The sequence below is a fragment of the Phycodurus eques genome, chromosome 1, assembly GCF_024500275.1.
Source record: "Phycodurus eques isolate BA_2022a chromosome 1, UOR_Pequ_1.1, whole genome shotgun sequence".
Lineage (NCBI taxonomy): Eukaryota > Metazoa > Chordata > Actinopteri > Syngnathiformes > Syngnathidae > Phycodurus > Phycodurus eques.
This window is the reverse complement of record NC_084525.1, coordinates 41,851,602-41,953,190: the sequence shown is the minus strand read 5'-3', so window position 1 is coordinate 41,953,190 and position 101,589 is coordinate 41,851,602. Positions and strand designations below refer to the sequence as shown.

At 42.1% G+C, this 101,589-nt stretch overlaps 2 protein-coding genes across 9 annotated transcripts; one reads left to right on the top strand and one right to left on the bottom strand.

Moving 5' to 3' along the window:
- Nucleotides 1–15,020: 15,020 nt before the first annotated feature.
- On the bottom strand, nucleotides 15,021–40,926 carry tubgcp3 (tubulin gamma complex component 3). Of its 2 annotated transcripts, none has more exons than XM_061692551.1 (22): nucleotides 40,756–40,926; nucleotides 40,049–40,156; nucleotides 39,511–39,578; nucleotides 31,645–31,722; nucleotides 31,355–31,563; nucleotides 28,869–29,044; nucleotides 28,570–28,682; nucleotides 26,431–26,556; nucleotides 26,267–26,335; nucleotides 26,050–26,182; nucleotides 24,377–24,543; nucleotides 24,193–24,303; nucleotides 24,000–24,108; nucleotides 17,051–17,240; nucleotides 16,734–16,938; nucleotides 16,525–16,660; nucleotides 16,350–16,438; nucleotides 16,059–16,190; nucleotides 15,834–15,974; nucleotides 15,623–15,739; nucleotides 15,446–15,542; nucleotides 15,021–15,384 (listed from the first exon to the last, which is right to left on the bottom strand). In XM_061692551.1, the coding sequence occupies exons 1-22, from the start codon at nucleotides 40,829–40,831 to the stop codon at nucleotides 15,281–15,283; spliced, it is 2,754 nt and encodes a 917-aa protein (XP_061548535.1). In that variant the 5' UTR covers nucleotides 40,832–40,926; the 3' UTR covers nucleotides 15,021–15,280. The 2 variants fall into 2 exon arrangements, with proteins under 2 accessions (XP_061548535.1, XP_061548528.1); XM_061692544.1 differs by having other exon boundaries at nucleotides 15,021–15,370; nucleotides 15,448–15,542.
- A 3,486-nt stretch (nucleotides 40,927–44,412) lies between these two features.
- atp11a (ATPase phospholipid transporting 11A) lies at nucleotides 44,413–97,490 on the top strand. 7 transcript variants are annotated; one of them, XM_061692498.1, is made up of 33 exons: nucleotides 44,413–44,739; nucleotides 78,321–78,443; nucleotides 79,927–80,016; nucleotides 80,689–80,769; nucleotides 80,843–80,950; nucleotides 81,607–81,735; nucleotides 81,829–81,932; nucleotides 82,048–82,095; nucleotides 82,264–82,328; nucleotides 82,438–82,519; nucleotides 83,687–83,837; nucleotides 83,941–84,138; nucleotides 84,219–84,332; nucleotides 84,444–84,503; nucleotides 84,597–84,763; nucleotides 84,878–84,949; nucleotides 85,078–85,151; nucleotides 85,237–85,340; nucleotides 85,430–85,611; nucleotides 87,267–87,515; nucleotides 87,652–87,829; nucleotides 87,945–88,047; nucleotides 88,135–88,280; nucleotides 88,360–88,419; nucleotides 88,503–88,630; nucleotides 91,868–92,003; nucleotides 92,537–92,560; nucleotides 93,393–93,458; nucleotides 93,535–93,638; nucleotides 93,724–93,889; nucleotides 95,351–95,478; nucleotides 96,140–96,207; nucleotides 96,740–97,488. In XM_061692498.1, the coding sequence occupies exons 1-32, from the start codon at nucleotides 44,695–44,697 to the stop codon at nucleotides 96,189–96,191; spliced, it is 3,537 nt and encodes a 1,178-aa protein (XP_061548482.1). In that variant the 5' UTR covers nucleotides 44,413–44,694; the 3' UTR covers nucleotides 96,192–96,207; nucleotides 96,740–97,488. The 7 variants fall into 7 exon arrangements, with proteins under 7 accessions (XP_061548482.1, XP_061548490.1, XP_061548497.1 ...); XM_061692506.1 differs by having other exon boundaries at nucleotides 95,796–97,489; XM_061692513.1 differs by lacking the exons at nucleotides 96,140–96,207; nucleotides 96,740–97,488 and adding an exon at nucleotides 94,824–94,918 and having other exon boundaries at nucleotides 95,351–95,441.
- Nucleotides 97,491–101,589: the final 4,099 nt, after the last annotated feature.

Genomic DNA, 101,589 nt, shown 5'->3' with positions numbered 1-101,589 from the left:
TCGCCTCACATCAGACGATTGACCCTCGCACATACAAACCAATAAATCACCTCACTGTGACCCCCGTGTTCTTATTGGGAAACAATCTTTTGAGGCTCCACATATATAGGAGCTGAAATAAGTATTTAACACAGAACCATTTTTTTCACTAAATATATGTTCAAAGGTGCTATTGACCGGAAGATTTCACCAGATGTTGGGAACAATCCAAGTAATCCATAGATACAAAGAAAATAGAACAAATAAGCTCGGAAATTAAGTTGTGTGTAAAAATGTGAAATGTCACAGTGAAGAAGTATTGAACACACAAGAAAGGGTGGTGCAAAACGGCATGGAAAGCCATGACAACACCTAAAATCAACCAATAATCAAAACGCAATCCAGCCCCTTGTCAATGCAAATGAATATCAGCTGGTTCAGTCCTAATTGACAAAAAGGTCTCATTACCAAGGTGTGAGTCAAGACACATCTCATGATGGGTAAGAGCAAAGAGCTGTCTCAAGACCATCACAAACTAATTGTTGCGAAACATAACGATAGCATTGGTTACAGGCGCAGATCTAAGCTACAGAATGTTCCAGGGAGCACAGTTGGGGCCATAACATGTAAGTAGAAAGCCAATCATACCATCATAAATTTGCCTCGATCAGGTGCTCCTCGCAAGATTTATGACAGAGGAGCGCAAAGAATAATCGGAAGAGTTGGCCGAGAGCCAAGGACCACCTGTGGAGAGCTTCAAAAAGACCTGGAATTTGCAGGTACTGTTGTCAAAATGAAAATAGTGAGTAATGCTCTCCGCCGCCATGGCCTGTATGCACGCTCACCACGCAAGACCCCATTGCTGAAAAAAAAGAATGTCAAAGCTTGTTTGAAGTTTGCTGAACAGCATTTGGACAAACCAGTTAAATACTGGGAGAATATTGTCTGGTCGGAGAGCAAAATTTAACTGTTTGGATGCTATAATGCACCCCACATTTGGAGGAGAAATGGCACTGCACATCAAGCTAAATACGCCATACCAACAGTGAAGTTCGGAGGTAGGAACATGATTTTCAGCAAATGATACTGGTAAGCTTCACATTATTGAAGGAAAGATGAATGGGCAAATGTACCAAGACATTGACAGAAATCTGCTGCTATCTACGAAGATGATGAAAATGAAACAAGGGTGGACATTTCAGCAGGATAATGATCCAAACATACTGCCAAAGAAACTCTAAATTGGTTTCAACGAAAACAAATAAAGCTGCTGGAATGGCCCAGCCAATCACCTGACTTGAATCCAATCGAAAATCTATTGAAAGAACAGAAACTCAAGGTCCATTAAAGAAGTACATGGAACCTTGAAGATTTGAAGACTGCTTTTGTGGAAGAATGGGGCAAAATCACACCTGAGCAATGCATAGGACTAGTTTCTCCATACAAGAGACGTCTTGAAGCTGTCATTGCAAGGCTTTTGTACAAAGTATTAAATAAATACCAGTTGGCGGGTTCAATACTTTTTCCCTGTGTCATTTCAAATGATTACACACAACTTAATTTCTGAGCTCATTTGTTCTACTTTCTTTGTATGTATGGATTACTTAGGTTGTTCCCAACATCTGGTGACATTTTCATGTCAATACCACCTTTGTAAATATATTTAATGAGAAAATGGTGACGCGTTAAATACATATTTCAGCCGCTGTACTTCCTGTATTTAGTTATGGAACCACAAACATGCCGCGATTGTTCAGGAAGAGGTGGTTGGCCAAGAAATTAAAGGAGTGTGGCTATTTTAAAACTGTTGGTTCCAGTTTGTGACTGGACTCGTGCATTTCTGTTACAGACTATCTTCGTGTTAAGTTTTCATCCACAGGTACAGGGCTGTGAAAAGTATTGGCCTCCTTCTCAAATTCTTATATTTTTGCAGTTCAGTTCAGAAAATGGAGGGATTTCGAGCATGAACGGCCTTTTTAAGGTCATGCCAATGCATTTCAATCGGATTCAAGTCTGGAGTTTGACTCGACCACTACAAAACCTTCATTTTGTTTTTTTAGCCATTCAGAAGTTGACTTGCTGGTGTGTTTTGGATCGTTATCCTGCTGCAGAACTCAAGTGCGCTTCAGCTTGAGGTCGCAAACGGATGGCTAAACATTCTCCTTCAAGATTTTCTGTTCAAAAGCAGAATTCATGGTTCCATCAATCACAGCAACTTGTCCAGGTCCTGAAGGAGCAAATCAGCCCAAAACCATCACACTACCACCATCATGCTTTACTGTTGGAATGATGTTCTTTTTCTGAAATGCTGTGGTACGTTTACTCCAGATATAACAAGACACACACCTTCCAAAAAGCTCAACTTTCATCTCGTCAGTCCATTATAATATTCTCCCAAAAGTCAGGGGAATCATTCACGTGGTTTTTTTTTCGTTTTTTTTTTCAAAAAGTAAGACAAGCCTTTACAGTTTGTTCTTTTTGGTCAGCAGTGGTTTTCGCCTTGGAAATCTGCCATGGATGCCATTTTTGTCCAGTCTCTCCCTTATCGTTGTGTCATGAAAATTGACCTTAACTGAGGTAAGGGAGGCCTGCAGTTCTTTAGAAGTTGTCATGAGTTCCTTTGTGGCCTCCTGGATGAGTCATTGCTGTTCTCTTGTGGTAATCTTTGTACGCCGGCCACTCCTGGGAAAGTTCACCACTGTTCCATGTTTTCTCCACCTGAGGATAATGGCTCTCCCAATGGTTTGCTGGATTCCTAAAGCTTTAGAAATGGCTTTATTAACCCTTTAGATGTCAATTACTTTATTTCTCGACTTTTGTAGAATTTCTTTGGATCGTGTCATTTTGTTGCAGCCTTTTTAGATATTTTGTCCGACTTGATTTTGTCGGGCCAGATTATTTTTAAGTGATTTCTTGATTGGTCTGGAGGTCATCAGGCTTGGGTGTGATCAGTGGAAATTAACCAAACATTGTGAAGGCCAGGTAAATTTCAATGGTTTTTCCTAAATAAATGAAACGACCATTTGAATAGAGCATTTTAAGTTCACTTGGGTTATATTTGTCTGATATTTACATTTGTTTGAATTTGTAAAAGCCCACCTGGTATGACACGGCATGTTTGACTGGCCATTACATCTGTAAAACTGCGATCCTGTTCACCGGCAATTCAAATTTGGAATTCCAGCAAAACTAGTGGCTGACAGTCAGCCATTCATTAAAAAAAATGATTCTCTAATTACATTCATCAGTCCTGTTATTCTACCCCTTTCTCTCAACATATATATTACTATACACACAAGGTTGTACGAATGTCCATTGCTAGCAAATGGACCAATCACAAACTGTCAAAGGTTAGAACTGCCAACACTCCTCTTTCATCTTGAAGATGCTTTTTCAATCACAGCCTATGTTCCCCTGTTACCTGTCCATTGCCTCTTTCAATCTTCCTCCACCACCTCCTCCTACAGTTCCCGCCTCCCACTTCTCCTTCAGAGCAAGAAGGCCGATGAAGAAAGAGAAATGTGGAGATGGGTGGTGAGAAAGCAATCATTTATGTCTCAGGTGATAAGTGACATTTGGTGCATGTGCCTGCGCGCACACACACACACACATGCACACACAATGTTTCAGCAGTGTTCAGCCCAGCAGCAAACACAGTCTGAATACTGATTAACCAATCAGGGGCTACTTCTGCCCAGCATAGAGATGCTTGTTCGGTACCATGGCAACCGTAAAAGCGTCAGCCAAGTCACTTAGTGAGGATGGGTGTGCGCATGTCTCTCCATCTTGGACTGAAAGAAATAACTTTGATCTGGAATGATCAGCCACCAACAAGGAGAAATTTGTCATCTCTGGAATTGTATTGGTAAAAAAAAAATAATAATAAAATAAATCACTGACAATTGAAATACAGCATTGCACATGAGCTTATACAAGAGTGTGCACAATGCGGATGAGAAAAGGTTTAAAATTGGAACTCATAGAGGTGGATTTTAAAAAATATGAATGTTGGGAAAAACATCAGCTACTAGGAATGTATTTCTGAAGTTAAATGCAAAATGTGAAACTTGGGACTGGGCTATTTCATGATCTGGGCTATTTCATGATTTGGGCTATTTCATGATTTTATTCTTTTCATCTTTTTATACTTTATGTAATTTTGATCACTACAGTTTACAGCTAACTAAAACCCCAAATTCACCATCACAAGAAATTAGAATACTGCATAAGAAATGATCAAAATCATTTTTAATAATAGAAACTGGGTAAGAATTGCCCTTTTCCTTTGTGTTGAATGAATCCATACCCTGTATATGAGTTTCATTTGTTGAATTTCTGAAATAAACTCCTCTCTGATACTCAAATTTATTGCAATCCACATCCCCGCCCTTTATGATTTAACATATTCCAGGCTATTGTTGTTTTGAAAGCATATGAGGACATTTGACATATTAATAAATTGTAAGAAAGTGAAGGTGATTGACACCGATTTCCTTGGGACAATACATTAGGTACAGGGGCGCTGTGTGCTCACATTGTCTATATGTGCGCTGCAACTGACTGGCGACAGGTTTGGGATGGAGTACGCCTTTCGCCTGAAGTTAGCTGCATTAAGCTCCAGCACCCCACGACCCTGAACAGGATAAGTGCTGAAGAAAAGGGTGGACGGATAGATAAAAAGTTAAAACAACAGTGACAGCCTCATTTGATGTGGAGAAAATTGAAAAATTAAATGTAAGGCTGGAACTTCATGTTATAGAAATTACAAATTTGTCTATTTGTTTCTCTCTTACAACTTACACTTATTTACAATAAAATATTTTCTCTTGCTATTTGTTTGTATATATTTCTCAAAATCCTAAATATAATTAAAATGCAGATGCCAATGCACTTAAAGCACCTCATTGCAAGGGACATTGGTGAGGGAAACTCCCTACCTGCAAAACGAGGTAATTTAAATTTCAAGTAATTTAAAAAAAAAATAAAAACGCGCCAGCTTGCTTGAGCTTCCAAATCTGTTAGAATTTGTATTATACCTTGCTGTATATTGCTATCATATACTGTTTCACTCCGGTGGACGACTGGCACATCTGCCTCACAGTTCTGAGGACCGGGGTTCAAATCCTGGCCCTGCCTGTGTGGAGTTCACTCCAAAATTATGTCCTATCGCTAATTTTATATGCTGAAAAATGACCACTTTATTAAGGTGTCATTGATTGAAATGCAAAAACAAGGCAGCGGCTGCAAGACGCCCTTGTCATTCGCTCAAGCCAAGCAATCATTTCCAATTGCACTTTCTCACATGAACACAAAAGCTATAGCAACCCAAAATTATGCTCAATCGCTAATTTAATATGCTAAAACAATTCAAGCGTTCAAGCCTAATAAAATATTACAAACACAGCGCCGTGATGCCAGGTCGACAGCCAGCAGTTCTCATCAAAGTCTGCAGTTACATAACACCACCGATCATACAAAAACTTCATAAAAGCTAACGCCTGTGTTATGTCATCTTCCAAAACTGTTTTCCAAAGGTGAGCAATGCAATCATCCCAAGAAACAGCTCACAAAACTTATGAATATAGGCTGAAATTAACCACTTAACTCAGTTAAATCACTACTGAGCATTTTTAGGGGGAATTATTTTTGCAGACAAGTGTTTTTAAGTTCAGAACTATGGTAAAGTGCCAATGTTCACAGCAATAGAGAGCTCATTTAAGGGACAACCTTTTCTTTTTGATTGGACACTAGGTTGGCTCACACCTGACTCTGATAATTGTGTCGTATTAGTTTAAGCAGACTCCGTTTGTTTATACTATATAAAGATTTAGATGAAGATCATACCAGATTTTATGACCAATTTATTGTATGCTGAAATTTTCCTCCCACTGTACAGATAGATAGATAGATAGATAGATAGATAGATAGATAGATAGATAGATAGATAGATAGATAGATAGATAGATAGATAGATAGATAGATGTTATATTATTTACTATATTGCCCAATGTATTAGCTCGCCTGCCTTGACTCACATATGATCTGAAGTGACATCCCCTTCTTAATCAATAGGGTTAAATATGACATAAGTCCACCTTTTACAGCTATAACAGTTTTAACTCTTCTGAAGAGGTTTTCCACAAGGTTTAGGAGTGTGTGTAGGGATTTCTTGACAATTCTTCCAGAAGCATATTTGTGAGATCACACACGGATGTTGGACGAGAAGGCCTGGCTTTCAGTCTGCACTCTAATTCATCCCAAAGGTCTTCTATGAGGTTGGTGTCAGGACTCTATCCAGGCCAGTCAATTTTGTCTACACCAAACTCTCATTCATGTCTTTATTGTCCTTGCTTTGTGCATTGGTGCACAGTTATGATGGAAGAGGAAGGGACCGTTCCCAAACTGTTTCCACAAAGTTGGGAGCAATGAATTGTCTAAAAGCCCTTGGTATGCTGAATCCTTTAGAGTTCCTTTCACTTGAACAAAGGCGCCAACATATATATTTTTTTTCCTGTCCTGTTGTTAGGTCAAGCAGAATGGCGGACCTTTTTCCCTTTTATGCCGGAACAGTTTGAATGTGTCACAGTGGAGTTTTTATGATGCCGCTGTGGTGTTATCTTTCTTGAGGGTAGTGAGAGACGAAGACAAAAGACAAAGCACTAATTGTAAACAAGATGAGAAAAGTAAATCATTACATATCTAGAACAATCAAACATTAGATATGAGTGTTGTATGGGGCAGTAGTGCTACACCCTGTGAGGGAAGAACAGGACAAGGGTCATGAACCCGGCTGTAGAACTGATGTGGGATGGGAGTGACTTTGTAAATTATAAAAGTCTATTGGACGAGAGTGTGAGTGAGGGGATACCCAATCCATGAGTTATTTGTCGCAATAAGAGAGTGGCCCCACACCTAGCGAAAAAGTCGCCGGGGTGTGTGCCTGCGGACACGTGCAAGTAAACTGGCACCGTTTTGCATGCACAATGACTGGCAGAAGTGTCCCGTAATTGCTGTGCCTGCACCGCGGAGGCTAAGGAACCCAGTCAATCAATCGAGAGGCGGGATCAGGCCCAGGGGTCCACCCGAGAGCAGCCCAGCGGGCGGGACGCGTCCTAGACCGAGGGACCAGGGCGGCGTGCCAACCCCACCGAGGCGCCCTGACAACCGGCCCGCCCGGTCGAGGCCGCAGGGAGCCAGTCCCAACCCCAGACTCTGGGACCTTGATTTCCAAATGAAATACAAAATTTACTTTCATCTGAAAAGAGTACTTGGGCCCACTGGGCAACAGAAAAGTACTTTTTCTCCTTAGCCTCGCACAGACGCTTTTGATGTTTTTGGTTCAGGAGTGACTTGACACATGAAATTCTACAGCTGTAGCCCATCTCATGCAGACGTCTGAATGTGGCGGTTCTTGATGCACTGACACCAGCCTCATCCACTCCTTATGAAGCTCCCCCAGGATTCTGAATCGCCGTTGCTTGACAATACTCTCAAGGCAGCGGTCATCGCCTTTCCCTTAACACCGTTAGTGTACTTTGATACAGCGCTCTGTGAGCATCCAGCATCTTTTGCAATTTCTTTTTCAGAACTTTTCTCCTTATGGAGGGTGTCAATGATTGTTTTTTGCACAACCGTCAAGTCAGCAGTCTTCCCCATGATTCGGAAGCCTACTAAGCCAGACTGAGACCCAAGAAACAGCCTGAGGAGAACCTTTGCAGGTGTTTCGCATTAATTTGCTGACAAGATTGGGACACAGGGAGCCTACAATGTTGAACTTAGATATTCTTATTTTTTCATACTGTTGCTCACAAATACTCACTTCTGTCCTGAGTCTAGCCTCCACTACTCTTTCCCTTATCTTCATTCTGTGGCTCATCAACTTTATTCCTCTGTAGTTCCCACAGCTCTGCACATCACCTTTGTTCTTAAAAATGGGCACCAGCACACTTTTCCTCCATTCCTCAGGCATCTTCTCACGCACTAGAATTCTATTGAACAAGCTGGTCAAAAACTCCACAGCCACCTCTCCGAGATGCTTCCATACCTCCACAGGAATGTCATCAGGACCAACTGCCTTTCCATTTTTCATCTGCTTTAATGCCTTTCTAACTCCCCCCTTACTAATCATTGCCACTTCCTGGTCCACCACACTTACCTCTTCTACTCTCCCTTCTCTCTCATTTTCCTCATTCACCAACTCCTCGAAGTACTCTTTCAATCTATCTAGCACATACTGGCACAAGTCAACATATTTCCATCTCTATCCTTAATCACCCTAACCTGCTGCACATCCTGCCCATCTCTATCCCTCTGTCTGGCCAACCTGTATAGATCTTTTTCTCCTTCTTTAGTGTCCAACCTGGCATACATGTCATCATATTCCTTCTGTTTGGCCTTTGCCACCTCTACCTTTGCCCTATGTCGCATCTCAATGTATTCCTTTCGCCTCTCCTCGGTCCTCTCAGTGTCCCACTTCTTCTTAGCTAACCCTTTTCCTTGTATGATTTCCTGTACTGTGAGGTCTCCTTCTCTCATTTCCTGCCAGAAGATACACCAAGTACTCTCCTGCCTGCCTCTCACCTTGGCTGCAGTGGTCCAGTCTTCTGGAAGCTCCTCATGTCCACCAAGAGCCTGTCTCACCTCTTCCAGAAAAGTTGCACAACACTCGTCCTGTCTCAGCATCCACCATATGGTTCTCTGCTCTGCCTTTGTCTTCCTAATCTTCCTCCCCACCACCAGAGTCATTTTACACAACACCATCCTATGCTGTCTGGCCACACTCTCCCCTACCACAACCTTACAGTCAGTAACCTCCTTCAGATTACATTGTCTGCACAAGATGTAATCCACCTGCGTGCTTCTCTCTTCGCTCTTGTAGGTCACCCTATGTTCGTGCCTCTTCTGGAAAAAAGTGTTCACTACAGCCATTTGCATCCTTTTTGCAAAGTCTACCACCATCTGTCCCTCCAAGTTCCTTTCCTGGATGCCGTACTTACCCATCACTTCTTCATCACCCCTTTTTCCTTCACCAACATGTCCATTACAATCTGCAACAATCACGACTCTCTCTCTGTCTGGGATGCTCAGAACTACTTCGTCTAGCTCCTTCCAGAATTTCTTTTTCACCTCTCGGTCACATCCTACCTGTGGGGCGAAGCCACTAATCACATTATACATAACACCCTCAATTTCAAGTTTCAGTCTCATCACTTGATCTGATACTCTTTTCACCTCCAAGACATTCTTAGCCAACTTTTCTTTTAAAATGACCCCGACTCCATTTATTTTCCCATCTACACCATGATAAAATAATTTAAACCCTGCCCCTAAACTTCAAGCCTTACTACCTGGTCACCTGGACACACAATATATCAACCTTTCTCCTAATCATCATGTTAACCAACTCCCGAGATTTTCCTGTCATAGTCCCAACATTCAAAGTCCCCACATTCAGTTTTAGGCTCTCTGCTTTCCTCTTCTCTTTCTGCCGAAGAAACTACTTTCCACATCTTCTTCTTCGACTTTGACCCACAGTAGCTGAATTTCCACCGACGCCGTGCAGGTTGACGGTGCCGGTGGCGGACGTTGTTAACCCGGGCCACAACCGATCCGGTAATGTAATGAACGCTCATATTTCTTCGGCAAAGTTTTAAGCCTGATGCCCTTCCTGAGGCAACCCTCTGCATTTATCCGGGCTTAGGACCGCCCTACAGTTTGCACTGGCTTGTGCCCCCCCATAGGGCTGCATTTTTATGTTCAAAGGATTCAATTTAATTCCGTCATTAAGGGGGTGTGCAAACCTGTGCAACCACATTATCACAATAGTTTATTTCTACTTCCCCTTTGGATTTATTTATTGTTTTTCCGATTGAATTGTGCAGTTTGTCGGTCACACGTTGAAAATCTTATCTTGGTCTATTTTTATTTTATTTTTTACCCTAACTCATATCACAAAAATGTGGCATTTGAACAGGGGTGTGTAGACTTTTTATATCAACTGTATGAAACTGTTGCTTGATTCTGCTTTGCGTCTTTGAGTCAGCTCATCCAAAAAGAGCAATACGCAATACGTTTGATAAGATTCTCAGACACAGGTCTGCTCCAGGAAATGCCATTAAAAGTCAGCTACTGACTTGACAGTATTTATTTTCAGTCGCCCTAAAAATTTTGGTCAAAGCTCACATAGAGAATATCTGGGGCCTGCTTTGAATACCAATTTTCACACACATCCATGGAAATATGTATATCAGTAAATATGTTGCTAGAATTCTTTTAAAAATACACTTCACAAGTTATTGCCACATAAGGTATGTCCTAACATGTCGACATCAGGATGCCAGGAGGAGGCCCACAGGTCACAGCTGGACCACCTTTATTTCGGTACCACTGCAGCAGGCATGGAGCAGGACGGATTTTGTGTGTGCGTGTGTGGTGCGAGATGGCATGAGACGTTTAGGAGAAACAACAGCTCCCTCTGGTGGCGTTATGAGTGCAGCATTGATGAGCAGATGAGAGCTGTTGCTCAATGAACGATACATTAATGAATAGGCACGTGAAATATTCTTCCAAAAGTATCATGATTAAAAAGTTAGCACACTTAGATGTTAAACTTTGTACAGAGTAAGGTGGCAGCAAATATGAATAAAGTCAAACAAATCCTTTAAAAAAAACTACTTTATTGAACGCATATTGCGTTCCTTTAGTTCTATTAAGTTGACACATTATGGAATGTATGCAATGTGTAGAACAGAGACAAAGCACAACCAGTTTCAGCGTCACGTCACTTATTTATACACACAGCACCAATCAGTGTTAATGACATAGCAGAAAGAAAACGATTTCTCATTAAAATAAAAAAAAACAATTAACCCAGCAGCAATTTACAACTGATAATTATACATTTTTGATCTGAGGTCAAGTTAATAATTTGTCAACTTTTACTTAATACGAACACTGAAACTACTCTTTTCCGTCATTGTGCAATAAGCAATTTTTAAAAAAATGCACAAGGGCACACATGAGCTGTCAATATATATTTCCCTAACTTTATATATATACACAATGTGACGACTTCAATCTGAGCAAAATTGTAGTTACTAATTGTGTTGGCGTTGAGTCTGTCATGTCACTTGGTCTTAGTAAGTGGAACTCCTGTACTGTATCTCTAGCATGATTGTAACAGTGACCTGATTACACTGGCTAACAGAATTTTTGTTGTTGTAAGTCGTCTGTTTTTTTCAACTGATTTCGGACAATATTGCGTCGCTGAATCCAAAAATGACATCCGTTTCTCTAGTTGAGGTCAGGTTTTTAATGCCAGGTTTTTCAGTTTATTAATCAAACATCACAAACTTTGCTTACTGTAAATTGAAGAGTAGACATTGATAAAAGTAAGTACCTGTAAATTCAATGTTACTTCAAAATTCAGGGCATGAACCTCTGTTTATTTGAACCTCTAAAGTCTGTGTCAAACTCAAGGCCCGGGGGCCAGATCTGGCCCGCCACACCATTTTATGTGGCCTGCGAAAGCAAATCATTTGCTTGAAATGCCATGATTCTTGCTAAAATCTGTACACATTTTTTTAATTGTCATATGTAATAAATAATTAAGTTGGGATACTGCACCCATGTTTTGTACAGTAACTTGAATAATAGTTGAACATTGAATTACCCTTGACTTTTTATTTCAAAACTAGTTATTCATCGATTTGTTGTCTGTGTAATAATATAAGGAGGCGATTCAACATTTATATTTCACGGCCCTCTGAGAGAAACCGTAACTACGATGTGGCCCGCGGCAAAAATGAGTTTGACACCCCTGCTCTAAAGCGAAAATACCTGTACATGTAAACAAAATGTGGCCAGAGCTTAGCATTAACTTTTTTTTGCCCACCAGCCACTGTGGCTAGTGGTTTCTCAGTTACTAACCACTAAGCATTTTCAATATCCACAATTCTTATGCTGGATAGTTATGTTTAATGTGATTATACCCAGTTTAAAGAACTTGATCGACAACCATTTAAAATGTATTTCACCCCTGTGCACAACCAAAACAAGACTACATAAATGTTTAATGCGACAAGAACTACCATACGTATCGACTTCTGAGTCTGAACCACCACACACACTTCAGTCAATCTCAATTCACTCAAATTCACTCACTGCCATTGACGCCATTAGAAGTCCAATATCTATGCGAACTGGGACGGCTGGCAGTGAATGGATTAAAAGAGAAAATTAAATGATAGAAAAATAAATTAATTGTAGCATTACACTTCAGCTGGGCCATAGAAACAATCTGTTGATTTGCCCACAGCAATAGACATACATTTTGCTTTCCCCAAGTTTCCAGAAGCTTTCCTGCAACATTATTTGTAATTCCACTCTGCGAAGAAAGGCACTTTTTTAATAGTTGTGAATTTATATGATGCTTAGTTTTGTCGTCAACTCAGTCAATGAAGCGTGCAGTTGTTCACGGTTTTCAACTCGGTAACAGGTCTCATATCCTTAGCACCAGGGTACCGGTTTGGTAGTTGTTGCATTCGGCCGACAAAATAAATACCCTATTTTCACAACCATAGGGTGGACCGTATTAAAAGGCGCAGTCTCAGTTACAGGGTCTATTTCTGTATTTAACACATACATAAGGCGCACCATATTATTGGGCGCAGGCATGATAAAACATATGATAGCTTAAAACATACGGTAGCATGCATGCACGCTAAAACAATGTTTTTAAAAAGGCAGTGGGAGCAAAACTGAGTTCGATTGTACTTTATTGAACTATTTAACAATGTACTCACATTATTTTTTGATCAATCCTCATCCACAAATCCATCAAAGTCCTCATGTTCTGTATCCGAAATTAACAGCGAGGCAAGTTCTCAATCAAACACGCCAGGTTCGAGTCAGTCTCGTTGCCGTGCGAAAGCTCGAACAACAGTACAAGCAGATACGTTAAGTCCAAGCACGCAAAATCCATTCACAAATTGTGGCGTAACTCGCCCGGCGCTGCCTCCTAGTCTTAGTAAAGCTGTGTTCGCCATCTGTCATCCATTGCTTCCACGCCGCTCGCAACTTCACTTTAACGCCCTGTTTACACCGATGTCCAGCGGTTCGTCAAGCTTCCCGGAATGATGGCAAGCCCCGAGTTATTCTTTGCTCATTAATCCATTGCTCGAGTTGGTCTTCCAACTCGGACCACCTCGCCTTGTTCCCGCGTTTTGTTTTTCTTTTCTTTTTCCCGCGAAAACTCAACTTCGTCTTCTTGACTTGGCGAAGCTCGTTTTTCTGCTTCCTCCACTTGCAAACCATGGATTCGTTGATCTTGAATTCTCTCGCGGCCGCCCGGGGGTCCTTAGCCAAACCGATGTTGTTTTGCACAATGCACACCCCGGAAATGCTCCCAGTCAGTAAAGCGGTAAAAAAAAAAAAAAAAACAGCCCGGCGCTATATCCCTACTGGGGGCGTGGATTTAGCGTCCTTCCCCTGTCCTCAGCCACGTCCACTTTTCCTCTGTGTAAGCAGTGTGTCGGCAGGAAATTCTTTCAAAACAAAACAAAACAAAAAAATTAAAAAAAAAAAGTCGAGCAGAGCGCTCATCACACAACATCATTTATAGATAGATGTTGGAACTCAGTGCGCACATAAGGCGCGCCGCATTATAAGGCGCCCGTCCATTTTGGAAAAAAATGTAAACTTTTAACTGCGCCTTATGGTCGTGAAGTGGAAAAATACGGTACTTCTTAATCCATTTTCAGCATCCACTTTGCATTATTCAGCTTTAAGGAAGACATTTTGAAGCCTGTCTTGTTTCTCAAGGTTTGTAGCGAATAGCTATCTAGTCTCATCTTGTTTGGTGTGTTTTTTGAGGTTTTGATTTTGGTGCGAGTCATTAGATCCTTTGTGCACGTGTGAGCAGCTAATAACGGCAAGTCCACTTGGACAAACTTTGTCATCATATGGATTTTTGTCTCACCATGATATTATTGATCATTGCAAAAATGGTAGGGCATATCAAATACATTTCTAACAGTCCACTAGTTAAATAGGCCTGGTTTATTATCGAATGCGGTTTGAGAAAAGTACAATGAAATATTGTATTGTATTGTAGTGTCGGCGGCACGGTGACCGACTGGTTAGAGCGTCAGCCTCACAGTTCTGAGGACCCGGGTTCAATCCCCGGCCCCGCCTGTGTGGAGTTTGCATGTTCTCCCCGTGCCTGCGTGGTTTTTCTTTGTTTGTTTGTTTGTGCCCTGCGATTGGCTGGCAACCAGTTGAGGGTGTACCCCGCCTCCTGCCCGATGATAGCTGGGATAGGCTCCAGCACGCCCGCGACCCGTGTGAGGAGAAGCGGCTCAGAAAATGGATGGAAGGATTATAGTGTCGAGGAAGTTGACTGTGGAATTTCCAGCATGCCATATGGCTTGGGTAAATAGTTGACTTATTGATTGAGTTTATTTTTATTAGATGTTAATTATTCCCGAGTATTAGAAGAAGCAGTTATTTTACGCTGTTTATTTTATTATTACTCACTAACTGTCGGTTTATGTAATCAAGCACCGTGAGTTTCATATTGTGAATAATGAACTGCCTCGTTGTCGCTTACTTGTGCAGTCTAGTGGGCAATGCATGTTATTGCCTTTTGAAGTAAAGAATATCATCATCGAAGCCACAGTGCCTCTATGCCGCCTGCGTGATCCATGCCATAGTTCACATAAAACTCAAGCTGCCAAAGTGGCTAGTGGGAGAGGCAATGTTACCGGCCATTGTTGACATCCACCGGGATGTGGCTAGTTGGCCGTTGTTAATGTAAAGCCCTGCATGTGGCCATAGTTCAAAAAGTTGACCTGATTGAGCAGAATCAATGTGATATTTGGATTCAGCAATCTTGAAAAAATTGTCCTAAGCAATCTTAGAAAATGAATTGTTGTTGACCAGTGATATTGAAGCCTGTTGACAAAATACGCTCTGCCCCACAAGTACGCGTCACCACAGCGACAAGCCGGTTTGTAAAACTGCCTAACTGTAATGAAATTGAGTCAATTCAATTGTTTTAATAACTGCTCCTAAAATATGAAAAATATAAGGCATAAATGTAACGTACATGCATATATACAGTACATGTGTGTTGGGGCATAAGCAATTTTCTCATCAGTTTGATATTTTCCTGGAGCTGGCTTCCACTGATTTGTCCTCAATTGGCTCCCAATATTGTCAGATTGTTCATTATAGCGCACGAGAGCTCCACCAAGGCACGACATTATCTTGGAATGACGTGCTGGTTGTCTGGTCTGTCATACTAAATGTTCCAATAACTAAAGGTCAGATATTGGACATCCGTCGCCCCCGTGTGGCTCCTATTGATGCTCGCAGCCTTGGTTCTCTGGCCCTGAGCACAAAACAGTTAGGAGTGTGTTGAGACCTCAGCAAGAGAAGTGCTGTGTCCAGTACTGGGCTCAGCCATACCTGTAGTGTTCATTGAAGTCAAGTCTGAAGCTGAGGAAACGGAGACTCTCATCTGAGCTGGTGGTCAGCAGCACCAGGAACTGCTGGACAATACTCTTGAGAAGAGCAGAACAAGGAGAACATGACAAAGGGAGAGGACAAGCAGGTGGTGGCTTTATGCAGGAAAGCCTGCTACCTGGTAAAAGTGTGTGAGGATGCGCAGCTGGGAACACATCTTTGGTATGGTTTCCTGAAACTCCCGAATCCTCCTCTTCTCCTCTGCTTCCTGTTCAGCTGTCACCCCCCACTGACCCTGAACGACACACACACACACACACACACACACACGGTTCCAGTACCGTGCACAGTGCAGCTTTTAGGTGGTTTCTCTCTCTTGGCTGTCCCACCTCCTCCTCATTCTGCTGTTTCTTCTCCTCGAACTGCAACTGGAGGGCCAGCTCCTCCAGCGCAGAGCGGTAGAGAGAGTCCTGGGCATTCTGGAACCCGATGATTTGGTCAAAGATGGCCCTCAGTTGGTTCAAAAGAGACTTCAAAAGGAGGGTGGAAATCATGTATGGATTACGATAAGCTATTTTACGTGATATTTTCCACATCCAGTACTATTATGTTACCCTGCTGTTATTGTCCAGCAAGCATCTAGAGATGATGGTGTCGAGGAACACTTCATGGGCAGCAATGATGTGATCTAGGTCCTGTGCTTGCTGTACTTTATTCCATAACTCATCCCAGGAACACTCTAGCACCTATGAAGACATGAGAGAAGATATATATGGGAAGCCTCTGCCCTATTCATAACGGTCACACCTCGGTACAGTCCGCAGGGGTCCATAGTCGATGGATTAGTCTTGACTTAAAATGCCCTTTAAATGAGATGACTGCAACAGCCTCGCTAATGGCCTGACCTCGAAAGTGATGTAGTACTGCATTTGGTGGATGAAGTGGACCATCTCAGACGCCAGGATGTGGCACTGATGCAGCACGCCAGAGAGCTCTGTAAGGGAAGTGAACACCAAAGATCAACCTTGTAAGTGGTGTTGCTAAGTTACTTTTTTAAAACGCTTTTGTGTGTTTACAAACCAGGCATAGTTTTGAGTAGCTTGGCATTACACATCTGTCCTTTCCAGATGTCAGTTAGTGTGTACTCCATCCTCTTGGCCCTCCACAGGAAATTAAAAACACGCAGGTAGTGGCCCATACATTCCCGAGTAAAAACCTGTTATACACAGCTTTATGAACACAAATGCAAGAGAAACTAATGTGTCAACAATTATGTGTACGTGTGTTACCGTAGTAAGTGGCCCATCAACGTGATAGTCCAGACTGAATACATCCCATCCAGTATCGCCAGGAGACACCTCGAGCAGTCGCACATCCAGCCGCTTGAGGATCACCACGTTGTCATACTGGGCGTTGGTTGCTCTGATGGCCGTTTCTAAGATACCTGTCAGGTTGTGTTGGTACAAAGTGGTGGCGGGTCTTGCCAGCTCTGGTCTTAAAAAAAGAAAAAAAAATTGTGCAGCTGTCCAATTTAATTCCACCACTAAATGTCTCCATTATTGTTCTTGAAGGGCAACAAGACAAATACAAATTATTTGCTGCTTACTTGAGCAAGTCCATGAGGTGTCTGATGAAATCTCCCTGGCCCAACAGCAGGTATCTCCTCATGGCCTGCAGGTGCTCCAGCAGCAGGTAGTTCCGGTTGAGGACGTCCAGCAGGTATTTACTGGTGTCAAAGTAGGCGGCGTCAATCTTCTCCTGAAATGCCCCCTCCAGGTCCGACAGCAGTTCTGCTGCTACAAGAGAGAAGGCAGGGTTGTTTTAAATGCTTATGTTGAATGTAATTCCCACAAATAAAAAATCAAATGATGTGTTGTGATTGCGCCAACTGAGATACTTATAGTTTAAAACATTTTGTGTAACCATGACAATGTAATTCTAATGAGAGAAACTGAAAGATTCCCATTGGAAATTAATTAGAGCGACCTTGAAAAAGAGATCACGAGTCCCTTTTTCCAAGGTACACAATACCTACTTTGTTCAAACGCTTCTGCTCTTTATGTCGAAATGTAACTTTCCCTCTTGTTTTATGTTAACATATCAACTGATGTCAGCAATTATAATTTGAAATGGTACCCACGAACAAGGCAAAACTTTGCTCTATCATTGCACTTTTTGTACTTGGGTTGGTATCTTGCTATTTGTTAGTATAACCAATGATAGCATTATACCTACACATCTCAGTAGGCTTCAGAACAACTGTATATACAGTGCCGTGAAAACGTATTGGCCCCCTTCTCAAATACTTGCATACTTTCCCCACTTTAATTTTTAAGATCATCAAACAAAAGGGCGGCACAGTGGCCGACTGGTTAGAGAGTCAGCCTCACAGTTCTGAGGTGCGGGGTTCAATCCCCGTCCCCGCCTGTGTGGAGTTTGCATGTTCTCCCCGTGCCTGCGTGGGTTTTCTCCGGGCACTCCGGTTTCCTCCCACATCCCAAAATCATGCATTAATTGGAGACTCGAAATTGCCCGTAGGCATGACTGTGAGTGCGAATGGTTGTTTGTTTCGATGTGCCCTGCGATTGGCTGGCAACCAGTTCAGGGTGTACCCTGCCTCCTGCCCGATGACAGCTGGGATAGGCTCCAGCACGCCCGCGACCCTAGTGAGGAGAAGCGGCTCAGAAAATGGATGGATGGATGGATCAAACAAAAGTAAATACACAATTATAACCCAAGTGACCTTAAAATGCTGTTTTTAAATGGTGATTCCATTTATTAAAGGAAAAAAACTAATCTATTCAAAGTTACCTTGCTCTGTGTGAAAAAGTAATTACCTCCTTTAATTGTGGGTAATCCCAATTTTTGGTTAATTTTCACTGATGACACCCAAGCCTGATTACCTCCAGACTCGTTCAATCAAGAAATCACTTAAACAAAATATATCCCAACAAAACAAAAAGTCGGAAAAAAAGAGTTAAAAAAGCTGCAACAAAATGATATGATCCAAAGAAATTCCAGAACAGTCGAAAAATAAAGTAATTAACAGCGTGACAAAAGCCATTTTTAAAGCTTTATGATTTGAGCGAACCATAGGGAGAGCCATTATCCTCACATGGAGAGAACATTGGTGAACAATGGTGAACCTTCAAAAAGAGTGTCCAGTCTAGAAAAACTACCGCAAGAGAACAGCAATGATTCGTCCAAGAGGCCACAAAGGAACTCAGGACAACTTCTGAACTGCAGGCCTCCCCTGCCTCAGTTAAGCTCAGTGTTCATGACGCAAAAATAAGGAAGAGACTGGGCAAAAATGGCATCCAAGGCGAAAAATACTGGTGACCAAAACGAACATAAAGCCTTGTCTTACTCTTGCAAGAAAAAAAAAAAGTAATAATAATTACAAATAAATAAAAATAAAAAAACATCTGAATGATGAAGACTTTTGGGAGAATATTATATGGACTGACGAGATGAAAGTTTAACATTTCGGAAGGTGTGTGTCTCGTTACATCTGGCGTAAATGTAGCACAGCATTTCAGAAAAAGAACATCCTACCAGCAGTCAAACATGGCAGTAGTGTGATGGTCTTGGGCTGTTTTGACCTGGACAACTTGCCGTGATTGATAGAATCATGAATTCTGCTCTTTAACGGAAAATTCTGAAGGAGAATGTTCAGTTTGTGACCTCAAGCTGAAGTGCACTTGGGTTCTGCAGCAGGATAACGATCCAAAACACACCAGCAAGTCATATTCTGAATGGGTTAAAAAAACAAAGTGAAGGTTTTGGAGTAGCCTAAACAAAGTCCAAACTTGAATTCGATTGAAATGCAGTGGCATGACCTTAAACAGGCCATTCATGCTCGAAAACCGTCCAATTTTGCTGAATTCAAACAATTCTGCAAGGATTAGTGGGCCAAACTATCTCCACAGAGATATTAAAGTTATATAAAACACTTTTAGTTGTTGCTGGTGGCTTTTTTCAACAGAATTTTAAGTTAACTTGGGTCGTATTTGTCTGATATTTACATTTGTTTGATGATCTTAAACAAAGTGGGGAAACTATGCAAAAATATAAGAATTTGAGAAGGGGGTCAATACTTTTTCACGGCACTGTATCATGTCCATTGAAGCACGAGATAGAGGAAAAACCCAAATCTGTAACTGAGCATAGACATTCAGCCGTATTTATTGAATAAACAATCAATGTAATAAGACATCAGAATCAGAATCACCTTTATTTGCCAAGTATGTCCAAAAAACACACAAGGAATTTGTCTCCAGTAGTTGGAGCCGCTCTAGTACGACAACAGACAGTCAATTGACAGAGAACACTTTTGATACATAAAGACATTGACAAAAAACAGTCACTGAGCAATTAAGGGTTGCCAGTTATCTGGTAATGCCAGAACATTTTTTATTTTATTTTTTTTTGACAATTTGACAGTATTGGTCAACAACAGATATGTAAATAGTGCAGCGTGGCGAGACAACTACAGTGAGTGCACGAGTAATATATAATTGGCCCCACAGAAATGTGACAACAAACTTAAGTCAAAAAATTGCCAGCATGTTGTCATGGAATTGTAGGTTAGGTGTTTAAGAATTTGATTGCAAGAGGGAAAAAGCTGTTGGAATGTCTGCTAGTTCGAGTTTGCATTGATCGGTAGCGCCTACCTGAGGGAAGGAGCTGGAAGAGCTGGGGACCGGGATGTGGAGGGTCCGAGAGGATTTTGCACGCTCTTGTCTTAGTTCTGGCAGCGTGCAAGTCCTCAAGGGTGGGTAGGGGGGTACCGACAATCCTTTCAGCAGTTTTGATTGTCCGTTGCAGTCGGAGTTTTTCCTTTTTTGTAGCATCACCAAACCAGACTGTGATGGAAGAACACAGGACTGATTCGATGACCGCTGTGTAGAACTGCCTCAGCAGCTCCGGTGGCAGGCCGTGCTTTCTCAGAAGCTGCAGGAAGTACATCCTCTGGTTGGCCTTTTTGAGGACGGAGTTGATGTTGGTCGCCCACTTCAGGTCCTGAGAGACTGTAATTCCCAGGAACTTGAAGGTCTCGACGGTTGACACAAGGCAGCTGGACAACGTGAGGGGCAGCTGTGGCGAAGGATGCCTCCTGAAGTCCACGATCATCTCTACATTCTTGAACGTGTTCAGCTCCAGGTTGTGTCGGCCGCACCACAGCTCCAGCCGCTCCGCTTCCTGCCGATGTGCAGACTCGTCACCGTCCTTGATGAGGCCGATGACAGTGGTGTCATCTGCAAACTTCAGGAGTTTGACAGCCAGGTGCTCTGAGGTGCAGTCGTTCGTGTAGAGAGAGAAGAGCAGCGGAGAGAGGACATAACCTTGGGGCGCCCCAGTGCTGATGCTGCGTGTGGATGAGATGGCCTACCCCAGCCTGACCTGCTGTGTCCTGCCAGTCAGGAAGCTGTAAATCCACTGGCAGATGGCAGGTGAGATGCTGAGCTGGAGAAGCTTAGATGAAAGGAGTTCATGGATGATGGTGTTGAACGCTGAGCTGAAGTCCACGAACAGGATCCTCGCGTAGGTCCCTCCACTGTCGAGGTGTTCTAGAATGAAGTGCAGTCCCATGTTGACTGCATCATCCGCAGACCTGTTCGCTCGGTAGGTAAACTGCAGGGGGTCCAGCAGGGGACTTGTGACGCTCTTGAGGTGGTCCAGCACGAGACGTTCAAAGGACTTCATGACCACAGATGTCAAGGCGACAGGCCTGTAGTCACTTAGACCCGAGATTGTAGGTTTCTTGGGGACTGGAATGATGGTGGAGCGTTTGAAACAGGATGGTACTTCGCACAGTTCCAGAGATCTATTGAATATCTGTGAGAAGACTGGAGCGAGCTGGTCCGCACAGACTTTGAGGCAGGATGGGGACACATGGTCTGGGCCTGCCGTTTTGTTAATCTTTTGTTGTTTGAAGATGCATCTCACATCCTGTTCGTGGATGGTTAACGCAGAAGGCGGTGGTGTGATTGTGGTCGGTGGTGCGGCTGGGTGGGTGTGGGGTGTGAAAGTGTCCTTTTCAAATCTGTAGTAGAAGGTATTCAAGTCGTTAGCTAGTGTGCTATTGTTCTCAGCTTGGGAGGATCGTCGCTTGTAATTGGTCAGTGATTGGAATGCATGCCAGACTGATTTAGAGTCGTTAGCGCTAAACTGTTTTTCGAACTTTGCTGCATACTTCCTCTTTGCAATGTTAATTTCTTTAGTCAACTGGTTTCTAGCACGATTATAGAGGGCCCTGTCCCCGTTTTGATATGCGTCCTCCTTAGCTTGGCGAAGCTGCTTAAATTTGGGTAACAAAACCCCCCGCTCAGTCATTATTTCCAACAGAATAATTCTACAAGGGGCAATGAAAACGTAATGAGCCCAATTTAATTTAAGATAGTTATTGATTCTCCCTAAAATTTTAAGTTTGTAACTTAAATACTTGCTTGAAGGTTTATTTTACATTTTGTTTAAGTCTGTCCTCTTCCTGTCAGCAATTTTAGAAATGACGTCATTGTTGAATGCCCGTCAGAAGCAGAGAGCTGTGATTGATTTTCTTGCTTCGGAAGGGGAACCACCACTAAACATTTTCAAAAGGTTGCAAAATGTGCCACCATCACCAATGATGAACCATGATGGTGATGTCATCAGTGGTGACTATGACCTTCTCTCATCAGTGCCTCGACCCAGCACTATTCCCAGGATTAACCACTGAAGATGGTCTGGCGCTCCTTTGCCTGTCACAGAGGTCGTTCAAAGCAGGCTCTTGTTCTTCACCTTTGATCCTGGACTCCCACTTTTTGACTGTGCTGTAGCCTATTGCAGCTTCCTTATACACATTTTGCAACCTTTTGAAAATGTTTAGTGGTGGTTCCCCTTCCAAAGCAACCACAGCTTTCTGCTTCTGATGGGCATCCAACACTTTTTTAGCAATAGTTTTCCATGACCTTTCCAAAACCTTGCACATGATTTCCAAGACTGAAAAAGTTTTGTTCGCAAATACAGTGGACCCCCACATACTCGCAGTTCGGCAACCACAGATTCACCTATCCGCTGATTCATTAAAATTTTTTTTCCAATTTCCAATAAAACATTGATGGCTTTTTTCAACAGAATATATATATATATATATATACATACATATATATACATATATATATATACATACATATATATATACACATTTACATACATATATATATATATATACATACATATATATATACACATATACATACATATACATATACATATATATATATACATATACATATATATACATATATATGTATATATACATATACATATATACATATATACATATATACATATATATATATATACATATACATATATACATATATATATATATATATATACTTACCATACATATATACACATATATATACATATATATACACATATATATATACACATATATATACATACATATATATATATATATATATACACATACATATATATATACATACACATATATGTATATACATACACATATATATATATATATACACACATATATATATATATATATATATATACATATATATATATATATATATATACACATATATATATATACATACATATATATATACACATATACACACACACACACACACACACACATCCTTAGCGCCGACATAGCTTAGTTAATAGCATTGCTCCACTTCGCTTTGGAGATTCCGCCACACAAACGGTGTTGGGTTCTCGCGGGGCGGTCGGCCACCTCCTTTGTCAGTACGGAGCAGGGACGAAGAGTGGCCGCCGCACACATGGGATGCTCCGTGTGATGACGGCTGAATTGGACCATGAGTTTCAATTTTGCTGCGGGGCAGGTCAGCTGAGGAGGTGCAGTTTCTGTTTACTCCCACAAGTGGCAACCGGAAGTGGAGCAGGAAAAGGATGACCCTGATTGGCTGTTGTCATGCATATTCCCGCCGTGTTAGTCCGAGGAATTACACACACAGTTGATCACCGAGATCGATGGCAAATTTATCGTGCTTTTCGATCATATAATCGCCCAGTCCTAATTTCAACTACAAACCGTGAACATTTTGATAAATAAATAAATTTCAATTATTAGCGAGTAAAATTGTGACTGCCCCTCATATTAATGAGCAAATAAAATTGAAACACCTGTCAGTATGATGCAGTTCACAGCAAAATAGAGCCACAAGAACATATTGTTTTATGAATAGCTCTCTATCAGAGTACAAAAAAAAAAAAAAAAAAACTATTATCTTTATAAATGTGGTGGGATGGTCCATGAGCCACAGAAGAATCCGCCAGTGGCAGACAGAAGTGTGCATTTAGGATCCCCCCCTCTTTTGTTAGCTGTTTGGTCTGATGAGGGAAAAGTTATGTCCTTCAACACAGACAGTAAAGCTGCAAATCCCACAGATGGGGTCATTAGCTAAGTATGCGTGATTGATAGAGAAGACAAGGACAATGAGCGGGAAGAGCATTGATCACGGACACCCACTAAAATGTGTCAATGTGAAATATAAATATCTCCAAACAACTCCTACCATCTTTGGGTGTGTCTGTAGATTTGGACGCTGGTGTGATTTTGCCAGGCGGCGTTCTGTCATGACAAACTTGGTGCAGGAAGTTGATGGATTTACCAATCAGCAGAACCTGAAGGGGGTGTTAATGAGAAGTGGCTGATGACAATATTACAATATGCCCAAGTTCCTCTCAGTGTAAGACATGCGTATATACCTTGCGAGCCTGGTCCATGGTGATGAACGAAGGGATCATTGACTTTCTGAGAGAGTACTTGTCATGCCACAGGCGATCAGTTTTCACGTTTGGATCTGATGCCACAAAGAACTATAAATATGCAGAGACATAAGCATTGTCAATGAATATGGATTGAAACTGCTTTTCCATTTTTTGCATGCACCTCATGGTAAGTGTCCTCAAGCTCTCCATCATAGATCCACCGATACAAGAAGTTAAGGATTGGGTGTGACACCAGGCTTAGGATGTGTTGCACCAGCGCCCTCATCTGTGGGTCTCCTGTTTTTCCATAGGCATGAACAGCTGACGCCAGCTCCCCACCTTTCCGGCCTGACCAACACAATGACAATTCTCATCAAAGACCCAAATAGGACTGATTCAGAGCACATTCCACACTCCAAAGTAGGGCTGTCACGATCGAATCTCTTTCGAATCGATAATCCCAGAGAACATTTGGTCGACTAACTGACTAACTGAGGAATCAATCCCCCATACCCCACCCACAAAATATATATATATATATATATATATGTAACCCCAATTCCAATGAAGTTGGACATCAATAAAAACAGAATACAATGATTTGCAAATCATGTTCATCCTATATTTAATTGAATACACAACAAGATATTTTATGTTCAAACTGTAAATATTGTTTTTAGCAAGTAATCATAAACTTAGAATTTTATGGCTGCAACACGTTCCAAAAAAGCTGGGACAGGTGGCAAAAAAAGACTGAGAAAGTAGAGGAATGCTCATCAAATACCTATTTGGAACATCCCTCAGGTGAACAGGCTAATTGGGAACAGGCGGGTGCCATGACTGGGTATAAAAGGAGCTTCCCTGAATTGCTCAGTCATTCACAAGCAAAGATGGAGCGAGGTTCACCTCTTTGTGAACAAGTGTGTGAGAAAATAGTCGAACAGACACACATATATATATATATATACATATACACACACACATACACATATATATATATACATACATCCATCCATCCATTTTCTGAGCCGCTTTTCCTCACTAGAGTCGCGGGCGTGCTGGAGCCAATCCCAGCTGTCATCGGGCAGGAGGCGGGGTACACCCTGAACTGGTTGCCAGCCAATCGCAGGGCACATACAAACAAACAAACAACCATTCGCACTCACGGTCACACCTACGGGCAATTTAGAGTCTCCAATTAATGCATGTTTTTGGGATGTGGGAGGAAACCGGAGTGCCCGGAGAAAACCCATGCAGACACGGGGAGAACATGCAAACTCCACACAGGCGGGGCCTGGGATTGAACCCGGGTCCTCAGAACTGCGAGGCTGACGCTCTAACCAGTCGGCCACCGTGCCGCCGACACTACAATACAATACAATATTTCATTGTACTTTTCTCAAACCGCATTCGATAATAAACCAGGTATATACCCACTTGGTATATGTATATATATATATATATATATATATATACACATATATGTATCTACATATCTATATATATACACATATATATATACATATGTGTGTGTGTGTGTGTGTGTGTGTGTGTGTGTGTGTGTGTGTGTGTGTGTGTGTGTGTGTGTGTGTGTGTATATATATATATATATATATATATATATATATATATATATATATATATATATATATATATATTAGTGCCTGCAGTAACTACTTTCCATCAATAAAGGGTGCTAATACACTGTCAAGGGAGCTTGAATACAGTAGATTGGAGGTCCTGGTTATGTCTCAATGGAAGGTGGCTTGTCACAGGTGGCGATATATGTGTCAACCTTTTTTCGAGACTTATCCGCCGTGTTAGTTGACCCCCCCAACCCTACGCCGAAGCTACCTTGGCAGAAGTCGACGAGGGCGGCAAGCGTTTTGAGCCGGACTTTGGGGTCATACATCCAGACCAGGAGTCTTCTGAGGGTCAGATTGCTGTCTGTACATGTGTTCACACCCTGGTCATCTTCTATCTGCAACTACAATGTACATGCATGTCAGCGAAAGAGATTAGTGTTAGCTAACAGAGTTAGCAAACCAAGAGTAAGGGCCAGCTTTCATACCTGAGAGTGAAGGACGGAAAGGAGTCTGTAGTACTCCTTCAGCTCCTGGTGGAGTGATGCACAGAAGCTCTACGCCCAAGGAGGAAAGATAAGACAAATTGCATTGGTATGTAAATTCAATCAAGATCTATTACAAAGAAACCATTAGCATCACAGAAAAACACCTGTCCAACTAGTCCAAAGGCCTGGTCTAGGCTCCTGGCATCTGTGTACTTGCGGATTTTATTGTGGAGCCAGCCAAGCTCAGACAGTCTGCTGCTGGTGTCCCTAAGGGATTTGCTCACCATCACCTGGTGAGGTGCAAATACATGACATGAGACAGAGAAAACAATGACACAAAAAGGCCAGTTCATATCTCATACTATCACATGAATAGTTTGAACACAGAGGATACAGTGGAGAAAAACAGTATTTAGTATTGGGGATGCTGAGAACATGAGAACAGAATATGTTCACTTAATATGCTCACTTAAAAAGATGGAGGCGCCTGTAATTTTCATCATAGGCATACCTCACCTGTGAGACAAAATGATGGGGGGGGAGGCAATCAAGAAAATCACAGTCTGATTTTTAATGAATTTGTTAGCAAATTCTAGTGGAAAATAAGTATTTTGTCACTTACAAACAAGCAAGATTTCTGGCTCTCACAGACCTGTAACTTCTTCTTTAAGAGGTTCCCCTGTCCTCCACTCATTACCTCTATGAATGGCACCTGTTTGAACCCGTTATCAGTAAAGACACCTGTCCATCACCTCAAACAATCACACTCCAAACTCCACTATGGCCAAGACCAAAGAGCTGTCAAAGGACACCAGAAACAAAATTGTAGATCTGCACCAGGCTGGGAAGACTGAATCTGCAATAGGTAATCAGCTTGGTGTGAAGAAATCAACTGTGGGAGCAATTAATAGAAAATGGAAGACATACAAGACCACACTGATAATCTCCCTCTATCTGGGTCTCTATGCAAAACCTCACCCCGTGGGGTCAAAATGATCACAATATTGGTGAGCAAAAATCCCAGAACCACACGGGGGGGACCTAGTGAATGATCTGCAGAGAGCTGGGAACAAAGTAACAAAGGCTACCAGCAATAACACACTACGCCGCCAGGGACTCAAATCCTGCAGTGCCAGGCGTGTTCCCCTGCTTAAGCCAGTACATGTGCAGGCCCGTCTGAAGTTTGCTAGAGAGCTTTTGGATGATCCAGAAGAGGATTGGGAGAATGTCATATGGGCAGATGAAACCAAAATAAAACTTTTTGGTAAAAACTCAACTTGTTGTGTTTGGAGGAGATATAATGTAGAGTTGCATCCAAAGAACACCATACCTACTGTGAAACATGGTGGTGGAAACATCATGCTTTGGGGCTGTTTTTCTGCAAAGCGACAAGGACGACTGATCCAAGTAAAGCAAATGAATGAATGGGGTCATGTATCGTGAGATTTTGAGTGAAAACCTCCTTCCATCACCAAGGGCACTGATTATCAAACGTGACTGGGTCTTTCATCATGACACTGATCCCAAACACACCATCCGGGCAACGAAGGTGTGGCTTCGTAAGAAGCATTTCAAAGTCCTGGAGTCGCCTAGCCAGTCTCCAGATCTAAACCCCATAGAAAATCTTCGGAGGCAGTTGAAAGTCTGCGTTGCCCAGCGACAGCCCCAAAACATCACTGCTCTAGAGGAGCTCTGCATGGAGGAATGGGCCAAAATACCAGCAACAATGTGTGAAAATCTTGAGAAGAAATACAGAAAATGTTTGACCTCTGTCATTGCCAACAAAGGGTATATAACATTTCAATATAAGTATTGAAATGAACTTATGTTATTGACCAAATACTTATTTTCCACCATAATTTGCTCATAAATTCTTTAAAAATCATACAATGTGATTTTATGCATTTTTTTTCTCATTTTGTCTCTCAAAGGTGAGGTATACGTATGATGGAAGATTACAGGCCTCACTCATCTTTTTACGTGGGAGAATTTGCACAATTGGTGGCTCACGAAACACTTTTTTTTGTCCCACTGTAAATTGACATGGCAAGGTCAATGTGGCTTCTTGCCAAAGAGTGCCATATTGATCTGTTGAAGCTTTATGATCAACACAGATTGTCTGGATATCAAATCATCTGCTGGCCTATGTGAAGGCTATTAAATATTGCAGACTGTCAACATTCATAACAAAATTAGGACAAAAGAATTGGAATTGTCGAAAACTTCAGCGGGGACAGCTTCAGTTATGCACGATCCTGGAATTAATGGTATTGTGTTCAACCTCTTTAAAAGGCATTAGGTACCTTGCCATCTATTCTGTAACAATTATCTTGGGTGCTCATCTTGATGAACCTGCCATCGATCCCTTGGAATACGTAGAGGATGTCCCGCACCAGTGCCACTTCGCTCACCTCGCCTACAGTGGCCAAAGGATGACCAAACAAAAGTGATAAACACAAAGATGCAGTTCACTGTGTCATCTTGAGTTGAAGAGTCAGACCCACATCAAGGCCACTGGGTCCCTTTTAATGAAACTGTCTGCAAAAAAGTAGTCCCACAGTCTGCACTGAAATGAGTCAAAATGTGTCATTTGTAAACCCACCGGATGCATCACCATCCTGCCTGTGGCGGACTGCTCTGGTGGTGGGGTGCGAGGGTCCAAGGGGTGGCCGAATGGTGGCGGGACCTAGAGCTGAGGATGGGGAGGAACTTGCAGGAAGTGCCCAGGGCAGTCGGGAGACCAGAGGGGGAGCAACTCCTGCCGCAGAGTGAGGTTGACTGAAACACCCAGATATCATAGTTGTCATTCGTTGTTTTTTTTTTGTTTTTTTAAGTTTGAATTGCAGATTTGATAAGTACAGGCAATGCCTACCAAAAGGGGAGGGGGGAGTGTAGGTGCATGTGTGCTGATGTACTTATATGATTATGTATGTGTTGTGTATCTACAGTGTTGTGAAAAAGTGTGAGCTCCTTCCTGATTTCTTACTTATTTGCATGTGTCACACTTAAATGTTTCCCATCACCGAATAAATTTAAATATTAGTCAAAGATAACATAAGTAATCACAAAATTCAGTTTTAAATTTGTTTTATTATAAAGGGAGGAAAAAAACCTACAAGGTTCTGTGAAAAAGTGATTGCCCCCCCTCCCCCCCGTTAAAACATAACTGTGGTTCATCATACCAGAGTTTAATTTCTCTAATCACACCCATATCTGATACTGCCTCACTTGTTTTCAGTCAAGAAGTCACTTAAATAGGACCTGCCTGACGAAATGAAGTGGACCAAAAGATCCTCAAAAGATAGACATCATGCCCAGAGCTAAAGAAATTCAGGAACAAATGAGGAAGAAAGTAAATGAGATCTATCAGTGTTGAAAAGGTTATAAAGCCATTTCTAAAGCTTTGGGACTCCAGCAGACCACAATGAGAGCCATTATCCACAAATGGCAAAAACATAGAACTGTGTTGAACCCTCCCAGGAATGGCCGGGGTGACCAAAATTACAACAAGTCATCCAATAGATCACAAAAGACCCCACAACAACATCCAAAGAACTGTAAGCCTCACTTGCCTCAGCTAAGGTCAGTGTTTATAACTCCACCATAAGAAAGAGACTGCGCAAAAATGACCAGCATGACAAAGAGTTCCAAGACGAAAACCACTGCTGAGCAAAAAGAATGTTAAGGCTCGTCTTAATTTTGCCAGAAGACATCTTGATGAACTCCAAGATTTTTGGGAAAATACTCTGTGGTCTGATGAGACAAAAGTTTAACTTTTCGAAGGTGTGAGTCTAATTACATCTGGCGTAAAAGTAAAACTGCATTTCAGAAAAAGATCATCATACCAACAGTAAAATATGGTGGTGGTAGTGCGATGGTATGGGGTTGTTTAGCGCCTTCAGGACCTGGAAGACTTGCTGTGATAAATGGAACCATGAATTACCAAAAAATCTCGAAGGAGAATGTTCGGCCATCTGTTTGTGACCTCAAGCTGACACGAACCTGGGCTCTGCAGCAGGACAATGATCCAAAACACACCAACAAGTCCACTGACTGGCTGAAGAACAACAAAATGAAGACTTTGGAGTGGCCTACTCAAAGTCCTGAACTGAATCCTATTGAGATGCTGAGGCATGACCTTAAAAAGGCAGTTTGGATTTTTTTTCTCACATAAAAAAAAAAAACCTTCATTTAAAAACTGCTTTTTGTGTTCACCTGTGTTGTTTTTGACTAATATTTAAATTTGTTTGATGATGGGTAACATTTAAATGTGACAAACATGCAAAAAAAATTAAAAAATTCAGTAAGCAGCAAAAACCTTTTCTCACCACTGTATGTATGTATGTATGTATGTACGTATATATGATAAATAAACACAAATATTAAATACCTATGAGGATGATGAAGCAGTTAGCAATGCTAGCTTGAATATATGTGGTTATGTGCATTTCAATTGTTAAAATCTCCATTACAATTGGATGGACCCATTATTTTTGGATACTCAGAATAAATACACTGCATATGATTAGCTTTTTACTTTATGATGTCATTATTACTTTATATGGACCGGTGAGTTTAGGATATTTAATATACACAATAATATGCTATACACGATTAGCTTCATATATCACTACTATTATACAAGTGTGATATGTAATTAGAATTAGGAGTAGGACCTGATAAGTTCTTTACTTCTTACTACTCCTTTTGAACATGTACGTTGTACATTCCTTGTTGTTGCTTTGTTCTTTATTTTTTTGCCATTTTCTTCATAGACTATCTTGTGTTGATTTGTTTTGTTTTTTTATGTTCTATAAATATTTGAGTAAAGCAACCCAGTAGCAGCTGCATTATTAATGGGATAAATAGTATTAAATGGCCTTCTGACGCCGCATAAACTAGACATAAAAGCACAGACTGTTTTTACTAGTCGGTTTTCTAAAGTAACCCTGTCGTAACCCAAAGCATCGTATACACAGCAACTAGTGTAAAAACAATATGAGCTGAGTATATGATGATCAAAGGGTTTTAATGCGTGCATGTATGAAAAAATCTGTCATATATTTGATTTGTCTGCACAAGCCGCACCCAGCCAAAAGTGACTGCGGTGTTGGCGTGGGTCCATTGAGTGTGTAGACTCCGAGACTTGAGATCCCACTTGTGCCCATGCTGGCTGACAAGCCACTGCTCCTCTCCCCATAGCCCAGGGCCAGACTCTGAGGCCGGGCACAGTAGAACGGAGTGGAGTGGGCATCTCTAGGGAGGGCCTGGGCAAATAGAGCCCCGTAGTTTCCAACCTGGAAAGAAAGTATTGTTATATTTGGACTACAACAGAGGAAACGTCAAACACAGAAGAGCGAGAAGAAAAAGAGTCGCACCCTACTGGAAGGCTTGCGGGGATCTTCAGAAAGACTGAGCAGCAAGTAGAGAACAGACCAGCGATGCTTCAGCACACCCTGTCAAATATGGAAGTAAACATTCCAAACAATTAACACTTAACCGACATTAAAGGTTGCATATTACGATGTCATACTAGACTTCAGCCGGCTGAACTAGACAAAACTGGAAAATTGCAAACAAATCACAGTTGGTGGCTGACTCTTGCACACCTACCAACTCGTTGCAACAACAACAACAAAATTGTGACACCTTGGTGTTCTTATTGTGAAAATAACATTTTGAAGTGCCACCTGTATATATATTATTGGGACTATTGTTAAAGAAAAAATGGACTGCCATAGCCACTGTAGCTACATTTCTCAGTCGGTGAAGAATACAAAAAGACATTATATAGCTAGGGTTGGCACTGGGCCATGAAACCTGGGCACATCCAGAATTTTTTGGGTGGGCAAACATAACCAATCGTCATCGGTGGTCAGGGTGGGCAAACCAATTTTGAAGAGGGGGAGGTGGTGCTGATTGATAGTGCTGACGAAACCCATAATTAACGCGAGGATCTATGTCACTGACTGGCGAGTGGGGTGGCCAATGGGGCGGCCAGCAGAAGTATAGGGGTGGGCATGGCCAACTGTCTGTCCCATTTGAAAAAAACCTAGATCTCATTTAGTGCACACTGGTGGGAACTATGTTAACAGACAATGGTTTTCTGAAGTCTTCCTGAGCCCATGTGGCAAGATGAAAAGGATTTGCAAATTATTGTTTTCTGTTTTTGTGTTTTACAGTACGTTATTACTGAGTTCAAGGCTTGAAATATTTGTTTTCCTCCTCTGAGGAGCAGTTTCGCTCATTTCTTCATTTGAGAAGCAACTTTCCAATTTTGCAGACCAATATTTTGCAGGTTTATAGCACAGGGACCGGAAGCAGGTTTTTTTTTATCAAATACTAATACAAATACAACAATATAATGGGGGAACTGAACCTAGGGCTGCAGCTATCGAATATTTTAGAACTCTGAAATCCTCTTCTGTTTGGGTCCATCACCAATTTTACCTGTTATCCCTCTCTGACCACATTTGCCACATTTTTTCACCTACATGACTCAAAGCGTACCCACTTTCAGATCAGATGGTAGCCAGACTATGTCACACAGTGACTACACAGAGCAAAACTTTTAAGCAAGCTGTATGTTAGTAACGTCAGTATTGGTAAAGTTATTTTTCGACGCAACCTAGTTAAAAAAAGTTCAGTTCACTGTTCCAAAAATGAGATAGTTCAGTTCATAGTACATAATTCAGAATTTTAAACCAAATTCACCATTACAAAAATGAATTAGTTTAGAGTTGTTTTCTTTTTCTTCTTTTTTTCCCCTCTCAATATGTTGCTGAAGGGCTATTACCCTTAAAATACTGGCATTTCATTTTACCCATATTGCCACCCATTCAGTCCACACTAGTAGCCAGCTGCAACTTTCACCCTACAATCTCAAAAACTAAATAACTACCAAATACAAGAAAAAGTTGGTTTGGTAAAATATGGGACCTTTACAAAAATAGGGCTTTTGTCCATGTGCAAAACAAAAACACACAACACAGGAATGATGGTGAAAGGACATTGATGACTTTGGATTCCTTGCAGCTCTGGCATTATTAATTATTATTAAATATTAACAAAATATTTTGTTTGATCAATTCTTATACGACAAAACAAATTCCCTTTCATGACAGTGTGATTTTACAGTGTTTTAACCAAAGCATTCTAAAATAAATATTTTTCCGAGTAATCCAGCCATCCATTTTCCGCCGCTCATCCGAGGTCGGGTCGCGGGGGCAGTAGCTTTAGCAGGGAAGCCCAGACTTCCCTCTACCCAACCACTTCATCCGGGATCTTGTTCTTTCGGTCACAACCCACAGCTCGTCACCATAGGTGAGTGTCGGAACTCAGCCGGTAGATTGAGAGCTTCGCCTTTCGGCTTAGCTGCTTCTTCACCACAACGGACCGATACGAAGTCCCCATCACTGCAGACGCTGCAACGATCCGCCTTTCATTCTGCGGTTCCATTCTTCCCTCACTCGTGAACAAGACCCCAAGATACTTGAACTCCTCCACTTGGGACAGGATCTCATCCCCGACTTGGAGTGGGCACGCCACCCTTTTCTGACTGAGCACCATGGTCTAAGATTTGGAGGTGTTGATTTTCATCGCAGCCGCTTCACACTCGGCTGTGCACCGCTCCAGTGAGAGATCACGGCTTGATGAAGCCAACAGAACCACATCATCTGCAAAAAGCAGAGATGAAATACTGAGTCTACCAATCCGGACCCCCTACGCCTAGGCTGCGCCTAGAAATTCTGTCCATAAAAGTAATTAACAGAATCGGTGACAGAGGGCAGCCTTGGCGGAGTCCAACCCTCACTGGAAATGAGTCCGACTTACTGCCAGCATTGCGGACCAAACACTGACACTGGTCCTACAGGACCCATATCAGGGGCTGCGGTACCCCATACTCTCGAAGCACCCCCCACAGCACACCCCGAGGGACACGGTCGAACGCCTTCTCCAAGTCCACAAAACACATGTAGACTGGTTGGGCAAACTCCCATGCACCCTCGAGGACCCTGCCAAGGGTGTAGAACTGGTCCACTGTTTCACGGCCAGGACAAAAACCACACTTCTCCTCCTGAATCTGAGATTCGACTTCCCTACGGACCATCCTCTCCAGCACCGCTGAATAAAACTTAGCAGGGAGGCTGAAGAATGTGATCCACCTGTAGTTGGAACACACTCACCGGTCCCTTTTCTTAAAAAGGGGCACCACCACCCCAGTTTGCCAATCCATAGGCACTGTCCCCAATGTCCACGCGAGACAGAGACGTGTCAACCAGGACAGCACCACAACATCCAGAGCATTTGGGAACTCCGGGCGAATCTCATCCAGCCCCAGGGCCTTGCCACGAGGAGCTTTTTAACCACCTCGGTGACCTCAACCCCAGAGATAGGAGAGCCCGCCTCAGAGACCCCAGACTCTGGTTCCTCATTTGTGTTGGTGGAATTGAGGAGGTCTTCGAAGTATTTTCCCCACCGACTCACAACGTCCCGAGTCGAGGTCAGCAGCGCCCCATCCCAACTATACACAGTGTTGGTGGTGCACTGCTTCCCCCTCCTGAGACGCCAAATGGCGGACCAGAATTTGACATTTCAGCTTGACAGCATCCCTCACCGTTGGTGTCCACCAACAGGTTGGTGGATTGCCGCCACGACAGGCCACAGCTCCAGTCGGCCGCCACAGCAATGGAGGTGTGGCACATTCAATGTCCCTCGCCTCTATCGGAACATGAGCAAAGTTCTTTTGGAGGTGGGAGTTGAAACGCCTTCTGACAGCAGACCCTCACAATACGTTTGGGCCTATCAGGTCAGACCGGCATTTTCCCCCACCACCTGGTGCCAAGTGCACGTGTGGACATCGATATGCTTGAACATGGTGTTCGTTACGGACAATCCGTGATGAGCACAGAAGTTCAATAACAGAACACCGCTTAGGTTCTGAGCGGGGAAGTGGGGGGGGGTATGCGCGTTCCTCCCAATCACACCCTTCCAGGTCTCACTATCATTCCCCACGTGAGCATTGAAGTCCCCCAGCAGAACGATGTCCCCAGTCCCCAGTAGGCACTCTCCGGCACCCCCTCCAAGGACTCCAAAAAGGGTGTGTACTCTGAACTACTGTTTGGTGCATAGGCACAAACAGCAGTCAGGACCCGTCCCCCCACCCGAAGGCAGTGGGAGGCTACCATCTTGTCGACCAAGGTGAACCCCAATGTACAGGCGCCGAGCCGGGGGGGCAATAAGTATACCTACACCTGCTCCGCGCCTCTGGAAGAGTGGAAGGGAGTCCAACCCCTCTCAAGAGGACTGGTACCGGAGCCCAAGCCGTGTGTGGAGGTGAGCCCAACTATATCTAGTCGGAACTTCTCAACCTCACACACCAGGTCAGGCTCCTTCCCTACCAGAGAGGTGACATTCAACATCCCTAGAACCAGCTTCTTTAGCTGGGGATCGGATCGCCAAGGTCCCTGTCTTCGGCCACCACCCAGCTCACACTGCATGCGACCCCTATGGCCCCTCCCACAGGTGGTGAGCCCATGGGAAGGGGGACCAACGTTACCCTTTCGGCTGTGCCCGGCCTGGCTCCATGGGTGCAGGGCCAGCCATCAGGCGCTCGCCTTTGAGCCTCACCTCAGGCCTGGCTCCAGAGGAGGGCCCCTATAACCCACGTCCGGGCAAGGGAAGCCCACATCCATTTATATTGTTCATCATCGGGGTCTTTTGAGTCGTGCTTTGTCTGGTCCCTCACCTTGGACCTGTTTGCCATGGGTGACCCTACCAGGGGCGTGAAGCCCCAGACAATTTAGCTCCGAGGATCATTGGGACACACAAACTCCTCCACCAAGATAAGGTGACGGCTCCAGGATGGGTTTCATAGTAATCAATTTTTACAATTATGCACTGTATAACAAAAGAACACATTCACTACCATTTATGCAGTGTCCCAGAACGCAACTCACGCACTCACGAGCTGCGATGTAAACATGAATGGGGTCAGCGGCCGCAATCAATCGGTTGCCAAATATGGTGTTCATGATCAACGAAGATGCCAATGTATGACGGCTGAACCCCGGCTGAACACACTATATATGAGCCTTCATATGTCTTGGGATAAACGGTTTATCCCCTGACATATGAAGGCTCATATATAGTAGGTATGTTACAAAAATCTTCCAAATGGTTACATGCTAAAATAAATTCAATAGCAAGAAACAGCATGAATTAAAATTTCTAATGACGCAAAGTTCACTTTGTGAGGTTAAAAACTGAAAAGGTTATTAATGGTGAAATTTCGTAAATGAGGGAAAATCAATGTTTTTCATTGAAACCAAATAAAAGCTGTAACCCATGACATGGTTTTCATCCCATAAAATCTTGTAACTAAATTCTTCAGATATTTCCATGAAACTTTCAGATATTTAATGGAGCCTAATTTGCCTATTTCAATGGTCATTTCCATGCAGCATTAATTTGGCATTAATTAACCCCTAATTAGCCAAAGCAATCAATCAGGCAGCTCTCGGAAATTAGCGCAGATATGCAAAGACATTATCAAACCATAGTACTTTGACAGTAAGATTTATTAAATTAATAACACTAATAAAATGAGGATAATAAAATGTAAATAAAAATTTATGTTGAAACAAATTGTCAATCATCAGGTTACTAGAACCTTAAAAATGCAGAAAAAGCCCATAATAATTTCATAAAATTACTGTACAAATGGGTCATTCTACGAAAATGGTGGCTTTCTTGCACCATCATTATTCACCAGTAAAAACACACAAAAAGTGTAGGACAATGACACAAAAATGTTTTGTTTTAACAGAAGTGTGTTATTGTTATCTAACCATAAATAAGCCAGTTTTCATGCACATCTTTTTAACATATCTTGAAAAGCGTGGCCACTGCCATGAATTTGGCATGTCTTTCAGGTGAGAAGTATGGGTTTAAGTGAAACATTTTGTAGTTAAATTAATGCTTTTCTCCTGTTTTAATGATCATAATACAAAGTGTTACAGTTATTAAGTACTATACTTTAAAAAGGAAAATCTAAATGATTAATTAAGAATAGTTTACAAAAAAATAGTTGTCCCTCTATTTCATGTCACTGGTGTTACTATTTGTAAAAACCTTTAAAACAAAACAAAAACTGCTTCATCTTTTTGGGGCAAGAGGTAATTGGAGGTGTCTCCACTTTGAAAAACACATGGTAAATTGGAACTCTCTCTTCATATACTGACAATTTTAAGAATTAACTAGAAATTTCATGAGAGGATTTAAGATGCATCACTTGTGTTACAGAATTTATAGTAAGGGGAAATGAAATGTAATTAAAATAACTGATCAAACTATATGATTAGCTGATATATTTGTAAGTTAAACATTTTGATTTTGCCTGCAATGTCCACCTTACTGAATAATCCATCATTTCTGGTTAGTAACACCTTTCAATTTAGTGTAATGTAAATATTAAAATACAGTAATCTGTAATTTATGTTTATTTATAAATGGTAAGTAGGTAACTGTTATGAGACCATGTTTTACTTATTTAAAAAAAAAAAAAGGATACAAAAAAAACATGAAATCGCTGTTCAGAAAGAAAGCCACCGTTTTCATAGAACGACCCATATCCTCAATGAGTAAACCTCATTACACAAAATGCAGAAGGTAACGTGACCAAACCAGGAAAACGCGATTTTTGGTGGCTCTGTAGTGACAGCTTGCGTTTAATAAAAAAATAAAAATTAAAAAAAAAGAAGACATTGTAGATGTTTCAAGTTCTCACGGGCTCGTTGACACGGTCCACTTCGCCATTCACTTGGGTGAGGAGGAAGTGCTTTCACGATGCAAATGCAATATGGCTGCCATTGACAACAAGTTGAACACAAACAAAAAATCTAATTAGGTGAAATATTTCATACAGGTACCTTAGTAAATAAACTAAGCCGTGGCCCAATGGTTAAGATCATCGCCTGCCACCGTGGGGGATCTAGGTTCAAGACCCCGACTGGACCCTCCGCCAATATCCCCTGAACTCACAGCTGTGGTGTCCTTGAGCAAGACACTGTTACCCCGAAATGCTCCCTGGGCGCTTCAGCTGCCCCCTGCTCCAGTGTGTTCCACTAACATGTGTATGTGTTCACTGTGATGGGTTAAATGCAGAGAACACATTTCATGTGCATGTATAAATGTTCATGACAATAAAAGATTCTTCTTCTAACACTTTATAAAATTAACTGATAGATTCTTACTCAACTTTGACGAATCATTGTCAACTACAAAGCAGTGTAGCAACCGTTTTGGAAAATTTAAATAAAAATAAAATAAAATAAAAAGGCGGCACGGTGGACGACTGGTTAGAGCGTCAGCCTCACAGTTCTGAGGACCGGGGTTCAATCCCCGGCCCCGCCTGTGTGGAGTTTGCATGTTCTTTCCGTGCCTGCGCGGGTTTTCTCCGGGCACTCCGGTTTCCTCCCACATCCCAAAAACATGCATTAATTGGAGACTCTAAATTGCCCATAGGCATGACTGTGAGTGCGAATGGTTGTTTGTTTCTATGTGCCCTGCGATTGGCTGGCAACAAGTTCAGGGTGTACCCCGCCTCCTGCCCAATGACAGCTGGGATAGGCTCCAGCACGCCCGCGACCCTAGTTGAGGAGAAGCGGCTCAGAAAATGGATGGATGGATGGATAAAATAAAAAAATAACATAACGGCTTATTTAGAGGTGTCCCCAATGATTTCAAACAGGGATTACAGGAATTCCTTTCTGCAACCCTAAAAATTAAAATTTTGCAAGGGGTATAACTTCCACTCTGTGAAAGACGTGATCCACCGCTACCACACTTTCGCCATTTTCCATCTTTTGCGCTTGCATTTTTCTTATCAATTCAGCTTTGCCCTTCCCGCCCCAGCTACCAAGCTTCGCTTCACCTACGCCTTTTTGGCGACGACGTAATCATGTTGTCACGGCCGTGTGTCCATCGAGCACATCCAACAATTTGTGATTAGCTGGTTTTCTTTCAGTGTTTTTTATAAGGCACAAAATGTGAATCTTTACCCACACAAATAGCGATGCGAGACCACTTAATTTGAGCCTTGGAGTTTGATTAGGTTAGTACTCAGATTACCATGCATTCCTACTTGTGTACAAAATCGGGTTGTGTGACCACCATAAGAACGGATCCCTATCGTAAACGGAAGACCTCCTGTATATGTGAACATGACAGTAGACATTACCAACCTGTGTCTGTAGTTTTCTATGCAGTTCTGAGAAAAGGGCAGCGTCTGCCTCTCGCCGCTGCTTCAGCACTGTACACAGTAAGAGAACATGTTAATATCTCAGGGGTTAAACATGCAGCATGACTGGAAAATGCTTGTTTCACTATGTTCTTCATTGACAAATCTGCTCAAACTCTGCGTGTTGTTCTAAAGTGCTAGTGACGACATGCAACACAACATTACCTTGAAGCTTGCCTGACAATCTGTGCTCAATAAACAAGTCGAACTGTAAATAGAGTGCTATTTTTACCGTCGGCATGAGAGCATTGATTTATTTTTTTCTACTAATGGTACAATCCATGCAACTTTGATGGGACGACTGGGAATTTATTCTTATAGCGTTTCAGCATTTTCTGTAGAGTGCAACATAAAAAGCTTTAGTACACTCAAAAGCACATCTAAAAAGCACTTGACAAAGGTAGAGACTGGACACTGAAGCTAAAATGAGTAACATTGCTGTGTTGTTATTGGCAGGCGGTTTTAGCTAAACATCAACTTACATTCTTTCTTGATCTTCTCCGTCACCAGGAATTCATCCCGTTCAATAGTGGGAGCGTAGTTACTGCCAATGACTCGCACTGCATACTGGAACTGTTGGGCAACTTCAGCTGGCCAGATAAATAGTGATGCGTAAGGGACAGAAAAAGCTTTAGAGTAAAGTCACATTGCATATTGTCATTTTATGTTTATTTAAAGTCATCATTATCATATGGTGTTGTTTGTTTGTTTAAATACACAAAATTTCCACTTGCCTGCACACAAGTGGCCTAGGGCTGGATAAATCTAAGGGTTTCCGCACTAAGAAAAGCCCTGAAGAGAGCCGACATCTTTATATCAACCTAAATGCGCAGCACATGGCAGACCCCACTGGTTAATAGCTGCGATTGCACATGTTTGAAACAAGGTTGATTCGTGTGTACTTGTACAACTGCAGGCCTGTTTTTTGTTTTTTTAAATAACACTTTACTCTGGCATCGCTCGTTTTAATAATACGGGTTAGGCACACTGGGGCAACCCAACGTATGCAGTGGGAAATGAATACAATATTGCCATAATGGGTGCCGTCTGACAAGAAAATTATATGATGAATTCGCCGAATGTTGACCAAGAGTAAAACCAAACACTTATATGAAGTGAGAATATTGGTGATGCTGTGACAAAGTCAGGAATTTGAATGAGCATCAGATTCAGAGTTATGCTAATGTACCTTCGCTTTTCCCCGTAATTCTGCAGCACAGACTCTGGAGAAGCACGTTGGGTGATTTCTGATCTAGGGTCGCCATTCTGTCCGAGGGTAAGGTTTCCTATGGTGTAAATTGTGAATAACTGTCACAGCATATGACACAGAAACGCTTTCAATCACCCATTCCTAGCAACGCCATTTTGCTATGTTAAGTCAAGGCAGCATGAAGACGTGGAAAAAACGACCACAGCTGGAGCAAGCTCTTCAAAGTAAGATATTGTAAATAGTTAACTTTCTACATATAAAGTTATTAATCAGTAATGATGAAAATAAAATTTAACAAAATAATAGCTACAATTCCTAATATTTAGAAAATGTACTAGCAAGTTAAATCACAAAAGTCCTGTTAACAGAGTTCTGGTAACGTTTTATATTGAAATGTTTATCCGGATAATAATGTACTTGCCAAAGTGAGTTTAACGTTACTGTTCAACAGAACCCGCCGAAAAGCGTATCCAGGAAACGTAATAAGTACAAACGTGGGAAAACATTTCCGTCTCGAAACATTACAGTAACATGACACTGCGATATATGGTTCCGAGCCATGTAGCAACTATTCGAAATTATTATTGAATTATTTACTCAACTAATTTACATTGTAATTTGTAGTTCAATATACTGTCTCACAGAATGCGATCTCATAGAACTTTCGACAGCAGTATATGGTGGAAGGCACGTGGGCCACATCCAGCCCATCCAGTTTCTGCCCCTACCAGCCTTTATGATACAGGTGTCAAACTCAAGGCCTGGTGGCCAGATACGGCTCGACACATAATTTCATGTGGCCCGTGAAATCAAATCATTAGTGTTGACTTAATGTTTCTTGCTAAAATACCACAATTGCAAATGGTCTTTTTCATTTAATAATGTTGAGATATTAAAAGCATTTTTTTTTTACACCAGTGAGCCTTAATACATTGAATGATAGTGTTACAAACAGGCGGCACGGTGAACGAACTGCCTCACAGTTCTGAGGACCAGGGTTCAATTGCTGGCCCCGCCTGTGTGGAGTTTGCATGTTCTCCCCGTGCCTGCGTGGGTTTTCTCCGTGCACTCTGGTTTCCTCCCACATCCCAAAAACATGCATGGTAGGTTAATTGACAACTCTAAATTGCCCGTAGGTGTGAATGTGAGTGTGAATGGTTGTTTGTTTATATGTGCCCTGCGATTGGCTGGCTCCTGCCCGATGATAGCTGGGATAGGCTCCAGCACGCCCGCGACCCTAGTGAGGAGAAGCACCTCAGAAAATGGATGGATGGATGGATGTTACAAACACTAGCCTCTGGTTTAAAAACTAGTTTTCCATCAATTTGTTGTGTATATGTAATAATATGAGGCGATTATACATTTATATGGGTTCACAGTCATAATGGCTCTCAGTGGGAAACCATATCTTCAATGATAAAAGTTCCTTTCACTTCCGGCTTAATAAAGGCAAAATAAAACGTAAAGTATGCGCTGTTTTTATTTTGATGTGTATGTGTCAGCAGTGCAGGTGAACAAGACCAAACGTCTTCAGTGCGACTATTGTCGCTGTATATAGTGATTTTTCCGACCATTCTTGCAACTACTAAAAAAAAAAAAAAGAAACTGTAGCGTCAACGCGCCAGCTGTAGTCCTAATGTTAACAACATTCTTTTTTCCTGCAAGGGGGAAGAGAAAAATTTGCAATGTAATGATTTGGGAGTGCTAACAATGGCTAGTGATTTGTGTTTGTGTGGACACTCTAGACAAAAACATATTTTTTTGTAAATGTTATGGAGAAGTAATGTTAATATGTGTAGATTAGGTTTTACACGATAAGACCTTTTTGGGGCGATCAGCGAGTTAAAAAAAAACAATAACCGATCACCGATCGGATCACAAGATGGAGCAATGTGTCTATTTAAATGACTTGTTAATTTACTGTATATACTTGTGTACTGTACACTGAGTATCTTAAAGTATTCATTCTCTAGTCCAGTGATTCCCAACCAGTGTGCCGTAGCACATTAGTCTGCCGTGAGCAATCTTCTAGGGTGCCGTGGGAAATTATCAGATTTTTCTTAACGGCTCAAAAAAAATTATTCATTTACGAGAAATAATTTAACTTTGTTCCTCTATTTATGCCGGTGATGCATAGTGACAGACAGAACAAATAAATGCTCTTATATTAGATGGCAGGAAGTATGTGCCTTCACTTCATAAAGGTAGGAAATCACTGCTCTAGTCAGGTCACGTATTCTAATCAGTCAGGTCAAACCAACATTACAACATGACAGAAATAATGGGAGCTAACTTAATGTAGTTGAATTACTTTATTGTAATTAAATTACTTCGCTCACACCGAAACTTTAGAGCATGATTCGAGATAACGGCCGCATGTTCACGCACAACTATAAGTGCTAGCACTAGCTTGCTAGGCTACATCAAGTTTTGTTGCCGGCTTGCGAGCCATATCGTATTAAAAGTACAGGAAAATACCTCAACCAAGCCTTAAGTGAACATAATCTCCCGAGCATTGGTGACCACCAGCACACGTTTCCCCCCATTTTTATAATGCACGTGTCGCGATTTCATCGCCACGGTAACGAGTGTATCCGGTCGCGTTTGAGTTGACAAGATAAAGCCCAGTGATTGTAAAAGACGGGATGTGGTGGTATCAGAATACAAGATTTTATTGCAGTAGTCTGACATAGTACAATCGTGAAAGACCAAATTTGTCTCAGATGTGTTGTCTGTCCCACACAACCAACGTTTAAAAAAAAATATTTTTTTTTAATTATTGGTTGTCTGATATTTACAGTACTGCGTCAAAAGACACAGAACAAGGCTAAAAATAAACTAGCTTTTGAATTCAAATATACTGTACATGACGGAGACAGTAAATGTCTTTTGTGGAGCCGATCATTGACATCTTTGATCGGATCGTCGAATTATATTAAAGCCGATCCGCATAAAATGGTAATTATCGGCCAATACCGATCAGGCCGATCAGATCGGTGTAATCTAGTGTAGATATGTAATTTTTACGTGACTGATAATACTTTTTTTAACAGTTTTAATTTTAATTTTTATTTTCTAATCAGAACGTATACTATAGCTACCTGCACAATATAGCACCTTATCAAAACAATACAGTTTACTGATTTATTAAAAAAAAAATGTACATTGAAGTCAGATTTAAAACAACTGAGGTTAGCATGTTGGTGTGGCCCTCTGTTACACTCACATTCGAACAATGAATTGGCCACCCCAGCCCATCGTGTATCCTTAGGCGGGGAATGACAGCAAATTCGCGTAAGCAGTGATGGTGACAGAGACATGGAATATCATAGAGAGAGAGAGAGAGAGAGAGAGAGAGAGAGAGAGAGAGAGAGAGAGAGAGAGAGAGAGAGAGAGAGAACGCTTTATTACAAATATATAGTTCTAATTGCAAAGCGATAACACTGCTTTTGAGGTTCTAAGAGCTTGTTTTGAATTATTATTATTTTTTTTTCTTTTTTCTTTTTTTAACTTCCAGTGACAGCACGCACGGGCGCATGCGCCAACAACACCTGGTTGCGCGTGACGCCCACGAGAGAAAAGCTCCTTTGTCGGGCGCTCGAGAAAAGGAGATTAGAAAAGTACTGTACAGTGCACGCCCACGAGAGGTGGATGTTACTACGTCGTTTGGCTCCGTCCGGTCAGAGAATATAACACAACTTTTAGCCACCTCTTTTTCTAGGTCCTCCAGATGAGCGCCGCTCAGTGGTTTTATTTTTATTTTTTTTATTTTTGTATTTAATTTTTTTTTAGTCTAAGGCGAAAACAATGAGAGAAAAGTTATGGGCAAGGGAGGAAATTTAAGAACAAGCTAGCACTGTTCGTGCGGAGAGGGAGACGGGTTAAAGAATTAGCCGGGCAGGACCGAGGGACAACAGGATGGGGCTGGAGCTCAGCACTCTTCGGACATTCATCAGCAGATATGTAAGTGTATTAGCGTTTGTTCACACACTCTCACACTTAATATACAGTATATCATACAGAGCTGAGTGAGTTTTTTGCACTGATGTTTTTATTATTATTATTTTTTTTTGTTCTTCTGTCGCTCATCCGGATTAAGTTTCACCCGAGGAAGACGCAATAAGATATTTCACTAGTAAACTGTTCTGGAAGCAAGACTCCCTGTAGTAGTCGTCGGTTGAAGTTGGACTTGTTTTCGAACACACTTTTAATGCTGTTACTAGCCCGAGCATACAGGAAGTGCATTCGTAATTGAAAAAGCCATGTACTGAATTAGATGTTCAACAAACATTGTCACTGTTCGTCATTTATATCTACCTGGCACTGCCAGTCATGACCAAGCAATTACTTTTTGGCTGAATTTACTCAGCTGGTCAAGTGTCCAATTCAAAATTAAAAACCTAACTCTTTTTTTTTTTCCATCTGCGTGCAATGTATACACAATCATATCACATTGTGTCACATGAACCATGTGGTGTACATCATGCATTAGCATTAACTAATCACCTCAGTAGTAAGCAGTTGCGGTGATGCACCCCTTGTAGAAACTGGCCTGTATATTGAAACAACTGGAACTTGCCCAGTCAATTAGACAGTCAGCCACGAAGTACAGTACAGTTTATAACGCTCAATCAAGACATACTCCAACTCTAGTCTCATAATGTTAAAGTTTCATAGAGAGCAAATCCGCTTTATACACGTGTTGTTCTTTTTTCTAATAAACTGTATAGAATAGAACCCATTTATTTCTTGCTGAAGTGAGTCCATACTATCCAGTCAAATATATTATGTGACATCTTCCGTTTAAGGACTACAAATGGAACAGTCACATTAATTATGTAATCCACTTGTTTTTCCCCGCTACTCAAATCGATGGCCTGCAATGGAGCCACCATCGTGTATGGCTCTTGCGTTAGACTACTAATACTACTAATGTGTTGCGGGAGCCAGCGCTGTTCACATAAGAGTAAGAGAGCTCCTTGCTCAGTTGAGGCTTAGGTCTGGCCTCCCAACTGTTGCTAATGGGCAATAAAATGAAATCCCTGCTGCATAGAGCTGCACAGTAGGACACACACTGAGACATGACTGATACTTTGTGGGATGCTGATGAGGTCTGCTTGTGTAATTGAGCTGGATAACAACTCGAGAAAAAAGGCTTTAGGATAAATTGATTGTGTTGTCAGACCATGCACAGCCAATACTGAATATTTAAGATTACGGTTAGGGGCGTTTATGTCTTTGTCAATACTGTGCTTTCACGAAAATGCAAGTCAATACAAGAGAGACTGCAATATAATTGATAATTATCCCCCTAACCACATGTTTAAGAAAAAAATCTTCGTTTGGTCATCCGGAGAAAAAATAGACATTGAAACGTAGGCTACAATTCAATTAAAAGACAATACACCTTGCTCACTCACTACGCTGTTATTCACTCCACTCGCCGCCATCTCTTATTAGATTGAAGGGGCAGAGGATGGTTATGTAAACTCACTTCTCAAGTGTAATATGCACTGTAATCTCTGTCCGTGCAGAATGACAATAAAATGTGACATGAAGGAGGTCTCATGTGGTCCAGTTATACCACCGGCTCGTTTCCTCCCATTTATCCTATCTTCCCCCACAATTGTTCTAACAAGACCATTTGGGAAGACCTTAAATGTAGAGTCTACAGTGTTCAGGGCTTGATGATGATATTCCACTGTAAACTAATAATCCTTTCTTCATGTTGTGAAGACTTAACAGGAATTGGACAATTTTGTCTCATTTCATCTCAATATACTGTACTTAACATGTACTGTACAATGACTCAAAATGTTTCAGATTTTTCTTTTACATATGTGGTAATATTCGAGTGTACTTCTGTGTATGAAACGTCACGATTGCCCCGCCTCTGTGTCAAGGTGTGCATCTGCAGCCAAGCAGCATTCCTGACTAATCGCAATTCCTGGACAGGAAGCTAAAGCTCTTCTTTCCATGTGGGGATTAAAGGGTTACTGGTGTTCACTACCTTCACGCACTTAAGATGGTAGACGAATCCAAGCCAATCACTGGCCTTCTGCCGCCTGTATTCCACCTGTTTCACCTTGCAGTTGGCGCAAATGTTTCGACATGAAAAGCTGTTACAGTAAACAGTGATAACTTTGTCGTTGAGTTACAGTGACGTCATACATGCAGGGACAGGGAATGGAGTTGTAGCTAGGTGAGGTGGAGGCCAGTGGCTCACATGCACTCCTTGGGTCTGTCTGCTTGTCAATAATTCATAAGCGGACAGGATGATAGCACTTGTGGAGTCTTCTGTTCTTTTATAGTGGATGTGTGTGTGGGGAGGGGAGTGCTTGAGGCCTCTTTATTGAGTCACTAGCCAATAAAGAGCAGATAAAGGTCCTGGGATTACTGGACCCCTTGTCAATACAATGCACCCTCTATGTGTTGAATAATGTGTATTGCTTGCTGCAAATTAACAAATGTTTTTTGTAAATATTATTATTATTGTGAAAGGCTGCCCCTTGTGTAAATTGTACGATAAGCGCAGAACGCAGCAGAGGGTTGATCCTAATTATTTAACAGTAACCAGCCGGGTTTACCAGAAAAATTTACTAGTTCTCACTAAACTTGTCTTTGAGCCGTTTTGCGGTTTGACTGGCTGCTGCTCTCCTTATCGGCCAGTTTGGTTTGATAAAGGCAGTGTATTGCAAGCTACAGCATATTTTACGCGTAGAGCATCAGTAATGTAAGAAAAGAATAGCTGAGTATCCACAAAGTTACCACTATCTTACCATTACCACTGTCTCTTTTAAGCCTTGAAAGTACAGTCTCAGTCGGTTTGACATAGTCTGCAATGTTTTCATTTCCTTTGCCACAAGCTGGGAACCACTATTGTACCACTTTTTAGCACATTTTTGGGAGGCACTGGAGTCAGCTGAGCTAAGATAATCAGCACACAATAAGAATTGTTAGCAGTGTCACTATAGTAAGCTGGTTCCAATTTCAGTCCAGTTTCTAGCCTCACTGTGTGGCGTTTGCATTAGTGTAAGTCAAACGTGTCAAACTCCTGCCGTGTGGGCCAAATCTGGCCCTGTATGCAATTACATTCGGCCCGCGGAAACATTTGATAAATAAGGTGGCATTGGTGAGCACAGCATGCTTGAACAAATAAAAGCAGGCTCCTGCGCTTTAAATTTGCCATCCATCCATTTCCCATGCCGCTTATCCTCACTAGGTTCGCGGGGGTGCTGGTGTCTATCCCAGCTGACTCTGGGTGAGAGATGGGGTACACCCTGAACTGGTCACCAGCCAATCGCAAGGCACATATAAACAAACAACCATTCGCACTCACATTCACACCTACAGACAATTTAGTCTTCAATTAACCTACCATGCATGCTTTTGGGATGTGGGAGGAAACCGGAGTACCCGGAGAAAACCCACACAGGCACGGGGAGAACATGCAAATGCCACACAGGCGAGGGCAGATTTGAACCCGGGTCCTCAGAACTGGGAGGCAGACGTGCTAGACAGACATGCTAACCAGTCGTCCACCTAGCCGCCCTTGAAAGTTTTGAATTATTACTTGAACACTTAACTGAAAAGTACAATATGTTTTCAGGTGGGTTTTTTTTTGGCAGCATGTTCATATTTGTATACTGGTAATCTATGCAGAACAAGCAATTTTTATTTTAAGATGGGTTATTTTGGAATATTATTGTGTATTGTCTGTTTTGATTCGGATTTGTGTTAAAAAAAAATTTGTTTTAGTGTGTTCAATAAATGTTTATCCTTTTCAGCACCCGACCTAAGGTGTGCTTTGAGTTTTGGTCCCCTGTGCGATTGATTTTGACAACCCTGTTTTAACAAACACATTACTGTAAGGAGGTTAGGCTTCGTGTTATGGCGCAGAGCTGAAGTCCCGTTAAAAGCTTGTATCAGCACCGCTGCAGTTACATTAGAAGACTTTGTAGCCCATAGAACAAGGAGACAGAGGATGGATAGCCCAGAGTTAATGACACGTGGGCTCCTCTATTCAAAGAGAGAGATATCTTTGAACTTGGCTTGTCATAATACTATTGCTCTCTGCAACCTTAATGTTCTCCCTGACACTGGGAGTAATAGCGGCGCAACCCGCTGGAACACAGCATTCCCAGTTCTTCATAAGTCAGACAGTAAATAAAAGCCCAGTGAAAATATACATCCCATATTCCCAAATGCTGACTGTGCACCCAACCTTTACCCTGACTCTCTTCGATGTTTGCTTAAAAGCTTTCCCACTAAGTATAATACTGACCTTGGAAAGATCTAGTAGCTGCATGAATGTATACAGTTATGCGTTGAAGTGACCCCCCCCCCCCCCCAGTTGAACAACTTGTGTACAAATCAGCATTGATTGTTGTGTAATATTATTGACCCAACCTGGCAGTCACCATGAAGAATGTGCCTCTGACCCTTGCTGACTCTGACATAACAGTAACTGCATCCTTTATTGGCATCCTCTAGAGACACCACCTTTTACAGTTTGGACCCAACAAGCGAGATGTTTTGCACATAGTAGCAGTAGAAACCCGCCTACAGAAGTAGTAGAAAATGGGCCATACAAGCATGCAATGACAGCAGAGGACAGTATCAATAATGAAACAATGTGTGGCATTACTCAGCGTAAATCCAAATGATTGTTTAATAGCACTACATGAAACATTTACACATGAATAAATAATCACCACATTAATGTTTTATTGTAATTTCTACAAAGAAAGCAGCCACTGCTGAATTTGCAAATCATATGTTACTTTTTTTGCACATGCTACGAGCTTGGCCTCTACTCTTCACTTATCAGTTTTTTTCATGACAAAACCAAAAGACACTTACTTGTAATTGAGAAACAATCCCAGCTTTTCGTACGGTAAAGCAAAACAAATCAGTATCTTTTCTCAAACTGTCTCCCATTCTTTTAAGTAACCTGCTGGCTGCTATTGTTTGCTGAGCAGTAATTTTGTTCTGCAGCCTTCTGAGACAGCATTTTTATTACCCGTGTAAATGATTATTGCAAGTGTAATTGTGGCTGTGCACACTTCTTGTACATCATTTATTTTAACCTTAATGGCTGGAAATTGCGGGAACACTCTTACGAGGAACTCATGAGTTGTAAAACCCTTCTCCACTATGATACTCAGCCCAGGTCATGTGCCTAGCCTCATGACAGCCACATGATGTCATGCTGTTTTTGTGCTCTTTTGATTTCCACTATCAAACTTACTGTACACTCTGATGAAATGATTCATTTTGTCCAATGCGGTTAAGTTTCAGTGATTCGGCCGATCTGTGGCGCAAGGAAGGTTGCAGGGCACCATTGATCTACAGGACGGAAGTCACGCCCCTCTTTTTATTGATGGATCGCCTAACAAGCATTCAGTCATAAGCTCAGTATTCTGTTTAAATTACTTATATTTGATTTCTCTCATAGAGAATAAAATTATCATGCTGTCCTTCAAACTGTTAGTGTGTTAGCGGGAGCGCTGTGCACGTCCCGACTGGCTGACAACACATCTGCTACATAAGGAATTTTCATATTTAAAATGGCTTCATTTTTCCAATGGATTTCAATGATATTTGCAAGTCTCAGGAAAACTCCAAGATTTACAGCCAGCCTCATACTTCAATGAGTCACACCTCTTTGGTGTCACCGTGCCGCCAAGTATAACCTGTATCTATTATTTAATGAGATTATTTTTCATGGTTTTCTGATTTATGTTTTATTTAATTTATTCAAATGTAGAATATGCTTCGTTAAGCAGTGGTTATGTTGCAATTTAAATGTATGATTTTCTTATTGGTTTTATTGAAGTTATTTTTCAGGATTTCCCAATATAATTGTTATTTTATTAATTTGTAGTACATCCTTATTTTTACATTTACTTTATGTAACCCATTGGTTACTAATAAATGGTCAGTTTTTCTCATACCAACTGTTGCTGATTATTGTTCTCTGTTTGAGTATTATCACTTCATCAAGCCTTTTCTAACATTCCATGCTACAAAATGAGTATGTATGATTATTCCTGATATCGGATCAGACTGATATCGGCCAAAATGCAAGGCTGCAATATCTGTATCGGACCGGAAGTGAAAAAGTTGGATTGGGACATCCTTAATACCAACACCATTTTTTTTTTCTATCCCAGCTATCATCGGGCAGGAGGCGGGCTACACCCTGAACTGGTTGCCAGCCAATCGCAGGGCACATACAAACAAACAACCATTCACACTCACATTCACACCTATGGACAATTTAGAGATTTCAATTAACCTACCATGCATGTTTTTGGGGGTGGCACGGTGGCCAACTGGTTAGAGCGTCAGCCTCAAAGTTCTGAGGACCCAGGTTCAATCCCCGTCCCCGCCTGTGTGGAGTTTGCATGTTCTCCCTGTGCCTGCGTGGGTTTTCTCCGGGCACTTCCGGTTTCCTCACACATCCCAAAAATATGCATTAATTGGAGACTCTAAATTGTCCGCAGGCATGACTGTGAGTGTGAATGGTTGTTTGTTTCTATGTGCCCTGAGATTGGCTGGCAACCAGTTCAGGGTGTACCCCGCCTCCTACCCGATGACAGCTGGGATAGGCTCCAGCACGCCCGCGACCCCAGTGAGGAGAAGCGGCTCAGAAAATGGATGGATGGATGGAGGCTGACGCTCAAACCAGTCGTTCACCGTGCCGCCCCCAAAATGAGTTAATCCAATAAAATTGTAGTTGGTCCATAGTCTGTACTACAAATTGTTATGTATGCAAACGTACAGTAACTGGTGCTCTGTTAATATTTTTAGTGCGCATTCTGTCACGATTGGTTTTCGAAGGCGAGGAAGGCAAGGCTAAAACATGGAGGACCCAAGTGCAGGGAAACAGGGAGGCAAGGCAGGAGTCTCAAAGAATTATATTTAATTCCAAAAAAGGGCGCAAAAGGAACATGGATAAAGTACACTAACCAAAGTAACAAAGAAACACTTGAATAAACCTAAAACTGGAAACAAAACATGACTGGTAACTAAGACGTGGCACTGACACAGTCAATGATACCTGACAATGACATACTACAATGAACTGAAAGAAACCAGGGAACTAAATACAAACAGATTGAAGAGACAACGAGGAACACCTGGACAAGACACGAGTGGCTGGAGAGAACTGATTGGTCGACACAAGGTAGATGGTTGGCGAGAACAGGTGGACACAATGACTAAATGAGCACACAAGACATGAAAAACATGGAACACAGGAAAACATGAAACAAAACTAAACACAGACCATGACACATTCGCACCTTCGCACCAATTATATGAACCCCCTGATTATAATTGATCACAGTAATTGTCTATAAAGGCACACAACTTTAAGTCAAAGATATTTGGAACTGAACAATATGGTATTGCTCTTAAAATTAAAGGGAATGGTTCGTATTTCTCCCCCCAAAAACACTTTTTGTCATATTTGTTTAAACAGTCATTGTGACTTGACAGTAGTCCAATCTTGTGCCTCTAATTGATAAGAAACCTCAGCACCTGAGAAAAAAATAACTAATCAGACATCAATCATGACATATGAGGTGGCAATCATTTGTTGCACACTCGCTGGAACACTCATTGCGGTCACACCCCCGTGGTGTCACAAAGACTAAAACGTCAAACCCAGAACATTTAGGGCTTTTGTAGATGGCGCCGCTGCACTTTAGAGTAAAAACTGGCGCATCTTAATTTTTGTGGAAGCGCAACTCACGTAGTGTGCCTTTCAGCCTCCGGGACTCAGCAGCATGCCGTCCTGCCCCCAGGGCCCATCATGGGTACATGGTCACACTACGTTTCAGGCAAATGCAGCCGCTGGTAACATTAAACGTCTAATGCAGCGTTTCTCAACCAGGGTTCGGTGGACCCTTGTAGTCCATGGTGTAATTGCAAGGGGTCTGTGAATATAAATACCTTTTTAAAAAGATCCTATGACATTTAGAGCGAGGATGATTTTACTCAAATGTGACTGGGACCTTTATCCACCTAAACTACACAAGTTAAAGAACTTATTTTTTTCTCTAATTTCATCTGTTTCACAAGTGTAATTCATTGCATTTTAAAAAGGTGTCTCGCCCCCATTTGCAATGTTGAAGTCTGGGGGTCCTGATGGTCAATCAGAAATTTTAGGGGGGGGGGGGGGGGGGGGGGGGTGTCACAGACAATAAAAAGGTTGAGAGCCACTGGTCTAATGCATGAAGCCGCTTACAATAATATATTTTATGTGCTGTAGCGTCTGACTAGATGTTGAAAGAATAACAAGGCGGTGGTTGTTCATCAGTCCCTTTAATGCACAAAGGATGCCCATAACCTTGCCAAAATAACAACAAAAGTGATGGAATTCATTCTAAAGTGCAGGTGGAACAGTGGGTGACTGGTTAGCACATCTACCTCACACTTCTGAGGACCCGGGTTCAAAGCCATTCTCGTCTGTGTGGATTTTGCATGTTCTCTCCGTGCCTGTGCGGGTTTTCTCCGGGTACGTCGGTCTCCTCCCACATTCCAAAAACATGCACGGTAGATTAATTGAAGACTCTAAATTTCCCGTAAGTGTGAATGGTTGTTTGTTTATGTATGCCCTGCGATTGACTTATGTATGCCCGGCTCTCCCCCAGAGTCAGCTGGGATATGCTCCAGGACCTCTGCGACCCCAGTGAGGATAAGCGCCATGAAAAATGGATGGATGGAAAATTTAAATTGCAAGAGCCTGCCTTTATTTGTTCAAGCATGCTGTGTGCACCAATGTCACCTTATTTATTAAATGTTTCTACGGGCCGAATGTAATTGCATACAGGGACGGATGTGGCCCACACGCCGGGAGTTTGACACGTTTGACTTACAATCATGCAAATTGTCACGATGGAGTTTTTTGAAGGCAATGAAGGTAAGGCAAAGTGTGGAGGACCCAAGTGCAGGGAAGCAGGGAGGGAAAGCAGAAGTCTCAAAAATGATATTTAAATTCCAAATTAAGGCAAACAAGAATCATAGAAAAAGCTAACAAAACAAAGTCCCAAAACTGATAATCAAAGTAACAAAGAAACACTTGAATAAACCAAAAACTGGAAACCAGACGTGAAAATACAGGCGACTACGATGTGACATAGACAATGAAGCAACAAGAACTTAAAGAAACCAGGGAACTACATACAAACAAATACAAATACAATACTAGGCTTTACACGATCAGGATTTTTGGGGCTGATCAGCGAGTTTAAAAAAACGATAACTGATCACTGATCCGATCACATGATAGAGGAATGTGTCTATTTAAATGACCTGTTCATCTACTGTGTATGCTTGTGTACCTAATTGCTCAAAAAATTCTATTTACAATAAATAAAGTATCTTTGTTCCTCTATTTATGCCAGTGAGGCATAGTGACAGACAGAACTAATGAATGGTCAGTAATTAATGTATCCACTTTTTGTGACATTTTTGTTGGTGTGTCGTGAGATTTTTCAATTGTAAAATATGTTCCTTGTGTCACGTGTGGGGAGTAGCTGGACCCAAGAGCAGGCGGAGGCAGATGTAAAATGAACAGTTTATTGAGCAAAGGTTATGGAGGTGGTACTGGATGTGTTGGCAGGCGGCGGCACGAACAAGTGGCAGGCAGTGGACAGAACAGGCGGCTGGCTTGGTGGCAGGAATGACGTGGGTCAGGAACACGGGGGCACTGGGAACGAGGAGACACAAAAGTTAACAAGGGAACGAGGAGTTAAGTGTCTTTCTTGAGTACGGTGCGCCGTGGTGGAGAGGCTGCAATACTTTGGCAAGGATTTTCCTGGAACAGGCAGGCTTAAATAGGCCGTGGTGATGAGGCTGATTGGAGACGGGTGCTGATAACAGAGAGGGGAGGGGGGAGAGATAGAGGACGCAAAGAGCCCTCCATGCTACTATTATGGAACTGCAGAGCAGTATATGACACCTTGGCTCCATAAAAGTTAGAAATCACTGCTCTTGTCAGATCGTGTATTCCCATCAGTCAGGTCAAACCAACATTACAACGTGACAGAAATAATGGGTCCTAACTTACTATAATTAAATTACTTTATTTTTAAATAAATGACTTCACCCACGGCGGCACGGTGAGCGACTGGTAGGAGCGTCTGCCTCACAGTTCTGAGGACCGGGGTTCAATCCCTGGCTCCGCCTCTGTGGAGTTTGCATGTTCTCCCCGTGCCTGCGTGGATTTTCTCCGGGCACTCCGGTTTCTTCCCACATCCCCAAAAGATGCATGGTAGGTTAATTGACAACTCTAAATTGCCCGTAGGTGTGAATTTGTGTGCGAATGGGTGTTTGTTTGTATGTGCCCTGTTCAGGGTCTACCCCGCCTCCTGCCCGATGATAGCTGGGATAGGCTCCAGCACGCCCGCGACCCTAGTGAGGAGAAGCAGCTCAGAAAATGGATGGATGGATGGATGGACTTCACCCACACCAAAACTTTAGAGCATGATTCGGCAGAACGGCAGCATGTTTACGTCCAACCGTTCGTGCTAGCAGTAGCTTGCTAGGCTACATAATGTTTTGTTGCCTGGTTGCGAGCTGTATCGTACTCAAAGTACGGGAACCTCAAGCAAGCCATAAACGAACGTCCTCTCCTGTCCCGACCACCGGTGACCACCAACACACGTTTTTCCCCATTTTGTTTTTATAATACAGTCAGCGCGATCCACTCTTGTTGTCGTCGCCACGGTAACAGTGTATCAGGTCGCATTTGAGTTGACAAGATAAAGCCCACTGATCGTAAAATACAGTCTAAGGTGGTATCGGAATACAAGATTTTATTGCAGTCGTCTGACATGGTGTAACCGTGAAAGAGCAAATTTGTCTTGTAGTCTGATCCAGGCATTACGGGTTGTCTGTCTCAGACGTGTTGTCTGTTCCACACCGCTGACATGTGTTTTTGTTTTTTTAAATAACTTTACTGGCCGTCAGATACGTCAAAAGACACATAACAAGGCTATATAAACTAGCTTTTGATTCAAATATACTGTGCATGATGGCGACACGGAGTAAATGTCTTTTGCGAAGTCATTGATCGGATCGGCGAATTATGACATTAAAGCCGATCAGCCGATCAGCATAAAATGCAAATTATCGGCCGATACCGATAAGGCAGATAAAATCGGTGTAAAGTCTATACAATACAATGCAAACACAATCCAAACCAAAACACAGACCATGACACAAACGCCACACAGAAAGGCTAGAAACTGGACTGAAACTGAAACTGAACTGAAACTGAAACTGAAACCGGCTTACTTTAGTGACAAATTGTGAATATGAGTGTGAATGGTTTGTTTGTTGTGTGCAGTGCGATTGGCGGGCAACCAGTTCAGGGTGTACCCTGCCTCTTGCCTGAAGATAGCTGTGATAGGCTCCAGCAAGGTCCGCGACCCGAGTGAGGAGAAGCGATACGGAAAATGGATGGATGGATTCTAAAGTGTTGTGCATGCATATCAGTACTAATTTGTTATTGGACATGGTTGCACTGCCCTGCTTAGTTTATGCTGTATTTCCTTGGTAATATTATTTGACACATTTATGTGGGGACTGTTGCTATGCTTACATGCACCACTACTGCGTAGTGGTTATCTGCTTGTTCACTTACTGCTTGAGAGGTCTTTTGCACATTCGTTATATTGTGTCACACCATTTTTGTTTTCTGTGTGATAAGTTTTCATAGTTATTCTCAGGTAATTAGTTACTTATTGTTAATGTTGCTTCCATTATGTGTAACCTTTTTTTAATGTGTAATATATGCAGTCTTAAACCATTTGTATATTGTTTATTACCATTGTAGAACCACAGTTTTATTTGGAGCAATTGGTGGATGCGCTGTATGTCGTGAGGAGGGAAGTATTTTATTTATTTATTTGTTACTATATATACATCTTTTTAATCGGACACTCTGAAGTCAGTGTACAGGGGACGGTAACTGTAATTTTCACAATGTGTATTAAACGGGGCAGGGCTATTGTAACCAACCATATTCTTTACTAACACAGTACAAATTGATTGAATTTAAGATGGAAGCAGCTACTGCTGACTCTTCTGCTCACACATCTTCAGCAGCCAATGACGACCAAGAGTGACAGTAGTGCCAAGGGTATAGAGCTGGTCCACTGTTCCACGACCAGGACGAAAACCACACTGCTCCTCCTGAATATGAGATTTGACTTCCCGACGGACCCTCCTCTCCAGCACCCCTGAATAGACCTTACCAGGGAGGCTGATGAGTGTGATCCCCCTGTAGTTGGAACACACCCTCCGCTCCCCCTTCTTAAATAGGGGGACCACCACCCCAGTCTGCCAATCCAGAGGCACTGTCACCGATGTTGCAGAAGCGTGTCAACCAGGACAGCCCCACAACATCCAGAGCCTTTTAGGAACTCCGGGCGAATCTCATCCTTGCCACAGAGGAACTTTTTAACCACCTCGGTGACCTCAACCCCAGACATACAAGAGCCTGCCTCAGAGAACCCAGACTCTGCTTCCTCATGGGAAGGCGTGTCAGTGGAATTGAGGAGGTCTTCGAAGTATTCTCCCCACCGACTCACAACGTCCCGAGTCGAGGTCAGCAGCGCCCCATCCCCACTATACACAGTGTTGATGGTGCACTGCTTCCCCCTCCTGAGACGTCGGATGGTGGACCAGAACTTCCTCGAAGCCGTCCGGAAGTCTTTCTCCATGGCCTCACCGAACTCCTACCATACCTGAGTTTTTGCTTCAGCGACCACCAAAGCTGCATTCCGCTTGGCTAGCCAGTATCTATCAGCTGCCTCTGGAGTCCCACAGGCCAAAAAGGCCCGATAGGATGCCTTCTTCTGCTTGACGGCATCCCTCACTGTTGGTGCCCACCAACGGGTTCGCCACGACAGGCACCGACCACCTTACGGCCACAGCTCTGGTCGGCCGCCTCAGCAATGGAGGCGCGGAACATGGTCCACTCGGACTCGATGTCCCCCGCCTCCCTTGGAACATGCACAAAGTTCTGTCGGAGGTAGGAGTTGAAAGTCCTTCTGACAAGGGATTCTGCCAGACGTTCCCAGCAGACCCTCACAATACGTTTGGGCCTGCCACGTCGGACCGGCATCTTCCCCCACCATCAGAGCCAACTCACCACCAGGTGGTGATCAGTTGACAGCTCTGCCCCTCTCTTCACCAGAGTGTCCAAGACATGCGGCCGCAAGTCCGATGACACGACCACAAAGTCGATCATCGAACTGCAACCTAGGGTTTCCTGGTGCCAAGTGCACGTGTGGACACCCTTATGCTTGAACATTGTGTTCGTTATGGACAATCCGTGATGAGCACAGAATCCAATAACAGAACACTCCTCGGGTTCTGATTGGTGGGCCCGTTCCTCCCAATCACGCCCTTCCAGGTCTCACTGTCATTGCCCACGTGAGCATTGAAGTCCCTGAGCAGAATGATGGCGTCCCCAACGGGAGCGCTCTCCAGTACCCCTTCGAAGCACTCCAAAAAGGGTGGGTACTCTGAACTGCTGTTTGGTGCATAGGCACAAACAATAGTCAGGACCCTTCCCCACCCCCGAAGGCGGAGGGAGGCTACCCTCTCGGCGCCGAGCCGGGGGGCAATAAGTATACCCACACCTGCTCGGCGCCTCTCACCGTGGGCAACTCCAGAGTGGAAGAGATTCCAACGCCTCTCGAGAGGACTGGTACCACAGCCAAACCCGTGTGTGGAGGCGAGTCTGACTATATCTAGTCGGAACTTCTCGACCTCACACTCGGGCTCCTTCCATGCCAGAGAGGTGACATTCCAGGTCCCTAGAGCCAGCTTCTGTAGCCATGGATCGGATCGCCAAAGTCCCCGCATTCGGCCACCGCTCAGCTCGCACTGCACCCGACCTCTATGGCCCTTCCCACAGGTGGTGAGCCCATGGGAAGGGGGACCCACGTTACCCTTTCGGGCTGTGCCTGGCCGGGCCCCATGGGTGCAGGCCGGGCCACCAGGCGCTCGCCTTCGAGCCCCACCTCCAGGCCTGGCTCCAGAGGGCGGCCCCGTGACCCGCGTCCGGGCAAGGGAAACCTATATCCATTTATTTATTTCTTCATAGGGGTTTTTGGAGGTGTGCTTTGTCTGATCCCTCACCTAGGACCTGTTTGCCATGGGTGACCCTACCAGGGGCGTGAAGCCCCAGACAAGTTAGCTCCTAGGATCATTGGACACACAAACCCCTCCACCACGATAAGGTGACGACTTCCAGGAGGGGCGTAGTGAACTCTCTGGTGGTAATAATGAGGATAACATACAGCTGTGGGCATGCTTGTTTCCAGGAATTGTTTTCGTACTTTGGAGTGAAAGAGTTTTCCTACAGGAGGACGTGCCTCTTATGTCTACCAAAAGTGACAGAAATATTGCCATTCAAAAACTCCCTGTACGACTTGATAGTTTAAATCAATTGATATTATTCCAGTAAAGTCAAAATGTCAATGTTGTTTTAATTATCATGAACTTATTTAGACATATGGTTAATGCCAGGCTAAAGTATGCTAGATAATGTCGCTCATTAACAAACATGATCTTTGAGCTCTTAAAATCTTTAACTACACCACTAAAGTAAACTAAATAAATACAAATTAAATAAAAATAAATAAAAACAATCAATACTCAAAATGATATTTAAAAAAATAAAATAATTTTCCTTCCAGTACTTAAAACATTAAATGTGAGTACTTTTGAAACTTAAGTATAGGACTGCACAATTAATCGAATTATAATTGTGATCACGATTTTGGCTGCATGATCATTGGCGATTTAAAAAAATAAAATAAAATAATAATAATAATTTTTTAACATTTAAAATTTGGGTACTGCGGCAAATGAAAAGTGCTTAATTTGCAGCAGTGCCCGCAACCTAGTCAGCCAGCCACCAGCGGGCGAACATATGGTTAAGGCTTTTTTAACGGCTGTCACTGCACTCTGTGGCCAACTTCAAAATAAAAGCCTCATGACATTTATGTCCAATGTAGTAATATAGGAAGCTTTTATGTTAAAGTTGGCCCTCTCAGCACGTTGGTGCAGGGGCGTCATGTCACAGTAAGACACGATTCACAATCAATGTAGCGGGTGGCCTGACTGCAATTTAAAAAAAAAAAAAGCCGGCAGTAAATAGAGAGGGAAATCACAACTGTCGAGTTCTTTGCAGTTTGTGACTGTACACGACTGACCAATGGTCTAGCAAAGGGCTGCAAAAACGTTTTTGCCCCAAGATGTACTTTTCAAGCAGCCAACCTGCCGCGATCTACCTTTTTTTGGGGGGTGTGGGGGCCGCGACCATGTCTCTGGTTTGAGAGCCCTGCCAGTGAGCTAAAATTCTGGGCCGCCAACAAAGCTCAGCACCAATTTCTGTTGATGTACCTTGCATCACCGCATGAGCCAATCTTGCACAACACAACATAATTAACAATGTTTTTTTTTTTTTGTCATTACCTGAGTTTACTCCGATGACTCTCATTGAAGTGAACCAGCCAGGGATGCATAGTCCGGACAGCAGCTGCTAACAGCCAGCCTCAAGAACACTTCCAAATGTTCATCAGTTAGGGTGGAACGGTACTTGGACTTAATGATCTTCATGTGGGAAAAGGCTGACTCACATAAATAAATGGAGCCGAATAATGCAGTCAAAAAGGTAGCACATTTCCACATGTAGCTCCACTTTAGCTCTGCGAGTAAGTTCTAAAACTGTCCATGAGCTCTGGACTTCAGCTCACTGTCAGCTTGTAATGTCAAAATCTCATCTTCCACTCCAGAAGAGTTCAGGTGAAACAGTGTTGCAATTTTTGATGCGAGTGAATCAACCTGTTTCTCCAGCTCAGCTGTGCAACAAGAGAAGGGAGTTAACCCCTGCGTCTCCCGACCACGGTCAGGTGACCGTAGCAGGAAAGGTTAACACTTCGTATAAAGAAACTAAAATACATCCATCCATCCATCCATTTTCTGAGCCGCTTATCCTCACAAGGGTTGCGGGAGTGCTGGAGCCTATCCCAGCTATCTTCGGGTAGGAGGCAGGGTACACCCTGAACTGGTTGCCAGCCAATCGCAGGGCACACATAAACAAACAACCATCCGCACTCACATTCACACCTAGGGGCAATTTAGAGACTTCAATTAACCTACTATGTGGGAGGAAACCGGAGTGCCCAGAGAAAAACCACACAGGCACAGGGAGAACATGCAAACTCCACACAGGCGGGGGCGGGGATTGAACCCTGGTCCTTAGAACTGTGAGGCAGACGCTCTAACCAGTCACCCACCGTGCCGCTAAAATACATTAAAATAAAAAAATAAGATGCTGTACTTACCATTACTGCTGAGTGAAAAAAGGAGGGCGAAAGGCAGATACTCCCGGCGCACAAACACAAACAAGCACTATGCACTAGCTAAGCAGAAACACTACAGTGCTGGGACAAAATGGCAGACGAGGCACGGGTGTCGTAAAGTCGAAACGTCGTAGGTCGAGAACGTCATAACTCTAGGACTTCCTGTATTGTTTGTTGAAAAGTAGTGCAATAAAAATAAAGATTTTTCACTGATAGAGGAATAATCGTGATTACAAGATAGACCAAAATAATTATGATTCTTATTTTGGCCATAATTGTGCAGCCCTATTTACAGTGGGTACGGAAAGTATTAAGACCCCCTTAATCTTTTCACTTTTCTTTATATTGCAGCCATTTGCTAAAATCATTTAAGTTATTTTTTTCCACATTGATGTACACACAGCACCCCATATTGACAGAAAAAAAACGGAATTGTTGAAATTTTTGCAGATTTATTAAAAAAGAAAAACTGAAATATCACACAGGCATAAGTATTCAGACCCGTTGCTTAGTATTAATAGACGCACCCTTTTGAGGTAATAAAGGCAGGAGTCTCTTTGGGAATGATGCAAGTTTTTCACACCTGGATTTGGGGATCATCTGCCATTCGTCCTTACAGATCCTCTCCAGTTCTGTCAGGTTGGATGGTCAACGTTGGTGGGCAGCCATTTTCAGGTCTTTCCAGAGATCCTCAATTGGGTTTAAGTCAGGGCTGTGGCTGGGCCATTCAAAAACAGTCACGGAGTTGTTCTGAAGCCACTCCTTCGGTATTTTAGCTGTGTGCTTAGGGTCATTGTCATTTTTGAAGGTGAACCTTCGGCCCAGTCTGAGGTTCTGAGCACTCTGGAGAAGGTATTTATCCAGGATATCCCTGAACTTGCCCGCATTCATCTTTCCTTCGATTGCAACCAGTCATCCTCTCCGTAGAGCTGAAAGACACCCCCACAGCATGATGCTGCCAACACCATGCTTCACTGTTGGGACTTTATTGGACAGGTGATGAGCAGTCCCTGGTTTTCTCCACACATGCCACTTAGAATTAAGGCCAACAATTTCTATCTTGGTCTCATCAGACCAGAGAATCTTATTTCTCACCATCTTTGAGTCCTTCAGGTGTTTTTTAGCAAACTCCATGCAGGCTTTCATTTGTATTGCACTGAGGAGAGGCTTCCGTCGGGCCACTCTGCCATAAAGCCTCGAATGGTGGAGGGGTGCAGTGATGGTTGACTTTCTAGAACTTTCTCCCATCTCCCAACTGCATATCTGGAGCTCAGCCACAGTGATCTTTGGGTTCTTCTTTACCTCTCTCACCAAGGCTCTTCTCCCCTAATTGCTCAGTTTGGCCGGACGGACAGCTCTAGGAAGGGTTCTGATCGTCCCAAACGTCTAACATTTAAGGATTATGGAGGCCGCTGTGCTCTTGGGAACCTTACGTGCAAGAGAATTCTTTTTGAAACCTTGGCCAGATCTATGCCTTGCCACAATTCTGTCTCTGAGATCTTCAGGCAGTTCCTTTGACCTCATGATTCTCATTTGCTCTGACATGCACTGTGAGCTGTAAGATCTTATATAGACAGGGGTGTGGCTTTCCTAATCAAGTCCAAACAGTATAATCAAACACAGCTGGACTCCAACGAAGGTGTAGAACCATTTTAAGGATGATCAGAAGAAATGGACAGCAACCGAGTTAAATATGAGTGTCTGAATACTTATAGCTTTGTGATATTTCAGTTTTTCTTTTTTAATAAATCAGCAAAAATGTCAACAATTAAGTTTTTTTTCTGTCTACATGGGGTGCTGTGTGTACATTTAATGAGGGTAAACAATTATTTTAACAAATGACTGCAATATAACAAAGAGTGAAATATTTAAGGGGGTCTGAAAACTTTCTTTACCCACTGTAAGTACATTATTTACTGTATTGAAGTAATATTCTATTGTAATTTATTATCATATAAATAATGACTTTATGAACAGATAAGCAGCTGATGGAAAAACTGACCAGGTTATTTATACTTTTACAGAAAAGGACTTTAAGGCCTATAGTAGATCGTAGAATTTTCTCAAATTCACACTTTTTAGTTGATAATCAGGATTAATATTGAACATTTTGGGTGGTAAATATTATTTACTTGACAGAAGGACAATGTAAAAACGGTTATTATTGTTATTATTATTATTAAAGTAGGCGGTACGGTGTATGACTGGTTAGCACATCTGCCTCACAGTTCTGAGGACCCGCCTGTGTAGAATGTATGTTCTCCCCGTGCCGGTGTGGGTTTTCTCCGGGTACTCCGGTTTCCTCCTACATCCAAAAAACATGCGTGGTAGGTTGATTAAATATTCTAAATTTCCCATAGGTGTGAATGTGAGTGGGATGTTTTTTTGTTTATATGTGCCCTGCGATTGGCTGGCGACCAGTTCAGGGTGTACCCCGCCTCTTGCCTGAATATAACTGGATAGGCTCCAGCACGCCCGCGACCCTAGTGAGGATAAGCGGTACGGAAAATGGATGGATGGATAGATGGATGGAAATTATTATTATTATAATTGTTGTTATTATTAAGTTAACATGTTTAAAAATGAGGAAAGAAATTGGCCTAAATGACATGCAGTACTCATCCTTTGTCAAAACTGAACTGACGTACAATACAATACTTCTTTTGGATGTGAAAGACCCGGTTCGACTGGGTTTGCCTTGGACTACGCCACTGTGCTTAGTGACAGCCAGCCAGTGACAGCCAGCCCACAAACTGTGACAGCGTGATGGATCACTTGCTTGTACTTTGATGAAGAAGGCAGCTAGCCAGCTTGCTAACCTGCTCACTGCACTACACTTCAAACGTTACCATGTCATTATTTGATCCATTTGACCAAAAAACTGTAGCGAAAATGAAATACATGAAAGAAATGTTAATGGAATATAAATCCAGTTAGGGCTCTAAGATTGACAGACTCAGGTCAAATAGTGGAGCACATAGTCCAAAAAAAACATGGTGAAGCAGCATTTAGCTATTCTACTGCACACAAATGGAATACGTTGCCAACAGAAGTGTGAATGTTTTTAAATCCAGGTTAAAAACCCATCTTTTTTTTCCTCATGCTTTTTAGAGCATTTCTACTTTGAAATGATATTTCTTGCACTGTATGCTGTTTTAATTGTACTTAAAAAAATTCTCTTTATTTTAAATGTTTATAAGCAGTTTTTTTTCTTTGTTTTTTTAAATGCTTTTAATCATGAAAAGCACATTGAGTTACATTGTGTATGAAATGCGCTATATAAATAAATTTGCTTTGCTTAAGCCTGCTAGGAGGCTGCTTTTCAGCAGCCCATGAAAGCATGTGATATTTTGGTTCCTGGAAAGGAGCTGTGAGAGAAGGAAGTTGGTACGTGTATTTGGTTGACAGGAGAACTGGGATTTTCAGAGCTCTCAGTTACACTCCCACAGCATCTGGAAGCTAAAATAATGTCTCACTTCTTGACCATTTTGAAGCCCGATTTCACATAGTTTGCAATGTTTTAATTCAGTCATTCTTTGTCATGCTTGTTAACAAGACTCTTCTCTGTTCTGTGTCAAATTTACAAGACATTTTTTTCCTCCTGATTGGTATCACTTTAAAAGTCAAATATAACTGAACTGTGTTTACTGTACTGGATTGAAAAAATATTTACATTACTGTGACATGATTCACAGTTTGAACATATAATTTAGTGAGTATTTTGTGTTTGTGTTAAGTGGGAGCCCATGTACTATTAGTGGTACTTACACCACACTCTGAGATTCACTAATCTATACTGTTTCAAGCCCCTGAAGCCAGAACTGTCAAGCAGCATTGAGTGGCTTCTAATGTGCCACAACTAGTGCAAGTGGCAGTCAGACAACAATAAAATGGTGACAAGACAGAGATGGAGAGTGGCTACAATTTTCCTTAAGACCTTTTTAACATCAGGTAGTATGGCCTACATGGCTATACTCTGAATGTGCATGCTGTCCATATGTTTATGAGCAGAGTTAACGCAAGTTTGAATTGAGTTTTTCCATATGTTGAGGTCAATGGAATGAGTGTTTGTTTTGTGTGGCGGTGATTACCGGCAATGCAATGTAATGGAGACAATTCCACATAAGTCTCCCCACAGGCCTAACATTAGGGATGAGTGAGAAGTGCTTCCACTAATCTACAGGGCACTGTAAAGTGGTGAAACATACACATTGGTGGAAGATTAAAAGTGAAACCCATTTGGGTTCTTTTCCCCAGGCTCCTGTGAGACACACAGAAGCTATTGAGTTACAGCAAGAAGTGGAATTTGTGACAGAAAGTGAAGTACTATGAGTACCAACGACTAATGGCACCCGTTTTCTTGACTATAACATAAGGCAACATCCTAATTAAATGCTGACGATTACACAAATGCTTGCTTTCCCTTTGGGTATGCGGCAGTTGTGTCAGGAATGTTGCAAAATATAATACGTTGTAAAATGTATAATAGAACAATGTATGACCAAAATGATGTTGCTGTTGTTCAGCTGTGGTCCTGAATGCTTTCAAGCCAAACATGTATTCCCATGTGACTTGAAGACAGAAAGTTAAGTTGTGGGGGTGGATCTTGTGACTGTCAGCAGTTCTTTCCCTCTCACCGAGCAAAATGAACCAAGTATGAGCAGTGTTTTGTTGATTCCCCTGACAAGCAAAGAATGACTGTGCTTCTCCTCAGGAAATTTCTGCCAGTGGCTTTGTCCACCTAAGAGACAAATCTATCTATATTGTATGTAGCAGTCACACTAAAGAGACACCTCTTTCTCACGTTCTTGGGAGGAACTTGATTAAATTGGGATATTATGGGTCGTCAAAGCAATGTGAGTGTTATTACAAACAAGGACAAAGTTGTTAAAAGCCCTCTGTTAAAGAAAGAAAAACCTGATAATGGTTACTGAAATACCGTTGAACGGACAAAGTAATAATGAATGAAAATGAACAAATGAAAATCAACAATTGTTGTATTTTCTGGTCCAACAGAATTGTTAAAAAAAAAAAAAGAAACTGGCCTGGGCAAAAATTATGCTATTTTTAGTAGTGTGTTTTCGGTGTTTATCCTGTTGGGGGACCCAAAAACCTGCAGCCGAGACGAAGCTTTCTGACACTGGGCAACACATTTCGCCTCAGAATGCCTTGGTAATCCTGAGAATTCATAGTGCCCTGCACAGATTTAAGACATTCTGTGCTAGATGCAGCAGAGAAATATACTAATGTCTCTCATCATATAGCTGATATGACTTACCAAAATGCTTCAGTTGTGTTTCATCTTTCCAAGGACATTCTCCTAACAAGGTTCCCAACAATTTTGCCTGTGCCATGCATACAAAGAAAATAACTCTGTACCTACTGTGAAAGATAAAGGAAGCTAGGTTAAGTTCTCCAGTGTCTTGTATCTGTGCAGAGTCCACTAAAATGCACAAGATTATCAAGGCATTCTGGAGCGAAATGTTTTGTCAGGTGTCAGGAAGCTTCTTTAACGGAAGGTCACCAACACTTTTGCCCACGTGTGTAGGGGACCTTCTGTCGAACTGCCAAAGCAGGATTGGATCTTGGATTTCTGCTGGAAAACTAGGCTAAAGAATGTCTCTAAAACGGGAAAAAGCACTCCTCTTATCCTCTTTCTGCCAACATTTCATTATTGAAGGGATGCATCCATCCATTCTCCGAACCGCTGATACACCACAAACTGGTCGCCAGCCAATCGCAGGGCACATGTAAACAAACAACCTTTCGCACTCACATTCTCACCTATTTTAGACTCTTCAGTAACCAACCTACATGTTTTTGGAATGTGGGAAAAAACCTGCAGACACGGCAAGAACATGCAAACTCCACACAGTGAGGGCGGATTTGAACCTGGTACCTAAGAACTTTGAGTGATGTACTAACCAATCGTCCATAGTGCCGCCCGATTAAGGGATCTTTATCTCAAAATGGACAAAAACATTGTCACGTGGCCTTTTGTTTAAATTTGTCTCCTGAAAATACGTAAGAGTTAGTGCGTGATAGCATTAGCCACAGGGACGGATGAGACATAACCACAGAGTCAGCAGTTCACGAGGCTATTTGAGCAAAGTCTGTGTTATATGCAGTGGATTTACCCATGCTGTTAGGGAAACTCTGACTTCAATGCACACAAGAGTAAGGGTTACCACCAAGAGATCGATGACATCGAAGGGACTATCCCTCCCGGAAGCCCACCTTGGTGCCCTGCAACTCAGGTTCAGACTCGTCGGAGACCACTCCAGAAATCGGGCAGTATGAGAAGAATAAAAATCTACCCGGATGCAAAAGGAAAACCACTTAATATCCAAGTGGACTAAAAAGGTCCGCTTTTTGAGTGTCGTGGCTCTATACACAATGACCCTCACAATACATTTGGGTCGGACTGGCATTTTCCCCACCATTTCAGCCAACACCCCACCAGGTGGTGATCAGTTGACAGCTCCGCCCTTCTCTTCACCCGAGTGTCCAAGATATGCAGCCCCAAGCCCGATGACACAACCACAAAGTCGATAATTGAACTGCGGCCTAGGGGTCCTGGTGCCAAGTGCATGTATTGATCAGATCGCCAAGGTCCCCGCCTTCGGCTGCTGCCCAGCTCTCTACACGCCCTATCCCCTTGGTCCCTCCCACAGGTGTTGAGTCCATGGGAAGAATAGCATTTTACTTGGTTGAAAAGACACCACAAGCTTTTTAAAGGTTGATGGTGCCTGGCCATGTAGTGCTTTGTATGTAAGGAGGAGGATTTTAAATTCAAAATTAATTATTATAGGTAGCCAGTGCAGCGAAGATAGTACAGGAGAAATATGATCTCCTGGTTCAGGTTAGAACACATGCAGCGACATTTTAGAACAGGTGGAGGGTCTTTATAGCCTTGTTTAGACAACCTTTTAGCAGAGAGTTGCAAAAATCCAGCCATGTGGTCCCAAAAAATGAAAAATATTTTTCACATCAGAAATCAGCAGGAAATTAAGATATTTTTTGCAAGTGAAAATTCTGCTCTTGACACTTGTATGTGGGAATGAAAGGATAAATCCTGATAAAATGCCAAGATTTCTTACGGTGCTGCTGTGTGTTACTGCAAAATCATCTAGAGCAGCTGTATCATTAGAGACCTTGCCTCTGTGGTGCTGGGAGCCAAGGACTATCATTTCTGTTTTATCTGAGCTTAGTACTAAGAAGTTATACAGTTCTTGATGTCTTTGACACAAACCTGGACTTTGGATTGATGACTGTTTTTTATTGGTTTCATTGTGTCTTATTCATTCAGGTGTGAGTGGCTGCATCACAGAGAACAGCCCACCATCCTATTGTTGACTTTGTCTCTGTCACAGCCTGTTTGCAAGAGAGATAAAGTGGTAAAAGACGGTGGCTATCAATGACGACAATGGTTCAGCCTCAAAAGCTGCGTAGAAACAATGGTCTCTCTGTTTCTGTGATTCAACTGTCCTGTGGGTTATCTTTACACACCAGACATCACATAGCCCTAACTTGTACGTCACTGAACATGGACACAGTGTCGATACTACAGTACATGAACCAACATATTGAGGCACCTGGCTATTACATATACAGGAAGTGAAAATATGTGACTGAGTTGGCCCTTATCTTTGCAGCGAGAACAGCTTCCATTCTTATGGAAAGACTTTCCACAAGGTGTTACGTGGGACTTTTAGTCATCCTGATGAACATTTGACAGCTCACTAGTCACCATCTCTGTTCAGGTTCATCTCAAAGGTGTTTTACAGGATTAAGGACAGGGCTTTTCCACATCAAACTCATCTAAGAATGCCTTTATTGACCTTGTTTTGTGTCCTGGGTCATAGTCATAGAGGAACAGAAAAGGGCCTTCCCAAAAAGATTTCCCATGTTGAAAGCGTAGAATTGTCGAAAAGTTTTTTTTTTTTGTTTTTTTTTTGTAAAATGAAGAATTAGGAATTATGGGTACTGTCAGTGATGGAGGTGAGGGGTGTTTGGATCATGTCAGAGATTTTAGGAAGTGTGTCCTCTCTGCAATGGGTGGGCCCATGTCCTCCTCGCAATGCTGCCCCTTACAGATTTGAGGAAACTGAATTGTGAAGAACAATAGGAGTGGTGGAGATTGTTTGCTCACCTAAATATATCTGACAAGAGAGACAATACTGGATCGGGATATTTGTGCGTCTGTATGTGGCACTGATTTGGGCAGACAGATAGAAAGTCGGCAGGATCCCATCATCCATCTCCCCTCCATCCTGACCACAAACGCTTCCACTCAAACTATAAATAAACTTCTGAAAGCCACCACGTCCTGAAACATGAAACGCAGCTCGAAGAGATTACCAGGGTTCAGAATAGCCTAATGTCTTCAGTTACAAACAAATGCGGAAGATCCCAGCTCACACTGGCAGCTTTCATGGTATAAGCAGAGTTTTATTTCGTAAGGATGCCATCTGATTAGATTAAACACAGACAAGCTTTTGTGCAAAAAGCTTGAAAGTGAGTGGAAGCTGAATTCAATCGATAGCAGAGCGAGCATGATCTTAGAAGCGAGATGGAAAGGACACGGACCCCAAAGATGGCTGTAGAAACGGACAATCAATTACTCTCCATCCGATGGATAGTAGGGTACAATAGTGTGAGTGTCACTGTCTCCCACAAAAGCACTATGCAATAACACACAGGCCTTGAGAAATTTTACTTGCTAATTGTGACCAAAAAATAAATAAAAATTCTATCATGACTACTTTCCAGGGATGTAAAATTGCTCATAGATATGTTGTAAATCAACTTTTAGACTATATCAATTTATTTGAAGCTGTGGCATTGTTCCATGCGCCACCGTCAGACGTGGATGTGTGTTTGAGAAATTGTCATGGGAAGCAGACAGGTTGGTGCGAAGATGAGGAACAATGATGTTGCGTCGGCGGGCATTCTGTCTTGTTTTCTCTGCTAATTTGTTGACGTAAAAGAAAGTTAAGTCAAAATTCATAACATGGCTTAAGACTTTAGCCATGTTATTACTTGGGCAAGACACATGGGCAAGTAAGAGTCTCAGTTGAAAACAGGAAGAAGAGCAAAGAATGAGTGCAATTGAAGCGATCGTAATAGTAGAGCACGGCGGAGCCCTTAAAGCTTTCACAAACGCTTTAATTAATCTATTTTTTAATGAAAAAAGACATCCATCCATCCACCCATCCATCCATCTGTAGCATATTCCGGTATTCAGGAGTGTCAAATGTATAGTCTGTGGGCCAGAACCAGCCCGTCAGGGGGTCAAATCTGTTCTTTATACATCCCCAATTCCAATGAAGTTGGGATGTTGTGTTAAACATAAATAAAAACAGAATACAATGATTTGCAAATCATGTTCAACCTATATTTAATTAAATAACAAGATGGCTGCCGGGGTGCAGCCACACAGTTTGGCAGGTCCTGTGCGTTTGCTTAAAAAGTCATCCAAAGATCAAATAGGACCATGGATTATGCTATCAACGTATTCCTTTGCTGTTTGGATAACCCTCTATCTTCTGCTAAGTTCAACATGTCCAAGAAAAAGGGGCATTTTAACCTTGTATCCAGCCAGATGGAGTCAGCACATGCTATTCACAAGGGTACTGGACTATGGCCATGCTAGGCCACCCCCAGGTGAGCAGGAACAGGCTGTCACAGGCAAACTACTCCTGGGTGTTTTTAATCTCTTGCTGATACTTCTTTTCCCTGGTGATGTTGAACTAAACCCTGGGCCACTGCTAGCTGGGCCTCCACCACTGCTACCTGGGCCAACATCACTGCCAACTGGGCCCTTACCTCGAGCAGCCGGGCTAACACCAATGCTAGATCAGCTAACATCATTGCTAGCTAGGCCTCCACCTCTGCTAGCTGGGCCTCTACCACTGCCACCTGGGCCAACACCACTGCTAGTTGGGCCAACACCACTGCTAGTTGGGCCAACACCACTGCTAGTTGGGCCAACACCACTGCGATTTGGGCCTCCACCACTGCTAGCTGGGCCTCCACCTCTGCTAGTTGGGCCAACACCACTGCTAGTTGGGCCAACACCACTACTAGTTGGGCCTCCACCACTGCGATTTGGGCCCCCACCACTGCGAGCTGGGCCTCCACCACTGCGAGCTGGGCCTCCACCACTGCTAGCTGGGCCTCCACCTCTGCTAGCTGAGCCTCTACCACTGCCACCTGGGCCAACACCACTGCTAGTTGGGCCTCCATCTCTGCTACCTGGGCCTCTACCACTGCCACCTGGGCCAACACCACTGCTAGTTGAGCCTCCATCACTGCTAGCTGGGCCTCCACCACTGCCGGCTGGGCCTCCACCTCTGCTGGCTGGGCCTCCACCACTGCCGGCTGGGCCTCCACCACTGCCGGCCGGGCCTCCACCACTGCCCAACTAGTAGTGGTGTTGGCCCAACTAGCAGTGGTGTTGGCCCAAACCCCGCAATACGAAAGTACCGGAAATGCAGGGTGTTCCAAACCGTTAATAACTCTAAATTAATATGAGACTCAACACGTAAACCAAAAGGCATTATTTGTGCACACTTAAATATACGATGCATTTTAACAAAAAGTGATCTGGTCAATCACCTTCTCACTGACTCAAATATTGACTTCCTCTGCCTATCTGAGACATGGCTCCATGAATCTTCGCCCTCAGCAATACTATCTGTACCTGGTTATAAAATGTTTAGAAACGACAGACAGGGTTCTAAGGGAGGAGGTGTTATGATTTATGCCAAGGACACTTTTAATTGTAATGAAATACATGTTACAGATGAGAATGGATTAGAATTTCTTGGACTAACTGTTTCTTTGTCACAGCAAATGTCTTTTATTCTTGTAGTTATTTATAGGCCTCCCTCATCAAATGCCGCTTTTTATGAAAAGCTGGAAATTTTACTGAAACAACTCAATCTTGCAAAAGAGGTGATAATAATGGGTGACCTAAATGTTAATTGGGAAGTTAACAAAGTTAGGAAAAAATTGAAAAGGGTTATGGATGATATGGATATGACTCAGCTAATTAATGCCCTACGAGAATTACAAACTCCACCCCTCAGATTGATCTAGCTTTTACTAATAGCCCAGAAAGGATCTTGAAGCCATACAATATGCTCACAGGATTGTCTGATCACAATCTTATAATGGTCACAAGAAAATTAAATAAAAAGCGCTTCAAACCCTTGGCCGCCACTGAATCCAATAGGATACCAAAACATGAACAACAAAATTTCCAAGATTCTATCCAAGAAGTAAACTGGGATGTATTACTTGCTGGTAAAAATTTAGATGAGGATTGTTCTAAATTTGCCAACAAAATACAATAAATTATTATACAATTTACACGGATAATTAAAGTAAAAGCTAGAAAGAATGGCCTTCCTTGGTTAAACACATTTATTTTGAAACTGATGAAAGAACGCGATCATTCCTTGAAGTTGTCGGTCAAATCAGGATACAATAGACACCACTTTATTTCACTGAGAAATAGGGTAGTGAAAGAAATAAGAAAATCTAAAGCTGACTTTTTCATTACTGCTTTGAATAGTGCAAAGGGAAATTAAAAAATAACCTGGAAGTATATTAAAAAACTATTGGGTGATACACAAAATAACAAAACAAAACTAATGCAAATTAAATTAAATGGAAACATCCTGACGGAACCTCAAGTGATGGCTGATGCTTTTAACAACTACTTCATTGAATCTGTGTCAGAAATCTCTTCTAAATTTGCAGTAAAACAAAGGAAGGAATACCCTGCATTGTCTGCAACGCAGTTCTTTACAATTACAAATATTACTGAGACCAAAGTTATCGATTTAATTCATTCACTCAAACCATCTAAGGCAAAGGATGTTTTTGGAATGGACACGAGCATGCTCAAAGATCTAGGTTCAACTCTTGCTACTCCTATTGCCTCAATCATTAATCTTTCAATTTCATCTGGTCACTTTCCAAAGCCCTGGAAATCTGCTATTGTTACCCCTGTCTTTATATCCGGTGACTCAACTTGTCTGAATAACTACCGACCTATAAGCATTCTTCCGGCCATTTCCAAAGTTGCAGAAAAATGGGTGTCAGAGCAGATTGTCCATTATTTAAACAGCAGCTCCCCCTCTCTCCACGCCATGCAGTTTGGTTTCGGAACCAAGCATTCCACTGAAATGGCTACATGCCTCTTCATTGAGAGAATAAAATCTTCTCTCGACAAGGGTGGAGTTGTAGGGGCGGTGTTCTTGGACCTCAGGAAAGCTTTCGATACAGTAAATCACTCTGTTCGTCTTACCAAGCTCTCAAAATTTAACTTCTCTCGCAAAGCTGTGAGCTGGATTGAATCATATCTGCATGACCGAACACAATCTGTATCAGTTAACAACTGCAGATCAGAGTCTCTTAGGCTAACCTCTGGAGTCCCTCAGGGATCAATATTAGGCCCCTTTTATTTAGTCTTTATATCAACGATTTGCCCACTGTTTGTTCTGAAGCAGTGCGTAATGTATGCAAACGACACGGTTTTCTTTGTTCATGGTCGCTCCAAAGATACTGTTGCTGCTAAACTCACTAATACAATGTCCTGTGTCACAACTTGGTTGCAGGAGTGCTGTCTACAGCTAAACGTTTCTAAAACTGTAGGCATGTATTTCACTAAAACAAATAGAGTATCACCTGATCCCGACATACTTGTTAATGGAGAAAAAAATGCAAATTGTCAGCCAATACAAATATCTTGGGTTAATAATAGAGTCACAGCTTTCCTTTAAAGCCCATATTTACAAATTGTGTAAAAATATCAAATTAAACCTCGCAAATTTTCGTGCAATTCGAAATGAAATGAAATGTCAACTGAAGCTGCAAAAATTTACTTAGTCACTTTAACTATTGCATAACCAGTTGGTCCCAGGCTGGTCAGAATGCAAAAAATACATTGGAAGTTTTGTACAAACAAGTGATGGATAAAAAACCAAGGCACTATCATCACTGTGCAATTTTTAAAAAATACAGTTTTTTAAACTGGGACAGTCTTCACATAATTGCAGATTTAAATTTGATTTATAAAGTACTGCATGATTTGGCTCCAGCTCCTCTGGCTGAGTTCATCAGCCAAAGAAACAGCTCTGAGCGTGTCACTCGAGGCTCTGTCAGAGGTGACTGTCTCATTCCTCTGCGCAGGAGCACGTTCAGTAAGTCAGCCTGGTCAGTGAGGAGCGCTGGTGAGTGGAACTCAGTACCTGAGGAGGTTAAACTGCTTACAACATACAAGGCCTTCACAAAAAAACTTACAATGTGGCTAGTTAACACCTATAGCTGCCTAAGTATGTTATGATGGTTTTTTTTTTTTTTGTTATGATCAAATGATTTGTGGTTTTATTCTCTCTTAATAGTATAGTAAGTCTTTTATTACATATCCTGTATTATATTGTCTTGTAGATGTATTTTACTGCTTTTTTACATCATGGCCAGGGGACTACAGATGAAAACTAGCCTTCTGGCTAATTCTGGCTTTTTTAACCATGTGTATTTCATGTTTTATGAAATTGCATTGTCCCCTTTCAAATAAACTGATTAAAAAAATTTTTTTTTTAAAATACACTACAAAGACAATATGTTTAATGTTCAAATTGATAAACTTAAAGATCCTGTACTACGGAAACTAGTTCAAAGTTCAGTTCATAGTTCATAATTTTGACATAATTAAAAAATCTCAACTAACTTCAGCATTCCAAAAATTGACCATTTTTTTCTCAATATGTTGCTATTGGGTTATTCCCCTTAAAATACTGGCATTTCATTTTCCCATTATTGCCACTCATTCAGTCCTCACTAGTACCCAGCTGCAGCATTCACCTTACAATTTAAAAAAACATGAAAACGGGTTGCTTGTATTATCTTTAAAAAAAATGAGGAATTAAAACAAAAAAGGACTTTTGTCCTTAATGTGCAAACAAAAACATGCAAAACAGTATGACAGGAACGATGGTGAAAGGACATTGATAACATTGCATTCCTTGCAACTCTGGCTGATTATATTAACAAAATATTTTATTTTATCTTTTCTTACATTGCTAAAAAAAATGAATTCTATATCATGGCAGTGTGTGTTTTAACTAAGGGATTCTAATCCAAATAATACTTTTCCTAGTAATCAATTTGTACAATTATGAACTGTATTACCAAAGAACCACAGAAGAACACGTTCACTCCCATTTACGCAGTGACCCTGAAGGCACCTCGCATTCTCACGCAGCTGAAACGTACCTGCCATGAATGGCGGCCGTGGCCGCACTGAATCAGTTGCCAAATAGTGTTTATCCGCCTACATATGAAGGCTCGTATATAGTGTGTTCAGACATGTTTTTCCTGCAGGTCCCTCACAAACCCGGCACTCTTGAATGAAAATGAACTTTCTTTCGAAAACCATTGTTTGACCCCAGAATGAGCGCGTTCTCAATTACCTTCATCAGGCAGAAATTAAATAAGTTCAGTTCACGTTTGCACAAAATATAAACGTGTTCATGAACGTTTGTTGATGGAACTCGTTCAACACTGGTTGCACGTGTAAATGTAAAAATACTGATTCCTAATACTGTTGAAATCCCAATCGTTTTTGTTCAGAAATTTCAGTGTGAGAATCATTGCTACAAAAATACAATGACTGAAATAAGTATTTAACACGTCACCATTTTTCTCATTAAATATATTTCCAAAGGTGCTATTGACATGAAAATTTCACCAGATGTTGGGAACAACCCAAGTAATCCATATCCAAAGAAAGTAGTAAAATAAGATCAGAAATTAAGTTGTGTGTAAAAATGTGAAATGACAAAGGGGAAAAAGTATTGAACACGCCAAGTGATATTTAATACTTTGTACAAAACCCCTTGTTTGCAATGACAGCTTCAAGATGCCTCCTGTATGGAGAAACTAGTCGTATGCATCGCTCTGGTGTGATTTTGGCCCATTCCTCCACACAAGCAGTCTTCAAATCTTCAAGGTTCCGTGGGCTTCTTCTATGGACCTTGAGTTTCAGTTCTTTCCACAGCTCTTCAATTGGATTCAATTCAGGTGATTGGCTGGGCCATTCTAGCAGCTTTATTTTTAGTTATTTTTCTTTGAAAGCAATTGAGAGTTTCCTTGGCAGTATGTTTTGGATCATTATCCGGCTGAAATGTCCACCCTCGTTTCGTGTTCATCATCCTCTTAGAATGCAGCAGATTTTTCTCAAGAATGTCTGGGTACATTTGCCCGTTCATCCTTCCTTCAATAATGTGAAGTTATGAAGGCGGATTGCATTACTCACTGTTTTCCTTTGAGCACCTTTGGAAGTATATTTAGTGAGAAAAATGGTGACGTTAAATACTTACTTCAGCCGCTGTACGTATTTACAAAATATATATTATTTTACAGGCGGCACGGTAGTGACTGGTTAGAGCGTCTACCTCACAGCACTGAGGACCAGGGTTCAATCCTTGGCCCCGCCTGTGTGGAGTTTGCATGTTCTCCCCATGCCTGCGTGGGTTTTCTCCGGGCACTCCGGTTTCCTCCCACATACCTAAAACATGCATGGTAGGTTAATTGAAGACTCTAAATTGCCCGTAGGTGTGAATGTGAGTGCAAATGGTTGTTTGTTTATGTGTGCCATGCGATTGGCTAACAACCAGTTCAGGGTGTGCCCCGCCTCCTGCCCGATGATAGCTGGGATGGGTTCCAGCACTCCCGTGACCCTTGTGAGGATAAGCTGCTCAGAAAATGGATGGATGGATATTCTTTTACAAATGATACATGTTTTCAATTGCATAAAATTAACAGGCATCACTTGATGGCAGTTAAAATGTGCATGAAAATAATGGAGGAAAATTGGCATACTGGCAATTATTTATAACTTAAGCCACAAATATACCGGTCCAGCTCACTTAAGATCAAATTGGGGTGAATGTGGCCCATGAAATAAAACGAAATTGACACCCCAGTCTTCAAAAACCTAACATGCATGTTTTTGGAATGTCGGAGAAAGATAGACCACCAGCAGAAACCCCATAAAAGCACAGGGAAAATATGCAAACTCACAGCCAAAACCACAGCCTCGAGTTAAACCCCAAATCTCAGAACTGGGAGGGAGACGTGCTAACCGCTTGTCCGAAAAGAAAGCCATGCTGGAAAAAAATGCCATACATTAGTTCATATTCAAAAAATCTCTCACATGTAGATGAAAAGCACAAAAACAGATGAAGAGAGCACAGAAGGAATAAAGATGATGAACTGAAAACTTTGCTTCAGTAATGACTTCCTCATGCCCATATCTCTCACGCACATAGTTCAGAGGATAAACGTCTCTCAATCTTAGTTAAGGTGGTGCAGATCAATTTGCTGTGTTCATGAGACAAGAAGTGATGACCAGATTATTCAGAACTATTTCTACTGGTGTGCAACACAAACAATCCCACTCGTATAAAGTATTAATTCAATTTGCATAGTTGCAGTATTCACACTGCAAATCGTTCTCAGATGAACTGCATTGAGTACATTTTGAAAATCCACTCTTCACAAAAGGGATGCTGTCCATACACATTCCAATATGCATGAAACATCTGACTTGCATGTTTCAGGTTGAAGAGCAGCATTAGTATACCGCACACGGCACACCTAAACTGTTTTACTCCTTCATTTATTAGTACTGTACCTACAGGAATGTTATCGTGGTCTTAATAACACAAAAATGTCTAAGCATTGTGATAGTTAGTAATATTGTGATGACCAAAGAATGATAACATTCAAGAAAAGAGAAGCACAAAATTGGGGAGTTAGCGGTTTTAATTTGCATGTTTTACACTTTGGATTTTGTGAGTGAACGAGTGTTTGCATCGTCCACATACCAGTCTAAATCACAGACACCGTGTCTGTAAAAGCAAAAGCTGCTGTTCATTGAGGACAAATAACCCATTCAGCTTGACTATTGCCTGTTAGAAATACAGTATTTTGGGTGTCACATGACATGCCACTATTGAAATTTAAACTTTATCTGTAACTTGTGAACCAATCAAAAATAATAAGTTTGCTAATAAAGCTTCTTTGAAGTCACTGTATAGCATCTATGACTTATCATAAATTCCCTTGCAGTGTGTGGGTGAGGAAAACTGGGTGGACAGCAGAACAGTCTACATTGGACACAAGGAGCCTCCTCCAGGAGCAGAAGCCTTCATTCAACAAAGATTCCCAGACAACCGGATAGTGTCATCCAAGGTCAGTGAGAGCGCACACGTGGAGGTCAGTTACACATGGGCCTGATTAATAAAGATCCCAAATAGCGGGCGCTAAATTGCCTGTTCACTCTTAACAGATTGCGTACGCTGTTGGCAAAAGGTATAAAAGTGGTGGAGACCACCGTTTTTAGGTTTAGGAGGTTTAACACTTTAGGTTACGTAGCCCTGATGGGTTTCACCATGGAAAATTTTGGGAGAGCACCGCAAACATAAAATTAAGTTTGAAATGATGGAAATGCAGCACAGTGGACGACTGGTTGCCACATCTGCCTCACAGTTTGGAGACAGAGGTTCAAATCCCGGCCCCGCCTGTGTGGAGTTTGCATGTTCTCCCCGTGCCTGGGTGGGTTTTCTTCCGGGCACTCCGGTTTCCTCCCACATCCCAAAAACATGCGTGGTACGTTGATTGAAGACTCTAAATTGCCTCTAGGTGTGCACGTGAGTGCGAGTGGTTGTTTATTTGTATGTGCCCTGCGATTGGCTGGCGACCAGTTCAGGATGTACCCCGCCTCCTACCCAAAGATAGCTGGGATAGGCTCCAGCAGCCCGCGACCCTAGTGAGGAGAAGCTGCTCAGAAAATGGATGGATGATGGAAATGAAAATGTTAGTTGAAGAGGCAAACAAACACATAACATAGTTAAAGAAAATAATGATGATTTGGTGGGAGCCAGCAACTGCATAAAAGCCATGTTTTGTTTGATTAAACTTATCCTGAGTACGTGGGAATTGGATGTATCTGCCCATCCGGCTAACATTGCGTTTAAAACTTGGGAGCATGCAACCGCAAAACTGCTCTGGGAGAGGTCAGCACCAATTGAAGCAGTTTTCAGAAATGACCCAGACACAAGAAAATGCAGAGTGAACCCTGGTCCTCAGAACTGTGAGGCAGATGCTCTAACCAGTCGTTCACCGTGCCGCAAATTGATGAATTTCTACACATATGGAAAAGATTCATTCTCCACGTTGCCTCTCATTTTGCCTGCGCCTCCCCCTTCCCACAGTACAGCAGTCATCGATTCGCACAGCAGTTTGCCTGTTTTTCAGATGCGCTGTTTAAAGACAAAATAATATCAGTTCTTGCTATTTGTCTCAGGTTTGATTAATCCTATAGTGCATGCTAAATTAATTTATTTGTATCTAGTCCACCCAGAACGGGCAAAATTAACTGCAGTTTTGTCCATTTGGCAGATGCCGTCCTGGGTGTGCCCGTTTACTAGGTCAGCGTCCACATCTGTTTGCGTGAGCAATTAAATTGGTGCCCGTTTTTGCATGCACAAACATTTACGAAATCAAGCCCATAGAGTTTGGAGCTGTACTGCTGTAACTATTCAAACTCCTAGACTAAAAAGTGTGGGTGCATGACTTTGATAATTGGAAGATTTTTAGACATTCAAACATTTATTGAATTTCTTACACTTAATTGTCCCTGATGCATAAACTGACTACTGTTTTGTGTTCCCAGTACACATTTTGGAACTTCATCCCCAAGAATATGTTTGAGCAATTCAGGAGAGTGGCCAACTTCTACTTTCTCATCATATTTCTGGTTCAGGTAAAACGCAACAATAAAGTTATTGTTATTTATAGTTTTATTAAAGAGTATTTCAGCTCGCCATGGTACAGTTTGAAACATATATATATAAATATATATATATATATATATATATATATATATATATATATATAGGTGTGATGGCGATTGCTGCTTCTGTGTAAATAGTCTGACATCAAACTTGTGTGACACTTCAAGTATGTAATATTGCCAATGACATAAACAGGTCAGAAGTACTACAAAGTAAACAATGGATGACAATCAAGGTCACCCATCATTTGATGTTTTTTCTTCTCGGCATGTGGCTGCTATTGCATGAAAAAGTCAAGCTTTGTTTGATAAAATGTGCTTTTTGTGTTCTTCCCATTCCATTCCCATCATAACCCGGAAGTGATGATTCTCTGTTGACCAAACCAATCGTCCAGTGTGTCTAGCACCACCATTTTGGTCCTTTAGCCACTGTACCATTCAGGTTGGCACTCCATTGCAAGGGTTCCATAATGTTGTATTGATTTGGATCAGTTCTTTTTGTACCTTTTGAAATTGTGAAAAATGTGTACTGTATGGAACAGAACAAAATAGCGCTGCTTGCTGGGAATGGGCTAATGTCACCATTGTGCCCTGTTTCAAAGCCGAAAATTGTCTTTCCATTGTGTCTCTTACTCTCTTCAGCTGATCATTGACACACCTACCAGTCCAGTCACCAGTGGACTCCCACTCTTCTTTGTCATCACAGTTACGGCAATCAAACAGGTGAGAGCCAAAGGTCGGATGTCATGTCATGTCCAATGTCGCCATCTGCCATGAGACGCTCTCTGTTTCTCAGGGTTACGAGGACTGGCTGAGACACAAAGCCGACAACGCCGTCAACCAGAGTCCTGTCCATGTGCTGCAACAGGGCAAAGTGATCCGCAAGCAGAGTCACAAGTTGCGGGTGTGTTTGTGTGCATGTGTGTGTCCAAATCAATCACTCTTACCCTGGACGACGTGTTCTATTGCCTCATATCAAAGCAAGGCTTCACCCTCTGAGTCATACACAAGGAGGGGGGGGGGGGGGGAGTACTGTATGTATAGTTGTTAAGAGTTATACCAAGTTCTTTATTATTATTACCCCATACAATGAATTACCTCATAGAGGTATAGATTGACAAGAGCCAGTTGAATGGCCATTACGATCACCAGACCTCTCACCCCAGTGGATTTCTTCTTCTGGGATGGTGTCAAAGATAAACTGGATTTTAAATAAAGCATCCACTGTTGATGACGTGCAAATTTACAAGAGAAGCATGCCAAGAAATTGATTATAACAAAGACCTCTGTACTAAAGTATAGAAACAAGACAACTGGGAGCTCATAAGAGATTGTACTTATTAGTCATTTGTATGTTATTCCAAATGTTTCTTATACAAGCTATTGGGTTTTATTTCATGATAAAAATGTTATAACTACTTTTTTATGTTTTATTTTTTTTTAAACTCTGACACACCTGTATGTGTGTGTCAGGGTTTGGGCCGTACCAAATGCACTTACACACTTACATGGCGAATGGATGAGCGTTAGGTAGTTAGCGCTTTACTCAATTTGCCCCAGGTGGGAGACATAGTCTTTGTGAAGGAAGATGAAACATTTCCCTGCGATCTCATCCTGTTGTCCTCGTCCCGAGATGATGGGACCTGCTATGTCACCACAGCCAGTCTGGATGGTGAGAGCAGTCACAAGGTGCGTGAGCATTTATTCTTATTCTGGACTGTTACTTGAAACAACTCGCCTGTCTCCATTCAGAGTTTGTCTATGTTTTTCCTCCACCCTCAGACATATTATGCAGTGCAGGACACCAAAGCTTACAACGTCGAGAAGGAAGTGGATTCAATCCACGCGACCATCGAATGTGAACAACCACAGCCAGACCTGTACAAGTCAGTGAAACATGCTCCTGCATACGCCAGCCATATAGAATATACTCTTTCTATACTCTTATAGAATACATTTTCTCAACATGTTTCTTCCTGTATTTCTTTTTTTTTCTAATAGGTTTATTGGTCGCATCAACATTTACATGAACAATGAGCCAGTGGCGAGGTAATATTATCTTGTCTACCCTTCACATACAGGGTAGATTGGTGTCTGTCACGTTTTGTAGTCAATGTTAATCTGCAACAGATATTATACAGTATATAGTGAGTTTTTCCCTGTATATTAAGGTCCCGGTGTTCTTGAAAATGCTACTACTGACAATGTTGTTCACAGGCCATTGGGATCAGAGAACGTGCTTCTCAGAGGCGCCACACTGAAGAACACGGGGTACATTTACGGTAAAATAAAACAGAAGGATTTAGGATCATAGTGGCAATGTTGTTTGTCAATGATCCCTGAAGAGGAGATTCTAATCGAACGAATATTTATGTTGCTCTCTTATTGTAGCAGTTGCCATCTATACTGGGATGGAGACAAAGATGGCTCTCAACTACCAGTCCAAGTGTCAGAAACGCTCTGCAGTAGAAAAGTATGTTTTCCATCCATTTCTTAAACCTGTAGACTAGTTACTACTACTACTACTAGATTTCTTAACTCCTTGCTTGATCGTTAGTAGAATGATCTGCATTCATCATACCTTCATCCATCCATTTTCTATTCCGGTTGTCCTCAAAAGGGTGAGCTGGAGCAGATCCCAGGTGATTTTGTGAGGGGCAGGATACACTCTGGACTGGTTGCCAGCCAATCGCAGGGCACATATTGACAAACAACCATTAAAGCTGGCATATTTTACCAAACCAACGTTTTCCAGTATTTGGGACATAATACTGGCTCTATGGCGCCTCAGTAAACATGTGAACTATGAATTAAAATCGTCCACGCATTCCTGAGTTCCAGACGTTTTGAAAATAGTTCTGAAATCGGGTCATTCGAATTTCTCGAGCTTATCTACATCACTAGCGAAGCTCTCCGCCTAGCTCTCCGCTCTCAAGCCAGCGCTGTCAACATAACAAACATGTGTGCTCTCACAAGTGGGTCTTCTACACAGAGGCAACCAGTCAGAGGAAACGGGTCGGTCTTCGCAAAATATGGACATAGCGGATACAAAACTGTGTCAAACAGAAGTAGCAGTCAGAGGGGCCTTTTCTGGACACTCGTATAACAAAACCAAGGTGTATTTTTTTTCTTTTCTTTTTTTGTTAAATGAAATTGACTCTTTTATACTGAGTCTATGTTAGAGAGTCACTCTATGGAGGTCTAAATAGCCAAATATGGGACCTTTAACACTCACATTCACACCTAAGGAACATTTTGAGTATAATTAACCTATGAAGCATGTTTTGGAATGTGGGAGAAAACCGTAAAAAACCCACACAAGCACGGGAAGGACATGCAAATTCCACACAAGAAGGCCAGAGCCCGGATTTGAACCCCAGACCTCATAAATGTGAGACTGATGTGCTAACCGCTCAAGTACCTGGCTCCTGGTTTCTAATCATTCATGGACCATTCGTTGGTCCGCTGTACGGCCTGTGGGTGGATAATGGTTACACTGGCTTGGGAACAATTTGGGTTGCATTGCATGTATGAAAACTGTTATATAAATAAAGTTTGATTGATTGACTTAATATCTAGACAGATTTTGTGCAAAGAGGATTTGTATGGGTGCTTCTCAACAGCTTTTTTTTATTGGCAGGTCAATGAACGCCTATTTGGTGGTCTACCTATGCATTCTAATGAGCAAGGCCTTTATCAACACGGTGCTGAAATATGCGTGGCAAGCTGACCCTATCAGAGACGAGCCCTGGTATGATCAGAGAACTGAGGCAGAGAGGCAGAGGCACATTGTGAGTCTGTTAATTGCAGCAAGTCACTCTGGTGGTTATTATTATCATTTTTTAAAGTGTTATTCCTTTTGGAGCCTCTCACAGTCTACTCTTGCTTCCACAGGTGATCAGGGCCTTCACAGACTTCCTGGCCTTTATGGTCCTATTTAACTACATTATCCCCGTTTCCATGTATGTCACTGTGGAGATGCAGAAGTTTCTGGGCTCCTATTTCATTATGTGGGATGATGAGATGTTTGACCATGAGCTTGGGGAGAGAGCAGTGGTCAACACATCAGACCTGAATGAAGAGCTGGGACAGGTTCCCCACTGTCTTCCTCTGTGTGAAAACATTTCTCCAGATGGCATGCTCTGTACATTTAGTCTTATTATTCTCTCTAGGTGGAGTATGTATTTACTGATAAGACGGGGACGCTGACAGAGAACAACATGGAGTTCATTGAGTGCTGTGTGGATGGACACGTTTATGTAGCCCAAGCGATCTGTAATGGACAGGTAATAATAAAACATATTATGCTTTTTCATCAAACCAAAGGTGAAATATATTTCAGCATGCTCCCCCCCCCCCGATTTATGTTCTGTCCTCTCATTATTTCATATTTCTAGGTGATGCCTGGTGCAGATAGTATGGACATGATTGACACATCACCAGGTCCTGAGGCCAGGGTGAGTGAGGCCACATCCCATATTGAGTGTCTTTATGTACAGTACTTGTCTGTAAGTACATGAGAGTAGCTGTGTTGGCCGTCAAAACAACAGGAGCGCGAGGAGCTGTTTTTCCGCGCGCTGTGTTTATGCCACACTGTGCAAGTGAAAGAGGAGGACACGGTGGACGGCATCAAGCTGGGCATCCACCATGGCAAGTCCACTTCCTTCTACATTTCTTCATCCCCGGACGAGGTGGCGCTTGTGGAGGGCATGAAGAGGTGCCTGACACATACACGCACAAATGAATACTTTGGTCGTAAATATTATGCAGCCTTGCATAAAGACTTGTATTATACAATATATTTGTTGTAATATTTTGTGTTGTGCTGAAGGCTTGGCTTCACATATCTCAGACTCAAGGACAGTCACATGGAGATATTGAACAGAGAGGAGAAAATTGAGAGGTTAGTGTCCCCTTTTGAAACAGTTTTTATCTATCAACCCCTCTGCTGCAGAAGATTGTTAGTCTGTGTTTATTAAGTGGTTAATTGGATGCAGTGCAGCCACACTGTTGTTTTTTTCTCCCCATCAGGTTTGAACTCCTGGAAGTTCTAACCTTTGATTCAGTCAGACGGCGGATGAGCGTCATTGTTAGGGCCAGCACTGGTAATATGGATATTAAGTTGGGGTTACTCATGAGATGTCTCTATTATATATTTCTTCTTCTTTGTTTATGTGCCCATGTGTGAAGGTGAGCTGTACCTTTTCTGCAAAGGAGCAGACTCGTCCATCTTCCCAAGGGTCATATCAGGCAAGGTGGATCAAGTCAGAGCTCGGGTTGAGCACAATGCAGTGGTGAGAGCTCACACTCAAACACATACAAAGACATAATGCACTGCATTTCTCTTCTGTATTTAGCTTACCTCAACTGAATCTCTCCCCAGGAGGGTCTTAGGACACTCTGTGTGGCATATCGGCCTCTCAGTCCAGCACAGTACCAGGAGGTCTGCCTGCTCTTAAGTGGAGCCAAGTTGGCACTACAGGACAGGGACAAACGGCTGGCAGAGGCTTACGACATTATTGAGAAAGACCTCATCCTGCTGGGAGCCACTGCTGTGGAAGACAGGTAGCTGACAGCATGAGCATATTTGATCTGTTCCTAAATCATTTGGTATGTAGTACTGGTGATCTCGATTTAGCACTTTCTGTGTGGTGTTTACATGTTCTCCCTGTGCTTGGGTGAGTTTTCTACAGGTACTCAGGCTTCATTACCCGTTCCAAAGGCATGTGGGCTATCTTAACTTAAAGACTCCTAAATTGCCCATAGTGAGTGTGAATGGCTGTTTGTCTTTATTAGCGGTGCAGCAGTGAATCAATTAATCAACGACTAATCATCCATTCATCCATCCATTTTCTTTACCGCGTATCCTCACTAGGGTCGCGGGCTGCTGGAGCCTATCCCAGCTATCTCCGGGCGGGCAGGGCACATAGAAACAAACAACCATTCGCACTCACATTCACACCTACGGGCAATTTAGAGTTTTCAATCGACCTACCACGCATGTTTTGGGGATGTGGTAGGAAACCGCAGTGCCCGGAGAAAACCCTCACAGGCACAGGGAGAACATGCAAACTCCACACAGGCGGGGCCGGGATTTGAACTCCGGTCCCCATAAGTTCGAGGCAGATGTGCTAACCAGTCGTGCACCGTGCCGACGACGACTACCCAGTTATCAAATTAATTGACAACTGTTTTGATAATCAATTAATCGTTTAGAGCCATTATTTAGCTAAAAATGGTCCCAATCCTCTAATTTTAGCATCTCAACTGTAAATATTCTCTTTCTGTCTTATATTTTGTGTTTAATCGAAATTAGACATTTGCAAACATCTTAGTTTTACTTTGGAAATCAGCTATCAACAGTTTCCCCTATTTTCTGACATGTTAAGGAACAACTGAGTGATAATCAATTTATGAAAAAATAATAGTCAGTTCAATCTATTATGGAAATAATCTTTATTTGCAGCCCGAGTATGAATAACTTGTAATTGACATGTAGTTGAACCTGAATCTGTATCAAACCAGTAGCCCTTAGCATTAATCAGTACCCAAGAAGTAGCGCTTTTTCAAATACACTTCACTCCCTCTCATGTGATATTGCTTAATTGTTTATTTTGTCTTGTTTAACCATTAAGCAATACGGAATGAACAACAATAATCATTTAATAAACCGTAATCGGGATAAAAATAATTTTGCAGTATACTTTAATGCCAACTCACTTTTTATCCAAAGTGATTGAATAATCTATTCTAAAAATATTCAATAGCTGCAGCCCCCGTCTATATGTGCCCTGTGATCTACTGAGAACCAGTCCAGAGCGTACACCGCCGATTGCTCAAAGTTAGCTGAGATAAGCTTCAGCTCATTTGTAACGTTAAACTGGATAGGTGGTAGAAAATGGATGGATGGATGGATGGATGGTATTCTTGGCCTCTCTTCCAACATCCCACAGCATCAGCTATGGATTTTATACGTGCACCGTAACAACTTCTTTCCCGACTTGCAGTTTTCTGAATTATGCAAGTGGTAATTCATTCCAAGACATTGTTAGCTTGGAAGGCATTGCCGGTCAACTTGTGCTATGTAGAGAGTGAAGCAGGGAGAAAATAGTCAGGCGTTTGAACCTTTGGTGTTTAGTCACAATTGTGGTTCTATAGCTGCTGCAAATGATGGGTTCCTTACTATTTCCTCGACCTTTCCTTGAACTTGACCATTACAGACTGCAAGAAAAAGCAGCAGACACCATTGAGTCTCTGCACAAGGCTGGTATGAAAGTATGGGTGCTGACCGGTGACAAGATGGAGACGGCATCTGCCACTTGCTACGCCAGCAAACTTTTCCACCGCAACACGCAAATCCTGGAGCTGACTACCAAGCGGACAGAGGAACAGAGCCTTCATGATGTCCTGTTTGATCTGAGCAGAACGGTCCTCAGGCAACACGGTGGCATGACCAGGGATATTTCTGGGTGTGTTTGAATGTTTTCAAAGATATCAGCAGCTTTCTGGGGATTGCAGCTGAAAGTTATTGTCCATCAGAAATGATTTTTTAACATCAGCACTGTTAGTCCACAAAGTGTGATCTTGTAGGTCTTGTGACTGCAGTTTATCAGGTGACTACATGGACTATGGCCTCATCATCGATGGTGCCACCCTCTCAACGGTGATGAAGCCAGGCCAGGAGGACTCCAACTCAGGGAACTACAAAGAGATCTTTCTAGAAATTTGCCGTAACTGCAGTGCCGTACTCTGCTGTCGAATGGCACCTCTTCAGAAAGCGCAGGTACAAACGCAACGTCTTCCCCTGAATTTGATGAGTTCATGTTATAAAATGGGAAAGCAAGGAGTACTGGTGTTCACTCATCACGTCACATTACTTGGATCTTGGACCTTTCTAGATTGTGAAACTGATCAAGGCCTCCAAGGAGCATCCCATCACACTAGCCGTTGGAGATGGCGCCAATGATGTTAGCATGATCCTCGAAGCCCACGTTGGCATAGGTTAGCACATCTTTTAACACTTTACACTTGCAAGCATTTCAGGCTGAGGAACATTTCAATGACAACATAACTGGCCTTCTCCTTCAGGTATCATGGGTAAAGAGGGACGTCAGGCTGTGAGGAACAGTGACTATGCCATCCCGAAATTCAAACACCTCAAGAAGATTCTCCTTGTCCATGGACACTATTACTACATACGCATATCTGAACTTGTTCAGTACTTCTTTTACAAGGTACTGTCTAGTGTGGATTGATTGTTGTTTTCATGCAAAGTACAATAGACTGACCGTGCTTATGCTTCTCTTCCCGCAGAATGTCTGTTTCATCTTTCCGCAGTTCCTATACCAGTTCTTCTGTGGTTTCTCACAACAGGTAAAGACACGCACATACACACAGCAAAGTACACAAAGTCACCACAACAGATGTAATGTATCATTGTCTCTCCTCATCCTCAGCCACTGTATGATACAGCCTACTTGACTCTGTACAACATCAGCTTCACTTCGCTGCCCATTCTGCTCTACAGTCTCATCGAGCAGCACATCAACATGGACATCCTGAAGAAGGATCCATCTCTGTACAGGTTAGGGCTCGTGATAGTTGACTTTCTTCTTTGCATCCAGAATAGTCAGCAGGGTCAATGAAGACCGTGGTCATCTGACATGGGCATTTTCTGAGACTACAACACACTGTTAAAGCAACACCTCCAAAAAACACTTATCCAGCAAAAGATACAGTTACCTGTAGGTCCAGGAATGATTGGGTAGTGACATAGATGTATTATTTTGCCTGGATACACCACCATAATTAAATAAAAAGAGCAAAAATGTCACTTAACTAAGTGAACGTACTGTGCATAAAACAGTTTGTAAATGGCGACTAACATATTTAGGTTGAATGAAATTAAATTAAAGTCGACTTTTCAATTTCACCTGGGTTGTTGTACTTGAAATCCATTGTGTTTAAACATTGGGGAAATTTGTCCCAAAAAATTGTCCAAATATTTCTGACATACAATGGGAGGAAAAGTATGCAAACCCTTTGGAATATCATAAATTTCAGCATAAATTGGTCATCAAATGTAGTCTGATCTTCATCTAAATCACAAGAATTCAAAAAGAGTCTACTTAAACGAATAGCACACGAACAATTATATGTTTTCATATTTTTTATTGAAAAGATTCCTAGGATGCCTGGTGTGAATAGGTCTCCTGATGTCATGCCACAGCATCTCAATCGGGTTGAGATCAGGACTTTATATATATATATATATATATATATATATATATATATATATATATATATATATATATATATATATATATATATATATATATATATATATATATATATATCCTGCAACACCATATACTGCTAGCCTGAAAAGGAGCGGGAAGAAATTCAACTTATTTAGATCCTACCCCTTGACCATTACCTAACCTACATTATCCATCAAGAAGTGTGGAGAAGTGCCAAATACAGTACATACGACTGTAGCGCATATTGGTTTGGATGAAAACGTTATTAATTGAGGAGAAAATAATAAGCCCGAACAGACGCCTGGGTTACCTCCGGTTTAGCTTCATTTTAAGTTTAAGCGTTAAAATAAAATTATTTTATCTCGAAAAGGGGCACCACGTTTCTTTTTAGATGTATAAAACGTCAGGACAAAGTGACGAAAAACCTCTATGTCTCATAATCTGAAGGTTGTTACAGGAATTAGATAAGAGTTCTCGATAACCAGAGGTCTTTTGTCGAACCCAAACACACACAACTGATACAGGTAGTGGATTTTTATAGAAAATTTAATGAGATCTAACAGGGGAATCTACAGGGGAGCAATGCAGAGAAAAGCAAAACAAAGGACAGACAAACATTGGCAAAGGAGACTGACTTGTAATGTGAGGGTGGAAATGAGCATGGGATGACAATGCATAAAGCTGGGGATTCCTGTTCTCGTTAATTTAAACACAAATATGCACCAATCTGTACTTTTAGTAGACCGCAAGTTGGACTTACGCGCGTGGAACACAATTTATGCAGGCTGGTAGATCTCCCGAATGTTTAGCCGGTCCGGTCCGCACGGGGAACAGGTGGATTTGGCAGAAAAAGGGAGGAAGGAAAAAGAAAAAGCAAGGAAAAGAGTTCCAAGGCAGGGCGGCCGAAGCCCGGGTGTCGCTGTTCGCAAGACACTCGGAGCAGATGTCCGCCGCCCTTTTCCTTCCCAATGGAGCTTGCCCAGACACCCAAAAGGGTAGCTAGGGCACTGGCAGGGTGCCCTGCGGCAGGGAAGGGTCTGAGAGGTGGGGCCAGTCTTTGGCAACAAAGTGGGGACTCCAAGCTTTATACCCATCCAAAAAAAAGGGGGTGGTTCCCCCCACCCCCCGGGGCCAAAAGTGGAGCTAGATCGCCTCTTAATGTTAGTTTTCCATCCTATTGTTTTGTGGTTTAAAACCAGTAGGATAAAATATTACTTATTGGATTTAAGATAACAAGACCAGTTTCCAGCTTTGCATTGTCACACACACATCCTCTTTAATCCCTGTAATGAATGTTTCAATTGTACGCAGTTGTTGAGAACACTGTAATATTTGCAATGTAGCATTGTGTTGTCTCATCTGGTTCAGTTGACAAACAGATTTGACATCAGACATTCAAATTTGCAGAAATAGTGGCACTGTTGTGATGGTAAAATTGGGAGCGTTCATGCAAAGTCCTTAAAATATCATGCAACATTCAAATTCGGTGAAGATTGTGATTCGTTCCCCGGAGTTGCAGTAGCTCTCCACCGCCTCTGGGTGTCACTCATGCTCCACCCAGACAAAAGGATCAAATGGCCCTGTGGCTTTTATCTTGGCATGCGTGGGAGTCCAGGTTTCTGGGGTAGCTGCTCATTGATTGGAGTCGGGTGAGGAGTCAGGATTCCTAGTCTCCGTTTGGATGAGCTCCTTCGGACTGTCTGGTAATTCATTTAGCATCCATGTGAGATAAATCAGGCATCCCCGTGGCTGTCTGTCTCGGCGGTGGAGCGAAGACAGGGAATGCAGTCCGAGGTCGGTGGTCATGGTGCCATCTGGCGAGAGCATGTCCGCTACACAACATACAAACAATGCATATATACCGCCCCCAAAAAATGCAGTATCACTTATAAACACTTGCACCTACATCCCTATGTACACACACAATTATTCATATACATATTGTGCATCTGTCCTCCCTTTCCCCCTACCCTATTTGCAACCTATTTTTATACATTCTTTTAAAGAGGTTTATGTTTGGACATTGCTTTAATTCCTCACTCATCCTGGTCCACAGTTTCACACCACAACTTGACAAAAAAAATTTCCTGGTTGTGCACATGTGTAATATTTTAGTTGTGCTGACCCCTCAAAAGGTAATTACCTTTACTTTTTCCTCCCTGTCCTGTGAATGTTTACATTATTTTAAAAAAAAAACATACAATTGTTTGTGTGGTATTAGTTTAAACAGACTCGCTTTGTTTAAATGTGTTTTGGATGAAGATCAGACTACATTTGATGACCAACGCATGCAGAATTTTAAGATATTACAAAGGGTTCGCATACTTTTTCCTCCCACTGGAAAATTGCTCCTAAGTGCCTGTTGGGCAGAATACAGTAGACTAGATGACATGAAAATATGGTTAAAAAAAATAAAAAATCTCTATTTATTTGCTAAATTGAAAAAAAAAAAAAAAACTCTCTCAAATGATTTGATAACATCCTGATCACTGGAGACTAATGAAGTATTGATTGCTAGATGTGTTGTTGCTCAACATCATGGTTTATCTTTATCTCCACAGAGACATTGCCAAGAACTCGTTACTGCGGTGGCCCACCTTCATATACTGGACTGTCTTAGGTGTATATGATGCCATTGTGATGTTCTTTGGGGCTTACTTCCTGTTTGACAACACCACCTTCACCAGCAACGGACAGGTAGCACCGATGTCGTCCACAACAGCACTCTTGCTTAGTCTGTTTTAGGTCACAGTTGAGATTGCCAAAACGACTGACAAAAAAAAAATAAAATAAAATAAGAAAAAGGGGAAAAAATAGGCCCAGGTAAGGAAATAATAACACGAAATATAAATTCATACAACAAGCCACAATCAGCTTGAACCTCTTGTCGAATTATAATAGTTTAATCTTAGTTTTTTCAAGGTGCAATGTCCAGGTGCTAATCTACTGTACAATAGTGCCAGATGGGTGTTAGATATCAGAGAGCATTTTAGACTGTCTCCTCAAATGTCGCCATCATCAGTCTGCCTCCTTTCATTCTTGGCTGGTGTTACTGTCCTAAAACTTTCTCAGCTTCTTTATTATTTTTCTTTGCATCAGTTTCTTTATTTTTTCTCTCCAGTCAGCAGACTGTTGTTTAGTTGTCATTATTTTCTTTTTCTGGCTCTCGTTTTCCTCTCCTCTTACCTTTGTGTTGCCTTTTCTTTATGCTTCTCTTGTCCTCGTCCCAGCTAATGACAACCAACACACAGATGGTAAGCTTGGCCACGTGTCACTGTCACCGCTCCAAGATTCACAGTTCAACCCCGTCACACTGCCTCATACAAAACCAACCGTTGCCCGCTCACTTCATCTCATGTACCTCTCTTTGATGCTTGCTGCAGACCCACCAGCTGTAGGCTGGTAGCATAGTCAACCATACTCATGTGTTCTCTTATTCCAAACCCCCTTGTACAGTTGTTGTATGTGTGTGATACATAGAAGAACACAAAGAAATATAATTAGACAGATGGTGTTGTCTGCGTCCATTCTTAAGAGAAGAATTAAGAAATTGATAAGTGAGTCTTGTGTACTCTGTAAGTACTGCGAGAAGATTTGTGTTGTTGTTGACGTAGGGAAGTGAAGTGTTTGAAAGGTTACTTGGCACCTTGTGACTTTGTTGTTTATGTTGTATTCTACCCACTAATGGCCATTAGCTATTATGAGCTTGATGAGAGAATTGAAATGGATTCAACTTGCAAAAAGTAGGTGTTTTGCGTACTTGGTGCAGAACCAAACAATAATATGCGCAAAAGCAGGGTCCAGGGTTATTAATTAATTGTTTGTTCTTCGTTTATTTACCCAACATTGTGTTAATTTGACTATTGCATACTCAAGTATCATTTTCACATCACCTGTTGTCCCTCCCTCCGCTTCATGTTGCTCTTCACCATCTGTTTGATTGATTGACTTGTTGATTTTGTGCACACATTTTTCACATATAGAATGAGATTTACTTGTATGTTTTACTGTACAATATGTGTTTTGTAGTATTCGATTAATGTATTAATTGGACAGGAGACAGGAACAACTTATTTTTTTCGGCAGATGTTTGGAAACTGGACCTTTGGGACGCTGGTCTTTACGGTGCTGGTCTTCACCGTTACGTTCAAGGTACACCATACACGCTCAAAGGCACATGCGCATAAATGCACGCTCACACACATTGACATGTCTTGTATCCCTCCAGTTGGCCCTCGATACCCATTACTGGACCTGGATCAACCACTTTGTAATATGGGGCTCACTTATCTTCTTTATGGTGTTCTCCCTGCTGTGGGGCGGAATCATCTGGTAGGCTTGGTACTTCCTGGTTTTTGCAATTGTCAGCTGTTCTCCCAGGTGAACGAGTTGTCCCGACATGTCCCGTGTCCTGCAGGCCTTTTCTCAACTACCAGAGGATGTACTATGTATTCATGCAGATGTTGTCTAGTGGGCCTGCCTGGCTCAGCATAGCACTGCTGATGACAGCCAGTCTGCTACCGGATGTGCTTAAGAAGGTCATTTGGAGGACACTGTGGCCCACTACAACAGAACGTATACAGGTGAGCTTTTCCCTAGTGGTGTGAGTTATTCGCGGGTTGCCCAACTCACCAGATTTGCCTCCAGCATTAATAGTGTAGTTTAAAGCTTGGCCAGACTGTGACAGTGTAATTTCTAATTCCTGGCTGTGGATCAGCAGATGTATGCAGGACTCGGCTATGTTCCTGCTCTTGAGGATGTAAGTCAGTCAGCGTACCTGCGTGCATGTCCATGCTTTTGTTATTTATTTATTTATTTTACTTCATTTCAGACGAGTGAAATAGTCTTTTTGTTTGCACCGGGTGTGACTGAAATCTGTAGAAGTGTTTATTTTAAAATTGTTTTCTTAATTTTGTCACAAACAAACAAAATGTAAGCTGAAGTGCATTTATTGACTTCCTGTGTGGCCTTGCAGGGCCAGATCTGTGATCTAAACCTTCTCATGTCCCTTTACCTGTGGAGCTTGTAATCCACCCAATTGATCCTAAAATGTTTCTCTCACTCTCTTACCTTCAGTTTTAATAACTGTATCTCTTAAATACTTGACACCTTTTTATAGATCTGAAAAATCCTCTAAGCTTTAACCTTCTGTCTTTCCCTTCCCTTCTTTTCCTCACCATCATCTGACTTCCTGGTTCCTCCTTCCCCCCCTGCAATTCTGCTCCCCTGCCAGATGAAACGTCGGTGCCTTGCCTCTCAGCCTTCCACCATCTTTATGCTGTCTCAGACCTCCAGCAGAATCAGTTTCTAACCCTACCCTGAGGTGACCCGTCCGCTGCCTTTCCTTTCCTTTCAGCCCGCCCACACTTCCTCTCTCCTGCCACATTCCTTTCAATGTATTCATTTGCATGAAACTGAAGTCACATCTGGATTCACCTCGAAGAGAAAAACTGTGTGTGTGTGTGTGAGTGTGTGTGTGTGTGTGTGTGTGTGTGTGTGGTGTGTTTGTGTATGCAGCATGTGACAGATAATAGAGCTTATGAGGAGGCCGAAGCCTGCCTGAGTTCTGACTCCTTGCTCGGTGTCACACAAGCCTAGAAGGCTTCAGCATGGTAATGCTTATCTTTGGGTGCGTGTCTTGGTCTAATAAATGTGGTTGTTCTGCATCAATGAAGTTTGAGCCTGACTACGAGGTGGTTGAGCATGTGTGTGGGCCGCTTGGGTGGTTTGATATGTTTGGATTTCTCGGGCCCTCTGGTGACTGAGTGTACCCTTTTTAATGAAACCTCCGTGGGGCTGAACGCTCATGTTTCTATTTGCATGGTTTGGTTGTTAATAAGGAAGCTGTAAAGGTTGACGCAACATCCCAGTTGACCAATCAGAGTAAAAACATCAAGTATTGCTAATTTAGTCAATTCAGTCATTTAGCTGGAAGCACGCTGTGAATGCTAAAGGAAACTCTGAACCCAACTGGGATGTTTGTGTAGCTCCTCCGCAGCCATCCAGAATTATAATCTTTTTTCTCCATTCTGATACTCACACAGAATGCTGATAAACTCTACAAGGGTCAGCTTTCTGAGTTCACACCGCTGTCGTCTATCCATGCCGCTCCCAAGGCTGGCAGCCGCCGTCGAGGTTCCGGCAACCACAGGAACACGCCTAACCCTACAAGGTCTGAACCTTTTACCAAGAAAGCCATGTTGACGTGCTGGCAAAGGCCACAAGACTATCGCACCTTCGCGCCACTGCTGGGATTCACTGATGTCAACCGCACCTCAAGGCAGGGCCACACCTACAGTGGGGCAGGGCCGGAGACCTCGGTGTAATTCATTAATTGTTATAAAACAACAGTTTTTTGAGCAGAACTAATTGAATTCTGTTCAAATGGACCAGAATCTTCAAAGTCGAGCTAAGCTAGTTTACCAATGTCACTGAGCTGGAGTAACAGAATATGTCGCTAATAGAAGGTATGTGTAACCCAACTGCAAGGTGTTGAAAGTGACCTTCATGACTGTTCCCAAGTCAGCAGCTCAGCATGGCACAAAGCATTGTGGGATGGCTGCAAAGAGGACTACATTCCAAGAAGGGCTCAGTGTCACAGCATCACAGTTGAAGATTATCACTGGAAACACGCGCACTGGCCCTTTAATTCTGAAGTGCAATTGGAAAGTTAAAATATGTTGTTGTTGTTGTTGTTTTGGTATTATGTTGGTTAATCAACCATTGTCATCTATGCAGACTGACATTGCGATGATGACGACCATGAGCTGAGCAAACGTCTCCCTCTCCTTGCTTCCTCTTTCTCACTGTCTGTGTGCTCTGTGTCTTCATAGGACTAACTGGTCATGCCTGCATGCAAATACATTGTCCCGAAACACTTCATAGGACTCACTGCAACAGTGTAAGAAAGGCGTCTCTGTAGAGGGCTGAGGCCTACGTCTTTACAGTTGTAGGCCTCGCCACGTACCTAGTCTAGCTAGTGTCTAGCATATAGACAACATTACAGTATGTATTGTGATTTCCCTGTGTATAGTAGATATTATGATAGCATGTTTTCTGCCAGCGCTTTACCTGTCACCCTTTAGTTGTGGCCCTTTTTCCAAGGAATCTTCTGCTAGCAGTGGTAGTTTTGACTGTGTGCTAGCTGTCTCGTTGCCTTCACGTTGTGTGGTGAATACTGCATTGCTCATAATTACCGTAGGTACAGAGTGACAACGTGACATCGTAGAGGCTACTGCTGGCTTACTGTGCTGTGAATCGGTCTATATGCCTGAGATGGTCAAATGTTTGTCACAGAAGTGTATTTTTTTTATACGGCTCAGAGTATACCCTGAGTAGCAAATATCCCTATTTATCCAATTGCCACGTGCGAGTTTCAACTGCCTCCTCTCCTGTCTTCTTTCTCTCTCTTTCTCCTTCACATTGTCCTCCAGTTGTTGTCTCTGTGACAATAACGCTGCCGATGTGGTCCAGCCCACGTGACCACCAGCTTCACTTTGTCTGATCTTCATCGTGGCGTGTTGCTGCCGCGCCAGTTCGTGAATAGAAGTAGAGGAAGTGCTCCTCTCTACTTGTTGTCTCTGAACCAAAGCCTTTTCCCTGCTTCTGATCTTTGTAGCTGCTTCCTGTTAGGTGCCTTGTGCTAGCTGATATCTCTGCGATGCAGAGTGTGTGTGTGCGTGTGTGTGTGTGTGTGTGTGTGTGTGTGTGTGTGTGTGTGTGTCACTTAGCAGGTGAATGTAAGCACATCTCACTCCAAAAAGCACTGGAAACCAATCAAAGAACAAACTGCACAAAATGTTCAACCACTTACGTATAATTTCATTGTTTGTATGTATTTTTTTTAAATGTTTTATATGCTGCACATGTGGGAAGACTTATTCAATTGCTGTCAACCAAATTGGGACTTTGTAATGTACATGTATTTCTTACATGAGCATCACTATTTGAACTTGTGTTGCAGTTAGCCCATGACAGAAGCTGTTCATTTACATTTGTATCTGATTTCCTCATGTACCTTTTAGTTAGACTGTGGTACTTAAATTTTACTATCTGGTGACAGTATTGATTTGAAACCAATAAACTGGATTGGGATGGACAAAACACTTGACTGTATGTTTGTGTGGAAAAGCTTTAAAAGATTAAGAAAAATGCTCTTGATGTTACCTGCAGAAAACTGTCTTTGTCTGATGATGTGCCTTTTGCTATAAAAGCTTCCAAAGCTATCTCGCTGGAATCGGGGGGGGGGGGGGGGGGGGGGGGGGGGGGGGGGTCGACGATACTGCAGCACCAATCAAACTTGTTCTGTCAAGGCCATCCAAACTGACAACCTTCAAGTAGAATGTTAAAATGTTCACATTGTTGAAAAGTGTACTGTGTTTGTGTGTGCGCGTTTCTGTGTGGCAGTAGGCATACATTTTTAAACGTGCATATTGTCAAAGTTGGCCGAACGCTGTACTCTACTAAAATGCCCTCCAAATTGTTGTGCGTTTCTGCTGCAATTCACCTTTTCTCCACTGAGGTACAGCACAGTACTGTTTCTGCCAAAGGTGAACGATTTCAAGTGATGAGCTATGAATTCAACTGGTATGTCTTGCAATTGAAAATGAATCTTTAACCTGCTCTTTGTGCGTACACGACGGCGTTCTTGTTTGGATCGATTGGATTGGCATCATGCTTTTCCACTTATGTCTCAGTCCATCACTACGTTCCTCTCCGATGCTAGGAGCTGATGAAGACAGCAAGGATGTAGGAATATCTATAGGATGAAAGGTCAATGTTGAGAGTTGATGATTGTGCAAAATGCTCAACCCCTGTAAATCTGAAACTAATATCATGATATTGGCCACTATAGTAAACCACCAGGTAGCCCCCAAGGACCACATGACGAGCGGCAGGCCTGTTCTAAAGATAGCAACAAGTAATGGAACATTGCGATTTCCTAGGAAATGTACTAATAGTGATTTGAAAAAGTACACACTTTAGAAGAAATAGTGTTTCATGTTGATATTCATCATATGTAAATTAATTATTGATAATTGTGAGAACAACATAAGTGTCCTAAAACACTGAGAAATATAATTATTAGTAATAACACTTTGATAATTTAAGCAAATTTAAATACAGTATGCATCAAAGTGGTAGCCCTTCGCATTAATCAGTATCCAAGTAGCAGTTTGAAAAAGGTTGGTGACCCTTGGTCACTATACCAACTTAATGCTGAGCTGTGTTACTCCGTAGGTTGCAAAATACATGCAAAAAAAGTGGGATGTGAGGTCAGTTCTCATGGCATTCCTTCTGAAACGAAATGGTGAACGCACATTGACTAACACTAAATGGAGGCCTCCACACGTTAACGGGGAGGAGGTTCCTCTAGCCACATCTTTATCTGGATCTGCACCAAAATGTAAAAAAAAAAATATGGGTGGAAATGATGCAAATTAAGTTTTGTCTTTCGTCAACTAGCTAAATAACTAAGTCAGTTCTAGACCAATTTTTCGCTGAGGGGGCTAGGCTGGGGCCACAGGTTTTGTCAGAGGGGCACACTTTTAAATGCATGTGCATACGCACACACTTACACTCACTCTTTCATTGTATTCTAAGCCTGACCTGGGACTGCAAATTAGCATCTTTTAAGCATCACGTATTCCTACTTTTAAAGTGAACAAAGAGCAGTGGAGATAAATATATAACATTTCAGCAACACATTAGGCCTATATACAGTAAATAACATTTATAGTCTACTGTTGCCATCTTGCTTGGTTTTGTGTTGTGGTAAGATTAACTAATATTACCTAGAAGAATGCAATCAAATCAACTGATATTATAACCGGGTCTGATAGGCTGCTATCATAATTAATGAAGTTGGCCAACAAATATTTTTAGAGTATTTCGTTTATAGTTTGTAGAATTTTGTTTCTTGGTTCTGATTGCTTCTTACCAGGTGGATGGTAACTTTGTTCTGAGGTTTACAACAAGACGAAATAAAGGATCCCACTGGAATATTAAACTTGAGCGACATGCATTAATTAGATTCACATTTTGTGTCGGTGCAATGTCACAATTTTAATATTTACAGTACGTACTGTAGCGCTAGGAGAAGTGTATGCTGACTTCCCGGCATGCTTAGCCGCAAGTTGTAAATGTGGCAATTACGTGTCAATTGTAATGTTAGACATTTTCTTGTGTTTTCCCCAAAATAATAGTTTTCCATGTGTTTTACTCACCTGTTGGTTTTTGTTTTTATTGCGTTGTTGTAGCGTGAGTGTGTGTGTGCTGTGTAGTGACTCCTTGCTCGTTTTCATTGTGTGGCAAGTGTGTAGTTAGTGTGCATGAGGTACTGATGCTGCTCTCTTACGACAGTACTGCATAGCAACCGTATGGAAGGTGGCCCAAAGGGGTGTGGGAGGGGTGTCCGGGCACAGTGTTAGGGGGACACTGCCTCCCAAAGAATCGCCACTGCGTAGGCCATGCGGTGCCAGATTGGACAGATAGTTAAGATGTGCCGTAGCCCCAAAGAAGCTGATGATTCTTTTCAATGTTTTTCTTAAGTATATTTTTAACAAGGAGAAATGTCTCCTTTATTGTTTGGCAGGATCTTCAGCCTTGGCAGCTCCTCTCAACAAGGGAAATTGTGCAGAAACCGTTTTTTTCTCTCCATCTGTTGAAGATTGTCACATCTTCAGCACGCATCACTGTCTTGACGCACAATAGATACAGATACAGTCCCTGACAATCTTGAGTCTGAAGGACGTTTATTTTGCTAAGCTGAGGGTGCTGTCCAGTGTGAATAATATACGGTACATGTTTCTCCCAAGGCTGCCAATGAATTCTCACACGCAACCTGAAAATGGTTTCATACGCCGCGTGTTATAAGAATCAAGAACATTACGAGAATCGAGAACATCGATAGGAATACAGTAAAAATGCTGTCAATATGTCAGTAAATACACAGCTTTAGTACGTATCAAGAATAAAATAATTTTTGGCTGTTATTATCATGACGTTTGTTTTATTTGTGTTTTTTTTTTAGCAATATAAAGAAACAGTACCTCCTTTTTAGTCTAGCTGGTCAACAAAACATACTGTGCCCTTCCACACGGAATTCACGCCAAAGTTGTTATTAAAGGTTCGCAAGAGTGCGAAATACAGTATGCAGACTGTCCCAATGAAAAATAAATACAGTGAAGTTACACACCAAAATGTGACCCATAGACTTATAGTTTAAGTAAGCAACTGGTCTATTTACGTTGAGGCCTGTCTTCAGCCATTGTAAACGAGAATCTGTCAATTGACTTACCTGGATAGATAAAGGTTCAATAAATAAAAACATCATTGATTAAAAATGCATTGAACGAAGACCTTTACAACAGTGAGTACAGTCCGGGGTCTCCGTTGTCACATTTTGCAGTTCATAATGTGTCACACATTTTCAATCGGAGACAGGTCTGGACTGCTGGCAGGCCAGTCTAGGACTCACACTCTTTTACTATAAAGCCATGCTGTTGTAACATGGACAGAATGTGGCTTGGAATTGTCTTGCTCAAATAAGCGGGGACGTCCCTGAAAAAAAGATGTTGCTTGGATGGCAGCATCTTTACCTTTTAGCATTAATGGTGCCTTCACAGATGTGCAAGTTAACCCATGCCGTGAGCACTAACAGAAATGTTGACTCATCAGACCACAACACACTTTTACACTTTGCATCAGTCCATCCCAGACGAGCTTGAGCCCAGAAAGCTCGGTGCGTTTCAGGGTGTTGTTGATATCTGGCTTTTGCTTTGGATGGTAATGTTTTAACTTGCATTTGTAGATGCAGCGAGAAACTGTGTTAACTGACAACGGTTTTCTGAAGTGGTCCTGCGCCCACATGGCAATATCATTTACACAATGATGTCGGGCATCCAATGTTGTTTTTGGTGTGTGCAGATTTTGACAGATTCTCTCAAACTTTTGACAATGAAATCCATAAAAATTCCTTGCAAATGTATGTTGTGAAACACTATTAAACTGTTGGACTGTTTGCTCACGCAGTTGTTCACAAAGTAGTGAACCCCACCCCATCCTTGCTTTTAAACAACTGGGCCTTTAGGGGATGCTCCTTTTATTGACACCATTGACACTTTTATACCCAATCTTGACACCATGTTCACACCACAATCTTGACACCATGTTTTTTAAACAGCACAATACTGTAGGCTCACCAGGCAGATTATAAAAACAGGAACAAGGCTGCAGTGGATATAAAAGGTATACACAGCCCTGTTAAAATGCCAAGTTTTTT

What these genes read in the sequence shown, in the direction of transcription:
- tubgcp3 (XM_061692551.1), bottom strand. Translation starts at nt 40,831, where the DNA reads ATGGCGACCCTAGATCAGAAATCACCCAACGTGCTTCTCCAGAGTCTG. An exon ending in GCAGGATGGTGATGCATCCG is followed by an intron (nt 28,683 to 28,868) that starts GTGGGTTTACAA and finishes TGGCCACTGTAG; the next exon opens with GCGAGGTGAGCGAAGTGGCA. An exon ending in CCTCGTCGACTTCTGCCAAG is followed by an intron (nt 24,544 to 26,049) that starts GTAGCTTCGGCG and finishes TGTGTTGGTCAG; the next exon opens with GCCGGAAAGGTGGGGAGCTG.
- atp11a (XM_061692481.1), top strand. Translation starts at nt 44,695, where the DNA reads ATGGGGCTGGAGCTCAGCACTCTTCGGACATTCATCAGCAGATAT. An exon ending in GAACACGGGGTACATTTACG is followed by an intron (nt 82,329 to 82,437) that starts GTAAAATAAAAC and finishes CTCTTATTGTAG; the next exon opens with CAGTTGCCATCTATACTGGG. An exon ending in CTGTGGGGCGGAATCATCTG is followed by an intron (nt 93,639 to 93,723) that starts GTAGGCTTGGTA and finishes CGTGTCCTGCAG; the next exon opens with GCCTTTTCTCAACTACCAGA.